Genomic DNA, 130,382 nt, shown 5'->3' with positions numbered 1-130,382 from the left:
TGCGGCTCAGCTCTTTCTTCACCACGACAGACCGATACATCGACCGCATTACTGCAGAAGCTGCACCGATCCGTCTGTCAATCTCCCGTTCCATCCTTCCCTCACTCGTGAACAGGACCCCTAGATACTTAAACTCCTCCACTTGAGGCAGGCACTCTCCACCAACCTGAAGTGGGCAAGCCACCCTTTTCCGACTGAGGACCATGGCCTCGGATTTGGAGGTACTGATTTTCATCCCCACCGCTTCACACTCAGCTGCAAACCGTCCAAGTGCATGCTGAAGGTCCTGGTTTGAAGGGGCCAACACGACAACATCATCCGCAAAGAGCAGAGACGAAATCGTGTGGTCCCCAAACCTGACACCCTCCGGACCCTGGCTGCGCCTAAAAATTCTGTCCATAAAAATTACGAACAGAACCGGTGACAAAGGGCAGCCCTGCCGGAGTCCAACATGCACAGGGAACAAGTCTGACTTACTGCCGGCAATGCGGACCAAGCTCCTGCTTCGGTCGTACAGGGACCTGACAGCCCTTAGCAAGGGACCCAGGACCCCATATTCCCGAAGCACCCTCCACAGGATGCCGCGAGGGACACAGTCGAATGCCTTCTCCAAATCCACAAAACAAAACCCCTTCTTAAAAAGAGGGACCACCACCCCAGTCTGCCATCCCAGAGGCACTGTCCCCGACTGCCACGCGATGTTGCACAGGCGTGTCAGCCAAGACAGCCCCACAACATCCAGAGACTTGAGGTACTCAGGGCGGATCTCATCCACCCCCGGTGCCTTGCCACCGAGGAGTTTCTTAACCACCTCTGTGACTTCATCCTCTGCTTCCTCAATGGAAGACGTGACGGCGGGATTGAGGAGATCCTCGAAGTACTCCTTCCACCGCCCGACGACATCCCCAGTTGAGGTCAACAGCTGCCCACCTCTACTGTAAACAGCGTTGGTAGGGCACTGTTTCCCTCTCCTGAGGCGCTGGATGGTTTGCCAGAATCTCTTCGAGGCCAGCCGATAGTCCTTCTCCATGGCCTCACCGAACTCCTCCCAGGCCCGAGTTTCTGCCTCCACAACCACCCGGGCTGCAGTCCGCTTGGCCTGTCGGTACCCGTCAGTTGCCTCAGGAGTCCCACAAGCCAACCAGGCCTGATAGGACTCCTTCTTCAGCTTGACAGCATCCCTTACTTCCGGTGTCCACCACCGGATTCGGGGATTGCCGCCTCGACAGGCACCGGAGACCTTACGGCCACAGCTCAGAGCGGCCGCTTCGACAATGGCGGTGGAGAACATGGTCCACTCAGACTCAATATCTCCAGCCTCCCTCGGGATCCAGTCGAAGCTCTGCCGGAGGTGGGAGTTAAAGATCTCTCTGACAGGAGACTCGGCCAGACGTTCCCAGCAGACCCTTACAGTATGCTTGGGCCTGCCGAGTCTGTCCAGCTTCCTCCCCCGCCATCGGATCCAACTCACAACCAGGTGGTGATCAGTTGATAGCCCCTCCCCTCTCTTCACCCGAGTGTGATCGCCCTGTCCAAATCCCAAATGAACTGTACAAATAATTTATTTTCTTTGGAAGAGTTTCTTTGATGTGTTTTTGGTATTTCTACAATCTAGTGCAGATACAGATGTTTTGTATTCACCATGAAATCCTTATTTCGTCTGAACCATTCCTTTTTATCTGACGTAACAGGTGTATAGTTATCCATTCCACATGATAGTTTAGAGGAAAACCTTCCAAAGTATCACCAAGAGCCAAAAGCAAAGTATTAAATCAGGTAAATGCCAAACCATACATAACATCTGGAGATTTGCCGACTTCCCTTGCAACTTTTCAGGTTACAATGCAGATGCTTCAACAATTAGAAGAACAATTACAACCCTGTTTCCAGAACAGTTGGGACACTGCTAAAAATGTAAATAAAAACAGAATGCAACGATGTGCAAATCATTTAATCTATATATTAAAAAGAGAAGTACAAAGACAACATATCACATGTTGACACTGAGACATTTCATTGTTTCTTGAAAAATATATGCCCACCTTGAATTTGATGCCAGCAAAACGTTTTAAAATAGCTGGGACAGAGGCAACAAAAGATTGGAAACATTGTGTAATGCTAAAAACTAAACCTAGTGGAATATCACAAAACTAATTAGGTCAATTGGCAACAGGTCAGTAACATGATTGAGTATTTAAAGATAATTCCAGAGAGGATGTTTGTCAGAAGTGAGAATGGGGAGGGGTTCACCACTCTCTGATAGACTGCACGAGTAAATAGTGCCACAATCCAAGAATAACTTATCACAATGAAATATTGCAAGGAGTTTGGGAATCTCATCATCTATGGTTCACAATATCATTAAAAGATTCAGAGAATCTGGAGTAATCTCTGTACGCAAGGGACAAGGCCGAAAACAAATATTGGATGGCTGTGATCTTCAGGCCCTTAGGCAGCAATTGCATTAAAAAAAGATAAGATTCTGTAGTAGACATCGTTGAAGGGCTCAACAACACATCCGAAAACTATTGTCTGTGAACACATTATGTAGCAGCATCCAAAAATGGAAGTAAAAATTCTACCATGAAAAGAAGAAACCACATCCTGAGCTCATTTTAGATGGACTGAGGAGCAATGCAAATCTGTGGTCAGACAAATCAAAATGAAAGATTCTTGGGAGTCATCCTCCAGACTAAAGAGCATGGCATGGGTGACATGTATATCTGTGAAGGCACTATTAATGCTGAACAATATATACAGGTTTTGCTGCCATCCCGACAATGTCTTTTTCAGGGAAGCCCTTTCTTATTTCAGCAAGACAATGTTAAACCACATTGTGCATTTATTACAACAGCATGGCTCCGTAGTAAAAGAGTCAGGGTGCTAAACTGAACAGCCTGCAGTCCAGACCTGTCATCCATTGAAAACATTTGGCGCATTATGAAATGAAAAATATGACAAAGACGACCCCAAACTGTTGACCAGCTGAAATCCTATATCAAGCAAGAGTGGGAATACATTTTACTTTCAAAATTACAGCAGTTGGTCTCTTCAGTTCCCAAACACTTACAGAGTCCTATAAAAATAAGAGGTGATGCAAGACAATGGTAAACACGCCCCTGTCCAAAAATGGGCATGTATTTTTCCAAAAACAATAAACAATTTTCAATTAAATATAGGGATAAATGATTTGCACATCATTGCATTTTGTTTTTACTTGCATTTTACACAGAATCCCAACTTTTTTGGAAACAGGGTTGTATAAGAATAGATTTTTTCAATGAGACCAATGTTTCAGTGCACATAAAGCTTTGAAGAAGGAAGGATACACTAGCAGAAGTAGCACAATCAACACCCATCCATATTGAACAATTCACTGTTCATTTTGGCAACTCTTAGTCCCACAAGACTGAGGTTTTATCAGTCTAATAAAACTCTGGCCTGCTGCCATTGGACAAGTCTATTTCAATGTACTCAAGATGAAAGTTAGAAGTAGCCTAAATATTCATCAACTAAAATAAGAAAGGACTGTCATATTAAGTTGTCGTTTTGATTAAATAATGAATATTTAGGTTGCCTGTGACTTTCCTCTTGTGTTCATTCCAATTGGCTTCTACAGTCACTCTAGGCAAGCTGTCCAGAGTTTGAGTTGACTAACTAATAAAGGACTAAAATAGCTGCCAAGATCAAGATTACATTTACCTTGTAGGAACAGTGTTGATAAGTTTCCTTTTTTTATTTCCCTTATGAAAGTTAGTTAATTATTTAGCCTGTAAGTGGTTTTTCCAGAAGCTTGTTCAATGGTCTTGTTGGAAGATGTCAGGGAAGAAGATTCCTCAATATTCGCTTCAATTGTTTTTTTTGTTTGTTTTTTTGCTTCTCATTTGGAAATCAGCTGTTAGTTTCACATCAACACTAAATAAACAATAGTAACTACATAATTTATTTTGGCATTTATTATGACTGTATATTTATACTAAAAATAAATTACATTGGTAAGTTCTTGCATTTAGAAAGATCATATTATTTAGAAATAATATGATAGATGTTCATTACACATAGATGTTCATTTAATCTAGGCTTTGCTCATTTCATATTTCTTGTGACAAACTTCCCAGTCCCTACAGTGACTACAAAACCCATAATATTACACTGTTGTCACAACTATTGTTTGTTTGAAGAATAGTTTTTCCCTTTTCCCAGCTCATCTGTGTTGTTGGGTCTGGTTTATCTCATTTTCCTCTTGACAAGGCAAGTTGGCTGGCCAATCAAGCACAGAAATTCCATGGGCAGCAAACCAGTTACCAGTCGTTTTGGCATTATGGGCAGGTGCCAAGTTCTGCTGGAAAAGGAAATCAGCATCTCCATAAAGCATGTCAGCAGATGGAATAATGAAGTGTTCTAAAAATCTGCTGGTAGACCGCTGCATTGACTCTGGACTTGATAAAACACAGTGGACCAACACCAGCAGATGACATGACACACCGAATCATCACTGACTGTGGAAACTTTACACTGGACTTCAAGCAACTTGGATTATGTGCCTCTCCACTCTTCCTCCAGACTCTTGGACCTTGATTTCCAAATGAAATGCAACATTTACTTGATCTGATCTGAAGAGAGGACTTTGGACCACTGAGCTACGATCCAGTTATTTTTCTCCTTCGCCCAGGTAAGACGCCTTTAGAGTGGCTTGATACTAGGAGTGCGACATTTGTAGCCCATTTCCTGGACACGTCTGTGCGTGGGGGCTCTTGAAGCACAGACTCCAGCCTGTGTCCACTCCTTGTGAATCTCCCCCATCTTCTTGAATCGGCTTGGCTTGACAATCCTCTCAAGGCTGCAGTCATCCCTATTGATTGTGCACCTTTTCCTACCACAATTTTTCCTTCCAGTCAACTTTCCATGATATATGCTTTGATACAGCACTCTGCGAACAGCCAGCCATTTCAGCAATTACTTTCTGTGTCTTTGTGTCACTGAGTGTCTTCTGGACAACTGTCAAGTAAGCAGTCTTCCCCATGATTGTGGTTGTGTGTACTGAAACAGACAGAGATTGAAGGCTCAGGGAGATAATTAGTGGATTAGAGCTCTTTTCAGGTCAACATTTCTGTATTGTTCATTTTTTATTTTATATATATATACAAAAGAAATAAGGGTTAAAATTAAGGTCTCTTAATTTTAACCCTTCTGTTCCTAACTCAAAACCTTCCTTTCCAACTTTGGAGTGGTCTCTTATTTTTAATGCATCTGTACATACATAGGTTCTTGACAGTGCAGAATATCAGGACTTACATTCTGTCACAAGAATGAGTCACTATCCTCCAGGCTTTGGAAACAAGCTGCTCCAGACACAACTAGGACTGCAACACACAAACATTTTTACACATGCAGGCATACTCACTTATACACGTTATATACAGACTCAAACACACATTGGGATTAAAAACTGTCATTATATATAATTATTGATTCCTAAGCAACTTACCTGGTTAAATAAAAAGTTTAAAAAAACTAAACACACACACACACAATGATACATACAGACAAGCACAAAGTCACTTTCTCTCTAAACACACATACTCAAACATTTACTGTAACAACTTAACACCAAACTTCCTGTGCCCAAGCTTTTTACTGATTGCTTCCTGTAAAATCTGCCTGTTTATTGTCAACACTATCTGCTGATCAGAGGGAACCCCAGCTCCATCCATCTTGAGAGAAGCGGTGGTTAGGAATGCAGCCTCCCAACCTGACACAGAAACTTGGTATTCAATGACTGGAGAGAGGCCTACAAATACTTTATCTTAATTTGAGACAATTTGCTACAGTAGGGAAATAACAGTGCAATACAAGGGAATGTGAATTGTTATGTGGACTATAGTTAAGTGATCTATTACAGTACATACTGGTTTTTTAACCTTTAATGGTAGTAACTAACTTAAAACTTGAATTCAGCATTTATCCACCAAAAGGATGATCACATTGAGGTATGGCATCTGTAAGCCTAACATTTGGGGCTAGTACATAATGACAGGGAGGGATAGAAAATCATATACAACCCCGTTTCCTACAAATGTTGGAATGCTGTGTAAAATGTAAAGAAAAATAGAGTGCAATGATGTGCAATATACAGTTAGGTCCAGAAATATTTGGACACTGATGCAATTTTCATATTTTTGGGTCTGTATGCCACCACAATGGATTTGAAATGAAACAACTGAGATGCAATTGAAGTGCAGACCTTCTGCTTTAATTCAAGGGGTTGAACAAAAATATTGTATGAAATGTTTAGGAATTGCAACCTTTTTCATACACCGTCCACTCAAATGTAATTAGACAAATTAACACAAACATAACTAAAATATTCCTTTTTAATACTTTGTCAAGAATCCTTTGCTGGCAATCACGGCTTGAAACATGGAATGTATGGGCATCACGAAACACTGGGTTTCCTCCTGTGATGCTTTGCCAGGCCTTTACTTCAGCTGTCTTCAGTTGTTGTATGTTCATGGGTATTTCTGCCTTAAGTTTTGTCATCAGCAAGTGAAATGCATGCTTGATTGGGTTAAGATCAGGTGATTGACATGGCCATTGCAGAATATTCCACTAATCTGCCTTAAAAAAAGAGTGGCTTGCTTTTGCGGTATATTTTGTGTCATTGTCCACCTGTAAAGGGAAACACCGTCCACTCAACTTCACTGAATTTGGCTGAATCTGAGCAGACAATATATATCCCTATACACTTTAGAATTAATCCGGCTGCTTTTGTCTTCTGTCACTAGTGACCCAGGGTCATTGGAAGCCATGTTTGCCCATGCCATCACACTGCCTCCACCGTGTTTTACAAATGATGTGGTATGCTTTGGATCATGAGCTGTTCCAAGCCTTCTTCCCATCATTCTGGTTTGATCTTAACTTGATCTGTCCAAAGAATGCTGTTCCAGAACGGGGCTGGCTTTTTTTTAAAGTCTAATATGGCCTTTCTATTCTTGAGGCTTATGAATGGTTTGCACCTTGTGGTGAAACCTCTGTATTTGCTCTTGTGAAGTCTTCTCTTTATGGTAGACTTGGATAATGATATGCCTACCTCCTGGAGAGTGTTCTTCACTATTCTTCACTGAATATTGCGAAAGCGTTTTTTCTTTACCATGGAAAGGATCCTATGATCATCAACCACTGTTGTCTTCTGTGAACGTCCAGGTCTTTTTGTGTTGTAGAGCTCACTAGTGCGTTCTTTTTTCCCCAGAATGTAACATGCTATTGATTTGGCCACTCCTAATGTTCCTGTTCTGATGGATTATTTTTTTCTTGCAGTCTAAGGATGGCCTGTTTCACTTTCACTTGCACCTCCTTTGACAACATGTTGTGGGTTCACAGCAACAGCTTCCAAATGTGAATGCCACACCTGGAATCAACTCCAAAACATTTACCTGGTTAATTGAAGAAATAACGAAGGAATAGCCCACACGTGTCCATGGAATAGCTTTTGAGTCAATTGTCCAATAACTTGGTCCCTTGAAAGAATGCGGGTTACATATTGACGAGTTGTAATTCCTAAACCCTTCCTCCAATAAGGATGTGAATACCATCAAAGTAAAGCTGACAGACTTCATTTTAAGCCCATATTCATTATTTTACTGGAACTTAAATACATTTTGGTTAACAGCCTATATAACAAAACTGTCAGTGTCCAATTATACATCAGGGAAGGCCTTGCTTATTTCAGCAGGACAATGCCAAACCATATTCTACATGTATTACAACAGCAAGGCTCCATAGTACAATAATCTGGGTGCTAAACTGGCCTGCCTGCAGTCCAGACCTGTCTCCTATTGAAAACATTTGGCGCATTATGAAATGACAAATACAGCAAAGGAGACCCTGAATTGTTGAGCAGCTGCAATCCTATATCAACCAAGGACGGGACAACATTCCACTTTCAGAACTACAGCAATTAGTCTCTTCAGTTCCCAAAAAGTGTTGTTAAAAGAAGAGGTGATGCAACACAGTGGTAAATATGTACTTGTCCCAAAAATGTTTTAAAGTGTTGCTGGCATAACATTTTTCCAAAACCAATAACATGTCTCAGTTTCAACATTTGATATGTTGTCTTTGTTTTCAATTAAATATAAGGATAAATGATTTGCACTTCATTGCATTCTGTTTTTATTTGCATTTTCCTCAACTTTTTGGAAAACCAGGTTATACAAACCGACACAAAAACAAACATGCACACACATGAACCCAATGTTTGGAGGTATTACAGCATTGACAATGGGAAATATACACAGGAGAAAGAAACAGAAATATATTCTCATTCTTTCATGTCTCTATAATCCCCCACACAGATATACTGTTAAACCACTTCTATATTAGTAGCTTTGAAGTCTGTAAGCTAATTCCCATTCTTTAATAAACACTGTTCTCTCTGCTTTCTCTCACTGCCACCATTTGAATTGAGCAGGATTATGTAAGAGTCTTTAGGCTACTGATTGGCTGGGAAAGGTAATGACAAACACAGACATATACAGTCATACAGTGACAATACTGTCAAGCCTTGACACCTAATTCTTTTAGCTACATAAATGTTGCAGAACAATGGCTGTCTCTCTCTGTCTGATTTTACTCACCCTTAAAGATGCAGTCTGGAACTCATGCAAAGAACAAACCATTATCTTTTAGTTAACCATGAAGATCCAAGTTTGAAAGCAAGTGGTTTTGAAGAGGGCACAAATTGGCATATGCAGTACACAGTTTACAGGGACCCTTTTTGACTTGGCTCGACAGCAACCACTTTTACAACCAGTGGCAGAAAATCATGGGCTGCATCACTAAATCTCAACAATCACAAGAACATTAAGAGTTTATGTACTGTAACCAGGACAATCCGTTTTTAACGCTAACTAGTGGGTAAAACCTTGCAGTATAACCTCTGTCATTCTTATGGCGAGTGGTACTGTTGATGGAAGCAACCTTCACGTTTATCTACTGGAGAGTCTTCCTGATCCATTAGATAGTTGTTTGGGTTTATTGCTTGATATGGTAAGCATTCTCTGGCCTTCCTTGGTCTATGAGGCCATTTGCAAATGGTGAGTGCACTAGCGCTTTTCTTATTTTTAATGATTTGGCTCTGTATAAAAATAATTAAATATATACTGTATATTATTTATAGGTTATTTGACACCTCTTTGGTCCTCATGTTGACAGACACCCTTAGCAAACCTAAAAGGAATCTCAAAGCCTAGAATAAAGACTACAGATTGCAAGCTCTTTGAAGCCTTCAAAAATGATATGACCAAACGCCTGACAAACCAGAAACCTGTCAAGCCAAACAAGACTGTTGAAAAGTATTTTATAAAATATGAAGCATAAAATATATCTTGCAATGACAAATTACTGGCCAGTGATATACAAACTACTCAAAAGTAGTTTAAATACATACAGTGGGGCAAAAAGGTATTTAGTCAGCCACCAGTTGTGCAAGTTGTCCCACTTTAAAAAGATGAGAGAGGCCTACATCATAGGTACATTTCAACTATGACAGACAAAATGAGAAAAGAAAATCCAGAAAATCACATTGTAGGATTTTTTATGAATTTATTGGTAAATTATGGTGGAAAATAAGTATTTAGTCAATAACAAAAGTTAATCTCAATTCTTTGTTATATACCCTTTGTTGGCGATGACAGAGGTCAAACGTTTTCTATATGTCTTCACAAGGTTTTCACACACTGTTGCTGGTATTTTGGCCCATTCCTTCATGCAGATCTCCTCTAGAGCAGTGATGTTTTGTGGCTGTTGCTGGGCAACACAGACTTTCAACTCCCTCCAAATATTTTCTATGGGGTTGAGATCTGGTGACTGGCTAGGCCACTCCAGGACCTTGAAATGCTTCTTACGAAGCCACTCCTTCGTTTCCCGGGCGGTGTGTTTGGGATCACTGTCACGCTGAAAGACCCAGCCACGTTTCATCTTCAATGCCTTTGCTGATGGAAGGAGGTTTTCACTCAAAATCTCACGATACATGGCCCCATTCATTCTTTCCTTTACACGGCTCAGTCATCCTGGTCCCTTTGCAGAAAAACAGCCCCAAAGCATGATGTTTCCACCCCCGTGCTTCAAAGTAGGTATGGTGTTCTTTGGATGCAACACAGCATTCTTTCTCCTCCAAACACGACGAGCCTGGACATGTACTGGCTTAAGCAGGGGGACACATCTGGCACTGCAGGATTTGAGTCCCTGGCAGCGTAGTGTGTTACTGATGGTAGCCTTTGTTACTTTGGTCCCAACTCTCTGCAGGTCATTCACTAGGTCCCCCCATGTGGTTCTGGGATTTTTGCTCACCATTCTTGTGATCATTTTGTCCCCACGGGGTGAGATCTTGCGTGGAGCTGCGGATCGAGGGAGATTATCAGTGGTCTTGTATGTCTTCCATTTTCTTATAATTGCTCCCACAGTTGATTTTTTCACACCAAGCTGCTTGCCTATTGCAGATTCCGTCTTCCCAGCCTGGTGCAGGTTTTCAATTTTGTTTCAGGTGTCCTTTGACAGCTCTTTGGTCTTGGCCATAGTGGAGTTTGGAGTGTGACTGTTTGAGGTTGTGGACAGGTGTCTTTTATACTGATAACAAGTTCAAACAGGTGCCATTAATACAGGTAACGAGTGGAGGACAGAGGAGCCTCTTAAAGAAGTTGTTACAGGTCTGTGAGAGCCAGAAATCTTGCTTGTTTGTAGGTGACAAAATACTTATTTTACCGAGGAATTTACCAATAAATTCATTAAAAATGTGATTTTCTGGATTGTTTTCCCCTCATTTTGTCTCTCATAGTTGAAGTGTACCTATGATGAAAATTACAGGCCTCTCTCATCTTTTTAAGTGGGACAACATGCACAATTGGTGGCTGACTAAATACTTTTCTGCCCCACTGTATTTGAAATAATTAACATGGAATACTATAGACATATTCAGATTAAAGTGTGGTGTGTGTGAGACACTGACTCTTAGCTGATATACTACAGTACAGTTCACCCTCCTCTGATCTAACTAATAAAAGGACCCCTGTGGTTATTCAGACAAAGACTCTTTCACACAGTGGCCAAGATTGTGTGTTTGTTCTATGATGACTGTTGACCATCCACTGTAGAGAGAGAGGGAGGAGAGTAGAAAAAAAAAAAACAATGGGACAAAGAGTGATACACTAGGAGCCAGTTATTGTATTGCAGTATTGGGCTGACAACACCGAATCACTGCTGTCATGTCAATAAAGCCAGTCTTAGAGCCTATTTAGACCACATCAATTGCAGTGAAAACAAATTTATTTAAATACCATTAACATAATAAATAAAATGTTCTAGACTGTGATCTCTGTATGCCTAGGCATAACTTCTGTCATTCCCTTGTAGTGTGTCAAAAGACCAATCATGTTGTCTCTGATATTTAACTTATGCTTCCGTTGACTTCCTGTGGACATTTGTGTAACAAAAACCTGCAATGACATTTGACAGCTGTCATTATTCTGCAGTATGTGTATGTCTACATTTTTGTCACTTCTCTCTCACTTTGGCAAAATGTTAGTGTTCTTTTTTTGAACACATTTTGGAAGATATTTAGTGCAGTAAACATCCCTAATGTTAAATAATGTGACCAAACTATACCAGATTACTTTCACCCATGAACTAACACATTTGGTTATTTCATCATGGAGGCTAAAGGTTCCATCCTACCTGGACATTTCTTTCAAACAGCTTACACAAAAAAGCATTGTCATAATTTTCGATAGTTTAGAGGGTTATTTCAACCTCATCATCACTGGAGCATGAGGTTGAAGCTGGCAGGGAGAGATAGGGACAGAGATAAGAGAAGAATAGAGAGTAGCCAAGCAGTGTCAGCTGGTTGTGACTTCATCTAGGTCAGATTGGTTGTGTGTGTATGACCTTCCTTGGGCAATGCAGAAGCAGACAAACCACCCCCTGTCTACACTCCAGTTCTTTTCTCTCCTCATCCACCTCCAGAAAAAGTGAGAATTAGCAGGATGGGATTTTTGTTGACATAAATAATTTAATATCAGTCCATGTCACAGAGAGAGTGACACACAAAACAGTACATTACAGACCCACAACAACACCAAGGTTAAAAACAACACTTTTGTCATCACAACGTCCTTCAGTCCACAAACGTATAGAGTGATTCCAGGGTGAACTGAGCAGCAAGGTCAAGTAAGAACGGTGTGTTGAGGGCCTGACAGAAAACAGAAACATCCTGCTTTCAGGGATACAGTGTCTTTGACATAACGTCCATTACCAACGATAGTCAAAATGAGCGGTCAAACATACAGCCCTGATGACTGTAGCGGCGGTGTAATGGAGTAAGCAACTCTTTTCAAATCTATCATTTGTGTTGGGAAACTTTGGAAAACATTCACAAAGGGAAACAGATGAAGAAGAGAAAGCGGTAAAGGGAGGGGATGCGAACTGAACCCTAGTCTGATGTGTCTCATAATGTATGTGTACTGTATGTCTTGCAGTAGACACAAGGAAGTCAACTGGGGCAGACCAACTTGAGCGAGGTTTACTTCCATGAGCAGCCCAATTTTCTACCAACATATTTTTTTTTTTCTCTGAAGTTATCGCTTAACTATGGAACGCTGCTCAAGTTCTACAACTCAATAATGGCACTGCCCAAGTTTTAAATGATCTTGTCTAGCAATTAGAAAATACAGACACATTCTTTTGGGTCTGAAAATGTTATATTTACTGTGACCTATTATAATAATTATAATAAACCCTATTGTGCAGTGTTGTTTACAGACCTATCACAAGCATTTGACACAGCTGATCATTCACTTGAAATAAATTAGAAAGTTGATTTCATTAGGCCCAAATGCTGATGTCAGCTATGTCAGGACAATTTGTGACAGAACTAAGGCTATTGTGACCGAAGGGGTCAAAACTGAATATCTAGTAAGTGCATAAAAGGCTTCCCCAGGGTTCAATTCTATGTCCACTGTTCTTCACACAGTATATAAATGACAGTGGAAATACTGTGAAAAATGCATTTTCAATGCTAATGATACAGATTGTATTTTGCTGCACTTAATATTAACCACACATTTCCTTACTCAGAGTTTGAATTCAAAGCAAGAAGTCACTCTTAGATATTAAATGAGTGGTAAAGGTAGTATACTACATATAGTATAAGTATATAGTACATGTTGGTATTCGGCTTGACAAGTTGTTTAAAACATGTGAACGGCCATGTTAGCAGGTTGCCATAGGCTTCCCTGTGGACATCACAGAAAACCCAAAACACAGCCATCTTAAGGAGTGCAGGTGGTGACTGAGGGCAATCAAAACAGATACCAGAAAGAGTAAAGGGAAAGAGAACTCCCAGCGTATAAACCTAAGGAAGAGTTAATTTACATTTGGTTAGCAAATGTTATATGCTTCTTATCGCTTTTGGGGTTACCTTTAGGTTCCAGGTAAAGCTAGGCTTTATTTTCTTTTTGTTTAAGAATAATGTGTAACACTCTGTAAAATAATTAAACCCTTTGGAATATTTGGGAACATTTGAAATTAGTTTTGACTCCAGTTTTCACTACAGTTTGCAGATGAGGGCTGATTAGGCGTTGCTCAATTAGCAAAGAAACTAAAAATAAAGACTGGTTAGATTAATAGTAGTAAACAAATAAAATAAATACTTCAAGCCACTTATGTCTGTTTTGGATTATGGGTGTGATACGAATATTAATGGAATGAAGGAGACAGAGATGCACTTACAGGTTTGCTCTCATGCCTTCACCTTTTATTATACAGGTCAAGGCATGAGAGCACCCCAGTAAAGATGTGCTGTACTTGTACTGTTCAATGACAATAAAATTGAATCCAACATTTAATTGAAATAAATGTCCTCTGAGAAAAAAAACAAATCTAAGAAAACCATGTGTGCCACGATTATTGGCACCTCTATATATAGTCTTATGAACAAAATGTTATGGAAGCATTTTTCCTCTTACACTGCTCTAAAAAGTTAAGTGAACACAATCATCACAGTATAACACCAAGTCAATCAAATTTCAGGGATATCAATCTGTCCAGTTAGGAAGCATAAGCGATTGTGAATCACAGTCACCTGTTGGGGGCAAATAAAAGTGACAACAGGTGCACTGGAGAGACAACGGCAAGACAACCCCACAAACAGGAATGGATTTGCAGGTGGTGGGCACTGATAATTTCTCTCTCCTTCTCTTTCTTGATGGATTCTTCTCTAGTGCATTTCGCTAGTGTCCTTGTCACTACTGGTAGCATGAGGCGATACCTGCAGTCAATTCAGGTTGCACAGGTAGTCCAGCTCCTCCAGGATGGCATATCAATACGTGCCATCGCATAAAGGTTTGCTGTGTCACCCAGTACAGTCTCAAGAGCATGGAGGAGATAACAGGAGACGGTCCATTACACAAGGAGAGATGGACAGGGCCGTAGAAGGGCATCAACCCAGCAGCAGGACCAGTATCTGCTTCTTTATGTGAGGAGGAATACAAGGAACACTGCCAGAGCCCTAACAAAATGACCTCCAGCCAGCTACTGGTGTGCATAATGTCTGACCGAACTATCAGAAACAGACTCCATGAGGGTGGCATGATGGCCTGACGTTCTCTAGTGGGACCTGTGCTCACTGCCCAGCACTGTGCAGTTCAATTGGCATTCATCAGAGAGCACTGAATTGGAAGGTCAGACACTGGAGCCCCGTTCTCTTCACAGAAGGTTCACACTGAGCACATGTGACAGATGTAAAAGAGTTTGGAGATGCCATGTTGAACGTTATGCTGCCTGCAACATCATCCAGGATGACTGGCTTGACAGTGGGTCAGTGATGGTCTAGGGAGACATATACTTGGAGGGTCACACAGACCTACATGTGCTAGCCAACGGTACCCTGACTGCTGTTACGTACCGGGATGAAATCCTCAGACCCATTGTCAGACCTTACGCTGGTGTAGTGGGCCTTGGGTTCCTCCTGGTGCAGGAGAATGCCTGACCTCATGGGGCCAGAGTGTGTAGGCAGTTCTTGTATTATGAAGCCATTAATGCAACTAACTGGCCTTCATGTTCCCCAGATCTGAATCCCATTGGGATCTTCTAGGACGTTATTTATCGGTGCATCCAACTGTCCAGGAGCACTGTGATGCCCTAATCAAGGTCTGGGAGGAGATCCCAGGGGACACCATCCGTCGTCTCATCAGGAGCCTGCCCAGACGTTATTGGGAGGCCACTACTAAGTCACATGATGAGTGGCTGTGATGAAATTCACAAAAGTTGGAACAGCCTGTGATTTCAATTGTTTACTTAGATTTTTGGAGTTTGAATCCAGCCCTCAATCACAGTTGGTGATTTTGGTTTCCATTGACTGTTGTTACATCATTGTGTTCTCAACGAATTACACAATGTACAGTAAAGATTTTGATCTTTGAAGTATTTCTTTCATCGAGACCCAATGTGTGATTTAAGTGTTCCCATAACCTTTTTTTTAATTTTTTTGGAACTTTCAAGCAGTAATCCATGAAGTCCTGTTTCACTTGAGGCATTAATGAGGTGACACAGAGGCCAGATTCCATTATTCATATATCAACATGTGAAAGATAAGAGTACATACAAATCAAATGAGGAAAAATTGTGTTGAGCTTGATGCCCATATCTATATTAGGGCAATACTAAAAAGGTTCAAATCAACTGGAACTGTTACAGATTAACCTGGAAGAGACTCAACTTTATTTTGACCCCATGCCCAGTGAGGAGGATGGTAAAAGAGGCAAAAAAAAATCCCCAAAGATCACTGTTGGAGATTTACAGAGGAGAGTAGTATCTTGGGGTAATGAAGTCCACCAAAACTACCATTAGATGCCACCTCAATGTCAATAAATTATTTGGAAGGCATGCCAGTAATAGGCAGTTCCTGTCATTACCCCACAAACACAAGCACCTGGAGTATGCTAAACACTATCGGAACTTTGACTGGAACCGAGTGCTATGGCCAAATGAAACAAAAGTTCAGGTTTATGGCAACACTCAAGGTGGGATTAGTGTGAATAGAAGGGTGGCTATACCTAAAAATAATCTGATCCCACTGTTAAGTATGGTGGACGCTCTGTGATGTTGTGGGGTTTTTCCTCCAAAGGCCCTGGGAACCTTGTTAGGGTACATGGCATCCAGAAATACCAGGACATTTTAAATATGAACCTGGCTGCCTCTGCCAGGAAATTAAAAGTGGTTCATCATTGGAACTTCCCGCAGGACAATGATCATAAACATAAGTCCAAATCAACACAAAAATGGTTCTCTGAATACAAAATCAAGTTTCTGCCATGGCCATCTCAGTCCCCTAACCTAAACCCCATTGAAAACCTGTGGACTGACCAGAAGAGGTGAGTGCATAAGAGAGGACCAAGGACCCTGGATGATCTGTAGAGATTCTGTAAAGAAGAATAGTCTCAGATTCCTAGCTATGTATTCTCCAACCTTATTAGATGTTACAGGAGAAGACTCAGTGCTGTTTTATTGGTAAAGGGAAGTTGTAAAAAGTGTTAAATGCAGGGATGCCAATAATCATGGCACACCTGGTTTTGTTAGAAATAATTATTTGTTGTTGACAGAATTTTTTTCTCAGAATGAATTTACTTCAATTAAAGGTTGGATGTTTCTCATTTTTTCCAGTGTGACATTTAGCAAATTCACCAAAAGGTGAACTTTCTATTCCTTTTATTACGCTTCTTTTCAGGGGTGCCAATAATTGTGCAGGGCACTGTAACCTTTCCCCTAGCTCCCTCAGCAACTACCTATACGTAAGCAACATCTACTGTTTAACCATTAGATGCTGTCCTTCACTGTGCCATTTAAATTTCTCTCTGGTGATGGTTTTTGAACCTCTCTTTACAAATGATTAAAGAGCACAAGAACACAGGATTAGCTAGTACTTGATAAACCAAGGATAGCTTCTGAACTAGATGTAAGCCACTACACTTTTCTTAACACTGCAAAATGAATACATGCCCATGACTGAAACAAATAAGCATTACTGGAGGTATTGGTTGAAATGTCTCCTTTTGATGTTGGGTTGTGTTCGTTAACTTTTGAGCAAGATATTTTAGTACTGCTATATGTCTATTTTTATTTTTTTTGCTTTAAACTTTTACAATAGGAATGTGTTATTCTATCATTTATATCACGGATATGCTCTCATTGTAAGAAATAACTTGTCCAAACAGAGGTGAATAAAAATAATATGATTGCTCAAGTTTCTATTACGCCTGCTATGTTAGGTCAAGTATTGGAAGAGCAGTGGTGATGATGCGGGGTGGAGTACTTCACATCCCCTCTCTGCCCTGGGCCTCAGGTTAACACACACACACACACACACACACACACGCACTCACACACACACACACACACACAGAGCTACAGTGATGTGTTGCCTGCCCAGGCTTCCTGCCTCCTATATTCCGGCCTGGATGCTTCATGCTGGGATGGGTCAGGGCTGGTTATGGGGCAAGGTTGGAGTGGCGCTGGTCTAGCCTCCGGCTGTAAGGGAGAGAGGCTGGCTGGCCCACTGACACAGTCATTGATTGAGTTAGTGCCACTACAATGAGCTAGGGGGCTACAGAAGCCCGCGAAGTGTGGAGAGTTGTGTGTGTGTTTGAGGAGGGGGCAAGTCTGCATTAGTAAGTGGGGGATGTTGACAGCTATGGGTCAAATCAGAACACTGGACTGTCTCTTTGACCACCCATCCCCCATTTCTTCTCTCTGACATGCACACACAAATCCCATCAAAGAGATAACTGAAGGCACATGCAACAGCCCAACATAGGAGGCAAGACTCAGAGCCAGGAGGGTGGCAGTAGGATAGATGAGAAGGCCTGATCTGACCATGTTAAGATACACGAGTTAGTCACTCACCACAGAAGGCAATTCTAGATACACCCGGAGGATATTAGCTGTGTTGTTCATCACCAGCATTGTTACCACTGTTAGTCCATTCAGTACAAGATGTTATTCTAAATGATGCCCAGAATATTTCAAAATATTAGTTGCAAAATTATATAATTAACGTAATTAAAAAATAATGGTTTCTGAAGAAGACTGGCTTTGATTTGGTCATAGACATGTCTCTGCATCCGAAACCTTGTTTCTATGGAAACAGACAAAAAAAAGGCTGGGGGTGGGGAAAGGGTGGGGACACACACAAAAAAAAGGCTTTTTCAGTAAAGGGGTTAACACTTACTGGCACATGCACACACAAACATACACACACACACACACACACACACACACACAGCTGGAAGCGAGGAGCATCACAGGGTCATGAGATGCTAGTCTTGTGTTTTGGTGTCTCTAAACCCCAGTTCACAGGCCACGTAAATGATCAGAACCATTATATATAGCAACAGAGATGCCTCTGTACAGGTCTAGGAGCTGGTCCTCATCAATAAGTCCATGAGATCTAACAGATGCCATTTTAACTTCCTAGTATTGGTTGGGGAGCCTCTGCAATTTCATGATCTGCCCTCCATTTTGTCAATGCTTCAAACTAGAGGCAGCAGTTAACATGGCAGTTAGAGCGTCTGACCAATAACAGTTGCTAGCCAAAATCCCTGAGCCTGAATCTGTCTTCCATAATAGCTCTCAGGTCATTGCTTTAATTAAGAATGTGTTCAAAGCCAACTTACCTGGTAAAAAAAGAACACAAAAAAATGTACCCCTTGATATTGAAAACCAGTGTTGGCTGTGGCTTTTTCAGAGGCCCTAAGCAAAATGTTATATGGGGGCCCCCTCTCCCCTAAAGGTTTGGGGCTCACTAGCAGTTGGAGCCCCCTAGCGGTCAGGGGCCCTAAGGAACTGTTTATGTCACTTATCCCTAGGACCAGCCCTGTTGAAAATAGAAAGGACTCAGCGACTGTGGTGGCAGGTAAAGGCCTGAACCGTAAAAGTTTAAAAATGCAAATTCATCCACATTCATAGAAACACAGGGGACACACACTTTTTCGCTGCCTCTCTCACCATGCTATGGATGAAAATTGGATTGCTACGGAACAACTTGATTATAAACAGCGTAACTGTGGCACCAGGGGGATTTGACTTAATAAAGCTGAGTGCATTGACAAGAGGGAGTCTGGATTGTAGTCTGGAGTATACAAACAGCTAGTGCGTTCAGTAATGCTAGCTGACGCATCCTATGGGCTCGTATGTCTCCCTCATGCATGTTACCAACTTCTCTTAAAACACATGATTTACCAGGTCTAAATTAATTACCAAGGGAATGACTATCAGGCACATTAACCTAACCCACAGTGAACTGAACAGGCCAGGTACCACTTGGAATGGTGAAACAAACAGTTCCGAAGGGGTTAGCAAGGTGAATGAGCTAAAAGAAGAAAAGTAAAAGAGTATGTACGAAAGAGGAAGTTTCAGAAATAGAGGAACATTCAGTATTCAGTATACTGCTTAAAGCCTAAAACAGTTATACTGAATCTGTGTGCCTTTAATGATGGAAGGATTCAGATCTACAGGTTACCAGGGGGGAGTCACCATTCATATCACCACTCAGAAAATGTACATAAACAACTAAAAGGCTCACAGAAAACACTGGGTTTGGATTTGTAAGTGTGGAAGTCATTAAAGGCGCCATATTAATGTTTAAGTGTTGTAGAGTCTTTGGGATGGTGTTGGATGTCCCTGAGACTCTGATAGACCCAGACCCACCATTGATTTTCCTTTGAGGCTCAGAGACTGTGGGTGGATTGACCAAAGACAAGAAAAAAAAATCATTTTGGCAGAAGTATTTGAAAGTATTTGAAAGTAAGAGACTATTTTGACTAAATTACAGCAAACATTACATTTCAGGAGTATAATTTTTCTTCTATAATTTTGATTCCTAGACAAATGTTGTCCCTCACCTAAATGAAAAAGGATGGCCTTCCCTTTAACAAAATGCATTATTGTGACCCTAAAAATATTTTCAGTCAAACACCTGTGAAAACAGCTGTACTTCTTATTTCATCTATAAGGTTAAAAGGGCTTCTACAAAAAACCTTATGGTAAGTAATCTTTAAACAAAGAGCATGAAAACCATCTAGGGCTAGACTATATCAATTTATATCAATTTATCAGTCATGGACCTCGCAATTGGACCGAAGCAAATAAAGTTATCTTTGTTCCTAAGGAATCCTAAAGATTATGGATCATTTGAATGAAACCACACTAAAGTCAAACTTGATACTGCATCCATATTAATTTATGTTACATAAGACCCATCGCCCAACACGGAAGGCCTGAAAGGGCAGGGCAGAAGGGGAGTGGGTAGGGCTTGGGGGAGGGGTTGGGTCTGATTGGCATTTTCTTTGTGTTTTCTTCATGTGAAACTGTAATTTCCAATGAAACAAACAGTATTTGGAACAAAATGTTCAGTATAAAATGGGAAAATGTAGAATATGTAGATATCTGATACAGAGGAGGATCACAGGGATAAATAGGTTGCTCAACCCCAAAACACTTGATTGTTTTAATTAAGTGGCCCAAAACAAAAATGTGACATGAAGGAGAGAAGGATGTTGCTTTTGACACCTACTGATGGCTGTAATTGGTTGGTTTCCTTTTTGTGCATGTTGCACACTCATACTTTAAATCTCTCTTCTCTGCCTTAAGAGTGAGAGACATTACTATGACTTAGCTATTATTCCATAGACTTCTAGTAAGCTGTGTGTAGGTAGCGTTCATAGAAAGGATTAATTGTCGTGGTTGAATTAGCCCAGTGTTCCGAGGATTGAATGGGCCCAGTGTTCTTAAGGTTATCTTCGTCACTGCATATATACTTCGCCCATTTCCTAAACATTAAAATTTAATTAATCAGACATTAAGGCTGGAAAGCTGCAATATTCTAAACTGCCTTTATTCTATCATCGTAAGCAGATGGTCAGTTCCGTCCAATATGAGACGCGTGTCTGGTGATCTATTCATGAGAAGTGGCGCGCGGCGGCTGAGATGAATAGAGTAACAGATGAGCACGAGCGGTTTTTTATTGATTTACCGGCCCCGCCCCTCCCACGAGACAGCCGCATTGTTAGATTCTCTCGCGGTCCGTTAATTTGTTTCAATTGTGATGACATATATTGTGTCAATATGCGAAAAGACAGGTGCTGGTAACAATTTTCAGCCTATTAATCATCAGAAAAGTCATGATAATTTTGACTTTGACTAGTTTTCTGGAAATGTTCTTTTGAGAATTGACAGTAACAATGAAAAAAGAATGCAAAGTGCAAATTAGTGTTATAACTTCATATATCAACATCGCATAGGCATTGAGTCTAATACAATTCGAGGAGATAAAGATGGATTGCTGTTTTTTTAAGCAGAATCCATTTGTTCCTGTTTTAATTAGTCAATTTTTAGAATGAAAAACTGGAGGAAAGCTTTGGGATTGTGTTGGTTAAATATCTTCAAGCCAAATACCATAGACTGTATATAAAATAAAGGACTACGTTTTTTGTATGTTAGTCTTGCTTAGGCGTTGAACGTGTGAAGTACAGTGACACCTACTGGTGTGCCTCTGAAGCCTACGAACATCGCAATTCCAACACGCATGACAAGCTGTAGAGTTCTAAACTGTCAACAAGAAATTAGGATGTTGGCATGAATGAAAAGTGGCACAGGAAAGCTAACAAATATTCTGGAACAAGGGATGACATGGAAGAATGAGAGGATGCGGACGAGGAAGAAGAACAAGGATCTCAAGATTCCTGACGCTGTAGCGCACAGTACTTAACGATTATCTTGTACATGTTATGACAATAAAGGAAGCCAGGCTGAGATTAAGCCATGCATGATTTGAGGCCCAAGAACTAGCTCTTGTGAACATGGTTGTAAATTCTCAGCAGTCTGCAATGGGTGTTCAGTAGTGTCTTAGTATGTTATATGCTTTTGTGTGGCATATGATATCAAAGTTACATTTGAGATAAATGGTTTTAGTATGTTTTATTTTGTGTGAGAAGTCAGTTTTAATCAACATGGTGTGAATTTCGAGAAGTGCCTTTATAAGATTAAGAAAATGTTAACAGCAAATGTATTAGCAGTTGTGAAAAACGAATGAACTAACCTTTTTAACATTACATAACATGCAGGCCAAAATTGGACATATGCCTTCATATAGGCTATACAATTGTCTGTATACATTTAATCTTAATAATACCCACTGTAATAACACTTTTTCCCTCCAAAAAAAGAAATGAAAATATCCTCACTCTCCTCGTTTCCCACCTGCCATCCACAGAGACGCTGTCATTCTGTTCCATGGATCTACTTAGCTACATTAATCATTAATGGGAATTCAGAGAAACACACGAGCCATTACCTTGCATGACATCACCCAAGGTATACATTGCACCACGAGTCTTAGTTAGGAACCACCGAACAGGTGGCATTTAGCTTGGTTGTGGTGGATGTTTGGTTGTTACATTTAGTGCGTAGTTCTGAGTGAATGGAAACGATATGTCCAATTCCAAATCGACCTCAAAACCCTATACCCTATGCACTTGAGGACATCTGAGAGATTTTCATACAAGACCAGCAATATCATAAATTAAATATAGCCTATCAGGAGGCAAACTGAAGTTAACCCCATATTGTTTACACTTGTCAAACACTCTCCGATCTCGACAAGTGAACAGGGCGTAGGGCTTAGTTTTCGATTTGGAATTAGACCATAGAGAAAGTGGTAACGTCAGTAAGAGTATCACCTGTAGCAGTATCTGTGGTTTAGAATTTCCAAGAATGTGCGAGCGTAAGGACTGAACACGGACATTAGAGACAGATACAGAACGCGTCTACTAAAGGATTGAGCCACAAGTTCCAAAAAAAAATATTTTCTTATCTTGACTGGACATTCACTGTGAGACCATTATTGAAAGGCTCCTTTTACTCATGGTGGTTGTTTGTGGGATCACAATCCGGGATAACTCTATTCTTCGTTACGGTCTTCATCATCCTAATTATAACAATTTATAAAAAGTCTCTCCAAGCATCGACATGCTCCCGGCGCAGGAAGCGGCTAAGATCTACCACACCAACTATGTGCGTAATGCGCGCGCGGTGGGTGTCCTATGGACCATTTTTACAATCTGCTTTGCCATCTTGGTGATGGTCGTGTTTATACAGGTAAGAAGACTATTTTCTTTGACTTTTTTTTTATTCAGGAACAATTTATAGATTTAAATGTCTCCCCATTATTTGAGGAGTTGCTTCTACTCCACTTTTAAAATGTAGTATAAATAGTTTTACTCAGTACTCAATACAGGTCGAAAGACAAGGCACAAATGTTGAGGATTTTGCTATTCCGGTGGTGGCATTTCAATGTTTAGAGTCTTCATTCAAGAGCTTGATTGAATGTAAAAACGAAGGTTGACAGGACATGAGTATGATATTGAGATATCCCCTTTGTTTTGCAGGGCTAAACCCTACTATTGTGAACCATATTGGCCGTGGAGAAAAGAGTGCTTTGAGACAGATAATCGTTTTGTTTTCTGTAGGGCAGTCTTTAGCCGGATGATGATTGCGTTTCCAGAGACCTCTATCTGCCCTATTATTTTCGGTTGTGGTAGGTGGGCCAACCTTATAAAAAATGTCCAGGGAAACGCAGTAAGCCACCGAAATAATAGTTTCCAAGTCCCACATGAACATGGTGAAAGCCCACAATAGTGGAAAAGGCTATAAACCACTAACATGCAAATCAACAATAAACTTCCGAATTTGTTAGAAATAATAAGGGTTAGAGTTTGGTTGAGGTTAAACTTAAAATGTCAGTTAAACATTTGGGTTAGTCATTTTATACAGGCTTGCCCTTAAGCCCATCTCAATGGCAGTATCAATACTAAAACAGCCTTTTGGCCACTTTCTCTATGGTTTTAGTGGTCATCCAATGAGGGCTTCAATCATTTTAATCCATTAAACTGTAGGAATTCCAAATTATTTGTCTGGTCCTTCTTGTAAGAAAAAAATAAATGTGTGAGAAACAAACTGGAATACTCTAATTGGATTTTGCCCATATTTAAGAGATATGTAGGCTACGGGAATGCCTCAGTCACTTTTGGCTAAACACTGTGCATTCTTCTTGTTGTCCCATGGTCCAGCCCTACTGGATCGGCGACAGTGTCAACACCCCCCAGGCAGGTTACTTCGGCCTGTTCCACTACTGTATCGGAAATGCGCTCAGCGGAGAGCTTATCTGCAAAGGGAGTGCACTGGACTTCGGATCCATCCCGTCCGGGGCCTTCAAAACGGCTATGTTCTTCGTTGGCATCTCCATGCTGCTGGTGATCGGGAGCATCGTCTGCTTCAGCCTGTTCTTCTTCTGTAACGCCGGCAGTGTCTACAAGATCTGTGCCTGGATGCAGTTTGCCTCCTGTGAGCAGAAGCCGTTATGGGTGGGGGTAGTGTTGTTTTTGGTTAACTTGCTTAAAGGCTAAGTATTGAGTGTGGGGGAAGATTATTGCTGCATGTCATCTTCCTAATCCTCAACCTTTCTTCCTATAAAACAACACTAATTCTAATCACAGGCTTTTCACCATGAAAATGCGTCTATTTGTGAGCAGGAGGACAATAATTCTTCTGAAAAGTAGGCATAAATGGAACACCATCTCACTGGGAGTTCTGCAAATAAGTGTTTCAGCACCAAGGACAGCAGCCAAGAGGCAATAGCACAGTTAGAATAGACAAACTCTAGTCCTATCAAAAATAAATGGTGCAGGCTTTTGTTCAAGCTTGACCCGGGCATTTAATAATTTGCATACTGCTTAGCTGAAAACTATAGCACACATATACACTCACCTTTATTAAACAATCTAGTCTTACTGCCATCTGCTACAAGGTTTGACATATGCTAACAGCTGCACTTTCGCACGCCGCTGTTGTAAAGAGTGGTTATTTCACTATTTGTCAGCTTGAACAAACTTGGCCAATCATCTCAGACCTGTAACAGTGTTTTTGAACACAGAACGGCAGTTCACGGGATGTTTTCTGTGTATTGCACCATTCTCTGTAAACTCAAGACTGTAATGAGTGAAAATCCAAGGTCAGCTGTTTCTGCGAGTCTGGAACATACTAACGACAAGGACCCTTAAATCACACATCTTTGAATGTTTGGTCAGGCAACAACTGATCCTCTTCACCATGTCTGCATTCGTCTTATATTGAGTTGCAGCCACGATTGCCTGTTTGTTCATTTGCATTAACGAGCAGGAGTACGTAATGTGTCCGGTGAGTGTATAGAACAATTAGGTTGTTTTGTGGGGATGAGGCAAGCTGTTGCCAAATCTACAGAGAGGGTGTGCCTATATCGAAAGTGAGAGTACATGCTAAAGTAGTGCACCACTTTCTATGTACAAGGATAGAAAGTGGGTAATGTTATCCCTACATGTAGCAAGCCAAGACGTGCTCAGGGGTAAATTATAAATGACGTTGATCCTACTGGAGTTGCCAAGCAACTACCACTGTGACGTTTATGGCAGTGTGTCTGTATTGTCCAACTTAAATTATACTATCTGTCCAGCTTACACTCCCTCCCTACGCTGTAAGACAACTGGGTGTATGACCTTTTCATCTCTCTTCCACCCAGGCGCCTGCATGGTGATAGGATGTATGATCTACCCGGACGGCTGGGACAGCGAGGAGGTTAAGAGGATGTGTGGCCAGAGGACCGATAAATACACCTTGGGAAACTGCACAGTGCGCTGGGCCTACATCCTGGCCATCATCAGCATCATGGACTCCCTCATCCTCTCCTTCCTTGCCTTCTCCTTGGGGAACAGACAGGATCAGTTGCTGCCTGACAACTTCCAGGTGGAGGAGAAAGAAAAAGGTGCAAGCAGGGAGCGGGGGGGGCATGGAATAATATTTCAGAAGTATAAAATATTTAAACAGGAAATAGGAAAAAAGGTGAAGAGACCGAATAGTGGGTGATAGAGAAAAACCTGAAACTGAGTGGAGTGAGCCGACTGTGCCTACAAAACAAGATGCTCTACATTAGTCTGGCTGTTGTCCACATCATTAGCGCAGGAAAGAGACCATCAGGAGGGTTCATATAACAGAGCTCGTAATGAGAAACTGGAAGCAATTCAAATGCATCATTGTTAAATATGTAGGCAGAGCAACCTGGCTGAACACTTCCTAGTCAGCAAGACAAATTAATTGGGAGAATTTGAGTAGTCTTCAATAATTGGTGTAAGCTGGGACACCAATTTACAGGGCACACAGAACAGCATAGGAAGGTGAGTATGAACCCCACAGGGCCCAATGTCTGTTGACCCCAGGAAGAGTTGCTGCTACTTCAGGAGAAACTAATTGGGATCTAAATTAACAAGTTACAATGTAATTGAAACAGTTATTTTTTTTTCCTGGGAGGAAAGAGACTACTCCCATGGTCTAACATTATCTGAGAAGTCAGTCCACTGGGAGGAAAGAGACTACTCCCATGGTCTAACATTATCTGAGAAGTCAGTCCACTGGGAGGAAAGAGACTACTCCCATGGTCTAACATTATCTGAGAAGTCAGTCCACTGGGTGGAAAGAGACTACTCCCATGGTCTAACATTATCTGAGAAGTCAGTCCACTGGGAGGAAAGAGACTACTCCCATGGTCTAACATTATCTGAGAAGTCAGTCCACTGGGTGGAAAGAGACTACTCCCATGGTCTAACATTATCTGAGAAGTCAGTCCACTGGGAGGAAAGAGACTACTCCCATGGTCTAACATTATCTGAGAAGTCAGTCCACTGGGAGGAAAGAGACTACTCCCATGGTCTAACATTATCTGAGAAGTCAGTCCACTGGGTGGAAAGAGACTACTCCCATGGTCTAACCTTATCTGAGAAGTCAGTCCACTGGGAGGAAAGAGACTACTCCCATGGTCTAACATTATCTGAGAAGTCAGTCCACTGGGTGGAAAGAGACTACTCCCATGGTCTAACATTATCTGAGAAGTCAGTCCACTGGGAGGAAAGAGACTACTCCCATGGTCTAACATTATCTTTCTTTATTTCAGAGGCAACTTAAGCACCTTTATTGACCACAGAAGAAGGGGTGACTACATACAACAACAATTGCAGGATCTGAGGTGGTGGGATTGATGTGGAAATAAAGCCCAGATTGTCAAGTGACATTATCAATGCAAGGAACACTCCACAATAAATCTACCCGTGAGAATTCTGATTACATTTAATAAAAATAATGTCTAAATGAACACTTGCCAACCTAGATTTACTGGAATAGAGGATACTCTAAGTACAACAAGTAAACACCAGACTTTTTCAAAATCTTTATTTTTTATTAAGTACAGAAAAAGGATTTAGTTAAAGCAGTGAACAAATAAATGCAGGGATGGAGGGCACAATAGGAGAAAGGGGCGGGGGAGGAAGCGAGGCAAGGAAAAGTCCACAAAAATGGAATTGGGCCGGGAAGAAGGGTTTATAGAAAAGCAGCAAGCGAAGGAACCAGTCCAAGCACCATTACTGATTACAATCCACCGTTATTTTTTTGTCCTTAATCTGACAGTTAAAACAGTAGAACACTGCAAAAGGGGGCAAAGAGGTTATGAAAATAAGCTTTAAAAACTGCCAAAAACTAGCCAATGCATCTCAAAGCAGCAATTGACCTAAGAAGTCATTCAAACATTCTCACCTCAGCCGATACAAGGTTCCAAAAATGCCACTCTGTTCCGCATCTAATGCACCAAGAGAACCTGGTCAAAAATAGTTCCCTATATAGTGAAGACCACGATTTGGGAGTCAGAGCATCCTCGTCTTTACAATATACACCAGTTCAAACAGCAGCTGTGAAAAACTGTACAGCTGCTGTTGTTCAGAGGGAGAGGCCAACTCTTTGGTACAGATATGTACAAGACAGATGTAGTGCACGATTAAAATGGCACCGCTCCTAGCCAGACCAGAAGGCAATCATCTTCTAAATAGAAACCGTGATGTAACAGAAGACCCGCAGAACCACAAGTGATACCAAGGTATCGTACTGCTCAATCAGTTCCAATTCGAACGGGATACAATCTTCAGCTTACATTTGACTACATGTATGTCTGTATCACATGTGGAATAGAAAGTCCCTTAGAGAGGCTAGTACTCAGACAAAGAATCGACTCCAAGCCTACTCCTACTCTAAGCACCTACTTATTATTCATGGAAACTCAAGCTGACCTATCAACTGCAAACAAAATCCCTACTGTTGTGATGTGCTAGTCTAGAGAAAAACACCGTTTTTCAGTAGAACGGGGTGACACTGACACTAAGGCATGTTGCGAAAAATTGCCTGAATTGACATGGTGATAAACAGGTCACTTATAAACATCTGCACTGTAGTTAGTTTGAAGGTTGTAGCCATTGACCGTGCCAATACCTATCACCCAGATAAGCCAACCACCACATTTCTTAATCTTTGTGTAGGCAAATTATCGCAGGGAAGGAGGATAGCTAAATGTTTGTAACACTTTTTTGCTCTGTTCTGTGGATATGCCTGTGTTGAACAAACAAAACAGGAGTAACGCCAAACAACCCTCAAAAGTCCGCCTGAATTAAACATGAAACTAAAGATGTATTCATTGGCACAGAAAGAAAAGACAGGGTAAAAAGAGGTAGAAAAGAAACAATTATACTCAAGTCATATCCAGTCAGCCAAAAAAAGGAACAAAATAAGACTGACATAAATAGATATAGTTCAGCTAGACTGGATCTCCTTGTGTTTATCTGCAACTGTGTTTTCTATGATGGGGTATGCCACTGGTAGGGCTCCAGTAGCCAGTCTCTAGTGTGTGCGCCTGTGCACATGTGTGTTGCGGAGATGATACCGGCATTGTGCAGGCAAAGTCTGTATCCTAGGGTGTGCACTTGGGAGTATGCATGAATGTATATTTGTGTGTTTATGTACGTCTGCATGTGTCTATATTTGTACTGGATGTGTCCTGTGTGGCTGTATTAGCACCGGGGTTCCTTTAGGGGGCAATCCACGCATGCCGGAGACACTCTGCAGCCGTGGCTCTCTTCTCGGGGATAAGGTCCAACATTGGGAGCAAGAAGCTGGCAAAGGTGGCCGCTTCCTCTTTAGACCACTCATACTTCTCCACAAGCACCTCCAATAGGCCCCACGGCTTCAGCTTGGTAATGTGCCTCAGGTCACCTTCACAAAGAGCAAAGTCAAGCAAGAGGAGAGAGAGTCAAACAGAACAACCAAAAAGGCACAAGACACTAAACACACACAGGCTGATAGATGTGTACACATACAGACCAAATTAAATTGTATTTCGGCGCATGTACATCTTGCAAATAAAATAAAAACAGCAGGTGTTTGTTTACCTTTCTTGGTGAAGAACTCCTTGGAGTATTTTCCTGCCAGAATCAACTTCTTGGGAACCTTTCCCAGTAGCTCAATGATCAAGGCTATGTGGTCTACACAAGAGAGGAACAGAGGTGGTATTCGTTTATGACAAGTTCCACCATTCAATCAATCAATCAAATGTATTTATAAAGCCCTTTTTACAACAACAGTTGTCACAAAATGCTTTACAGAGACACCCAGCCTTAAACCCCAAGGAGCAAACAACAGTAGTGTTGAATTTCAATGGCTAGGAAAAACTCCCTAAGAGTTACATTACAGTGTGACCTGCAGAGTTCACTTAGGAGGAGTTTTGAGGAGTGCAGGCATTACCTTCGTCTCTAGAGTAGTCTTCTCCAGAATGAGGCTCGAAAAGGTAGTCTCCTGTAGCCAGCTCGAAGGCCTGGGTAGAGACAACAACTATCACTTTAGTACAACACACCTAACACAAAAAAATACAATACTACTCCACTCTGTTATTCAGGCAGGCAGGCTGGCCAGCTGAATTAATCATGATCACATTAGTTTATTTTCTTTATTTAACTTTTAATTCAGTTTAAGACCAATTTCACAACACCCCATCCAAAGTGAAACCAATTGGACTGAAGTAGAGCAGTGAGCCTAAAGCCAACAATAATGTTACAGGCTGATTGGTGATACCACCAAACAAACTGAGACATGCTGGAAGTTTGTTGGAGGTTTTTCTGCAGCATTGGGGTTGTTTTTGTGTTTCTCACACTTCATATGAGATTCAACAGATTAAATTCCCATTTTGCAAACAGTGGGCTTCGTATTCTTTCCCTTCAACAGATTTCAACCACAGAGCAAAGTTGCTGTTGTCCAACCACTTCTGATTGAATTTGCACTTTCAATCCCTACTTGCCAATCTCCAGCCAATCTCTACTATGTAGCGAGCAAAATTACCTATCTTGGAATTAGCTAGCCATCTACCATACAAACAAACAAGAAAAGCATCCAACTGTCTCACTGACATCTAACATTCTGACTAAAACCGCAGTTCCTCTCTGCGTGCGACCAGAGCTAAAATCCCTTCACAAACCACTTATTCTTTACCGTCTTTTTACAATGCTAACAGCTATTTTTTAAAAGACCTTTAGTAAGAGGAACTAAGGCCTTTTATTGAGATAAATTAAGACTTTTTAATACTTTTTGCAGACCTGCGGAAACCTTGTACTCCCCAAAGATGCAGCTAAGCTTCCTGTGGTCCAACAAAAAACATTTAACATGGCATATAATCTCACATGAATACAGTACAGACAAGTACATACATTTTCAATACAACAGTATAATTCATTGCTCTATGGATTAGAGAGTGAACCCATTGGAGTCACTTAAGTTTCCTTAACCTGTAAAAAAGGACCAGGTTAGCACCTTTATCAAATGCATTTGGTTGCACACAAACTTGGTCAGTGCAGTTTATGTTCATACTTTATTTGGATGCCAAGTGCTGTTTATTAATTTACCATTATTTGATACCTACTAGCTTGGTTAGTGTAGTTGTCTTCTGTCTCTGTGCGTTTACTTTCTCTCCATTTGAGTGGTCACATTCCTTTGTGATATAGTGGCCCTTTGAATGTCAACCCAGCTACTGTCCACTGAGGCTCTCTTTTGTGAAGTTAGTGGCTGCTCTTCACATGGAGCGTGACCTTCAGAGAAAGAGCTCCTTGGAAATGACTGGCTTGTAGCGATGAAGCCAGTCCTTTGTTATTTATGGGGAGTGTGAGTTGAACCAGACATGCAGCAGACATGTAGACTTGCAGCAGACATGTAGACATGCAGCAGACATGTAACAGACTGATGCCTGGCAAGCCTTGCAACTCAGCCACATGTCAAAGTGCTGCCCGCTACACCATTTAAAGATGGACCGAGATTGTACATTTACTAAAAGCGATTCACATTCTTAGGGGACCTCCAAAACAAAACCACTTGTGTAAACAAGACTGTAAATGCAGTCCACTTCCTACTGGCAGGGTAATACAAGCAGGAGGACCATGTCGAATGGTGATTGTCCCTGTCTCATTAAGTGTCTTGGTGTGTGTGTTTATGCGTCTTTCACTGTGTCCTCTCTCCACCCACCATTGCGGCCGTGCTCCAGATATCTGCAGGTGTTCCATAGCCGGCTCCCATCAACACCTCCAGAGAGCGGTACTGACGAGTCTGGATATCATCAGTAAAATGCTTGTGCTATGAGAGAAAGAGATAGAAAAAGAAAGGGTTGGAAGGAGAGAGAAAAGGCTACATTGATCTGACTGGACTCATAAGCGTGAGCCTTCTATTTAGCCCAAGACCAGGCTAAACCTGAGTCTGTGCAATCGGACCTTGATATGGCTTCTGGTCGTGTCCGTTAAATAGTGAATTAGGTGCTATCCTTAACTAGTGGATAACATTACTGTTCCAAACACAAAAGCATAATACCTGTCCTCCCAATCTCTTAAACTTTCTACATCCTACTTCAGTAAAGACTATGAAGTGCCTGACCTAGAACTGCTTTACTCACCACCCAGCAGGCGTTCCCAAGGTCAGCTATTTTGATCTGGATCTTGTCTGCATTCAGAGGTTCCAGGGGGTTGATCAGTAGACTGCCTGCCGATACTTTGTCTAATAAAGAGACAGAGAAATAGAGAGACAGTGAGGAAGAAATAAGAGGGACAAAATTGTTAATTTACCTATAATGTGAGGTGGTGATTGAAAAAGACAGCTCTGCTATGGAGCCTACGGGAGAAGGGAAACAGAGGAGTACTGACAAGGGGAACTAGAAGGAGAGCAGTGTGGAGGTGGGTAGTGAAGAGAGACAGACGTGGCACCAACTGACGCCTACAGATGACACTTCAACAGGGCTGGGTTTGTTTGACTCAGATGCAAACAGAAAAATATGACTAAAATGGGAGTTTCTACTGGCAAAAGTTTTTTCCAATAGAATCGTCAGAATAAATGCATCCCAAGGAGAGTTCAGGAGAGTGAGTGGGAACAATCTCCTGAGGATGCAGCAAAGTGTCACCTCTCACTCATGCTCTCCACTCACCATTCCTTTCGCTGCCCTCCTTCTCCTGCTGCTCCCCTCTTCTAGGCAGCACCTCAGTCTCCATCTCCTCATCCTTTCTTTCCTCCTCTGGTCTTTTACATATCTCAGTTTCTCCCACTTCTTTACCGCCTGTTCTGGGCTCGCGGGGGTCTCCATCTCCTGTACCATTGCAGTGTGCTTCGGCCAGCGAGTCCCCATCCTCCGTGCTGGCGCTGTCAACGGTGTCCAGTTTGCTGGCATTCTGTGGGTCCTCCTGGTCGTCGTGCTCTCCATTTTGGCTGGGGTTCTGTCCCTTCCCCTGGCTCCCTGTGTTTATTTGGCCTTCCGAGTGGGTGTGGCCGTTGCAGGTCACTTCCATCCTGCTCTCCTCCTCAATCTTACGGTCTTTAATCTCTTCAGGTTTACCTGGAGCTGGGGCTAGAGGGCCGAAGGCAAATAATATTATTGAAAATCAAACCAACTAATATACTCCTGATCAGCAACCCCGGGCCAGGGACTTTTGAAGACTATGGTCACCACATCAAGCCCACGTCAACCATTGCCAACAATGCAATGGACAATACTGCACCCTTAATTCTGCCCATCCCTCTATATAGATACACACCCAGATCAAATCTGTAGATTTGTACATTTGCCAACATTATTATGGACTATTGAGAATATACTCTTACTGCATATACCCCATGGCATATGCTGACCACAATCACACATAAAAAACATTCTAAATTGTATTCTGAAGATGGCAGCATTTGTATACAATTTGAACGCTCCCACAACCAGCACCCAAAGGCTGCTTCCTTTTTGGTTTCAGCTCCGATACACAACGGTTAGTTTGGTTAAATGTGGATAAATAAGGACTGTGCAACATCGTATACACGTTTGTAATCCCAATGAGACCAATATTGGATTACATGAATACTTCGTTAAAGACCTATTGAGATTTGAAGAGCCGAATGTCTCGGGAATGTCCAATCTAAAACTAACTTCACCACAGTATGGTGGGAACCATCTGGATGAGTCTGTCTTTTGCTCCTGATGTGTTAAGCACTACACATTAGTGTAGCAAATATCAAGCGAACTAAAGCACTGGATGTAATATTTCCATTATTATTGCGCTATACGCAACACTGATTTGCTTCCTTTGCAAGTGACGCTGCCAAAACAGGAGTGCTGCATTGCTGAAACAAGCGCCATACTCTTCAGTTAGTAACAACCCTGCGAAATTGAACCAAAACGTGCACAATGAAAACGTATGTTCTCTTAGAGATTGTTTCTTAGTCCCATTCCATCTGCCCTAATGTCAGCTCAAAAACAAGCAGACATCTTAATTTTATTTTTGGAACTTGGTCAAAACTATAGGATCCAAGGCTATTCCAAAAGGTCCCTGGGTCCATTAGCCCCAGAAGCCCAGGCCTAATGACCACACTAGCAGTGACGACCAGCATTTGTGTTTGCTTTAGCATTTCTATTGCCATATACACTCACCTAAAGGATTATTAGGAACACCATACCAATACTGTGTTTTACCCCCTTTCGCCTTCAGAACTGCCTTAATTCTACGTGGCATTGACTCAACAAGGTGCTGAAAGCATTCTTTAGAAATGTTGGCCCATATATTTAAACCATGCCCAATTGGCACTAAGGGGCCTAAAGTGTGCCAAGAAAACATCCCCCACACAATTACACCACCACCAGCAGCCTGCACAGTGGTAACAAGGCATGATGGATCCATGTTCTCATTCTGTTTACGCCAAATTCTGACTCTGAATGTCTCAACAGAAATCGAGATTCATCAGACCAGGCAACATTCTTCCAGTCTTCAACTGTCCAATTTTGGTGAGCTCGTGCAAATTGTAGCCTCTTTTTCCTATTTGTAATGGAGATGAGTGGTACCCGGTGGGGTCTTCTGCTGTTGTAGCCCATCCGCCTCAAGGTTGTGCGTGTTGTGGCTTCACAAATGCTTTGCTGCATACCTCGGTTGTAACAAGTGGTTATTTCAGTCAAAGTTGCTCTATCAGCTTGAATCAGTCGGCCCATTCTCCTCTGACCTCTAGCATCAACAAGGCATTTTCGCCCACAGGACTGCCGCATACTGGATGTTTTTCCCTTTTCACACCATTCTTTGTAAACCCTAGAAATGGTTGTGCGTGAAAATCCCAGTAACTGAGCAGATTGTGAAATACTCAGACCGGCCCGCCTGGCACCAACAACCATGCCATGCTCAAAATTGCTTAAATCACCTTTCTCTCCCATTCTGACATTCCGTTTGGAGTTCAGGAGATTGTCTTGACCAGGACCACACCCCTAAATGCATTGAAGCAACTGCCATGTGATTGGTTGATTAGATAATTGCATTCATGAGAAATTGAACAGGTGTTCCTAATAATCCTTTAGGTGAGTGCATGTACATAATAATAGTGATTTTGCCGGAAATGTCTAAATACAAACATGACAAATTGCGATAACTCAGTACAACAACTAATACTGCAAAATCCTGTTTGAACTAGTAATGGATTGTTTACGAATGATTCGTTCTTTTTGAACGAATCTTTTTGGTGAATCATCTCAGTAGGATCTTCAGATCTTCAAATCTCGTTTGGTGGAAGGAACGATGAAACACGGATCTTTGAATCTCGTTCACCCGGTAGGAAAGATGAACAAAATAAACCATGATCCATAGATCTTTAGGCACTTTGGATCACCTGAGAACGATGGAAGGCGAATGACTAATGAGGAAATAAGTCTTTCAATCTTTCTGATCTCCAAGTATCTCATATTATCATCATTAACATTCCAAAGTGAGAAACTTTAGCTACAGTAAATATTAGGACAGTAAGCTGTTATTTAGCAGTAAAGTGGTTATGTACATGTCTATTGGTAATACTTGAACTGTCAGGAATCATTAATAAACTGATCAGATTTATGAATAAACTTTTTCTCATGGTCCTTTTCATCCTGCGATCACGGGAAGGAATGACAATGACTGAGGTGAAGATAGGTTAAGTCTTAATCTTCTGGATCTCAGAGTCTGTCATTTATTGTCATCCTCCATGTTCGCCACTGGGACGCGGCACTGGAACAAGAGGGGGGACTGACTTGAACAAAATGAGTTGAAAGATTTGTTCTTTTTGCTGAATGATTCGAAAAGATCCAGATCAGTAAGGTGAGTCGAACTTCCCATCACTAATTTGAACACCCACAAACGAGCTGTTGGTAAAGCTAGTGTCACTGGATTTGCCTATCAGTGGCTAAAAACCACCCTTTATGCCTTGTGACCATGAAATACGCTTTGAAATATGGCACTAAATGTTGAAATATGCCATTAAATTATGAAAAATAACTCAAGCGCATTTATATTGGTTTAGACACTGGTTTTGCTCATTTACTGGGGTCTATAACTCCTCTTTCCAACTGGCTTTGATTTGCAGCAATAATATTTTCAGAAGTGTGCAGGGTGGAGAAGCAAGTGGAATCTTTGAAACAGGTCAGTTAAGTTTAATGAGTCCATTGCTTGCTTGATTGCTTTTAAATAGCTCTTGATAAGTACAATAGGTCTTCTTTCCAACAGACGGTCTTCACTGACTATTCATTAATTACTGAAATCTAACAAACTTAATCTAATAATCTTGTCAAATATTCAAAACACCATTTAATCCTTCAACATAGTAATTTAATTTGAAATATTTTTCTTTTTAATAGACTAATCAACTCAGATCAATATGCCACAAACAAGCTGCATGCACTTTTCCATATGAATAGTAATCAATTAAACTGAAACACAATCCTTAACTGAACAGAAACAGCTGTGTAGGAGGAATAAAACAGGTTGAGGAAGAGCCAAACTCAGCTAACAAGGTGAGGTTGCTGAAGACCGTTAATGGTCAGATCATACCATAGTAAGACTGAGCACAGCAACAAGACACACGGTAGTTAGTGCATCAGCAAGGTCTCTCCCAAGCAGAAATGTCAAGACAGACAGAGGTTTCCAGATGTGCGGTCCAAGCTCTTTTGAAGCAGCACAAAGAAACGGGTACCATTGAGGACCGTAGACGCAGCGGATGGTCAAGGAAACGTACTGCAGCAGATGGAAGACATCATGCTTACTTCCCTCGGAATCAGAAGATGTTCAGCAGTTCCATCTGCTCAGAACTGGCAGAAAACCGTGGGACCCTGGTACACCCATCTACTGTCCAGAGAAGTCTGGTCAGAAGGGGCCTTCATGGAAGATACCTCTGACGTGCAAACTAGGCCAAGAAACTAAAGTATGCATTAAAACACAGGAAGCGGGGTGCAGAAAAATGGCAGCAGGTGTTCTGGATGGATGAGTCAAAATGTAAAACATTTGGCTGTAGCAGAAGGCAGAGTGTTCGCCAAAGGGCTGGACAGCGGTACACAAATGACTGTCTGCAGGAAAAAGTGAAGCATGGTAAAGGTTCCATGCAAGTTTGGGGCTTCTGCTAATGGAGCTGGGGATTGGTCAGAATGTATGGTTTCTTGTGTTGTTCGCAGTTGTCCTCATGCAATGGAAGTGAACTCTGTGGGTGACACTCTGCCCTCTTTCAGAGTGGTTGTAGTTGGTTGGTCTCTCCCTAGTTGATGCTTGGCAAAGTGGGTGGAGTGACTTCCTCCCTGTTTGGCCCTGTCCGCGGTTACCCTTGGTTAGGGCCACAGTGTCACTGGACCCCACCGTCTCTGCCCCAAGGTTTTACACGGCTATATTATTGTGCCGGGGGAGTAGGGTCAGTTGCCCTTATTTGTATATCAAAAAATGCACTCTAAATGTTCCTTGTGTCCTGCTCCATTTACAGTTAGGAAGAAATGAGCCCCTGGACCACACATCAGGTCTACCAGGCCCGAATGACTCTGTAGCTGCCCCTGTCCAAAGTCCTCCTAGTGGTATTGCAGATCAAGTCGCTGATGATACCTGACGATTTCAGCTGCCACTCCGCTGATCCCACCTTCTGACTTGGATTACGTTTTATAGACTCTGGACACAGCTCATTTATTACAATTTATACTCTTAAAATGTTCATCCTGCACAGCCAGAAGAGGATTCGCCACCACTCAGAGCAAAGTTCTTCTCAACGTTTCTTCCTAAGTTTCACCCCTTTTAGTTTTTTTCTCCAAGCCACCGTGCATCAAGCCTCATTGCTTGCTCTTTGGGGTTTCAGGCAGGGTGTTTTGTAATAGCACTGTGACAACAGCTGACATAAAAAGTAAAAATACATTTGATTGATTGAAAAGCCCTGTCACTGAGTGATCAATGCATGTCCATAAATACATTTTTAGAAAGGCATTTCTAACAAAGCAGTATATGCACTGTCAACGATGAAATTGTTTGTGTTTACCTGTGCTGACATCGTTAGCTGTGTGTGGGGCCTCTGCGGTGGTCTCGGTTCTCTCCTCTTCGCCCTCCTCTTCTTCCTCTCCTCCATCCGGTGCTCCCTCCATCTCCTGAATCCTCTTCTCCAACATCTCAGCCTGCTTGCGCTGTTTCTTCTTCAACTTCTTCTTCTTGTTCTTAGACATCTTGGCCATCTGAGGAGGACAGGAATAGTGAGGGCAGAAGAGAAGAGATAAGTTCCAAAACTAAACAATTTGTCAACTTGTTCTTCCATTGACAGGTGTAGATGGGCAGCCACCCACTCGCATGCATTACTTTGCTAGCTAGAGCTGGTTGTAGCAACCAAACACCAGCTTTAAGAAAGAACAAAAACAGAGGGACTTACCGGTTTGGGGACTGGAGCTGTGCTCACTATGAAGAAACATGGAGAGAGAAAACATTCAGTGTAGTATCCTCAGCTGGATAGTGACTAAACCGGCAGTAATTGGTGTGCGGTGTCAGTAACAGGGCACTCTTTCACTCCCCAGCAGTAGACACTCCATGACAGAAAATACACAAACCCAATGATTCACTCAGCAAACCTACACATACTTTGGAGGCCTCTCCGGCATTGTGCAATGGCTTGGTTGCAATGATTTCCTAAACTCCCCAAAGCTTCATTGGGGCTCTAATGCTGATCTACAGCTCTTCCACACATTACACAGATGGATTTTGAATGTACGCAAAAAATATTTATTTATTTGATTATTATTCATACAAGGAAGTCAAGCTCCTTAAACTTAACACCTTAAGTCTTCTTCAGAAAGGAATCATTATAAAAGAAGTCGAGATATTAGAGGCTCATTTGACTGTTACATGATTTTGCCTTCATCTTCATGTCTGTCTCGACATTCCAGACATAGCTATTTCTGTAGCTACCAGCAAAACAGGAATCCGATCAATTAATGAGTCATCTCAAATATTTTGCTGTGTTATGATCACAGTCTCAAAAAGAGTATCTCCTAGACTAGCTGAAATGGTGACTGATTAGGGTTGGTTCTTTTTTTTATTTTCAGAATATGGGTAAAAAGAAATCCTTTATTGAGGGTTTTGAATGTCGTTCACAAAGGGAAGAGTTTGGAGTGAACAGGACTACATTCATACAATCCAATTCTTCATTGAAATCCCACATCCATACCGAAATGTTATGTCCGTGGGGGTGCAGCTTTTCTAAAACGTTCACAGTTACTGTTCAAAATACACTGTGCCAACAGTAACGGTCAATCCAGACTAGGCTGGAGTCCATTCCTCTGTCACTCTGTAGCCTAGGCAACCAAATTCCTAACGTAGTGTCTAATTCTGCGTGTGTGTATACCTGCGGATCCGGAGGGGGGTGGAGCTCCTGTCCTCTGCCATTCCGTCGCCTCGGCAGCCATTTTCCGGATATAGGGCTCGTTGACGGTCAAAAGAATGTTCTCTGGCTTGATGTCAGTGTGTATGATCTTGCACTTGGTGTGGAGATAATCCAGCCCTTGGAGAACCTAAAGGAGAGAGGTTAAGGAAAACCATGGGTAAATCCTACAATCAGAGAAACTTTTTGGGAATCTTCCAGAATGTTCAATCATTCCCAATAACAAGTTGACCTACATCCAGTTTCAACTTTTTGTTGAAATGTTTTTTAACGAGAAGGGTGACCACTGTTTTGTGATGAGCAGGTATTTATTATTTTACCTGTCGTATGATGCTCTTGACGCAGGGCAGAGGAAGGCCCTGGTAGTTGGATTTGATGATCCACTTAAGCAGATGGTGACCCAGAACTTCAAATACCATACACACATCTGAAACAAGCCCCACGTTAAGGAACAGCAAATAAGGCAGATGGAAAGACCAACTCAAACACCAATTTCAATGCAGCCAATACGTTTGGCTTACACCACCCCATTTATACAACGTGAAATCCTAGACTTCTGCCAAGGACCAATATGGAAGTGGGAAAAACGACCCAGAAAGTCATTAGCACCTTTTACAGAAGTTAAGCATGCATGGCATGAGGAAATCTGGGCATGTTGCCTGGACACCCAGCTGCGACCAGGACATTAGGGCGCTGGGACAGACACACAAACCGCCACGATATCTGTGGCTCAGTGCCTGTCTTCTAGCTAAAGAGGGCAGTGTGTGCAGCCAACAGCTACACGACGCAGGACAAGCATCAGCGGACTGGGGAAATAATGGTTTCTAGACTTGTACTATTGACTAACACTAAAAACTGAAAATTATCACAGTCGGTTTTTCATCATTGTTTCAAAGTTGTCCCTGAATGAAAGCTAATGAAGCTGTACTGTGGTTTTCTTGAGGATACGAGTTCCGTTCATGCCAGAGATCTTGAAGTCATCCAGCAGCTGAACCACCCTCTCTCTGCTAGGATCACTGGTATCCGTGTTCCTCACCGACCTCAGAAGCTTTATCTCATCCATGGCCGTCTCAGTGTAGTGTTCGGCGCTCTTCACCACCTTCATGGCCACAAAACGCTTCTCCCTGGGAATACAATACATTTAAAATTTACTAACTGAGACACACAAATTAATGTTCTTCGACCAACAGTCTCTTTGACCAATTGTTTGGTCGATATTGAAAAACCCCTCCAAGAACTGCCACTTAACGTGGTGGAGGGGTTTGAGTACCCGAGTGACCCTAGGAGCTATGTTGTCTGGGGCTATATGCCCCTGGTAGGGTCTCCCAAGGCAAACAGGTCTTAGGCGACGGGTCTGACTAAGAGCGGTTCAAAACCCCCTTAATGAAGAAAAACATTTTGAGTACCGTGACGTCGCCCGGTATGGCGCAGCCGGGGCCCCACCCTGGAGCCAGGCCCGGGGTTGGGGCTCGTATGCGAGCGCCTGGTGGCCGGGCCTTCCCCCATGGGGCCCGGCCGGGCTCAGCCCGAACGGGCGACGTGGGGCCGCCCTCCCGTGGGCTCACCACCCACAGGAGGGACCATAAGGGGCCGGTGCGAAGAGGATCGGGCGGCAGTCGAAGGCGAGGGCCTAGACAACCCGATCTCTGGACACGGAAACTGGCTGTAGGGACGTGGAATGTCACCCGTCGCTGGCGGGGAAGGAGCCTGAGTTGGTGCGTGAGGTTGAGAGGTTCCGATTAGAGGTAATCGGGATCACCTCTACGCACGGCTTGGGCTCTTGGAAACCACACTCCTTGAGAGAGGATGGGACTCTTCACCACTCTGGAGTTGCCCATGGTGAGAGGCGGCGGGCTGGTGTGGGTTTGCTTATAGCTCCCCAGCTCTGCCGCCATGTGTTGCAGTTTACCCCGGTGAACGAGAGGGGTCGTTTCCCTGCGCCTACGGGTCGGGGATAGGTCTTTCACTGTTGTTTGTGCCTACGGGCCGAACGGCAGTGCAGAGTACCCGACCTTCTTGGAGTCTCTGGGAGGGGTGGCTTGGAAAGTGCTCCGACTGGGGACTCTATTGTTCTACTGGGGGACCTTCAACGCCCACGTGGCAACGACAGTGACACCTGGAGGGGCGTGATTGGGAGGAACGGCCCCCCGGATCTGAACCCGAGTGGTGTTCAATTATTGGACTTCTGTGCTAGTCACAGTTTGTCCATAACGAACACCATGTTCAAGCATAAGGGTGTCCATCAGTGGCAACGTGGCACCAGGACACCCTAGGCCGCAGGTCGATGATCGACTTGTTGTCGTCTCATCTGACCTGCGGCGCGTATGTCTTGGACACTCGGGTTGAAGAGAGGGGCGGAGCTGTCAACTGATCACCACCTGGTGGTGAGTTGGATCCGATGGCGGGGGAGGAAGCTGGACAGACTCGGCAGGCCCAAGCGTACTGTAAGGGTCTGCTGGGAACGTCTGGCCGAGTCTCCTGTCAGAAAGATCTTTAACTCCCACCTCCGGCAGAGTTTCGACTGGATCCCGAGGGAGGTTGGAGATATTGAGTCCGAGTGGACCATGTTCTCCACCGCCATTGTCGAAGCGGCCGCTCGGAGCTGTGGCCGTAAGGTCTCCGGTGCCTGTCGAGGCGGCAATCCCCGAACCCGGTGGTGGACACTGGTAGTAAGGGATGCCGTCAAGCTGAAGAAGGAGTCCTATCAGGCCTGGTTGGCTTGTGGGACTCCTGAGGCAGCTGACGGGTACCGACAGGCCAAGCGGGCTGCAGCCCGGGTGGTTGTGGAGGCAAAAACTCGGGCCTGGGAGGAGTTCGGTGAGACCATGGAGAAGGACTATCGGCTGGCCTCGAAGAGATTCTGGCAAACCATCCGGCGCCTCAGGAGAGGGAAACAGTGCCCTACCAACGCTGTTTACAGTAGAGGTGGGCAGCTGTTGACCTCAACTGAGGATGTCGTCGGGCGGTGGAAGGAGTACTTCGAGGATCTCCTCAATCCCGCTGACAACGTCTTCCATTGAGGAAGCAGAGGATGAGGGCTCAGAGGTGGACTCGTCCAATCACCCGGGCTGAAGTCACAGAGGGTGGTCAAGAAACTCCTCGGTGGCAAGGCCCGGGGGTGGATGAGATCCGCCCTGAGTACCTCAAGTCTCTGGATGTTGTGGGGCTGTCTTGGTTGACACGCCTGTGCAACATCGCGTGGCGGTCGGGGACAGTGCCTCTGGGATGGCAGACCGGGGTGGTGGTCCCTCTTTTTAAGAAGGGGGACCGGAGGGTGTGTTCCAACTATAGGGGGATCACACTTCTCAGCCTCCCCGGGAAAGTCTATGCCAGGGTTCTGGAGAGGAGAATACGGCCGATAGTAGAACCTCGGATTCAGGAGGAACAGTGTGGTTTTCGTCCGGGCCGTGGAACACTGGACCAGCTCTATACCCTCTACGGGGTGTTGGAGGGTTCATGGGAGTTTGCCCAACCAATCCACATGTGTTTTGTGGATTTGGAGAAAGCATTCGACTGTGTCCCACGCGGCATCCTGTGGAGAGTGCTGGGGGAATATGGGGTCCTGGGTCCTTTGCTAAGGGCTGTCAGGTCCCTGTACAACCGAAGCAGGAGCTTGGTCCGCATTGCCGGCAGTAAGTCAGACTTGTTCCCAGTGCATGTTGGACTCCGGCAGGGCTGCCCTTTGTCACCGGTTCTGTTCGTAATTTTTATGGACAGAATTTCTAGGCGCAGCCAGGGGCCGGAGGGTGTCAGGTTTGGGGACCACACAATTTCGTCTCTGCTCTTTGCAGATGATGTTGTCGTGTTGGCCCCTTCTAACCAGGACCTTCAGCATGCACTGGGACGGTTTGCAGCCGAGTGTGAAGCGGTGGGGATGACAATCAGTACCTCCAAATCCGAGGCCATGGTCCTCAGTCGGAAAAGGGTGGCTTGCCCACTTCAGGTTGGTGGAGAGTGCCTGCCTCAAGTGGAGGAGTTTAAGTATCTAGGGGTCTTGTTCACGAGTGAGGGAAGGATGGAACGGGAGATTGACAGACGGATCGGTGCAGCTTCTGCAGTAATGCAGTCGATGTATCGGTCTGTCGTGGTGAAGAAAGAGCTGAGCCGCAAGGCGAAGCTCTCGATTTACCAGTCAATCTACGTTCCTACTCTCACCTACGGTCATGAGCTTTGGGGTCATGACCGAAAGGACAAGATCCCGGATACAGGCAGGCCGAAATATAGCTTCTCCGCAGGGTGGCCGGGCGATCCCTTAGAGATAGGGTGAGAAGCTCGGTCACCAGGGAGGAGCTCAGAGTAGAGCCGCTGCTCCTCCACATCGAGAGGGGTCAGCTGAGGTGGCTTGGGCATCTGTTTCGGATGCCTCCGGAACGCCTTCCTGGGAAGGTGTTCCGGTCCCGTCCCACCGGGAAGAGACCCCGGGGAAGACCTAGGACACGCTGGAGGGACTATGTCTCCCGGCTGGCCTGGGAACGCTCGGTGTCCCCCGGAAGAGCTAGAGGAAGTGTCTGGTGAGAGGGAAGTCTGGGCATCCCTGCTTAGACTGCTGCCCCCGCGACCCGGCCCCGGATAAGCGGAAGAAGATGGATGGATGGATATTGAAAAACAGACATCACACGTTTCAGTGAAATCTATTTACATTGAGCTTCTATGATGTTTTATAAGTTCACTGAAGTATCACAAATGACTCAAGGAGATATTGTTGTTCACGCATGAACACAATCGAGGATTAAATGTAGATTGATATTAATTAAGCAGCCATAAACAGCAATGCATTTTCAGAATGCATGACGTGTTTTAGATCTGCATTTTTGTTGTCAGTCATGTTAAACGACTAATATGGTCTAGGGGTACATGCCACTCTGGAGTCCAGAAACTAGCAGGAGTAGCCAAACTGAATGCAGCAGAGGTTTGAGTCAGATTCAGAAATCAGAAAGAGTGGCATTACTGACTGGCCAACATGTTGGTTGTAAACAAGCAAAACCTTTTTTTTATAGGTACAATAGAAGCTACAGACTAAATTAGGTTTAATTTAAGTATTAAATTACATAATTCTTCTCATCTAGTATAACATGTTACACCCCCTGACCAGCAGCCTAAAAAACAAAGCATTTGAATAAATGAGGTCTGCCCTACACCATAATCAGCACAATATAAGTAGATAAATGGACAAAGACATGTTGGTACTTACTGAATGTCCCAGGCCAGCCACACAGTGGAGAAATGTCCCCAGCCCAGCTTCCTGATCACATGATATCTCCCGTTGAACAGGTCTCCTATCTTAACATGGTGGTAACCCCCTGCAATAATAACATACAATATTTGGTGTGTGAGTAAATGCTTCAGGATTCTATTGTCATAGGACACACAAGGTATAAATAATCAATTGATACTGTTCCGTTGTCACAATTCTAAACTCACACACGGAAAACAACTTAGAGACTATATACCACTATTTTCCAACTTAATCCTCCAAAAGCACAAGCCACTTAAGTGTTGGTACCCAGGCAGCTGCTAATAGCACCCAGGCACTAATCACCCCTCTCTGAATGAATGACATCAATGGAGGAATTCACAACACTCCCAGACGAATGATCAGAGCCTTGGTTGAATTTGAAGGAACTTACAAAATGAAAGATTTCCATGACCATTCAACAAATTAAGCTATTACTTAAACATAATATACGACATAGGCTACTCAGCAATTCAACATATGTATTACACATTACCATTTTTCAATAGGAGATTCAGCTTCTTATGTAGGCTAATTCATTAAATGTTTTACTCAAAATTATTATTCACTAAAGAAATACCAACAATATTCTTGACTATTCAACAAATTAATAGTTATTGAAACATAAAGCAAACTATATCCTTAACGATATAACAAATGTATTAAGAGGTTACTGTTTTACATTGAGAGAAACAAAATATCAAACATCTTATGCTTTTTTCTGCTTATTTTACTGAAGATTCAGCTTATGTAGGCAAATTCATCAAATGTATTATGCTAAATAATTATTCACGAAACAAATACCAACAATATTCTTTACCAATCAATAAAGAATAAAACAGTTCTGGCTGATATTAGGATTTGTTCAGGATAGAAAAACACTTCGCTGGCTACACGATTCTCTCGTCTTTTCACTTGACAAAAAAATCCGTTATCATTAGTGATGGCAATTCGAGGCTTCATTACCGTTCTTCTAGCAGCAGAAAATTATGCTAGCCATGCTAACTCAGATTTTCTTTTTCAGAATAAAAGCCATCATTGAAATATAAGGTAATTTAATTAATCTAGTCTGTACATTTTTTAATGTTTAATGTCCCTTCCAATGTTATTCTTGTGTTCTTTTTCACAGACTAGATTGTTAACTATACTGCCTTATAGATTTCAATGATGGCTTTTAATGTGATAAAAAAAATCTGATTATCCTATATTGATACTGTATCTATATAATTTTAATACAGCCAGTGGCAAAAGAGGATTTGTTCAGGATAGACAAAAACCTTGCTGGCTACAACATTCAGTAGCTACATTATGGGAAGCCTTAAATGAAACGGCTTACAGTTATATTGTGACTATTTCGTGTGGATCTTCGAAGGATGTCATAGGATTTCGCCAGGATAGACAAACACTTGGCTACTTGGCTGGCTACACGACTCTCTCATCTTTTCACTTGACGAAAAAGTCTGTAATCGTCACCTATATTGATACAGTAGTTACTGTATCAGTCATTCATGTATGGCTAATAAGCTGTTAAAAAGGCCAGTGGAAAAAGTCATGCAGTTCATAGATTCTATTTGTGGTGGAGGTAAACATTACTCAGTTTAACACAATAGTTAACGGTGTCAAACAAAATATTCAAACAGGTGGCAAATGTGCAGCTCTGTGGCATAGTGGTTAAGGACATTGCCTTTCACGTGGGCAACCTGGGTTTGATCCTCGAGAGGGCAGCCACGATCAACACTTTCTATGGCAGGCCGGCTGAACTAGGCTTTCCTGGTTTCTTGTTATCAGGAGAAAGAGAAACAAAATATTAAACATCCTAATCTCTATGGATTTTCTTTGCTTATTTTACTAAAGATTCAGCTTCAGGCTAATTCATCAAATGTATTACACTAAAGAATTATTCACGAAACGAAATGCAAGAACACACATTGATAGTGCACTCGACCATTTTCTTTGTTCATGTGACGTGCAGATGGTGCAGCACATCAGAGACTGTGCTTTTACTCGTGCGCAGAGAAAAGCTGAGTACATGTCTGTTGATGAACTCAAAGCATTCATTGCATTCTTGTATGTCCATGGCGCATACGGTTGAAGGAGCATGGATGTGTGGTCATTTTAGTCTGATCCATACGGGGTGGACTTTTTCAAAGAGATCATGCCACATAACTGCTTCATAGAGATTACGATACATCAGCGTTATTTTGCTTGATAGGACCTTCAATACAAACACATTCTTGTATTCTCTGAATCCAATAACCATTTAAAACAAATTCTGCAACTATAATTTTCTTTTTATATAGTTCATAATGACCCAGAAGATGAACTGATGCTCTGGCTGGATGGTGATGCTGCGGAGGAGAATGTGTATGCTAAATAGGGATGATTCATATGCTAACAACATCAAATGGAATTTGGCTCTGGCGGATACTGGGGGTCTGAAAGGCCTGGCAGTTCTAGTGTTAAAAGGGCATTACCATAAGCCAGGGCTTTAAAACAAACCTTTTGGTATAACAGATACAAATCTACCAACAACCAAGATTTTACTTCACCACCAAAACACACTGATCAGCCATATTATTATGACCACCTGCCTAATATTGTGTAGGTCCCACTTTTGCTGCCAAAACAGCCCTGACCCATCAAAGAATGAACTCCACTAGACCTCTGAAGGTGTGCGGTGGTATCTGACACCAAGAAGTTAAGCAGCAGATCCTTTATGTCCTGTACGTTGCGTGGTGGGGCATCCATGGATCGAACTTGTTTGTCCAGTACATCCCACAGACGCTCGATTAGATTGAAATCTGGGGAATTTGGAGGCCAAGTAAACACCTTGAACTCGTTGTGTTCCTCAAACCATTACTGAACCATTTTTGCTTTGTGGCCGGGCGCATTACTCCATTGAAAGAGGCCAATGCCATCAGGGAATACCGTTGCCATGAAAGGGTGCACATGGTCTGCAACAATGCTTAGGTAGTTGGCACGCGTCAAAATAAAATCCATATGAATGGCAGGACCCAAGGTTTCCCAGCAGGACATTGCCCAAAGCATCACATTGCCTCCCCCGGCTTGCCTCCTTCCCATAGTGCATACTGGTGACATATATTCTCCAGGTAAGCAACGCACACACATTCGGCATCCATGTAATGTAAAAGAAAATGTGATTCATCAAACAAGGCCACCTTCTTCCATTGCTCCGTGGTCCAGTTCTGATGGTCACATTCCCATTGTAGGCGCTTTCGAAAGGGTAGATTGTTCTGCAGCTATGCAGCCCCATACGCAAAACTGCGATGCACTGTGTTTTCTCACACCTTTCTATAAGTACCACCATTAAGGTTTTCAGCTATTTGAGCTACAGTAGCTCATCTGTTGGATCAGACCACACAGGCCAGCCTTCACTCCCTATGTGCATCAATGAGACTTGGCCACCCATGACTCGGTCGCCAGTTCACCACTTTTCCTTCCTTGGACCACTTTTGATACATACTGACCACTGCAGACCGGGAACACCCCACAAGGCTGCAGTTGTGGGGATGCTCTGATCCAGTCGTCTGGCCATCACAATTTGGCCCTTGTCAAAGTCGCTCAGACCCTTACACTTGCCCATTTTTCCTGCTTCTAACACATCAACTTTGAGGACAGAATGTACAGGTACAGCAGACCGGTCAACCCTGTCCAACTTTTAAGACACGCGCTGCAAATTAAGGTTTTGCACACACTCATGCTTAAGTCTGATTGCTATTATAGAATTGTACCAAATCAAGTTAATAAAAAGTTTGAAATACATTCTTGACAGCATTACATTTGTTTTGTACATAATAGAGCACTTTTGGATGGTTTGTGTTTTGAAATGAAAACTACCCAGACCCTGTCTCAGATGAGTCTTAATGGAAATATACACTTTGTGACCTATAATGTGAACAACTAAATGGAAAAACAAACAAAACTTTGAGGGAGAAAAATGTAAAATAAAAACCTGGTTGCATAAGTGTGCACACCCTCTTATAACTGGGGATGTGGCTGTGTTCAGAATTAACCAATCACATCCAAACCCATGTTAAATAGAAGTAATTACAGACCTGCCATAATTTAAAGTTACTCTGATTAATCACAAATACAGTTCAGCTGTTCTTTTTAGTTCATTTTTTGTTGCATCTCAGAGCAAAAGCCATGGTCTGCAGAGAGCTTCCAAAGCATCAGAGGGATCTCATTGTTGAAAGATATCAGTCAGGAGAAGGGTACAAAAGAATTTCCAAAGCATTAGATTTACCATGGAAAACAGTCAAGACAGTCATTATCAAGTGGAGAAAATATGGCATAACAGAGACATTACCAAGAACTGGACGTCCCTGCAAAATTGATAAGATGAGAAGAAAACTGATCAGGAAGGCTTCCAAGAGGCCTACAGCAACATTAAAGGAACTGCAGGAATTGCTGGCAAGTACTGGCTGTGTGCTACATGTGACAACAATCTCCCGTATTCTTCATAAGAATGGGCTATGGGGTAGGGTGGCAAGACGGAATCCTTTTCTTACAAAGAATAACATCCAAACCTGGCTGAAGTTTGCAAAAACAAACATCAAGTCTCCCAAAAGCATGTGGGAAAATGTGTTATGGCCTGATGAAAGCAAGGTTGAAATTTGTGGCCATAATTCCAAAAGGTATGTTTGGCACAAAAACAACACTGCACATCACCCAAAGAACACCATACCCACAGTGAAGCATGGTGGCAGCATCATGCTTTGGGGCTGTTTTTCTTCAGCTGGAACTGGGGCATTAGTTAGGGTGGAGGGAATTAGGAACAGTTCCAAATACCAGGCAATTTTCGCACAAAACCTTCAGGCGTCCGTTAGAAAGCTGAAGATGAAGTTCACCATTCAGCACGACGACAACAACCCAAAGCACACATCCAAATCCACAAAAGCATGGCTACACCAGAAGAAGATTAACGTTTTGGAATGGCCCCACCAGAGCCCAGACCTGAATCCAATTGTCCATCTGTGGGGTGATCTGAAGAGGGCTGTGCATAGGAGATGTCCTCGCAATCTGACAGATTTGGAGCGCTTTTGCAAAAAAGAGTGGGCAAATATTGCCATTTCAAGATGTGCCATGCTAATAGACTCCTACCCAAAAAGACTGAGTGCTGTAATGTGCTTCAACAAAGTATTAGTTTAAGGGTGTGCACACTTATGGAACCAGGTTACTGTGAGTATTTTATTTAAATTTTTCCCCCCCAAAGATGTGTTTGTTTTTCAATTGAATTGTTCACGTTATAGGTCACATTAAAGGTGGAAAAAGTTCTGACATGATTTATCTTTGTCTCATTGTTTTACATCAAAATAGCTAATTTTTTGATGTAAATATAGCTAATACCGGACAGTCAGTCTTCTATTCCCAAATGAATTTAATGCCAAGATGTTTATATTTATTTTGGATTATACTTTTGTAATGCTTTTCATGACGTAAATCAGAATTTCAGTCACCGTCTACCATGTAACTCTTTTGCCACTAACGTTTCCTCTTCGATCTCCGTTGTTTGTTGTCTCCCTGAGCAACACTCATCTTCTTACTTTTCTGTCCTCTTTTCTTTCGCTCCTCTGACTCGCTTCGCTGTCTCTATATCCCTCTTCACTCACATGCTGTCGAAGTATGCACACACATCATGTTATATGCTCCATAGGGTATGTTTGAGTAGTTGACCCATGCGCTCAAACGTGCATGTGACAGGGCAACTAGCCAATGAAACATGATCATTATATAGCGGTTTCAAGTGGTCTATAAATCGATCACAACTAAGCCACAGAGCCAACAAACACATCTCTCCACAAAATAAACAGAATATTGCATACTTTCCCAACATTTTCAATGTGATATTGCGGAACATGATATTGCGATAACTGTAGTGTCAATCCTTCTAATCCTTGGTGATTTACATATTCATGTCTGTTGTCCATCATAGCCATCGGCAAGGCGGTGATACACAGCTGTACTTACCGCAAAAATCAGGTGATACCAACTCCTTGAAGCCCTGTTTTGTCTGCCTTAAATATGATAAGGGCTGCATGGCTAAAAACTCTCTCCAATTTAATGAATAAGACAGAAGTTATACTATTTGGCACTTGCAAATCATCTGAGGAAGTATCTAAAAATGTGGGGGCCTTGGCCACAAATGTGCACTCCCTTGCAAGAAATGTAGGTGTTATCTTTGAATCAGCTTTAAAATTTGACAAATTAATTATGCTGTCAAAGGTAGTTTCTTTCATCTGAGGACTATTGCAAAACTAAAATCCTTCTCTCTTAAGGATATGGAGATTATTATACATGTCCTTATATCGTCTCAAATAGATTTTTGCAGTTCTTTGCACTCTGGAATTTGTCACTCATCACACTTGCAGCTTGTATACCTATGTACCTAACATGTATACCTATGTACCTAATTTCTGTACTAGTAGGCAATCATTGGAATGTTAATGGTTTAGAGATGTTTGTGTAAGCTGTGAATGCAGGGACAAGGTTTGCTTGTTAATGCCTAGCTTGCTTGCTTCTCGGGACAAAACAATGTATGAGACAGCCCCAGAACGGAATGTGCCCTTAATTAATATGGGGTCTATTCTCCAGGACAGGTTTGTTATCCTTTGGTAAGTAAACCAACTCCTTTAGATTTGGGATATAAACCAGAGCCATGTTTGAGGAAGCTCTCTCTTGCATCTTTGCTCTTTTTAAAAAAAAAAAAGTACTGTAATTGTAATACTCTATATATTAAATAAATGTGTAAAACTGATTCATTGTCTATTTGGAATTAGTCTAAAATGTGTCTAAATCCAGTTATTTTAAAACTTATTTTTATGCTTTGCCATTCAAGTCAGTTTAGGGACATCCATGCTTAACTGTCTTAGTGGTTTTTTGTTTCTATTTGTTGTATGTTTTTATAGATTGCATAACTTTGTACAGCACATTGTTCAGCATCGGTTGTTCTTAAATGTGCTTTATGAATTGACTTGACAGTAAATCTGTTGCCGCCAGATTAGAAAAAAATCTGAAGTGATTCTGGAATGATCAGGGCAAGACATTTCTTTTCCACTAACAATAGCATTGCAACCATGGAACGAGAAATGCAAACTATTCTGCCAATGTATGCTTTTGATGTATGCTTTTGACAAAACAGAAACACTTAAAAGCTTTTTATTGATGAAATTAACACTGGTTCAATACAATGAGGGAATTAAGACTAAACAATGTACAGTCTGCAAACATTGCTTTGCCACTGTCGGTTACTCGAGTGAAAACACTTCTAAAAATGTCATTCACACCAAAACCATACTGTTTACTGTGATCCACAAACGGCGGTACGTTCCGAACTGTGGGTCTACTCGGCCTTGCATCCCTACTAGCTAGTTAGCTTGCTTGTTTGCTGGTTTCACTAGTGAACTGAATTATTTGGACAGGCTTACTTGCACTGTTCTATAACATTTGTAACGTTAGGGAGTAGAACCACACTCGTGTTCGTCAGTTAACACCAACAAGGGTTTGACAAACGGTGAGCACCACACAAACAAAGTTTGCCCAGTAATACAAAATGTCAATAATGTGAATGGCAACATAACAGTTACACTACACGTACACTACACGCTCACACTACAGCTATGACTGTTTTGCAATGGCAGTTAACATTTACCAGTGGGATGCCACAGCTCTATTATAGCGGTGTAGGAAACATTGATTCACAGACTTGTCCTGAAGCCACTCCAGCATTGTCTTGGCTGTGTGCAGAGGATCAATGTCCCGTTGTAAAGTTAAACTTGGCTAATCCTGAGAGCCTGTGCAGTCTGGAGAAGGTTTCTATCAAGGATGTCTGTACTTTGCTCCTTTCATCTTTCTCTGCCATTGAAAAACATGCCCACAGCATTATGCTTCCACCACCATGCCACACAGTATGGACGGTATTGGACAGGTGATGAGCTGTGCTAGGTTTCCACCAGGCATGATGCTTAGCATTCAGGCCAAAGTGTTAAATCTTGTTCCTTTCAGCAAACTCCAAGCCGACTGTAATGAGCCTTTTACTGTGGAGTGTCTTTCATCTGGCCACTCTACCATAAAGGCCAGATTGGTGGAGTGCTGCGACAACCTGGAAAGTTTTCCCACACATGAACTGTCAAAGTGACAATCAGGTTTCTTGGTCACCTCCATGACAAAGGGCTCTTCTCCCCCGATTGCTCAGTGTGGTCAGGTTGCCAAATCTAGGAAGTGTTTTTCCATTTAATAATGTAAAAATGATAGCGGCCACCGTTTTCTAGGGAAATGTCAATGCTGCAGACGTGTTAGTACCATACCCCAGATATGTGCCTCATCACAATCCTGTCTTGGAGCTCAATTCCCTCAACCTCATGGCTTGGGTTTTGCTCTGACATGCACTGTGAACTGTGGGAAGTTATATAGACAGGTGTGTGCATTTCCAAATCATGTCAAATCAATTCAATTCAATATGAGGGCGTACTGGGTGTAGATTGAGGAAGAAAACAATTTAATCTATTGTAGAACAATGCTGTAACGTAACAAAATATGATAAGCGAAAGGGTCAAATACTTTCCAAATGAACAGTGTGTATGATTCATACCTTTACAGTAGTCGTTGGGATCCTCTTGTTCCTCATCATCCGAGCCCAGAATCTCCTCGTCCTGGTCGGGAAGTGGAGAGTCATTGTGCTGGGAGGTAGCTCCCCGCGGTCCAGGGTCTGGTCTGGAGAAAGGAGGATTTATTTAGTCGTTTGGGGTTGAGGAATGTACAAGCTAAATCTGAACCAACAACTTCCACCAAATGCAAAGCCAACAATCAAGACTAGACACTGACAGCTCTCTCGTGCATGCACTAATGATGCAACAAACACCTGCACATTGTCCAAAAACTTTTGTTACCCTTAAATGTACAAAAATATAAAGAAAACAGGTCAGCCTAATCTGAGAACGGAAGATCAGCAGAGTTTTTGAAGTGGCCTATTGTGGGAAAACATCTACCTTTGTTCAATATCGTCATAGACGGTCATCAGCAACGGAAAACTACATTGAAGTCCGGACTGGAATTTGACTGGTGGTGGGTTGATCCTAGTGAATCTGTAAAATGTGGTGTCAGGAAACGACTTCTGTCCTACTGCCTGTTCTCATGCAGTCATCCTTACTATGAAATATTACAACTACCATATAATCACTAAAAAGTAACCAACCATTAAATCCATTTAAATGAAAAGCCTAGCTTAAGTGTGTGTGTAATGTTAAACAAAACATTAAATCTCCATTCACATGGTAAAAGCAGTTGGAGGAGTGGCACCCAGTACACTCAGCAAAAACACAATCCATTTATCATGCATTATATCAGAGTTAATTAAGGGGGCAAAGCAAATACTGAAAGCTGGAGATGTTGCCTAGCTCCAAATCAAGCTAAGAGAGAGTGGAGAGATTAAGTTGTATCCAGTATACAACCCTGTGACAAACCTCATTAGTTATAGATGTCACATCGAAATGTGATTATTTGAATATTTTATTTTAAAACACTCACATTCAAATGAAAACATTGATTGTGTGAGGAAATATTCCTAAGGAAAATAAACTGAAATGTTGCTTGTGAAAGTTTTCAACCTCTGAGCTTTGGAAGCTTCCGGTCTACATAAGTTTAAGAAACTGCCCTGACAAGGATATAATTACCTTACCATTGGCCTCCACCTTTCTGGATAAAACAAACCAGTGCCAAAGTAGAAAGCAGTTACCCAGCTGCAATGGGGAATTATTTTTTTAGGTAAAATTCTGGTCTAAAAAACACTTTTTGAGCAAACACAAAGAGCTATCAATACCAATGCCTCAACACACTGACCTTACAGTATGTAGTCGTGGCAGCAACATGCTGTGGAGACCAAATTACAAGGAAATATTGCAAGAGAACCAGCCCACACAAACAACTAAAGCATGTGGAGAAATACACCTTCCCGTACAAAAATTATCACAAGCGCATTGCAAAGCAAAATTTAAGTGGCATATGAACAAAACGGCTCATGTCAAGAGTCCCAGAAAGTCCTGATATCAATCCCACTGAGAATCTGCGGCACTACTCAATAAGTGTACCACAAACTTCATCCAACCAACCTGAACAACCAGGTGCAAATGTGCCAAGTAAGATCCAAAATAAGTGTGCAAAGTAGGGATGTGCATGACAAATATTTTCACTATCAATAATTCCTCAGCTTTTGTCGTTGAATAGTCGACCCCTCATTTAATATAGGTACATTGTAATGTTATGCAATGAACTCAACGTTTTACTAAAGAATTTGGTGAACAACCTCAATGATGTTTTAGCATAAACAAGAATGCTAGATAAACTTTTACTCAGAAGACCTTTAGATTCAGAAATGCCATAACAGCAGCAAATAACCTAATGTACAGGCATGTCAAGTCGTTAGTATTTTATGAAGTGATTTATTTCCAATTATTGTTACAAGCTTTTCCATTAATTACGATAGCAAATGAACTATAAATTTGAATTGTCTCCCATGAATTAGAGCAGAGATATTTATGAATTGCCTTACATTAGCTAATGTCTTAGTGTCAATGTTTTCTAGCCATAACAACAAAATACAAAATGTATTAGATTATCAAATCAACTTTTTAATATTCAGTCCCTTAAAACCATACTTTCCAAAATGAAACTACACTTACTATATAGACTAAGAGAATTACATTACAGTCTGCATTACATCAAATAAACATACCGATTCGTTCCAGTGAATAAAATAAACATCCTTGGAGGGAAGCTTAATAGGAATAAATTACACAAAAAACTAACAAAATCTGGCTAGTGCATCCATAGATGCAAGATCTTAAGAAAAATTTAAATAATCATTAGGCAATGTCCATAACATTATGATAATTTAATCTTGTTTAGAAAAACTAGCATGTCCGCGTGCTCCGGGAGTAGATGTGTAGGCTAACAGTCTGTTCAGGCCCGCAGCGTAGAAAAAACGTTCAGCCAGTAAAGATGTTTCCGGGATGCACACAGGTATGCTTTCGCCTGCCATGATAATTTCCTGTACTTGGCCATTAGCCAGATTGATTTAGATTAAGAAATAACCCGTCATTACTGTCACCTAGTTAGTCTATCGGGAGTACAGAATTATTCTGTAACTTCCGAAAATGTGATTGACTTGTCGATTTTCGCCATCCTTTTGTTCTCACCACTAGTGCAAAGCTGGGGACCGCAACCTCCCCATTAAACAACCAACAGACAACTTGCAATGACATTTCAGTAGGAAACCTCCCTAAAGGCGTAGGGTATCAGCAGGTTTCAGGAAGTAAAATAAGATATTAAGACTTAATTGAATGCCACTATAAATTCAATTTAAGACCAATTTCACAACACCCCATGCAAATAATAATATATAAGGACACAAATTCGACTGAAGTACCCACTGTTGTTGGAGCAGTAAGCAGCTAAGAGTAACGTTACAGGCTGTACTTCCCAGGCCTGTCGTTGGTGATACGACCAAACAAAACTGAGCAATGCGGGGCATTTGTTGGAGGCTTTTCCCTGAGCTTTTGTATAGGATTCCACAGATTTAATTCCCATTAATGCACCAAGTTTGAAAGACTTGATTTTCTTTCCCTTAAAAATGTTCAAAGACAAAGCAAAGTTGCTGTTATCCAACAACTTGTGATTGAATATGCACATTTACTGGTACCTGCGGGAAGTTTAACAGCCAATATCCACTATGTAGCTAGATATCTAGTTCCAAGCTAGGTAAGTTATCTATCTACCTCATGAACCGATGTATCTGGAAAAAAGCAGCCAACCGTCATAAGTGTTTTGCTGCAGGGCCTATGTAAATGGGAAAACATAACTGAACGACTTGCTACCTGAGGGGGCAATGCCCCATTTTCCCCCCCTGTGGAACCGGATCTGTCTTGTGTTAGCAAGACTGAAATCATGGTTTCTCACTGCACTCAACCAGGCATTCTGACGCGACCAGAGCTAAAATGCATTCAGAGAGAAGCAAATTTGAAGAGGCACTGCCTCCTTTCAAATCCACTGTGTGGGAACATTTCGGATTCAGCATTCAATACGATAACGAGGATAAGACTAAATAAAGCAATCTGCAAGCATTGCCTTGCCACTGCCGGCTACTCGAGTGGAAACGCACTGATGACATCATTCATACCGAAACCGTAGTGTTACTGTGACCCACAAACCGCAAAACGTACAAACCGTGAGCCCACTGTACCATTGCATCCCTAGTACATACCATAAAATAAAGCCAGAGCGAAAGGTGGACCTAAAGTCTATTGATATGTTGAGGTTGAACACTTATGAAAGCAGTACTCCTGTTTTTTAATTTGTCTTAAAATATTATCCAAAAAAACTAATGTGACCATATATTTAAAACTGACAGTCAAATAAATTAAAATATCTAACAGAACAAAATTAATTATTCCATATTTAATTAATAATGAATTCAGTGATAATTCAGAGAACACTGGTCATTGCCTTTAGGAGTCACTATAGATATTCAGCAGAACATCAAGATGTCAGTTATGTGATACGTCGCCTTGGGCCAGACAAGACACTTCATGAATGTCACGCAGATATTCCAATTAGACACATGGGACCACAGCACACAGAACTAGACTATTACTATGCTGCAGACTCATGCTTTTTCCAGAATCTAACCCACCACAGACAGAGATGCACCATCTAATCAGCAGCGAGCTGGGCCAACGTAATTGCCTCTCTATTCTCAGTAGAAAATGACATCTTTTGTGCGTGTGTTTGTGGTCAGCTCAAGTGATAGATGATGGACATAAGGTTAAATCAGTGGGTGAAATGAGAACGCACATGTTCTAGTTACTAGAAACTTTTAGTGTCTCTGGCATATGTTAGCCAGCCCCCTGGGGTAAATAATTTTAGCGCAATTCACTCACTCCTTGTGTGGCCTTGTGTACAAGCGTCAGCTGCTAAGGAGAGAGTTCAAGAAAGCAGCTTTTGAATGCAAACAAGCAAACCACATATAGATTTTTTTTAAAGAGATCCAATAGGCAATAATGCACATGAAAAGCATTCATTCAGTCCAAATAAAAACATACACTAGGGACAACAATACATGAGAAATAAACGCACAATTGGAATAAGAACAATGTGCTACTTCATATCAATTTTGCAGTTCTGTGCCAGTTAATTACCATAATCTAAATGTGATTTGTAATTCAATACATGCATACAAATGAGAAAATGTGCTGATGTACAGTAAACTTTGTGTCGTCACCTCAATGATAGCAAAGACTGTCAAGCTAACTGGAGTCACAGGGTCAGGTTGTAGTCCTACATGGTCCTTGTCAACAACAGCTGGAAGTTCTGACACTACAGGGATCAGTCATCTTTCACAACAACACTAGTGGGTAATATTCATTCTTCCACTGGCTCCATCTGGCTCCACACTTCCTTTTCAATTTCCTCTTCATGACATAAGGTTGTGCACGATTGGAGAGTCAATGTTTTCGTCCACCTGACCATTCCAAGACATAAATATCAAAAACAAAAATGTGGTCCACAAAGTCAACATTACCTCCTAACCAACTGAATGAATTGATTGATCTTTATAACGGAATCCCATATATAATGCACTGTCTGTTTTAATATCAACTGCAGGTGAAAACACAATCATCTACAAAATTATATTCAACCTTGGAAACAAATGCCTGCTAGGTGGTCTTGTGTACAAGGGACACAAAAGTCTGGTTTCTCTAATGAAAGGGTATAATCAGACAACTCTGTCATAACTCAGCCATTTCATCTACTTATTTCTTTCACAATCCAGGAGCCACTCTTCCTCTAAAGTGAAATGGACCTTCTCTGACATTGCCTTGCTTCACTCTAACACTTTGGCCTCCTTAATCTGTAACAAGAGATGATAGTGGCAATAAACAACATTATTCATAATCAGATTTACTAAAAAATATAATGTAAATACATTCAATAGACAAGAAAGGGAACCCGGCAAGCCTAGTTTTGCCAGCCCACCATTAAAAGGGATGAATGTTGTTGCCCAAGCAGGATTCGATCCGCCGTTTACTATGTGACACACGGCATTTTTAACCTCTACGCTATTTAAACAGTGGGTGTGGATGCACGTGACACGTGTGTAAAGATGTGGTGTCTTGTTTACTTGCATTGCCAAACCAATTAGTCTAAATATCATGGTTCCTTACATTAGTTATCATCCAAACCAACAAGTATAACAGGATTGCTACACTATATTCAACACCTTAAATTAAATAAGAGATTAATGTAGATGGCTAACTAATAGCTATATAACACCTATAATAAAAACAATGACTCAAATCACTTGATGGCTGGTTTGTTTCTTTAGAAAACAGACAGTTGCATATCTAACCAATAAGCCATGTGAACTAAGCTATGTAAATTGAAAACAAGAGCAATAAGCCTATGTTCGTCACCGGCCCAGCTCGTCCACCGCAATATAACGCAAAGTTCTAGTCTATCCTGAACAGATCTTAATGACTAATTTGTTTAATCCGTGGCGAGGATCAAACCCCAGTCGCCTGCGTGACAGCCACGTTTTTAACTTCTACGCTGTTTAACAATGGGTAGTCACTCAGTAAGAGACATTTGTTAGGGACACAATACACCAAGTTCAAAGATAGAGTAGAACAAAACTATATTTTGACGAACAACAACTCACGTCTCACTGAAAATATAATTAGAATTATTACATTGACTCATTTTTTAGTTTTGCTCAGGTGTTTCCAAAACAACATGCCCGAAGAACCCAGAAGTGGCTGCTTGTTTTGTGATGTCACTGTAATTTCTCCTATATATTCCTCAAAGACGTGAAAATTATTGGTAGCTCTTCAATAAAAGTACATTTGCATTAACACTATTTTTCAAGTACATCAGTTTTAAAGGACAGTTTTGTAGCCTTATATGTTTTCCTGATTCACTTGGGGACTATTTTGCTATGAACACCAGTAGTTGTTTTGGTGTATGGAGAAAGTTGCTGACAGAATTGGCTGTTGGGCTCCAGGTGCCTTTGTTAAAGTCAATGGAATCATGAACTTCACCCACAATAGGACAGGTTGGCAAAAAAAACGGATTTAATCTGCCGGTAGTCTGAAATAGCTAAACATTTCAAGTCAATGACCCCAAATACAGACCCAGATCCACAGACATTTTTGACTACATAATCTAAATTTTGCAGCTGCTCTAGTAGTCTCCAGCATTAAATACCATTAAGTATGTAGTTGGAACTGAAGAGAGCAGCTAATAAACCCAGATTGAAAGATCAAGGATCTGGAAACATTTTGTAAATGGTCAAAGAGCCCTTCACATATCCCTGTGTTCTACAATCTCTTGAGAATTATAGGAAATAATAGGGAAGGGTTTAGTGCCACTCTCTTTGCAAGAACAGGGTGTACAAAGAACTAAAAACAAGTTTTACTAACTAATACAGTGGTGTGAGAAAAACTTATAATTTGAGAAAAGTATTGTTTCAGTGCATTCCTGTCCAAAAAATGACCTACAATATATTTGAAGATTACAACAGAGTTATTTACTTGCGTATGTAGAACTACACTTCACAAGCATCAGAAACAACACATTGCCTTCATTCTGTTAGTCACAAAAACACATCTCATTTAGGAACACATACACACTGTTTATTACATGTCAGTATGATATTCTTTTCACAAGTGCTTCCCGCTGTCTTGTTCTCTCCCGGTAATCCACAGTTGTAGTCTGCTGTAATTTATTCTGCCCTGTTTCAGATCTTAAGCAACAGTTAAAAAAATACAGCAACCAAGGTCCTCTTCCCGCCTCTGACCTCTAACTACACCCAAGTGTTGCTGCCTGTCTTCTTAGTAGCCTAAAATGGATACCGGTCTTCCTACATCTGGAGAAACGCATTAAAGGAACTATTTTCCTACGTCACAAAATGTTCTAATAGAGGTCAATAATAATAACAATAATACTACATTGTGTAAATGACAATGCCATATCGGTATATAACATTTAAAATAAAAATAATTATTAACTTAGGCTAATGATTGTTATAAAAAAGTCACAGACCTTACTAAATGCCAGATGTGTTAAGGGTAAGCCATTCATTTATTTCCATAGCAGTCTGGGCCTTTTTGGAACTATGATCTTCTGGAACTACAGGCTGCTTCAGGGGCAGAATGAGAGCACAACAGTTGAGTCTCTATGGATGCATCGATTGACATACATTGGGGAGAACAAGTATTTGATACACTGCCGATTTTGTAGGTTTTCCTACTTACAAAGCATGTAGAGGTCTGTTTTATCATAGGTACACTTCAACTGTGAGAGGCGGAATCTAAAACAAAAATTCAAAAAATAACATTGGATGATTTTTTATTAATTTGCATTTTATTGCATGACAATTATTTGATCACCTACCAACCAGTAAGAATTCTGGCTCTCACAGAGCTGTTAGTTTTTCTTTAAGAAGCCCTCCTGTTCTCCACTCATTACCTGTATTAACTGTACCTGTTTGCACTCGTTACCTGTATAAAAGACACTTGTCCACACACTCAATCAAACAGACTCCAACCACTTCACAATGGCCAAGACCAGAGAGCTGTGTAAGGACATCAGGGATAAAATTGTAGACCTGCATAAAGCTGGGATGGGCTACAGGACAATAGGCAAGCAGCTTGGTGAGAAGGCAACAACTGTTGGCGCAATTATTAGGAAATGGAAGAAGTTCAAGGTGACGGTCAATCTCCCTCGGTCTGGGGCTCCATGCAAGAACTCACCTCGTGGGGCATCAATGATCATGAGGAAGGTGAGGGATCAGCCCAGAACTACACAGCAGGACCTGGTCAATGACCTGAAGAGATCTGGGACCACAGTCTCAAAGAAAAAAATTAGTAACACACTATGCCGTCATGGGTTAAAACCCTGCAGCGCACGCAAGGTCCCCCTGCTCAAGCCAGCGCATGTCCAGGCCCATCTGAAGTTGAGGCAAAAATTTAGCTTTTTGGTCTAAACTCCCCTCGCCGTGTTTGGAGGAAGAAGGATGAGTACAATCCTGTGAAGCATGGAGATGGAAACATCCTTCTGTGGGGATGCTTTTCTGCAGAGAGGAGTGGCTCCGTAAGAAGCATCTCAAGGTCCTGGAGTGGCCTAGCCAGTCTCCAGACCTGAACCCAATAGAACATCTTTGGAGGGAGCTGAAAGTCTGTATTGCCCAGCGACAGCCCGAAACCTGATGGATCTGGAGAAGGTCTGTATGGAGTGGGCCAAAATCCCTGCTGCAGTGTGTGCAAACCTGGTCAAGAACAACAGGAACCGTATGATCTCTGTAATTTCAAACAAAGGTTTCTGTACCAAATATTAAGTTCTGCTTTTCTGATGTATCAAATACTTGCAAATTAATTACTTAATCATACAATGTGATTTTCTGGATTTTTTATTTAGATTCTGTCACTTTGTTTTAGAGTACCTATGATAAAAATTACAGACTTGTACATGCTTTGTAAGTGGGAAAACCTTCAAAATCGGCAGTGTATCAAATACTTGTTCTCCCTACTGTATATTGGCACAAGATTAAATCAATGGTTGAAAACAGATCAGTCAGGATACTACGTTTGACATCCATCATAGATGGGAACTAGATGAAATTGTCAAAAACAGTGAGTAATTGTATTTGAATGATGGAATCAGTCAATGCACAACAGTGGCAGGCTAATGATCTGAACATTTTCATCAGCCTAATAAATAATATTAAATACCAAATAGCATTAATACCAATTGTTGCATGTCAATGACATTTTTGTTATTACAACAAATGGAAAGATAACATTTCTATGAAAGAATATGAATTTGGTGAAATTACATGCATCAACAGAAGCTACCTTTCTATTCATTTATGTCATGCCAGGGCAAATATTGAGTTTTCACTTAGAGATGTACTCACTTTTGTTGCCAGCGGTTTAGACAATGGCTGTGTGTCAAGTTATTTTGAGGGGACAGCAAATTTAAACTGTTATACAAGCTGTACACTCACTACTTTACATTGTAGCAAAGTTTCATTTCTTCAATGTTGTCACATGAAAAGATATAATCAAATATTTGCAAAAATATGAGGGGAGTACTAACTTGTGAGATACTGTATATCCAATGACTTTGTAAATTTACACTGCGTGGTGGGCCATATAATACCAGGTTTGGTCATCCAGCTGTCCTCCAACCCACACAAACACCTGTGGATCATTACGATTCATGGTGGGTGTATCAGTGCAATGAAGATGAAACAAACCCTGTTCTCTGTGTTTCACACAGAGACCTGAACACCTGCCTCTATGTAGCTACGCACGCAAGACTAACCAGATAGAGGGAAAAGGGGGGTGGGGTGAGGCAGAGTACCAGACAATTATAAAAGGACACGCACACAAATACCATTGCCATTATCCAGCACCCACTGATGATAAACCTCCAGAAATGCAGTTGCATTTCACACAGAAAGACAGGCACCCACAGACAGAAAGACAGGCACCCACAGACAGAAAGACAGGCACCCACAGACAGAAAGACAGGCACCCACAGACAGAAAGACAGGCACCCACAGACAGAAAGACAGGCACCCACAGACAGAAAGACAGGCACCCACAGACAGAAAGACAGGCACACACAGAAAAAGACACACGCAGACCAACTGCAGAGGTACAACGCACATGTAATCAACACAGTATAACACCAAGTCAATTCAAGATAGAGATAGGAGGTGCCATCCTGGAGGAGCTGGACTACCTGTGCAACCTGATTGGGCTGCAGGTACCGCCTCATGCTACCAGTAGTGACAAGGACACTAGCAAAACATTCTGTTGCAAAGTTTGCTGTGTCTCCCAGTATAGTGTGGTTCAATAGGCCTTGGGTTCCTCCTGGAGCAGGACAGTGAACGGCCTTATGTGGCCAAATTGTGTAGGAGGTTCCTTGATGACAAAGGCATTGATGCCATTGACCGGCCCTCAAGTTCCCCAGACCTGAATCCAATTGAGAACCTCTGGGACGTTATGTATTGGTGCACCCAACAACACCAAATAGTACCACAGACGGTCCAGGAGCTCACAAACACCTTGATCCAGGTCTGGGAGAACCCCCAGGGCACCATTTGCCATCTCATCAGGAGCATGTCCAGAAATTGCCAGGAGTGCATACAGGCATGTGGGGTCCATACACACAACCAGGGTCCAACGGGCCAGTTTGTCTGAAATCTACTGGCTTAAAAAAAAAAAAAACAATATCACTGTATTTTACAGATATATAGTAAGTAAATATATCATCAGAATATTGATTACACCACAGATTTGCATGTGATATGAGAGCTGATACAAGCAATTGCGGTTTACGTACACTGAACCAAATTATACAAACGCAACACTTTTGTTTTTGCCCCATTTACCCTGAGCTGAACTCAAAGATCTAAGACTTTCTTTATGTACACAAAAAGCCTATTTACCTCAAATATTGTTCACAAATCTGTCTAAATCTGTGTTAGTGAGCACTTCTCCTCTGCCAAGATAATCCATCCACCTCACAGGTGTGGCATATCAAGACGCTGATTAGACAGCATGATTATTGCACAGGTATGCCTTAGGGTGGCCACAATAAAAGGCCAATCTAAAATGTGCAGTTTCACTGTATTTGGGGGGGTCTGGGGGGGTCCGAAAACCCCCCCAGTCAGTATCTGGTGTCAACACCATTTGCCCCACGGAGTGCAACACATCTCCTTCGCATAGAGTTGATTAAGTTGTTGATTGTGACAGAGTACTGGTGACGTCTTTTTGACCAATAATATTCAATGGCTCGTCTGTTTGACCATTCATAGTGCACAACATGAGGTGGTCGTGGATGAATGGCACAATGTTGCACAGGTTCTCTTCACGGTATCTCTGTGCATTCAAAATGCCATCAATAAAATGCACCCGTGTTTGTTGTCCATAACACACGCCTGCCCTACCATAACCCCACCATCACCATGGGCCACTCCATCCACAATACTGACATCAGCAAACCGCTCACCCACACGACGCCATACACGCTGTCTGCCCTGTACAGTGAATGTGTATTTGTCCACTCAAGTCGGTTACGACAACAAAGTGCAGTCAGGTCCCGATGAGGTCCAGACATCGATGAGGATGACGAGCATGCAGAGAAGCTTCCCTGAGACGGTTTCTGACAGTTTGTGCAGAAATCTTGGAGGTGAAGATGCTGGATGTGAATGTCCTGGGCTGGTGTGGTTACACGTGGTCTGCGGTTGTGAGGCCGGTTGGATGTACTGCCAAATTCTGTGAAATGCCTTTGGAGATGGCTTACGGTAGAGAAATGAACATTCAATTCACAGGCAACAGCTCTGGTGGACATTCCTGCAGTCTGCATGCCAATTGCACGCTCCCTCAAAATTAGCAATGTCTGTGGCATTGTGCTGTGTGATGGAACTGCACATTTTAGAGTGCCTTTTTATTGTGGCCACCCTAAGGCACACCTGTGCAATAATCATGCTGTCTAATCAGCATTTTGATATGCCACATCTGTGAGGTGGATGGATTATTTCGGCAAAGGAGAAGTGCTCACTCACAGATTTAGACAGATTTGTGAACAATATTTGAGGGAAATAGGCCTTTTGTGTACATAGAGAAAGTCTTAGATCACACAGTGATAGCAAACCTTATCAAGTGTTGTGTTTATAATTTTGTTCAGTGTAAATATGATGCAATGCGCATTATTACTTTTTAATAAATAGTTATCAAAATACTAGCTACTATAAACATCATTATCATATTTTCAAAAAGATGCCTGCTTATTTGATGTTACATGAAAGCATGAAAATAACTGAGTTAATACATTTATGGTAACAAATATGGCGCAATACAATACTTGAAATGATTGGTAGACTGGCTTGTGTGTCACTGCTAGCAAGCGCTTAGGCAGGCAGGCGTAGTTAACATGACACTTACTGTCAACAAGCCATGTCCGTATGGTTTCTCTATCCGTATTCATGAACTACGTCAGGGACAAAGTCTGTGAATGGTTTCTCCCTCTTCACAACATGTCAGGCGGTCGTAATTGGTTTTTCAGTTTGGCTACGTGCCCCCTCATTCATTGGGAGCAGGCAGACGTTCATTGTTGCAGCCGTAGGGATGTCAACAGCCCGTTGGGCCACAATACACGCGACATGCTGCAGGTACTTAAGAGCAGGTTTTTGGTGGTTGTTCGTTCCCTTGATAGACAACCCTGCCTTATTGGCTTTCTTCAGGAACTTTCGGCGCAAGTTTGAGTCCAGCCCCAAACTTGGAAATATTGTATCAAGACGCAATATTTCATCAAGATGTCATTTAGTTCTCAACGAATCACAAAATGTACAGTCAAGATTTTGATCTTAAATAAATATTGTTCATCAAGCCTCAATTTGTGGTGTTCCCTTAATTTTTTGGAGCATTGAATATAATGAATTAGGTCCCATAATTATGTAATTTGTCTGCTATTTGTCCTATGAATGCTGATGACAGTGCGAACAGTAGGCTACATTTGCTCTGTTTGTTCGTCATACACTAGCCAATCCCACATCTTTCTGGTGTCCTGTTTATTTTTCCTGTTTACTTTGACAGTTTTCTTTGTCTGATGTTACTTTTACCACTACTGGCCTTTTTAATCCCAGCTGTATGACACCACATTTCCGCTACCAAGCTGAATGCAAAATTTGTATCTCCGTCTGTATGTACCTATAACCGCTCACTGTAATATCACTGGTTTTGCGATGCACAAACTGATTAAACCAACGCATTTGCCAACCAACCAAGTGATGCGCTCATGATTTACATGGTTGAATGTCCAATCAGAGAGAGAGGAGTTGATTTGTGTTTTTAAACACGTTTTGGGAAGAATTTTTCCAGTCGTCTTTTTGGCTAATGTCCACCCGCCACAGTGGCTAGAGGATCATTTTGGCAAATGTATGCGCCAAACCAAAAAAGTACCCGCATTTGGCTGGAAGCGGCTGTCAATTTCCTACCCTGGGTATGATACACACGCAAACCCCCCCAACTGTAGAGGGACGACAAACACCCCCCCCCCATGCTTAGTCAATTGAACACCTACTGTCACAATGTTGCTGTCTAATTAAATATCTAAACAGAAAATAGCCAAATACCTACCCCTAAGAACAAACCGACCACTTCCCAGTGAGGTTGACATCATATAGACACAAGTTCACCTTAATTACTGGACTGAATACTTTGATTCTTCAAATATCAGGGCCATGAGAGTCCAGCTGTTACAGTTCACAAAGACAAACCCACAAACTCTTGAAAAAGACACAGAACACTCTCCCTGCGCTTACCTGCAGGATGCTCGGATGCCCATGGAGGGAGGTGGAGTTGCAGGTGTGGGCCAGAGACCCTCATGCACCACAAAAAAGACAGGAGAGGGGGATGAAGAAAGAGGAAAAGGGAGATGATAGGGAGAGCGTGGGGAGTACGAGAGGAACAGTGTGCAGGAAAGAGGGAGGGAGAAAGTGCAGGGAAAGGAAAATAATATAAAAAAGAGCAACGCAGAGAGGAGGAAAGGAGAAAAGGATGAGGGTGGAGGAGAAATCTGTGAGCCTTAGTTTCACTGCTGGCACAGGCAAAGTAAAGAGGAGATCGACTCTGCTCTTACTGCCTGCCCCCCCCCTCACTCACCCTCTCTCTGACCGAGAACTCTCCTTGGCTGTCGTCAGCACTGGGCCCCTCCCCCTCCCCACTCTCTGCTCAACTCTGATTGGCGGACGAGGCCCAGCACTGCATTGCAGGTGAAGAGCGCTCCAGCTTCTTCCTTCTCAGACCAAAACAACACCCCCCTCTCTCCTCTTTCCCATCGTTTTCTGACGCTCGGCTACGTTAGCACCAGCAGTACCCATTTCTCCCTCTCACTCACTGAATTACATCTCTCATTCCTTCATTCCTCTGAAGAAGTCTTAGCAATGCTGCTTAACTGGTTTCTCGGTCTTTACTGATCCCTCCAGTCAAGTAACATTGAGTAAATTCAAACACAACTTAGCCTACTTCTCTAAAATAGCATGTTCCTCTTAAGGTTTCACTGCGTATTGCTGTCGATGTGAAGGCAGGGTGAATCTGCACATTCATTGAGGAGTCTTTAGGTCAATATCCCTCTATTGAAAAGGGGTATTTAACTTCAGGTTACCCCAACAATAGTTATTCACAGATGTAAGGACAGATGCACTGAAAGTGTTATATATTAGTTAACCTTCAGTGGGTGGATGCTAGAATTTGTCATATTTCATAAATCGATATGGTCTATTATATAGATGTCTGAACCCATTCTCAGAGACAATCTCAGAGTGGGTTCACATCCAGGGGATCAGCCATTACTGACAGTGACCCTGAATGGATTAGGGTTAAACAACTTGCTGAAGGACAGAACAAATTTCTCACAATGGAAAAACTGAAGACTACATAAAATCCCCAAGTCTGTTAGGTGCCTGTGTGCAATAACTCAATATGCCTTGAACTACTCTTTTGGAACCATTTTTTAAATTATCTAGATATAAATATCTAGAGGACAAGCATCATTTGATCAACAATGGTTAAATATAATTTTGTTGTGCTTACTGAAGCTAATATGTTGTATGCTCTGCTGAAGAGCGAATGATTCCATCCTAGCTGGAGTGGTGCTTTTCTTTGATCTGTGAGACAGGAGTCTCACCATGATAGGTTGCAGGTCAGGCTGCAAGTATAGTGGAGTCTGTCGATAGCATAGCCAGAGCAGTTAGCTTAGTTCTGCCTATTGAGACGGTGACTCGTACCAGGCTGAGAAAACAAGACTGCTAACAATAGCAACCTTATTAAGATAAAGCTGTCCTTTACATCGGCCATGAAAAACTATTCATCTCCCATCTTAAAATGGGATTCCTTGTTAGACAATTCTATAAAGGCAATTGCAGAAAAGTAATTAATAAACTGGATTCTATTGGCCTCTGTGAAACATGGCTAAAGCCTGATTAATTTACTGCCTTAAATGAGGCCTCTCCTCCTGGATACACTAGTGATCATATCGCCCACGCATCCCGAAAAGGGTGGGGGTTGTTGCTAAAATGTATGACCGTTAATATAAATTTACTCTCAAACACATGACTGGTTTTCATTCGTTTAAAGGTTTACTCAAGAAAGCTAACGAGGCTGATAAAACGTTTTTCATAGCTACTATTTACAGGCCATGCGCAATGGTCCTTAGTGAATTTCCAGAATTCTTGTCTAACCTTGTAGTCATGCCAGATACAATGAAAATGTTTTGCAATTTCAATATTCATATGGAAAAGTCCAAATGACCTTCAAAAAGCCTTTGAAGCCATAATTGACTTAATGGATTTTGCCCAACATGTTTCAGGTCAAATGCACTGCCACAATCAGGGTTTACATTAGCTAGCAATTGCCGGTTTTTCGCTGTTATCACATGTAGTTGTCTAGCAGATTAAAATATCAACAGCCAAAAGGTCCAGGGGGAAACAAACCAAATAAATAAATATATTAATAACATATACATTAGCCTAATAGTGTGACCTACAGTATATCACAAAAGTGAGTACACCCCTTAGATTTCTGTAAACATTTGATTATATATTTTCATATGACAACACTGAAGAAATTACACATTGCTACAATTTAAATTAGTGAGTGTACAGCTTGTATAACAGTGTAAATTTGCTGTCCCCTCAAAATAACAGAACACAGCCATTAATGTCTAAATCGGTAGCAACAAAAGTGAGTACACCCCTAAGTGAAAATGTCCAAATTGGGCCCAAAGTGTCTATATTTTGTGAGGCCCCCAGCATTTTCCAGCACTGCCTTAACCCTCTTGGGAATGGAGTTCACCAGAGCTTCACAGGTTACCACTGGAGTCCTCTTCCACTCCTCCATTACTACATCACAGAGCTGGTGGATGTTAGAGACCTTGCGCTTCTCCACCTTCTGTTTGAGGATGCCCCACAAATGATCAATAGGGTTTAGGTCTGGAGACATGCTTGGCTAGTCCCTCACCTTTACCCTCAGCTTCTTTAACAAGGCAGTGTTCGTCTTGGAGGTGTGTTTGGGGTCATTATCATGTTGGAATACTGCCCTGCGGCTCAGTCTCCGAAGGGAGGGGATCATGCTCTGCTTCAGTATGTCACAGTACATGTTGGCATTCATGGTTCCCTCAATGAACTTTAGCTCCCCAGTGCCGGCAGCATTCACGCAGCCCCAGACCATGACAGTCCAACATGCTTGACTGTAGCCAAGACACACTTGTCTTTGTACCCCTCACCTGGTTGCCGCCACACACACTTGACACTATCTGAACCAAATACGTTTATCTTGGTCTCATCAGACCACAGGACATGGTTCCAGTAATCCATGTCCTTAGTCTGCTTGTCTTCAGCAAACTGTTTGCGGGCTTTCTTGTGCATCATCTTCTGGGACGACAGCCATGCAGACCAATTTGATGCAGTGTGCGGCGTATGGTCTGAGCACTGACAGGCTGACCCCCCACCCCTTCAACCTCAGCAGCAATGCTGGCAGCACTCATATAGTGGGTATAGAAAATAATCACCCCCCGTTCAAATAATCAAATGTTGTTGCTTTGCAGCCTGAAACGAAGACCGACACAGTTTTTGTTTCATTTAGCTGTATTTATTCAGTGCAACTTATAACATCCAAGTGAAAGATGTCAACATGTCAGATTTTTATTTTTTTTTAAACAATCACAGAGTTGGGAGGAAAAAAATCATCCCCTTGTGTCAGTATTTTGTTGAATCACCTTTTGCTTTAATTACAGCCATTAGTCTGTTGGGATATGTCTCTACTAACTTTGCACATCTAGACATTGCAATATTTGACCACACTTCTTTGCAGAACTGCTCAAGTTCAGTTAAATTTGATGGTGACCGTTTGTAGACTGCTGTCTTCAAGTCATTCCACAGATTTTCAAAGGGGTTTAAGTCAGGGCTCTGACTAGGCCATGCAAGAACATTCACCCCTTTCTCCTTCAACCACTGTGAGGTCAGTTTTGCTGTGTGCTTTGGGTCATTGTCATGTTGGAAGGTAAATCTTCTTCCCATTGACAACTTTCCGGCAGAGAACAGCAGATTTTCCTGAAGAATTTGACAGTATTTTGCCCCATTCATTTTACCTTCTATCTTGACAAGTGATCCAGTTAATACCACCTCCATGCTTTACTGTAGGAATTGTGTTATTTGGATGGTGAGCTGTATTGGATTTTCGCCAGACATATCGTTTGGCGTTGAGGCCAAATAATTAAATTTTAGTCTCATCTGACCATAACACCTTTTTCCACGTGGCCTTAGAATCTTCAAGGTGCGTTTTGGCTAAGCTCAGTCGTGGCTGCATGTGGCCTTTCTTGAGGAGTGGCTTTTTTCTTGCAACCCTCCCATACAAGCCACATTTGTGAAGAATGTGATATTGTTGTCACATACACATAATGACCACTCTGTCATGAATTCCTGCAACTGCTTCAGAGTTGCTGTAGGCCTCTTGGTAGCCTCTCTGACCAGTCTCCTCCTGGCTCTTCCATCCAGTTTGGAGCGACATCCTGACCCAGGGAGGGTTTGTGTTGTACCAAATACCTTCCACTTCTTAATTATAGACTTCACTGTGCTTCTAGGCACTGATAAAGCCTTTGAATTTTTTACTGACTTGTGCCTGTCCACAACTTTATCCCAGAGATCTTTTGACAATGCCTTGCCACCCATAGTTGATTGTTTTCTTCAGTTGCACTACCAAGGACTGAAATGCTTCAGGAAAAGCTTGTTTCATGCGGAGTTAATCAAAATGACCACAGCTGATCACAGTTGAAAGTCAATTGGTTTGTGTGCTATTGAGAAGGTGATTAACTACACCTGGTTGGGTTTACAAGTCATTTTTAGGAGGGAGGTGATTATTTTTCCAACTCAGTGATTCTATTTTAAAAAATTTAATTGTATTTTTCTGACAAGTTGATATTATATCTTTCACTTGGATGTTATATGTTGTGAATACAGCTCAATATTTTTTTTTTTGTCCGTTTTCATTTCAGGCTACAAAGCAACAAAATGTAATTATTTTAAAGGGGGGTGATTCTTTTCTATACCTACTGTACGTCTATTTTCCAAAGACAACCTCTGCACATGACGCTGAGCATGTGCACTCAACTTCTTTGGTCGACCATGGCGAGGCCTGTTCTGAGTGGAACCTGTCCTGTTAAACCGCTGTATGGTCTTGGCCACCGTGCTGCAGCTCAGTTTCAGGGTCTTGGCAATCTTCTTATAGCCTAGGCAATCTTTATGTAGAGTAACAATAATTTTTTTCAGATCCTCAGAGAGTTCTTTGCCGTGAGGTGTCATGTTGAACTTCGTGACCAGTATGAGGGAGTGTTAGAGCGACAAGACCTAATTTAACACCTGCTCCCCATTCACACCTTAGAACTTGTAACACTAATGAGTCACATGACACTGGGGAGGGAAAATGACATTTTCACTTAGGGGTGTACTGACTTTTGTTGCCAGCAGTTTAGACATTAATGGCTGTGTGTTGAGTTCTTTTGAAGGCACAGCAAATTCACACTGTTATACAAGCTGTACAATCACTACTTTACATTGTAGTAAAGTGTCCTTTCTTCATTGTTGTCACATGAAAATATATAATCTAATATTTACAAAAATGTAAGGGGTGTACTCACTTCTGTGATATAATGTAAATGATATTTTGCTAATAATACAGCGAGCCTCTGCACGCAGTTACAATAAGACATTAGTGAGTGTTTGGTCATGTGACTAAGTGCCGTGCAAGATTCAAAAGCCGCACATTCAGACAGCAAGTCAACAGAACCCTGCTCCGCAGCTGGTTCTCTATGACTCCGAAATGTCCAAGGCGAAGCAGACACCCCAGGGCCAGTTTAAAAAAAATGGTGGAACTCAGCAAGACCAAAAAAAAAAGTGTCAACCTCCTGCTCCTCATTAAATTTGACGGGCTTGAAATGCAAAGAGACATACATTTAATGTAGGCTAATGTCTTTATTTCATTAACAATAGTGAGGCAATTTGATCTATTCTATTGTTGTAGGTAGGGCTGTCACGATTATGACATTTAAGTTGATGATTAAGTGTTGCACAAGTAATTGTGATAAACAATTGAATTGTTTATATTGTAACGGTTTTGCCATTATTATAGTGTAGCCAGATAATATTGTAAAAATATGTGTGGTGGTTCCGGTTCTTCAGATTTGTGGTGTTTGTGCTTGAGCGCCACCTTTCTGGAGTAAATCCGGCAATTTGCTTCCAAATTATTGGGCTGTCCTCTTTTATTTGGCATAAAACCAAAACACGCCGAGAGCGGTGCATTTGTGTTCGGCTATAAAACTACCACAAATCAAATGATTGCTCTTCATAAAATGCACCCGCAAAGCAACGATAAATTATGTTTACCTACGCATTGTGACATTTCACCTCTCGCTCTGCTGCAAATATTATAGTTTAGTTATTTGAAATAGCTTAGTTTTTTTAAATGGCTTAGTTATAAGTGAAATAACCATCCTTACGTAGCAAAACATGTTTCAATGTTTAATATGCAATGGGACAACAAATTTATATCCAAACATTTTAATGTGCATCATCTAATTAGGAAACATGGTTAGAAATGCCAAAATCTGACTTACAAAATATTTTATACACGCTTGAGTGTTTGTTTTTTTCGATCAGAGATTATGCAAATAAGCGACTGAAACGCATTTGTCTTAAAAAATAATTTAGCGAAATTAGGCTACTTTATGGTGCATTGCAAAACAATTCTAAACTAGGTATAAACATAAAAATTACGAAGCAAACTAGTTTCTGTGAATGATCTGCACCTATAAAACCAGGGACCAAGTGCGTAATCTTGGTGTTCAAAACTCACATTTAACAGTCACATAAAAGTGGTCACTAAAACAGCATTCTATCATAAAAATATAGCCAGAATCAAGGGCTTGGTGTCCCAAAAAGACCAGGAAAAGCACATCCAAACTATTATCTCTAGTAGGGTTGACTACTGTAATGGCCTCTTAACTGGACTCCCCAAAAAGACTGTAAAACAGCTGCAGCTGATTCAGAATGCTGCTGCTAGAATGTTAACCAGGACCAAGAGAACAGAGCACATCTCTCCGGTCCTTAAATCTTTGCACTGGCCTCCAGTCAGTTAGTGCTTTTAGTATATATAAAATCACTGAATGCTTTAGGCCCAAATACATTTCTGATATGTTTGAAAAATATAAACCGAGCAGGGCTCTTAGATCCATAAACACAGATCAGCTAGTAGAGCAGAGTCCAAACTAAACATGGCCAAGCTGCGTTTAGCAGTTACCCTGCACACAACTGGAATAAACTACCAGAGGAACTTAGACACCCCCCAAACGTATACATTTGCTAATCCAGGTTACAAACACTTTTCTTTTCACACGCCTATGACTGAGCACTTAAACATAACCACACTGTTTAGCCTTAGATTTTATAGCTTCCGTATTTGTTGAGTATTGAGTATTTGTTTTTATGCTATTATTTTTTATATATATATATTTTTTTAAAGCACATTGAATTGCTTCAATGTATGAATTGTGCTAAATAAACTCACTTGCTATAATATTCCACAGAGCTGTTTAATACTGTTCTGCAAGAAACTCGCTCCCTGGTACACGTACCATACTTGAGCACTCAAGCAAACCTCCAGAAAATTGTAGCGAAAGTGGCGCTCTACAAAGTATTTACAGTAGACTAGCCTAGACAGACAGTACACTACGATACAGAAAAGCACTCAACATTTCCTTGATCAGCTAATTTCTCCAACCTGATTGAGGTGAACAAAAACAATCCAAAATGTTTCTGATACAGTAGCAAAGTTACACTCAACAAGTGGGTCTTCAATTCAGCAGTAATGAATACATGTACTTCTTTAACAGCCAGAGCTGAACGCCGTGTCATCATTAGCATACTACTAGCGCACAATTTCCACAGCAGTAACACGACACAGCCAGAGCATCAGTTCATCTACTGGGACGTCAACAAACTATTAAGAATAGTCTAAAATATATATTTATTTTACACATTGTTTTAAATGGTTAATGAATTTGAAAACAATACAATAATCTGTTTGTATTAAAGGTCTAATCATACAAAAAAAACTACAGAAAAATAATACATAGAACCATTATTTCTAAGGACACAGGCTATAGTATTTTCATTTGTTTATTAGTCCCTTTATCAGAACTTAGTAATGTGAAAAGGTTGTCTGTTGTCACATTTCTGCCTTTGCCCCGGAAAGTCTCAGTCTCAAAACCACATTCTCCCAAAGTCGATCACCTACTGGCCTGGATTCATCCTTCCTCAGGTATGGAGAGCATGTACTGGGTAAAATGGCACCGAGCTTTTGTTGAGAACAGTTGCTCATCAACAGTTATGTTCTCTCCTGGCTTGTAATAAGCAATGCAATTCTTAACAAAGTCTTAGTCTTGTCATTAAAATGCCTAGTCTTGTCATTAAAATGCAGGTGTAGCATAATCTCTCTGAAGCGGTTGTGCGGCATGGTCTCTTGAAAAAAGTCCATCCCAAAATGTATCAGACCAAAACGACTGCACATCCATGCTCTTCCCACTGTATGCGCCGTGGTGTAATAAGTTGGTTGATTTGATAATTGATGATGATGATTGCCCACTTCAGGTTGGTGGAGAGTGCCTGCCTCAAGTGGAGGAGTTTAAGTATCTAGGGGTCTTGTTCACGAGTGAGGGAAGGATGGAATGGGAGATTGACAGACGGATCGGTGCAGCTTCTGCAGTAATGCGGTCGATGTATCGTCTGTCGTGGTGAAGAAAGAGCTGAGTCGCAAGGCGAAGCTCTCGATTTACCGGTCAATCTACGTTCCTACTCTCACCTATGGTCATGAGCTTTGGGTCATGACCGAAAGGACAAGATCCCGGATACAGGTGGCCGAAATGAGCTTTCTCCGCAGGGTGGCTGGGCGATCCCTTAGAGATAGGGTGAGAAGCTCGGTCACCCGGGAGGAGCTCAGAGTAGAGCCGCTGCTCCTCCAAATCGAGAGGGGTCAGCAGAGGTGGCTTGGGCATCTGTTTCGGATGCCTCCGGAACGCCTTCCTGGGAAGGTGTTCCGGTCCCGTCCCACCGGGAGGAGACCCCAGGGAAGACCTAGGACACGCTGGAGGGACTATGTCTCCCGGCTGGCCTGGGAACGCCTCGGTGTCCCCCCGGAAGAGCTGGAGGAAGTGTCTAGGGAGAGGGAAGTCTGGGCATCTCTGCTTAGAATGCTGCCCCCGCGACCCGGCCCCGGATAAGCGGAAGATGATTTGATAATTGGTGATTGTTGGGAGTATCGCACATTCATCCATTGACATCATGCATTCAGTGAGGGGTGATTAGCGCCTGAGTACCATTTTAGGAACCAACGTTAAGTACTGTGGGATTACTGGCAATTAAGTCGGAAAACAGGGTTAAAAAAACAAACAAAAAAACTGGTAAATAGTCTAAATAGTTTTCCGTTTAAGAGTTTAGAATTCTGACAACGGAACAAAGTAATATACGCCAATTTAGGAAAAGTAATGGAAGGAGGAGGGTGTAGCGTTCAAAAGAGCAGTTTTATTTTAATTACAAACTCAAGCAGCAATAGGTGCAGGCATTTGGCGGTCCTAGTGTTAAATAGTTGGTCCTCAAAATCTCAGTTGCCCTGAGAACGCCCAGAATTTCCCTGACCGGGTGTCAATGGGGACACTTGAATTTTTTACCCTGTATCACTCGACACACTCACTAAATTAGTAATGAGTTCTAAACTCACAAATTGTCAACTAGACCAGATTCCAACAAAACTACTAAAGGAGCTATTTCCTGTGCCAGGTGATGTCGAACATAATTAATTGCGTCCTATCCTCCGGATCTGGATCCAGATACATTAAACAATTATAGGCCAAAATCAAACCTCCCGTTCATTGCAAATATAAAATTTACCCCAAGGTATTACACTGCTATATAGTTGTGCCAGGGGAGTAGGGTCGTCATCGTCGTGGGCCTTACCTGAAGTGATTCTAAAATTCCTTAAAATAAATGAACGGTAAAATGCAAAAAAACTAGCATCACATTTTGCTGCTGGGTATTTATGGGGATTACTACGCATCAACTATTTCAGTCTATTTACATTATCCTTTTCAATGACGAGAAAACCAGCATAATGTCAGCACATAGCCATCTCACTGTCAGATTTTGACTACAGCCCAGTTCACTTTTGGGATTTTGGTTCCAATAATGATTTTTCCGAGGCCCTTGTCAGTTGTAACCTATATATCTCCCGATAGCCATTTTTGGGGTTGGACTGAAACCGGACCAAAATGTGCTCCAAATGATTAACATAACCTAAATGCTAAAATGGACATTACAACTTTTGTTGTAATTTTACTTGATAACCAACAAGATATGAAGATTGCATATTTTAAATAACTCACAAAATAATCCTACCAACATATTAGGCATAATCATTAACATTCTTTCAAGGTAGGGTGTTGATTTGGTTTAAACGAAAAACAAAAATGCAAAAACAAAGGGCTATGGGTTTAAAGCGCAATTTGTGCTATGTGCATTTCCGGTAAATACATTTGGCTGGTCTCTCAAAACTGGAGGGACTATGGCAGCGCATGAAGTACCAATGTAAGACCTGTAGTCTTTTAGAAAGAGGAAACATCTTGACACATTGTACATTTACAAACATCTGCTAACAGGAACATCTCTTAAAGACATCCGATGGCTCTATAAATCAAGGACAACCCCATCTATATAAAATTTACTAGTAGCACAATCACTACAACAAGTCTTAGCAAAATGAAACACGACCAGCGTAGGACAGCCATGGCCGTCAATGACAAGGGACCTCAGGATGAAGAGAACATTGGTAGTCGTCGAACTCTGTCACTGCGCACGCCCTAGAAATTAGCATAAAGTTGAAAATTTTTAACTCTCACTATTGCTGGGACATTTTCTTTGAGAGTAGCCCCGCCCACTGTCACAGTGATTCGCTGGCTATCATTGGAAATGAATGGAAGCGTGCCTCTTTTTAGCGCTATCGAGCGGGCAGAATGCACAAGGCGGTATGCTGGAGTTGCTGCCCGGGGGGTGTGGGGCTTTTGAGTCTCAAGGCCTGCATAGTCAAGTGATCAAACACACAGGAATGTCTAACTGTGAGAGTGCGCAAAGGCTCACTGTTTTCTTGGCAAAAGATCATATAGTTCACACCATATTAGGCAAATTAATATGCTATGAATTTACTAAGGGTTCAACATTAATGATGGCATGCTGGCCCGGGGCCAGTTAGACCTAACATAGGGCCAGTAGACAAGGACAGTCAATGGCCTGTCTGGGCCAGTGCTCAATTTCCCTATTTAAAATTATAGTATTGTATTAAAAGATTTGCTTGTCATTATTGTCTCTTCCCGCTTACATTTTTGCTTGTGCTTGCATTAAAATGTGTCTGTGGTGCATCTTCTCCCCCTTTGGTGTATCGTCTTTTTGACCAATAATATTTTATTGCTTGTCTGTTTTGACCAGTCATAGTTCATAGCGCATTCTAGAGCACGACCCAAATATGGTATCGTATTTTGCATTTTGTGCAGCTATGCAAATACTCAGAACGCATTGATTCTCCACAGATGTTGCATGCTGCTTTTTATAAAATGGAGAATCCTTTTCGCTGAGCATATTTTGTGTCAAGAAGCTACCATCGTAGTATACCAATAATTATTGGCTAGCTAGCAGCTTGCTACCCAAATCAATATGTTTTTTAGACTTTATAGCAGGGTTTTCTTACCAGAGAAATTACCAAGCATTCAACTTGACAAATGAAATTGCGCTACTTGGTGTCCATTTTGGTCAGTGGTCCTACCATTTGGAACATTTGATATACTTGCACAATACATTTTCAGAAATATGTACTATTAATGTTGTAGTTAGTGAATTATCAAAAAAAATACAGTGGGGAGAACAAGTATTTGATACAATGCCGATTTTGCAGGTTTTCCTACTTACAAAGCATGTAGGTCTAATTTTTATCATAGGTACACTTCAACTGTGAGAGACGGATTCTAAAAAAAAAATCCAGAAAATTCCATTGTATGATTTTATAATTAATTTGCATTTAATTGCATGACATTGAAGATGGGTCGTGGCTGGGTCTTCCAGCATGACAATGACCCGAAACACACAGGGCAACTAAGGAGTGGCTCCGTATGAAACATCTCAAGCTCCTGGAGTGGCCTAGCCAGTCTCCAGACCTGAACCCAATAGGAAATCTTTGGAGGGAGCTGAAAGTCTGTATTGCCCAGAGACAGCCCCAAAACCTGAAGGATCTGGAGAAGGTCTGTAACTCCAGTGTGTGCAAACCTGGTCAAGAACTACAGGAAACATATGATCTCTGTAATTGCAAACAAAGGTTTCTGTACCAAATATTAAGTTCTGCTTTTTGTTTTATATTCCGTCACACACAGTTGAAGAGAACCTATGATAAAAATGATCGGTAGTGTATCAAATACTTTTTTTTTTTTTGCTGTAGGTGCAAAAGATGTTTGACATTCACTGTTCGCTACTACTTCCGCCCTGCTTCCACGCACACAATGAGGCATACGTTGAATAAATCCAGCGCATACAAAAACCAAACGTTCTGCAACTGCTTAAGCACTGCAATGCTGCAAGTCAATCGCAACGTTACATTTGAAATGAATTATATTCCGGTGTATCACAGCGAATTGACGCTGTAGGTATGATCGAGGCTTAAGTGTCACGTTAACCACACCTGCCTAAGCGCTTGCTAGTAGTGACACACAAGAAGCCAGTCAATCAACTAGTGCAAGTACTGTACTACGCCATATTTATGTTACCATAAATATATTAACTCAATGATTTTATTTTAACACTTATGTCAAATCAAATAAGCAAGCATCTTCACGAAAAGATAATGTGATATTTTGATAACCATTCATTAAAAAGTAATGATATGCGTTGCATCATATTTATGTAAAAATCCATTGCTTGTATCAGCGATCAGGTCTCATAACACCTGCAAATCTGTGGTATAAATCAATATTCTGATACGACATTTACATACTATAGTATATAAAAAAAAGTATTCAGTTCGAGCAAGTATGAACATTAGGGCCAGTGAGAAAAAAAGTTAACATTATTGGATCCTACTACTTACAGTTGTGCTCATAAGTTTGCATACCCTTTTATTTAAAGATAGAGATCATATTAAGCCATTTAATATCACAGTTGTTTGGCTCATTTTTAAATCATAATGATAACAGAAATCACCCAAATGGCCAAATAGTTTGCTTTCACGTGGATGCACTGAGCAGGCTAGATACTGAGCCATGGGGAGCAGAAAAGAACTGTCAAAAGACCTGCGTTACAAGGTAATGGAGCTTTATGAAGATGGAAAAGGATATAAAAAGATATCCAAAGCCTTGCAAATTCCAGTCAGTACTCTTTCAATCACTTATTAAGATGTGGAAAATTCACAGAACTCTTGATAACATGGCTTTTTAAATTCCAATTGCTGTTTGTGTATACAGGCAATGAGTTTGTTACCTCTCATGTGGATGCACTGAGCAGGCTAGATACTGACCCATGGGGTGCAGAAAAGAATGGTCATAAGACCTGTGTAACAAGGAAATTGAACTTTATAAAGATGGAAAGAAATATAAAAAGATATTCAAAGCCATGCAAATGCCAGTGAATACTGTTCAATCACATTAAGAAGTGGAAAATTCAGGGATCTCGATACCAAGCCATGGTCAGGTAGACCAAGAAAAATTTCAGCCACAATCGGCAGACTTTTTTCAGGATACCAAGAAAAACACACCGGTAACCTCAGGAGAAATACAGGCTGCTCTGGAAAAAGACAGTGTGATTGTTTCAAGGAGCACAATACAACGATAACTGAACAAAAATGAGCTGCATGGCCAATTTGCCAGAAAGAAGATTTTACTGCGCCAATGCCACAAAAAACCTGGTTACAATATGCCCGACAACACCTTGACACGCCTCACATCCTCTGGCACACTGTAATTTGATTGACGAGACCAAAATACATGGTCACAATCATAAGCGCTACATTTGGAGAGGGGTCAACAAGGCTTATAGCGATCAGAATACCATCCCCACTGTGAAGCATGGTGGTGGCTCACTAATGTTTGGGGGGGGGGTGGGGGGGGGTGTTCTAAAGGCATCGGGAATCGTATGAAAATTGATAGGAAGATGAATGCAGACGTTATCGGAAAATACTGGAAGAGAATTCGCATTCTTCTGCACGAAAGATGCATATGGGACGCTCATGGATTGTCCAGCATGACAATGACCCTAAGCACAAGGCTAAGTTGACCCTCCAGTGGTTACAGCAGAAAAAGGTGAAGGTTCTGGAGTGGCCATCAGACTCCTGACCTTAACCTTTTCACGCGTGAGTTTCAAATATGCCTTAACGGCCCCCAGCGTGAGATTTTTTGCGCGTGAATTCAATACTCACTCAGAGTTCCAGAATTTGAATACATTTAATTCGCAGCTTGCAAAAACACCACGCTGCTTACTAGTTTATGCATCTATTTTTTTATTTCAATTATATTAGCAAACCTCTACCGGTAGTAACTGTTAAAAATTGATATTGAATAATTATTGACCATTTTTCGAAAGATTGCGGAGCGAAAGATACTGACACGCTTCACTTGTTGTATCAATAAAAAATATGCCATCTATCAGGCAATATGTACATCATTTATTTAGGTAATTATTAAGAAGCTCTCAGAAGTTTGACAAATTATGAATTCCGATTCTTGCATTTAGTAATGGACAAATGTGATCAGTGAAAAAATAGATTTTTGAAGATTACGTTGAGCTTTTTTTTCAACAAAAGTAGTGCTTTAATACTGTTTAAGTTTGCGCCATCGGTTCGCTACTAGATCTGCCAATTGAGCTATTGTGTGTGAACCCTACCAAAACAAACTGACTGGATTAATCCCACCTTAGATACATGCCTTGAGTGCCGTTCAGACAGTTGACATGAACCGTCACCTTGCCAGGTGAAGAACACAACACACATTGCATTGCAAGCTTCTCTTATTGACTCAAATTCAAAGAGCTGCAAAAGCTGGTTGATGTGTAACTGTAGCTAGCTAGCAAACTTCAGCTAATCGCTAGCTAACAAAGTGTGACCTGTAATTCAGTGCAGTGAAAATGAAGATGGTTCACGGTTCTAAATGTGTCTTATTGTATTGAGCTGTAGAAGTAAAAAAAAAAAAAATATATATATATATATATATATATATATACACACACATATATATATATATATATATATATATATACACACACACAACAGAATCCCTCTGATTTCCAAACACGAGCTGTAGTTATATCTGCATGATGTGTCACTGCTGAGCACTGGATCAACCTATTGTGAGGCAAAGGGTGGTGGGTCGCCATTATTTTAAACATAAAAATGCGCTATTAGGTGTCTATATCCAGCATAAGTGCTTTCATTGCGTGTTATTAATATTATTGAAATCATTGTTATTTTTGGTGATATATTGGGACAAATCATAGTTGTCCCCGGATAGCAAATCTGTCCGAAAGACTGGCAAATGTAAATGACTGTCAGGCCTCAGAGTTACTCACCTTTATCTTTGGTTTTTAAAAAAGCATAGCGGCACCCACAAACGGGTAACCTAACTTCTAAAAAGTTTTTACACTAGGATTTTGACCGGTTGTCAGCTCTTCCAGGAAATGGTAAGATGATTTATAGTCATCGCTAATATCATTCGTTTTCATGTATTATGTTTATTGTAGAAAAATATAACTGCTAGTGTTGGCTGCCTATTGGTACATAAGTAACCCTTCTTGCTACCTGGTTAATATCATAGTGTGGTCTTGAACCAATTACAATCAGGAAAGAAAGTTAGAAACACTGTTTGAGCTAAATGTGAGTATATAAAAGCGCAATCGGGCCAGCCATTGTTACGTCACTTGTACCTAGACGTTCTAATGGTGTGTTCTAAACAATACGTTCTAATCACACCGGTGTGATCGTACGCGTCAAAGGGTTAATCTCTGGGGAGATCTCAAATGTGCGGTTCATGCAAGACGACCAAAGACTTTGCATGAACTGGAGGCAATTCGCCAAGAAGAATGGGCAACTATATCACCAGCAGGAATTCAGGGCGTCATAGACAACTATTACAAAAGACTACATGCTGTCATTGATGCTGAAGGGGCAATACACAGCATTGAGTATTAAGGTTATGCAGACTTTTGAACAGGGGTCAGTTCATTTTTTCTTTGTTGCCATGTTTTGTTTTATGATTGTGCCATTCTGTTATGACCAACAGTTGAATGTGAATCCCATAAGAAATAAGACGTGTTTTGCCTGCTCACTCATGTTTCTTTACAAATGATACATATATTACCAACAACAAATACATATTCAGGCAAAATTTTATAATGTCGTAGGAAAGGAAAATGTCATTCGCAACATTATTTTTTGAAAAGAAACTGCTGGATCTTTTGTTTCCTTCCCACAAAATTGCAACGATTGTTGCAATACACGTCTAGTCCTGGCCCTAATGTCTAGTATTTCTTCCCTACCATAAACCGCTTTGCCTCACTTTCTTCTTTACTAATGGGGGTTTACACACACACACACACACACACACACACACACACACACACACACATACAAAATAGGTTATACAACAAGCAGTAGGAGCAGCTATACACAGAAGGACAGAAAGAGACAAAGAGAAACAAAGAGAAATCAGGAAGAGCTGGAGGAAGGGGCAGAGAGATGACAGAAGTGAGAGCGGCAGAGATGTAGGAACAAAAGAGTGAGATGAGAGAAAAATGGAGCAGAGAACCACTGCATTAGAAAAAAACTGCAGTAACGAAGAGTCCATTGCTCTGAATAATAGCCTACAAGCGGAACTGAATGTTTTTCTCTTCCCAATGATGTGCTACAGTGGTTAGGATTGGGAGGCAGGGAACAGATCAGTTCATAAATCAGTTGTTCTCAAACTGGGATACCAAGAGTGATACTCAATGGGTAAAGTATACCATCTAATTTTCAATAAGCTACAAAAGATAAATATAGATGTTTGACTTATTGCATTTTGTTACTCACATTAACCTACGAGACACAAAAGACTGTCTCAAAAATCATTCATATTGTGCTTAGGAACAACTTCACTGACCAATCACCAGGAATCCTTACTGGGGGAATACGTGCTCCAGGGCACAGAGCAGAAGGTACTTGATTTTAGTTTCTCTGTTTAATCCAAGACACAACCTTTGAAATACCTTAATGTCATGGGTAAAAAAAAATAAGTTAAGAAGCACTGGGATACATAATTTAAAGTTACAGAGATAATACAAGGGCAGCAGACTTCTGGTCTCAGTCTTCAATTGTAATATGGTGATTTGTGGCATTATGTAATGAATCACCTCACCCAAACAGCAAATTATAGTTGAACTGAGATAGCAAGAGAAGAAAACAGAGTTTGAAAACAAACGAAAAATTGACAATATCTGTTAGTCCAAAGTGATTAATGGACATGTGATAAGAGCAACCAGTTGTGCAAAAACAACACTGTAAATATGACTCATGTTCTGGCATATTTTCCCATGCCCTTCATAGAGGCAAAGTGAGAGGCAGGTAAAGAAGCAGACAGCTAAAGAGGAGAAATTGAAATATGTTAGAGAGAAAAAACTGCAGAGACATCACTTCACACCACAAACACATACAAAAACCTCATTAGTAACCTAACACCTTGCACTGGCATGTATTCTACATCACACACATAACCAATGTCCTCTTAAACTCCTAATCTTCACTTCCTTAGGTGCCCAGTGAAACAATATCGGTGAACAGCAGCAACCTAATTTACAACTAATTCATCAATAAATCAGCAGGACCAGAATCTCAAATCAGTCACACACTTGTACCTCAGGCCGGTGGCCACGTTGATAATGGCACTGTTGAGAGCCGATTCAGTCAAGGAGCCACATGGCCCACAGGAAGGGGGAGGTACAATCTGACTAACCTGGGAATGGGGTTCTGTTATGGGGCTCAATCTCCAAGCCACTCCCCTCTCTGGCTCTCTTCTGTGCCATGCCAGAACTAAACACACAGCACAGCTAATGCTAGTGAGCTATTAATGCAGGAGGGGGTGGGAGAGAAAGAAGGAATAGCCAAGATAATTGGGTCATCTAAGGATCAAACGCCAGATCTGCAAGACTGGAAAAGTGTGTGGTCAAACTTCAGTAGCCTTATGTAACAAAGTCCTCTGAGGACTCAGGCTCAGCCGTTTGAAGAGAAATGCACAAACATATAGAGCAGACACAATCCACTTCATAACTGTCCTGAACAAAACCATGTCTCTCTGGGACCTATCTATCTAATGATGCCTCCGTCGGTCAGCCAGCCCTCTATGTACAACAACACCCCTACAGGCCCAAGGAGTACAGCTATGCTATCACACTGGCAGCCAAAGCACAAGTGCAGTGGATAAGTGTGTGTGCAATAATGCCTCTGAGTGAGTGAGTAAATGTGTGTACTCAGAGGAATAGAGAGGGCTAATCGAGCAGACAAGCTCATCGATAATTGGCAGACTTTCAGCAAGAGGACTGTCTGTGTGAATCTGATGCTGTGGGTGTGCGTGTGTCGTTTTTCTCTAATTAGAGCTTCTTTAACCTAGCCCTGCAGTGACCTCAGTCAGAAGTCCTATCATCACACACAGGCATTCACTGAAATAATTTAACAGACTGGTCCAGTGTTGCTCACTTGGTAGAAAATGTTGCTTACAATGCCAGGTTTTAGAGTTCACCAGGAAGATAAAGTAGTATGAAAGTGTGTACACTTACTGCTGTAAGTGGCACTGGATTAGAGTTTGTTAGTATTGGAATACTAACTAATTATTTCAATACTAACAAACTCTAATCCAGTGCCACTTACAGCAGTAAGTGTATACACTTTCATATTAAGTAAGAGAGTATTCTTTTTTGCACAGAAACAAATACATTCAAATGAATATACCTTGTGCTTTTTCCAAATAAAATAAAATGTATAAGAATGTTTACATATCAAGACAATCTTACGTCCGTTTTATATGACGTGCGCTCACTCACGCGTTCGTTGTTTACCTAGGTGAATCATAGCCGCAGCCCTGTAGTAGCCCTCTACGAAAGGCTCAATATGTACAGTACTGTTACCAAGTGGATGCACTTCACTAATTCAAATAAATATGGAATTGTTATTTATGTATTTATAAATTACCGACGAAAGTGATTAGACTAATAAAATGTACGTGAAATTAGGCTGATGTTGAATCTGAATTCGGGTGGTAGTGATGTGCAGACTAGCAGGCTAGCTTCTCAAAAAGACACGGAGTTCATAAAAAATATTGTCGTAATATTCTGTTTGATAAAGGGCTTCATTTTCTGGCTACCACTGCTTCTCTCTGCGAGCTCGCACTTTTCTCACACAGACCGCCATTGTCAACGTTCTACGATAGTGCAGGTTAAAAGATGTACCGGTTACGATTTTAAAAATACCTGTTTTGAATATCCGAAAAAATGTACTATTCGAATAATACAATTATATCCACAGAACATCTATATTAAACATACAGGGACAAAGTAAACAGGATTAATATGAAATGTTCCTACAGTCATTAATTAGCAGTAACCGCAGCACTCAGGACACGTTACCTCCTACCCCTAAAGTAGTGAAGGGTAGCAGACATTCCTACAGCCCCTGCAAGAATTTAGCATCATTCATGGACAATTTTACCTTAACATGTAATTGAAAGTGAATGACACACTACACAAACCTGTGTGAATGAACTGAAACGACAAGAGCGTAAATGTAAGAGCATAATGAAAATCTTACTTCCAACCAAAGATTATCATCAAAAACGGCTAGAGTAGCTAAGAGACAGATAAGGTTGAAGGCAGTGCACGACTGCCCATGTGCTCCAATTCCGTCATGTATGCAGAGGACCACTCTCCACAATCCAGATAGGTTACAAAAAGGATAATACTCACTTTTTGCCGGGTTTTTTCGGTTTTGTCCTTTTCTTCCTGGCCTGGAGTGCAAGAACTGTCATGGGATAATTGATAAACGAAATTTACAATAGTATTCGCCAGACCTTTCACTTTCATAACAGTATTACCTAGCTATAGCGCCGTGGTGTAGCGAGATATCTACTTATTTGGTAACTGGCTAGCTAACGTTACAGCTAAACACCAAATAAGATGTTCACAAAGTGCAAAGCATGGCTTAGTGTAAGTGGCTGCACAGCTGCAATAGAATGAAGTTGGCTAGCTAACTTTAGCAGCTAATATAGCTAATGTTACCTTAGCTAGTACCTAGCAGGTGTTAAGATGCTGAAATTGGAAGACTTCGCTAACAACAAAATAGAGACATGTTTTACTCATTCTATTTAGCTACTAAAAGAAATGGGATAATGAATTATATGTTCATAAAATAATGCAAGATAAATTAGCATTGTGGCGCTCTTATATTTCGAAATATATTTTAGATGAGTGCACTGTGAAAATAGCAATGCTATCTAACTAGCTTTACAGCTCGGCTCTATCTAGCATATAGTGGCTAGTTTGCTACAAAGCGTGGTTCACTATTGTTCAATTCAGCACTAAACTGCACCACCTCAGTATTTATTAAAGTTATAAACAGTAAAATGCTCAAAGTCGATGGCTTCTGCGTGTTTCAACATTTCTGTGCTCATTCACTGATATTATTGATTTATCATCCCTATTCTTTGAAGTTACCTTTCCTTTCCATGCTGTATACTGGCCGGGGATGGGGTTCAAGCTGAAGTTGAGCGGTATATTTTTCGTGTAGCAGTCAGAGCGCAGGCGTCGCATAGAGATGGAACGAGAACTCCTCTGTGTTGCTGGACCATTCAGCAGAGATAGAATAAGGACCCAGATTGAACGCCGGATGTTACACCGAATTTCAAATGATGATTGTGAGAAGACTGCAGCGCCCGGCCTTACCCAACTGGACTCGTAACTCAGGTCTACGTTTAAAGTAGCTTCGACCACAACTAAATAAGCTAGATATTAGCTCATTTAGTTTGCCGAACGTTCGAAAGGCTGAGAGGAAAGTCCATTTTTGAAACCCATAAAAGCTCGGCAAAAACACTTTTCTCGCGAATAAAGCCATGTGTATAATCTCTATGGAGCCTAGTAACCATGTGAGGTTTCAATTTGTCACTCACTATAAAATAGTTTTTTTTCCCTCTAAGTAGGGTATTATAATAAATATATTCTCATTCCGAAGTTCCAAGATGTCATCTGCACTCTGAGTTTTGTTTATAATGTTAATATACAGCTCACTGCACCTTTTTCTTTCCAAAAAAGGTTTTGAGTGAGGAACAGAAAATTTAAATTAAGAGACCACTGCAAATTGAATGCTTCTGTTTCACTCAAAACTTTCCTTTTCAACTTATTGGGAAAGAAAAGAAAAAGGTGCAGTGGCCTCTGAATGTTTTCCAGAGCTGTATACAGTGGATTTAAAAAGTTTACACACACCTGTTAAAATGCCAGGTTCTTGTGATGTAAAAGAATGAGACAAAGATAAATCATGTTAGAACTTTTTCCACCTTTAATGTGACCTATAACGTGAACAATTCAATTGAAAAACAAACTGAAATCTTTGCGAAAACTCACTATAACCTGGTTCCATAAGTGTGCACATCCTTAAACTAATACTTTGTTGAAGCACCTTTTGATTTTATTATAGCACTCAGTCTTTTTGGGTAGAAGTCTATTAGCATGGCAAATCTTGACGTGGCAATATTTGCCCACTCTTCTTTGCAAAAGCACTCCAAATCTGTCAGATTTCGAGAACATCTCCTGTGCACAGCCCTCTTCAGATCACCCCACAGATGGTCAATTGTATTCATGTCTGGGCTCTGGCTGGGCCATTCCAAATCTTATTCTGGTGAAGCCATGCTTTTGTGGATTTGGATGTGTGCTTTGGGTCGTTGTCGTGCTGAATGGTGAACTTCCTCTTTATCTTCAGATTTCTAATGGACGCCTGAAGGTTTTGTGCCAAAATTGCCTGGTATTTGGAACTGTTCATAATTCCCTCCACCCTGACTAAGGCCCCTGTTCCAGCTGAAGAAAAACAGCCCCAAAGCATGATGCTGCCACCACCATGGTTCACTGTGGGTATGATGTTCTTTGGGGGATGTGCAGTGTTGTAATTGCGCCAAACATAACTTTTGGAATTATGGCCAAAAAGTTCAACCTTGGTTTCAGCAGACCATAACACATTTACCCACATGCTTTTGGGGGACTTGATGTTTGTGTTTGCAAACTTCAGCGGGGCTTGGATGTTTTTCTTTGTAAGAAAAGGCTTCCGTCTTCCCACCCTACCCCATAGCCTATTCACATGTAGTACACAGCCAGTACTTGCCAGAATTTCCTGCAGTTCCTTTATTGTTGCTGTAGGCCTCTTGGAAGCCTCCCTGACCAGTTTTCTTCTCGTCTTTTCATCAATTTTGGAGGGACGTCCAGTTCTTGGTAATGTCTCTGTTGTGCCATTTTTTCTCCAATTGATGATGACTTTCTGGTATATCCAATGCTTTGGAAATTATTTTGTACCCTTCTCCTGACTGATATCTTTCAACAATGAGATCCCTCTGATGCTTTGGAAGCTCTCTGTGGACCATGGCTTTTGCTCTGAGATGCAACTGAGAAAATCTCAGGAAAATCCAACTAGAACAGCTGAACTTTATTTGTGATTAATCAGAGTCACTTTAAATTGTGGCAGGTGTGTAATGTGTTTGAATGTGAATGGTTTATTCTGAACACAGCCACATCCCCAGTTATAAGAGGGTGTGCACACTTATGCAACCAGGTTAGTTGGATTTTCTCAGTTGCATTTCAGAGCAAAAGCCATGGTCCGTAGAGAGCTTCCAAAGCATCAGAGGGATCTTATTGTTGAAAGATATCAGTCAGGAGAAGGGTACAAAAGAATGTATTAAGCATTAGATATACCATGGAACATAATGAAGAAAGTAATCATTAAGTGGAGAAAAAATAAAGGTTTTTATTTTTCATTTTTCCCACTCGAAGATTTCAGTTTGAAATCGAATTTTTCACATTATAGGTCACATTGAAAGTGTAAAAAGTTCTGACATTATTTATCTTTGTCTCATTCTCTTACATCACAAGAACCTGGCATTTTCACAGGGGTGTGTATACTTTTTATATCTACTGTAAATAAAAACTAATAAAATAAAAAAATTTGAAACATTGCAGGATCTCATCTTCATCCGCTTATCCAGTATCGGGTCACGGAGACAGCAGCTCCAGCAGGGGACCCCAAACTTCCCTTTCCCGAGCCACATTTGCCAGCTCTGACTGGGGGATCCCGAGGCATTCCCAGGCCTTTGTCGAAATATAATCTCTCCACCTAGTCATGGGCCTACCCCGAGGTCTCCTCCCAGCTGGACATTGCAGGATATTTGGTATACAAATTTAAAGGTGTACCTTCTTACCAGAACACACCACACTTGTTTTTAGATCTCCAACTCATATGGATAGTCAGCTATTAAAAAAGGATTGTATATAAGGATAAATTCTTATAAAATCACTGAAATTGAAAATGGCAAAACTAAGGGGCATATTCTTGACAAGGAAGGTCAGTGAACAAAATTCAAGTGGTTTTAGAGGTCCATGTCATCTGGATTGGAAGCAATAAAAAATAGTGCATGTAATTTTAAAATAAAATAAAGATTATGAATTTGGAAAAAGCAAGAGATGTACCTTTCAGAAGAGAGGTAAAGAAATCCAACACACTTTTTTGTAGATATCTAACTCATATGGATAGTGAACTATTAAAAAATTGTTGTTTGGAAAGATAAATTCCTGTAAATTCCCCGAAAAGGAATATGGCAAATCTTAGGGGCGTACCCTTGACAAGGTAGGTCAGTGAGCAAAATGCAAGTGGTTTTAGAGGTCCATGTAATCTGGATTTGAATCTATTAAAAATAGTTAATGCAAATGATGTAATAGAGTTGTAATAATACATGTAATTTTGAAACAAAATACACAGTAATGAATTTGGAAAAAATAAGAGCTGTACCTTTCAGAAAAGAGGTAGAGGAACACAACACACTTGTTTGTAGATCTCTAACTCATATGGACAGTGAACTATAAAGAATAATATTATTTCAAAAGATAAATTCCTGTAAATTCACCGAAATGGAAAATGGCAAATCTAAGGGGGGGTACCCATGACAAGCTAGGTCAGTGAACAAAATTCAAGTTGTTTTAGAGGTCCATATCATCTGGATTGGAAGTTATTCAAAATAGTTCATGTGAATTAGGTAATAGAGTTGTAATAATGCATGCATTTCTAAAATGAAATATAGATAATGAATATTGATAAAAGAGGTAAAGGAACAGACCATAATTGTTTGTAGATCTCTTGTTCATATGGATATTAAGCTATTCAAAACGTATTGTATAGAAGGATCAATTCTGATATAATCACCAGGGCAGATCTAAAGGCAAATGACCAAAATACAAGTGGTTGTAGGTGCATATGCTATCTCTATAAGATTATATACAAAAAAAAATGAAATATATAAGGTTTAACAACCAAAATATATGTAGAAAATTATAGTTTTATTTAACAACACAAAAAGTGTTTGTACCTATGATTTCCCTTTACAGAGGCAGGTATTTTTAGGTTGACACAAAATAAAATATATTTTATTTGTCACATTTAATCACTGGTATAGCCATTTCATGATGGTCCCTAAACTACTGAACAGCAATATTTCACTGTCGTATTTGTATGATTTTTTTTGGAAGAGGTATTGACGATCAAACTCCGAATATCAAACATAAAACCAAATGTATCCCGGTATAGAGCTCTCCTTTTGCTGTCCTTCACTTTTTTGGGAAGAAAATACTATTTATTAAAAATCTTATTCGACGGCGAAATACAACGCAGCAGCTTTTGGGCATGGTACCAGTACTTTGACAATTTTGGGCCGTGGCCTTTCACACGTTTGCCGCGCTCGCATTCCCCCAAAAGGGGGCGTGGCCGTTCGGACGAGATGAAAGTGACGTATAGCTGCTCTCATCTATCCATGCTCATTGGGTATAACAGCTTTACCTTACTCTACTTAACACATGTTGCATCTATATTTTAAAACGTATATGCCTTTTTCCATTAATTGCTCTATGCATTCATTAGAAAACAATCTAAAAATGGCCAATCTTTACAATTTGCTTTCTTCAAAAGGAATTATACACAATGCAATATAGTGATACTGACGCTTTTATTTTGAAGGTTTCCGTATTACAATACGATTTTGACGTAGTCGTTAGTGCTGCTGGCGGGTTACCAGTCTAGGCGTTGCCGATGGTTCGCCTGGGACTATGTAGGCTGGTTTGTAAACCGTCGATTGCACTCGCTGCTTAGTGTCAACAGAATTATTCAAAAATGGCTCCCAATGCTATAGAACAACAAACGTATGAAATCGTTAGTTGTTTGTTTGACGATCAGAATGGAAGCGACTATAGGTGCGGAACCCTTCAGACCGATGGATTAGGTAAACCCATAATGTCATTTCTTTATCATTGTTGATTGACTTAAAACACAGTTACAGCGAACGGGCCTACATATTTAAAAAAAAAAAATTATCTTCAGAAATTAGGAGAATGGGAGAAAATAATTGGATACTAACATAGCTACAATGTTGTATGTTAACGCTAAATGCTCAGTGGTATTAGTTGGGGATGAGTTAATGTTGAAAGAAAGTCACTGATTAATCCCCAAACTAGGCTTAAATGAATGATTGATTCAGTATTTCTGCAATAGATTGCATGTCGTTTTCCACCCTAATGGTCGATTAGAAGAAGTCTTACTGGGAAGCCTCCACTTTAGTCGATACCAGTCATGTCAGTGTTAAAGACCAGCTCTGTGTGTTGCAGATGATGATGGTGACTTTGATCCAGTTGTAATAGCAGACAAACTGAAGGAGGTGGCTGACAACTTAGATTCTGAGTTTTTGAAGCCTCATATCAAAATTCTCCAAAAAGCAGCAGCTGAAAAGGTGAGACACACAATGAAAAATGAAATATGTGATGTCTGAATGAAACAATGTGCCTCGTTATCATTAAGGTCTATATATTTGGCTCCAGATTTTATTTTGCCAGTGTATGAAGGAAATGCATTTTGGCAAATATTAGAGTTCAAGGTGTTGCCCTGGCCTCCAAATTCCCTAGATCTCAATCAGATTGAGCATCTGTGAAATGTACTAGACCAAGTCAGATCAATGGCGGTTCCACCTCGCAACTTACTGGACCTGAAGTATCTGCTGCTCATGTCGTGGTGGCAGATGACCCCAGAAAGTGTCCTGTGGTTTGTAGAGTCTATGCCTTGGCGGGTCGGCGCTGTTTTGGCATTATGCAGAGGACCAACAGCATATTAGGCAGGTGGTCATAATGTTTCATCTCATCAGGGTATATGTAAAGCCAACTTTCATCAAGGTTCAACATGATATACAATTAGTTTCTCTTGGTTTCCTTTTATTGCAATATTTAAATGAATCCATTTGTATTTCAACTAATCATCCCTAGCTTCTGATTGGCTCATTCAGCCCCTGTAATAAAAATCACTGTGTCACTCTGAATAAAGCAGAGATCAAACCTTTTATTGTCCATGAAGTATTTTGTATTTTAGATTTCCTCTTGACAGGATTTTTGGGCTCCATGCCTTGTTTGACTCATTGTTCCATGCTACTCCTAAAAATGTAACCAAACATGTTTACCCTAACAAATTCAAATTGGGCATGTCTTTTTCCAAAAATAACCTTTCTCAGTTTCAACATTTAATATGTGGTCTTTGTACTATTTTCAATTAAACATAAGAGAAATTATCATTGCATTTAGTTTTAATTAGCATTTTACACTGTAACTGTACTTTGGAAACCGGGTTGTAAAACAAGGACAACCATAGCTTATCTTTGACACAATGACTTTGTCACTGAACGGCTGACTTTTGAGGGCCTGCCTCAAATCAGCTGATTCAAAGACTAGTAGTCAAATTTGCCCTAGCATGTTATTGTTTCTGGTTGGCTTGAAAGTTGTTTTACTTAAACAAAAGTTTGAACTACATTTCATACTTACCGTAAGTTAAGTCCAATTCTTGAGGCTTGGTTGTGACTCATAAGTCACTGTAGTTTCGTTTTCAGAAAAGGACTTTGGCTTGTCAGTAAATATTGTTAGGTTCTTTGAAAGCTACCTAGCTGCCTGATTACTTCACTACTCAAAAAATTTTGACTCAATAAAAGGGCCATTAAAGTATTTCTGTTTATGGTATCACTTATTTTCCTTCAATATATTCCTGTTTGTAGGAGTTTATTAGTCATAGCTTAGAAGCTATATTCTAACACAATGTAGTTTTAACTTAAGGTGTGCATTGTTAAATGGGCATCACTGTGCACAGAAGGTTTATCCCTTAAGTTTCTGGGTAACTTCCTGTTCCCACCCTTCCCTTCCTCTAGGCAGTGGAAGAGTTTGCGCGTAGTGTGGACTCCCTGTGTATGTCTCCTGTCGCCCAGAAAGCAGAGGTCGCCCTTGAATTTCAGATGCTGAAGGCTTCCATGGCTCTTGGTTTGTATGCGAGGAAGAACTGTCCTGAATTAAAGGACACCATCAAAATGGCCATGACAGCCTTCATCAACAACCGACTGGCAGGCTGGATTGGCCAGCAAGGAGGATGGGTGGGTACCAAATAAATACACAATATGTATACATTCTCAGTATTTTGGGGATGGTACACTTATGTCTACAGGGAATACAACTGGGACTGACTGGTTAAATCCGGTAGGCAGAACTGGTTAGACCACTTGTTGTAGGACTCGTATTGCTATAATGTCAAAGCTTTCATTTGTCTTGGTGATTTTGAACATACAACAGTGAGTTGACGACACAAGTAATCACCATCTGCATCTCGCTGAAAGACAAATTCAAGGCAGATGACATTTCTGCCTACAAATATATGCTCATCCTCTCACTCCCACAGAGGGGACTGTATTTAAATAAGTCTTTAAAAATGTCCTTTCTTTCTTAATGTAATCACAGCTGTGTCAAACAGTAGTGAGGAGGCAGTTATAAAATTGTGCTCAAAAGTTTGTATACCCTTGGAGAATGAGTGAGCAGGCAAAACACGTCTTTTATTTCCTGTGGGATTCATATTCAAATGTACAGTGGGGAAAACAAGTATTTGATACACTTCCGATTTTGCAGGTTTTCCTACTTACAAAGCATGTAGAGGTCTGTAATTTTTATCATCGGTACACTTCAACTGTGAGAGATGGAATCTAAATCCAGAAAATCACATTTTGTTATTTTTTTATAATTAATTTGCATTTTATTGCATCACATAATTATTTGATCACCTACCAACCAGTAAGAATTACGGCTCTCACAGACCTGTTAGTTTTTCTTTAAGAAGCCCTCCTGTTCTCCACTCATTACCTGTATTAACTGCACCTGTTTGAACTCGTTACCTGTATAAAACCTGTCTACACACACAAACAGACTCCAACCTCTCCACAATGGCCAAGACCAGAGAGCTGTGTAAGGACATCAGGGATAAAATTGTAGACCTGCACAAGGCTGGGATGGGCTACAGGACAATAGGCAAGCAGCTTGGTGAGAAGCCATCAACTGTTGGCGCAATTATTAGAAAATGGAAGAAGTTCAAGATGACGTCAATCTCCCTCGGTCTGGGGCTCCATGCAAGATCTCACACTCGTGGGGCATCAATGATCATGAGGAAGGTGAGGGATCAGCCCAGAACTACATGGCAGGACCTGGTCAATGACCTGAAGAGAGCTGGGACCACAGTCTCAAAGAAAACCATTAGTAACACACTACGCTGTCATGGATTAAAATCCTGCAGCACACGCAAGGTCCCCCTGCTCAAGCCAGCGCATGTGCAGGCCCGTCTCAAGTTTGCCAATGACCATCTGGATGATCCAGTGGAGGAATGGGAGAAGGTCATGTGGTCTGATGAGACAAAAATAGAGCTTTTTGGTCTAAACTCCACTCGCCGTGTTTGGAAGAAGAAGGATGAGTACAACCCCAAGAACACCATCCCAACCGTGAAGCATGGAGGTGGAAACATCATTCTTTGGGGATGCTTTTCTGCAAAGGGGACTGGACGACTGCACCGTATTGAGGGGAGGATGGATGGGGCCATGTATCGTGAAGATGGGTCGTGGCTGGGTCTTCCAGCATGACAACAACCCGAAACACACAGCCAGGGCAACTAAGGAGTGGCTCCGCAAGAAGCATCTCAGGGTCCTGGAGTGGCCTAGTCAGTCTCCAGACCTGAACCTTTGGAGGGAGCTGAAAGTACGTATTGCCCAGCGACAGCCCCGAAACCTGATGGATCTGGAGAAGGTCTGTATGGAGGAGTGGGCCAAAATCGCTGCTGCAGTGTGTGCAAACCTGGTCAAGAACTACAGGAAACGTATGATCTCTGTAATTGCAAACAAAGGTTTCTGTACCAAATATTAAGTTCTGCTTTTCTGATGTATCAAATACTTATGTCATGCATATAAAATGCAAATTAATTACTTAAAAATCATAATGTGATTTTCTGGAATTTTGTTTTAGATTCCACCACTCACAGTTGAAGAGTACCTATGATAAAAATTATAGACTTCTACATGCTTTCTAAGTGGGAAAATCTGCTAAATCGGCAGTGTGTCAAATACTTGTTCTCCCCACTGTAGGTCAACAGAATGGCATAAAACAAAACATGGCAACAAAGAAAAAAATGAACACACCCCTGTTCAAAGGTCTGCGTACCCATAGTTCTTAATAATGTGTATTGCCCCATTTAGCATCAAATACAGTGTGTAGTCTTTTGTAATAGTCCTTACAGGTGGTATAGCTGCCCATTTGTCTTGGCAAAATGCCTCCAGGTCATGCAAAGTCTTTGGTCGTCTTGCACAAACCGCACGTTTGAGATCTCCCCAGAGTGGCTTGATGAAGGTCAGGAGACTGTGATGGCCAGAACCTTCAACTTTTTCTGCTGTAACCACTGGAGGTTCAACTTGGCCTTGTACTTAGGGTCACTGTCATGCTGGAAAGTCTAAGGGCGTCCCATGTGCAGCTTTCATGCAGAAGTATGCAAATTATCTGCCAGTATTTTCTGATAACATCTGCATTCATCTTCCTGTCAATTTTCATACGATTCCGAATACCTTTAGAGCTCACACACCCTTCAAAAACATCAGTGTGTCACCACCATGCTTCACAGTGGAGATGATATTCTGTTCACTATGGACCTTGTTGACACTTCTTCAAACTTAATGCTTATGGTTGTGTCCATAAAGCTCTATTTTGGTCTCATCACTCAAAATTGGTGTGCTAGAAGCTGTGAGGCATGTCAAGGTGTTGTCGGGCATATGGTAACTGGACCTTTTTTTGGCATTGGCGCAGTAAAGGCTTCTTTCTGGCAACTCAATTGTGCAGCTCATTTTTGTTCAAGTATTGTTGTAATTTGCTCCTTGAAACAACCACACCGTCTTTTTCCAGAGCAGCCTGTATTTCTCCTGAAGTTACCTGTGGGTTTTTTTTTGTATCCCAAACAATTCTTCTGGAAGTTTTGGCTGAAATCTTTCTTGGTCTACCTGACCTTGGCTTGGTATCAGGAGATCCCAGAATTTTCCACTTCTTAATAAGTGATTGAACAGCACCGGATATCTTTTTATATCCTTTTCCATCTTTATAAAGTTCCATTACCTTGTTACACAGCTCTTTTGACAGTTCTTTTCTGCTCCCCATGGCTCAGTATCTAGCCTGCTCAGTGCATCCACGTGAGAGCTAACAAACTAATTGACTATTCATACACAGATGCTCATTGCAATTTAAAAAGCCACAGGTGTGGGAAATTCACCTTTAATTGCCATTTTCACCTGTGTGTGTCACCTTGTGTGTCTGTAACAAGGCCAAATATTCAAGGGTATGTAAACTTTTGATCAGGGCCATTTGGGTGATTTCTGTTATCAATGTGTTTTAAAAAGGAGCCAAACAACTATGTGATAATAAATGGCTTCATATGATCACTATCCTTAAATAAGGACCTCTCTGTATTTTGCTCCTTTCAACCTTCCCTCAACCCTGGTATCGTGCTCCTAACTCCATTCACTTGATGGATTGTGTTGCCTGGTGATTATTGGTAAATTTTTCTTTTTTTTGTCAAACAGTGATTGGCCTTTTCAGTTCTGGTTTCATCAGTTAATCACCAGGTAATCCTTTTCTTCATGCTGTCATAGTCAGCTGGCATGTCATATGCCTTTTACTCAGGTGTGGCTTTTGACTTGCCACTCTACAATAAAGCTCTGATTGATGTAGTGCTGCAGAAATGGATGTCCTTCTGGCAGTATCCCTGCAGAAAACCTCTGAAGCATGTTTAGAATACCCATTGGGTGCTTGGTCACCTCCATGACCAAGGCCTTTCTTGCCAGGTTACTTAGTTTGGCCGGACTGCCAGCTGGTTCCAAACTTTTTCCATTTCACAATGATGGAGCCATATGTGCTCCTGGGGACTTCATTTTATAACAATTTGTTTTCATAAACTTCAGAAAGCTATGCCTCAATTCTCAAAGGTATATGTAAGGTATATGTAGACTTCTTTGCTTGATTTTTGCTCTGACTTTGGGAAGTTTATATGGACAGGTGTGTCTTTATCAAAATCAACAAATTGAAGTTCCCTCATGTGGAATTCCATTAAGTGCTAAAGACTTCTAGAGGATGATCCAAGTACACAGGATGCATTAGAGCTTCATTTGGAGTGTCATGTCAAAGACTATAAATACTTATTTACTTTCCACTTAATAGAAGTGTACTACGGTCCTCTGATTATACTTGTGCCGTGCAAATTGCTATTCTTGTGTTATGGGAAGAATGTCAGAGTTTAACAGACACTGTTCTGGTTTAGAACTTGGAAACGGTTATATTCAGAAATAAGTAATGACATGATCGCTTTTGTTTAACCAACATTTTGTATTAATCCATTAAACGTCACCAAAATGCATAAGAAAATAAAATCACATTGCACAATGTGAACCTTTATTTTAATAGATCTCAAAGCAGGACTTTAGTTTCTAAATGAGCTGGTGAGGAAACTGAAAGTTCATTGTCATCCATAGCCAAAGTCCACTGTTGACATAAGCAGTCTGGTGGCATTTAGGATATCTTTTAGCCTTCTACTGAAATGATAAATATGATCACACTTCCTCAATTAAAATATGATGTCAGACACTAGATGTTGTGTTGCCAATCTTGAGTAGCCTGTTAGTGTCAGGACATGTTGAGATTTGTTCACCTTTTGTAGAAAGTAAATTTGCAGTTCAGTAACAGCAGAATTTCTTTCTGTGGGCTAACTAGAGACATATTTGGGGACCACTTTACCTGGGGACAAATCACCAAGTATGGGGACTGTTGCCAAAAAACAGGCAATGCTTATCTGGTCATCTCATAACAATCTACATGTCTGAAGTCAATTATTACTGTAGTTGTTAAAATAAATTGAATGAAGTGGGCTAGTATGACTATGGTAAGTATGCTAAATGCCAGACCTGTGGTGATGATGATGATAATGGTCAAAGTTATAGTTACAGAGAGACAGATTCATTCTAGAGCATGCGACAGTTCTTCATTCCTCCGCATTTGAGTGTAGTGATGGCGAGCTGTCTGTTGTGGCGAGCTGTCTGTTGTGGCGAGCTGTCTGTTGTGGCGAGCTGTCTGTTGTGGCGAGCTGTCTGTTGTGGCTCTGTTCATCTAAAAATGGCAGCTCATTTCGCTCCCAAAAGGCACATTGTTCAAATTAATTGAAAATCTATCAGGGAGCATTAAAATACAATATCCAAGCTAAAGCTCTGATATCTACCACGCACAACCTTGAGGCGGATGGGCTACAACAGCAGAAGACCCCACCGGGTACCACTCATCTCCACTACGAATAGGAAAAAGAGGCTACAATTTGCACGAGCTCACCAAAATTGGACAGTTGAAGACTGGAAGAATGTTGCCTGGTCTGATGAATCTCAATTTCTGTTGAGACATTCAGATGGTAGAGTCAGAATTTGGAGTAAACAGAATGAGAACATGGATCCATCATGCCTTGTTACCACTGTGCAGGCTGCTGGTGGTGGTGTAATGGTGTGGGGGATGTTTTCTTGGCACACTTTAGGCCCCTTAGTGCCAATTGGACATCGTTTAAAGGCCACAGCCTACCTGAGCATTGTTTCTGACCATGTCCATCCCTTTATGACCATCATGTACCCATCCTCTGATGGCTACTTCCAGCAGGATAATGCACCATGTCACAAAGCTGGAATCATTTCAAATTGGTTTCTTGAACATGACAATGAGTTCACTGAACTGAAATGGCCCCCACAGTCACCAGATCTCAACCCAATAGAGCATCTTTGGGATGTGGTGTAATGGGAGCTTCGTGCCCTGGATGTGCATCCCACAAATCTCCATCAATTGCGAGATGCTATCCTATCAATATTGGCTAACATTTCTAAAGAATGCTTTCAACACCTTGTTGAATCAATGCCACGTAGAATTAAGGCAGTTCTGAAGGCAAAGGGGGGTCAAACACAGTATTAGTATGGTGTTCCTAATAATCCTTTAGGTGAGTGTATGTCAGATTGTGACATGCAAGTGGGCAAAATGTTTACCTAATTATCAAGGGTGATTGGTGTTTGTGTAGAGAAATATTTTTTAGCTTATTAATAGAATCTGGAGAGTGAAAACGAATCACATTTCTGCTGCACATATCACACAATTCCAGCCCATGACCCCTCTGCATATTTTACTGTGACATTTAATGTTATTGATTATATTAAATAAGGCACATCATCTCTCCAACTCTCTATCATTGTGTAAAAAGGCATCAATAACTCAATTTTCTCAGGTCATTGTTTGTTTGCATTCTCCACTATTCAGAAACCAATGAGGACTTTGCCTTCGGCTGTAATAAGCCGATGTATTACTGTAGTTTTAGATGAATTACCTCAACCTCTGCAATGGAAGAAGTCTTAGCCTAGGTGCAAACCGGTTGTGTTAATGTTTCCCCATGGTACAGTATATTTTACATAATCACTACAAAACAGGTACCGCTCCCTAACAGAAATAATTATACTGCGTAGAGAATTTGATTCTACCTATGACGAAACAAGTGTATATATTCACCATAATTAATGCTTGACATGCTGCATGGAAATCAGTAGCAGCAGTTAAGTAGTTAGATACCAGATGATTTCGCTTACTGAACCTTTCTCACTGTAGATGATGATCCGTGACCTGCCAGCACACCATTATTAACACAAACATGTTCTCCTCGAAATATACCTAAAATACCATGAAAATGTCTCTCTCAGATTTTGAAAATATAAATTTTTCATGACTGATTCTGAATGAAATAAACTTTTGTAATTTGACAAATTGTAATTGCTTTTGCTATCCCATAAACACACAGCTGGATGCTACACATCAGCCTCTTCAGTGCTTCAGTGTCTTCCTCTTGCAAGCCCAGTAGTGGCTTGTGGTGTGGCACAATAGTGCTGTGCTGAAATGATTTTAGACCAGGGCTTCTTTCTCCAGTGAATAGCCCTGTTCTGCTGGGGACAGGGAGTGTGACATGCACTTTTCAGTGCCATCAGGACAATTGCAGGATAACACTTCGACCACCCTGTTGGGTGACATGTCACATGACCGGTAGAGGGGCTTTGTGTCATCAGAGTGCCCAAATACTTAAGTCATGCAATAAAATGCTAATTAGATTCCATCTCTCACAGTTGAAGTGTACCTATGATAAAAATTACAGACCTCTACATACTTTGTAAGTAGGAAACACTGCCGATTTTGAAGGTTATCAAATACTTGTTCTCCCCACTATATGTACAGTATTTTTTTATTGTATAATGGCAGTAGTGTCTCGAACCCATAACCTTCAGCTCCCCAGGCTTCCCGCTGCTCCAAATAAGAATATTCAGTTTGGAGGGGTGAGTAGTGGTCTTACCAAGGGTTCTATATTCTGTTTGGAGGGGTGAGTAATGGCCTTACCAAGGGCTCTATATTCCGTTTGGAGGGGTGAGTAGTGGTCTTACCAAGGGCTCTATATTCTGTTTGGAGGGGTGAGTAATGGCCTTACCAAGGGCTCTATATTCCGTTTGGAGGGGTGAGTAGTGGCCTTACCAAGGGCTCTATATTCTGTTTGGAGGGGTGAGTAGTGGCCTTACCAAGGGCTCTATATTCCGTTTGGAGGGGTGAGTAGTGGTCTTACCAAGGGTTCTACACTACCCCCACCAAACAGGAGAGCCAGTCCTCACGCTTCACTATATCAAGTCCCTCACAGAGACACGCCTCTCCGATAACCGATCCCACTCCTGACACCAGTGTAACAGCACTGGCGGGGAGGCTGAATCCGGGAATGGAGTCAAAGGTAGAGAGCACAGGGTAGAATGTATTAACCTAACACAGATCGCTGCTGGCCACTGTCTACGCCCTAAATCCTAACAATAGACGCTTTACCACTCTCTCAGGCCATCTCACAGGTACACGGTTCTCTGACACACACAGGGGTGGAGCCGAAAGTGACCTATGCCGACCAAAACCCCACTTTATAAAAGCTACGGCCTGAGAAACCTTGGTTTCCCCTGCTGGCACACCCCTGCAGTCCCAACAGGCTCCCCAGAGCTGTCTCCTCACAGTGGGATATCCCACCTGGATAAACAGCCCCGCCTACCTGTAAAACCCTGCCTTCTTAATAAAGAAATGAATGAACATGAACACATAATAATAGTAACTTAAAGGAAGGCACTATTCGAAAATATAGGGTTGCCATGTTATTATTCTGTGTATATACATATTATAATGTAAAATCAAAGTTAATTGTTATCTTTAGAAATAAATAAATTACTATTGCTCAAAGTCTTCTTTAGCATGGGTCAGTGCCTCAGGTTATACCTGTCAAACTATCAAATAACTACCTGCTTTGGGAGGCAGGCAGTCTGTGCCGTGAATTCACTTTTGTCTCATTAACCCATAATGTCTTCAATTTGGTTCCATAATAAATATTTTTTATGTTTCTGCTTGGTTGTTTTTCAGGAAAAAGTTTCTAACCTGTAAAACAATCTGAACATGGAGAAGATCTCATCGCGATCAAAGAAGAGGTTTCATCTCAGCTATGCATCTGCCAAATAGGTCTTCCATCCTCGTTCTCCTCTACAATACATTCCTGTTATCTTCCAGTGAAGCATTGAAATCTGTGCTATCTGGAGCAAATTGAGGCAGACTGTCAAAGGAATGTGCTGTTGGCTGTGCTTAGCACTGACTTCTTTGCATTCCTCTCCTTGATCCTTGAAGTAATGGACGCACTTAAAGTATCATTGAATAATTGGTATCATAACATACTACAATCATGGCCTTTTGTACTTAATGTCACATTGCCAAACAAGCAATATTTTATAGCTTTGAAGAAAACAATCAGGTATCGTCTTGGTATTAGTGTAGACACAGTGTAATAGCTTAGAAAACACTAATGCACATCCATCTAAAACGTTCTTATTTATAACTTTGACTTAGGTAGTTAAATACTACCCATGTGATAAAAAAAAAAGATTTAGCAATTTGACTGAGAACATATTTTTTGTTTGGAACAAAGGGTTAATTGCCTTGCTCAGGGACAGAACCACTGGTTTTTCACCTTGCTGGCTAAATGGGTTAAATCCAGTCGGATTTGCTGGGCTACTTGTGCCCCCTAAATGTTAATTACTATATGGCATTAGTATAAACAGCTCTCAAAGACCTTCTGAATGCATGGCTCTGCACAACTGCTGGTATAAAATACCTAAAAGTAAAGAATCAGTGAGAATGCTTCCCTTGATGTAAGTTTGATTACTTGAAATGTTGATTAGTTTGTACACATTATTTAATGTTCTTATCCTGATTCCCTTTTTGTTTGTTTAGCATAATAAAAGATATGACTGAGTATGTTACAGATTCTTCCAATTGCGTGCTAGCCTTTCTTGGAACAATGGACAAACTTACATTTTCCTTGACTCCTGTCAACCGAGAAGCTTAACGCATTTTCTTTGCCTGAACTAAATCATGATCATAATTACATTTTATCAGAATGATTTCAAATGTATTTTCAACAATAATAAAACACATCTGCAAACATAATACCCAAAAGAAATGAGGAAAGGTGAATACAATGGAGGAGCACAAATTATATGAATATATGCAAAGCTTTGTAATGGTGGTCACTGTTGCATATTGTGAATTAGTAGTAACACATTTACTTAGTAAATGCAGAACCCAAATCCTTTCTCTGCGTGTATCATTCTCTCCGAAATGTCCCCAATGACAGCAGACAGTTGCTTCGCTCTTTCCCTATATTTTACCTGACTACATGTAAAGACTGCCTACTGTATTTATGGTCTGTTTGAAGTGTATGCAACATACTGTACTTTAAGGGTTGTTATTTTATGTTTCTCAGGGAAGTAGTCAATCTTTCCTCAACCCTAAACGCTGAAAGAATGTCAAGCTTGGTGTTGATAATATCACTTGTTCTTACTTTAGTCACATTGTTTCATTACCAGCTTAGTAGCCTGACTTGATACCTTTTTGCATCAATTCTGAACCATAACATTGGGGTCATTATCCATCCAGGGGACTAACAATTTTCATTGTCATGTTCTTAGAGACAACTGCCACCTTAACGTGGTGGAGGGGTTTGAGTACCCGAGTGACCCTAGGAGCTATGTTGTCTGGGGCTATATGCCCCTGGTAGGGTCTCCCAAGGCAAACAGGTCTTAGGCGACGGGTCAGACTAAGAGCGGTTCAAACCCCCCTTAATGAAGAACAACATTATGAGTACCGTGACGTCGCCCGGTATGGCGCAGCCGGGGCCCCACCCTGGAGCCAGGCCCGGGGTTGGGGCTCGTATGCGAGCGCCTGGTGGCCGGGCCTTCCCCCATGGGGCCCGGCCGGGCTCAGCCCGAACGGGTGACATGGGGCCGCCCTCCCGTGGGCTCACCACCCACAGGAGGGACCATAAGGGGCCGGTGCGAAGAGGATCGGGCGGCAGTCGAAGGCAGGGGCCTAGACAACCCGATCTCTGGACACGGAAACTAGCTCTAGGGACGTGGAATGTCACCTCGCTGGCGGGGAAGGAGCCTGAGCTAGTGCGTGAGGTTGAGAGGTTCCGATTAGAGGTAGTCGGGATCACCTCTACGCACGGCTTGGGCTCTGGAACCACACTCCTTGAGAGAGGATGGACTCTTCACCACTCTGGAGTTGCCCATGGTGAGAGGCGGCGGGCTGGTGTGGGTTTGCTTATAGCTCCCCAGCTCTGCCGCCATGTGTTGGAGTTTACCCCGGTGAACGAGAGGGTCGTTTCCCTGCGCCTACGGGTCAGGGATCGGTCTCTCACTGTTGTTTGTGCCTACGGGCCGAACGGCAGTGCAGAGTACCCGACCTTCTTGGAGTCTCTGGGAGGGGTGCTGGAAAGTGCTCCGACTGGGGACTCTATTGTTCTACTGGGGGACTTCAACGCCCACGTGGGCAACGACAGTGACACCTGGAGGGGCGTGATTGGGAGGAACGGCCCCCCTGATCTGAACCCGAGTGGTGTTCAGTTATTGGACTTCTGTGCTAGTCACAGTTTGTCCATAACGAACACCATGTTCAAGCATAAGGGTGTCCATCAGTGCACGTGGCACCAGGACACCCTAGGCCGCAGGTCGATGATCGACTTTGTTGTCGTCTCATCTGACCTGCGGCCGTATGTCTTGGACACTCGGGTGAAGAGAGGGGCGGAGCTGTCAACTGATCACCACCTGGTGGTGAGTTGGATCCGATGGCGGGGGAGAAAGCTGGACAGACTCGGCAGGCCCAAGCGTACTGTAAGGGTCTGCTGGGAACGTCTGGCCGAGTCTCCTGTCAGAGAGATCTTTAACTCCCACCTCCGGCAGAGCTTCGACTGGATCCCGAGGGAGGTTGGAGATATTGAGTCCGAGTGGACCATGTTCTCCACCGCCATTGTCGAAGCGGCCGCTCGGAGCTGTGGCCGTAAGGTCTCCGGTGCCTGTCGAGGCGGCAATCCCCGAACCCGGTGGTGGACACCAGCAGTAAGGGATGCCGTTAAGCTGAAGAAGGAGTCCTATCAGGCCTGGTTGGCTTGTGGGACTCCTGACGCAGCTGACGGGTACCGACAGGCCAAGCGGGCTGCAGCCCGGGTGGTTGTGGAGGCAAAAACTCGGGCCTGGGAGGAGTTTGGTGAGGCCATGGAGAAGGACTATCGGCTGGCCTCGAAGAGATTCTGGCAAACCATCCGGCGCCTCAGGAGAGGGAAACAGTGCCCTACCAACGCTGTTTACAGTAGAGGTGGGCAGCTGTTGACCTCAACTGAGGATGTCGTCGGGCGGTGGAAGGAATACTTCGAGGATCTCCTCAATCCCGCTGTCACTTCTTCCATTGAGGAAGCAGAGGATGAGGGCTCAGAGGTGGACTCGTCCATCACCCGGGCTGAAGTCACTGAGGTGGTCAAGAAACTCCTCGGTGGCAAGGCACCGGGGGTGGATGAGATCCGCCCTGAGTACCTCAAGTCTCTGGATGTTGTGGGGCTGTCTTGGTTGACACGCCTGTGCAACATCGCGTGGCGGTCGGGGACAGTGCCTCTGGGATGGCAGACCGGGGTGGTGGTCCCTCTTTTTAAGAAGGGGGACCGGAGGGTGTGTTCCAACTATAGGGGGATCACACTTCTCAGCCTCCCCGGGAAAGTCTATGCCAGGGTACTGGAGAGGAGAATACGGCCGATAGTAGAACCTCGGATTCAGGAGGAACAGTGTGGTTTTCGTCCGGGCCGTGGAACACTGGACCAGCTCTATACCCTCTATGGGGTGTTGGAGGGTTCATGGGAGTTTGCCCAATCAATCCACATGTGTTTTGTGAATTTGGAGAAGGCATTCGACTGTGTCCCTCGCGGCATCTTGTGGAGGGTGCTTGGGGAATATGGGGTCCTGGGTCCTTTGCTAAGGGCTGTCAGGTCCCTGTACAACCGAAGCAGGAGCTTGGTCCGCATTGCCGGCAGTAAGTCAGACTTGTTCCCAGTGCATGTTGGACTCCGGCAGGGCTGCCCTTTGTCACCGGTTCTGTTCGTAATTTTTATGGACAGAATTTCTAGGCGCAGCCAGGGGCCGGAGGGTGTCAGGTTTGGGGACCACACAATTTCGTCTCTGCTTTTTGCAGATGAAGTTGTCGTGTTGGCCCCTTCTAACCAGGACCTTCAGCATGCGCTGGGACGGTTTGCAGCCGAGTGTGAAGCGGTGGGGATGAAAATCAGTACCTCCAAATCCGAGGCCATGGTCCTCAGTCGGAAAAGGGTGGCTTGCCCGCTTCAGGTTGGTGGAGAGTGCCTGCCTCAAGTGGAGGAGTTTAAGTATCTAGGGGTCTTGTTCACGAGTGAGGGAAGGATGGAACGGGAGATTGACAGACGGATCGGTGCAGCTTCTGCAGTAATGCAGTCGATGTATCGGTCTGTCGTGGTGAAGAAAGAGCTGAGCCGCAAGGCGAAGCTCTCGATTTACCAGTCAATCTACGTTCCTACTCTCACCTATGGTCATGAGCTTTGGGTCATGACCGAAAGGACAAGATCCCGGATACAGGCGGCCGAAATGAGCTTTCTCCGCAGGGTGGCCGGGCGATCCCTTAGAGATAGGGTGAGAAGCTCGGTCACCCGGGAGGAGCTCAGAGTAGAGCCGCTGCTCCTCCACATCGAGAGGGGTCAGCTGAGGTGGCTTGGGCATCTTTTTCGGATGCCTCCGGAACGCCTTCCTGGGAAGGTGTTCCGGTCCCGTCCCACCGGGAGGAGACCCCGGGGAAGACCTAGGACACGCTGGAGGGACTATGTCTCCCGGCTGGCCTGGGAACGCCTCGGTGTCCCCCCGGAAGAGCTAGAGGAAGTGTCTGGGGAGAGGGAAGTCTGGGCATCCCTGCTTAGACTGCTGCCCCCGCGACCCGGCCCCGGATAAGCGGAAGAAGATGGTATGGTATGGTATGTTCTTAGAGACATGTAAGTAAATCCCAACTCCCCTGAATGCACATGCTGTACTAGCCTATCCCTTCCATAGAGATGGACATAGGTCATATCAGTCCATCCAATACATCTGTTTGAGTTTGGCCAGCACAATTGAGGCCAGTTTCATGTCATAGTTGTACTCCGGTCACACGATCACCCTATTGAAATTGTCATACTCCTTCAAAAATAACTGGTTTTCAAGGTAGGAATTTAGAGCTGGAAGGAAATTTCAGATGGATCGTGTGACCGGATCAGATTGGGCTCTTTAATGTAATCAATTTCTGACCAACTGGGTAATCAGGATAGATCAGCCAATTAACCTGTAATTCCCATCCATTTGACTAGATTAAAATGGTGCATGGTTCAGTGCTGATGTCTATATATCTATGATAGAAGGTGTTTTTTAACCAGTTATGACCTAACCAATGGTTACAATGGCATCTATGGGGTGACAAGATGTCCCGGTTTGCCCGGTACTGTCCCGGTTTCAAGCTGGGTGTCCCGGGTCCCGACAAATATCTGTGAAATACAAAAAGTTCCTGGTTTCCAACATTCACTATCAAATTGCCCCGGTTTTCACCTCAATAATAATAATACTGTAATGTTTCCTCATACGAGTCGGAGCCAAAAAAACAACTGCATAAAATTGTGGAGCAAAGCAACAATTCTCATCAAAGCTCAAAGCACCCCCGCTCCACTAACCACAAGCAGCATGATGACCAACATGTGTGCATAAGTGCATACATGTGTGTGTGCATTAGCGTGCGGTTACACAAGGGTCCCGGTTTGGGGGTTTCCTAATCTAGTTGCTTCTTGTTGGATCATTTGTTGGTGTAGCTCAAGTTCTGACCACAAGAGAGCAGCCTCTAAAAATTTTTTTTGGATGGTTCCTTCTCCAACAGATGTCTATGTACTGTTTGATCTTCCATACTCTGTATGTTACATTAGGATGGTTATCGGTGACTACTCACCGCACTGTTCGATGCCTGCTGTTACTAAAATACTTTTGTCATGTTTTGAGGCAGAAGTGAAAGACAATTTCAGTGGGTCAGAAGTTTACATACACTCAGTATTTGGTAGGATTGCCTTTAACCCTTAAGTCATGTTATGGTCAAATTGACCCGTTTTAAGATTTTGGGATGTCTGAAAAACCATTAAGGTTATTTCAATGTTCATGAAACTTGACTGATATCCTCAACATTGTGTTTATGAACATATAAAATGAAAGGCAACCAAATGTTTTAAGGGCCTCTAAATAATGGTTACATTCGTAGTGTTAGGGTCAAAATGATCCGGTGGTGGAGATTCTAGGAAAATGCTTGTTGAACATCCTGCTGAGTGCAGATATAGTGGAAACTGTCTAATTACACCTCAAAACACACACATACTGCACAGAGCAACTAGCTCCACCTGTCATGGTCAGTGTTTGTGGCAGTACTTTACTAGGTCATATGACGTGAAGAATTATCACGTTAGAGATATTTCACCCATAGAGACCATTTGTAATGTCTGACATCACACACACTACAAGGTAAATCACCCCTCACCTTTCACAAACACAAGCTATTATTATCTTTGTTATTATTGGAACTGAGCTTGGTCCGCATTGCCGGCAGTAAGTCAAACTTGTTCCCAGTGCATGTTGGACTCCGGCAGGGCTGCCCTTTGTCGCCGGTTCTGTTCGTAATTTTTATGGATTTCTAGGCACAGCCAGGGGCCGGAGGGTGTCAGGTTTGGGGACCACACGATTTCGTCTCTGCTCTTTGCGGATGATGTTGTCGTGTTGGCCCCTTCAAACCAGGACCTTCAGCATGCACTTGGACGGTTTGCAGCCGAGTGTGAAGCGGTGGGGATGAAAATCAGTACCTCCAAATCCGAGGCCATGGTCCTCAGTCGGAAAAGGGAGGCTTGCCCACTGCAGATTGGTGGAGAGTGCCTGCCTCAAGTGGAGGAGTTTAAGTATCTAGGGGTCTTGTTCATGAGTGAGGGAAGGATGGAACGGGAGATTGACAGACGGATCGGTGCAGCTTCTGCAGTAATGCGGTCGATGTATCGGTCTGTCGTGGTGAAGAAAGAGCTGAGTCGCAAGGCGAAGCTCTCGATTTACTGGTCAATCTACGTTCCTACTCTCACCTATGGTCATGAGCTTTGGGTCATGACCGAAAGGACAAGATCCCGGGTACAGGCAGCTGAAATGAGCTTTCTCCGCAGGGTGGCTGGGCGATCCCTTAAAGAAAGGGTGAAAAGCTCGGTCACCCGGGAGGAGCTCAGAGTAGAGCCGCTGCTCCTCCACATCGAGAGGGGTCAGCTGAGGTGGCTTGGGCATCTGTTTCGGATGCCTCCGGAACGCCTTCCTGGGAAGGTGTTCGGGTCCCGTCCCACCGGGAGGAGACCCCGGGGAAGACCTAGGACAAGCTGGAGGGACTATGTCTCCCGGCTGGCCTGGGAACGCCTCAGTGTCCCCCCGGAAGAGCTAGAGGAAGTGTCTAGGGAGAGGGAAGTCTGGGCATCTCTGGCCCCGGATAAGCGGAAAAAGATGGATGGATGGATGGAGCTTTTCTTGTGGGAAAGGCTTTGTTGTTTTGTGTGTAGGAGGACCTAGAAAGTACTGAAAAAAAACATACCCAAGTTAATATTAGTTATGGCTTGATAAGGACCCTGTCGATATGTTATTTTGCAGAAGTCCAAATTTTATCAGCAGCAGCAGCTTGCAACCATGCCACTTAAGCAATTTCATATATTCTCCAGAATAGATCAGTTTGATAACTGTGACACAAGACCAGCATGTCGTGTGAGAGACAAACAGCAAATGGTGTGAGAGCCTTCCCAGAAACCTAGCCTCTGTGAACATCGTCATGGCTTATTATGCAGAGATGACCGGCCTTGCTTCATCTGGTTCCCTAAACTTAGGATTTGTGTGTAACATATTTTGACCCGAAACATTGATGTTGTCACTATGATCATAATATCTAGACATTATAAAGCAGAACACTGTCTAGAAAATGTAAACATAATGATTAATTTTGTCTATCATTATTGGGGATAAAAAAGCTAGTGTTAATCATAAAGTAAATGTGGTCTCAGTGGACTAGATAATAAAATAAAACTAGTAAATGTTATTATTTATCAGAGTAATGAGTTTGTTATGGATGTCAAAAACATTTGTTGGTGGCTAAAATATCAATAGTGACTACTGGGTTGTGATTTAACATCCCGGGTCATTTTGACCCACTAACGTAATAAGTGTAATCAAAATGTTAACAGAACACATGGGTGAAATTGTTTCACTTGGGTCAAGTGTTTCGGGTAGCCTTCCACAAGCTCATTTTTCCCCCTTGAAGATTTCAGATTGTTTTTCAATTGAATTGTTCACATTATAGGTCACCTTAACAGTGGAAAAAGTTCTGACATGATTTATCTTTGTCTCATTCTTTAACATCACGAAAATCTGGCATTTTAACAGGATTGTGTAGACTTTTTATATCCACTGTACATGTACAGGTACAGCTCCTATTGACTCAAATTCAAGTCAATTAGAAGCTTCTAAAGCCATGACATAATTTCCGGGAATTTTCAAAGCTGTTTAATGGCACAGTCAACTTAGTGTATGTAAACTTCTGACCCACTGGAATTATGATTTGTAAGTGTGAATTCTAAGTAAAATAATTTTAGGTATACAATTGTTGGATTACCCTGTGTCATGCACAAAGTAGATGTCCTAACCGACCTGCCAAAACTATAATTTGTTAACATGAGATCTGTGGAGAGGTTGAAAAATGGGTTTTAATGACATCAACCTCTAACTGTATGTAAACTTCAGGTCTTCAGCTATATTTAGCATTCAGAGAAGCCTTATTTACACTTGGTGCTAAGATGCATCCTTATTCCTCAAAATCCACGTTCTGTTTGTACCCACATTACTGCTGTTTCATCTACTGTATACATGATTGTTATCTATCCATTGTGTCCATGTTGTGACCTGATGTCCTGGTGCTTCTTTGTATGTATTTTACTTTTTACTTGTAATATAATAATAATAATGTTAAGAACAAATTTATCAATGACTCTAGAGGCCCAGTATGATGATCATGGAAATGCTTTTACCATCCAGACCTGTTTACACTTGATCGATATCTAGACACAAATTTGAAAGAAACTAAAACTGCCATGGAGGAGGTTGCATGACTAGATTGCCAACACCTTCGATGCATCTTGCATGTTGAATGCTCAGTTTCGTTTTCTATTGATTGTACTTTCGTCCACACTGACTGGAAATGAAAACCCTCAGAGTGCATCTTTTAAAACCACTTTATTTGTCTTCTGTGATTCATATGTTTATCATATAGAGATGTGTTTGCCTTGACAACAACATTGTGAGATCATCAATATGCACCCTAAACCCAATGAATAAGGGTTGGGGTAAGTCCATGTGAAATTAGGGAGTGATAGGAAAGCTGAGAATTGGTCCAATTACACAATTGAATATGATGTCTCATCTTCACATTAAAACCATATAGCTATTGACATCTACATTCAAAATGAAAGCTGCATATAAAATAGTATTTTCTAATGTTAGAATTGTACCATAATGTACCTAAGAATATTGGAAATGTTTTTACTGGCTCATTTAGAGCAGATGGATGTACAGTATTATGCGCCACTAGGTATATGGTGAGCAGCAGGGTGGGGTCCAATTCCATTTCAATTGAGTCAATTCTGGATTGACTGAATTGAAATGTAGCTGACCTCAAACCATATTTTAGTACATTTACATTTTAGTTTTTCAGCAGAGACTCCTATCCAAGGAGACTTACAGGAACCATTAGGGTTAAGTGCCGTGCTCAAGGGCAAAACAACCTACTTTTCTTACATTTTCAGTGACCTTTCAATCACTGGCCTAAAGCACTTGACTACTAGACTATTTATTAGCTGAGGCCCAGTTATTAGTTGAGGTATATGGCAGTGTTCCTGGTGGCCTCACCATCCATGGGACATGACCTTGTAGAGATGAGAACAACAATGCACTGTTCAACCAGCAGAACAAGGGACAACCTCAGAATATCCAGGAGACCTTGAACGCAACTCCCCAGACATTCCAGCAACATCCAGACTACACATGCTGGTTGCATGGCAGATACCAACTGACATCCTCATTATAGTCCTCTACACACACACAGGTAAGAACACACAGGCAAGAACTAACACATGTTTAAACACCTGATCACACCTTATCCCTAATACACCTACAGTATGTACCTCCTTACACACACTCACATGCTTCTTCATCAACTGTTACACACGCACCGTGTTGTTAATTATTCAGGGGATGAGGGTGTGTATAGAAATGTCTTTCAGCTGTTTATTTCCTCCCCTCTAAAAAAATTCTCAACATTCTCTTGGTTAAGATTTTTTTCCCCCTCTTTTGTGCTCTGGGATTCAAACCACCAACCTTTAAGTTACTGGCCAAAAAACTCTTAAACACAGGGCACCTTTTGTTCAAGCAGAGGAAAATCTAAATGGATACTGTTGTACTGTATTTGTAATTATAGGAGGCTTAGACTTTAAAGGCAAAACTAAATTCTTCTGAAAGAGGGAGCATGTTTCAAGTTATTTGCATTTCCACACGTGAGCTCTAGCGGTTTTTGTTTCACTAACCTTTGTTCTTTGTTATCTCACAGAACAGGGCTGATATCTTGTCCTATCTTTCCTTCTCGGCCCAGAGCCACATGTAAATGCTTCTTCTGGAACACTTGGTCACCCCTTTTTGTAATGTTATGCTATAGGATCTGACATTTTAGTATCGGTGGAATGAGCCTTTTCCTATTCATTGAAATTTCACAGTAAGAGAGACTTGAAACAGCTCAACTGAGGTTGTCCATATAGAAATGCTCTGTTTTCCAGTTCAGTTGAAAGGTCATGAATGAAGCATCACTGCTATCCAACCATATGGCACTGACAATGCCTCCCTGTTTAGTGCACTACATTTGATCCAACCTTATGCACCTTTAGGGAATAGGGTGCCATTTCATACAGTGATAGTATGTCACTAATAAACCCAGGTTTCAACAGGTTATTGTAAGACATCATTGCTACCCTAAGCCAATGGAAATTTGTTAAAGTTATTGTTAGCAGTTCCTGATCCCTACATTGTTTCGGATATTTTGTATTGTCTTATGTCTGGTCAAATAGCACACTGAGCATAGAATCGTAAAGGAGTGATGATATTTGTCAGGATTAGAGTTCAGTTCATCCACAGTTACTGTATCGGGAACCCAGCCACGTGGATATTTAGTTCAGTTCATCTCGTACATGCTGTACGAGGTAACACTTGACAGTAAGAAACATTCATTTTCAGAACTCCTTCGCTTAAGGGATCTCACTTTTCAATTGAGGGTTTAGAGATAAAGTCCTCCCCACTATCCTTCTTCCAACCAACCAATACAGAGTAAGGGTTCCTTCCATCATCTTCACATCTTTTTACATTCGCCATTCTATAACCAGCAAGCAAATTCCACAGAGAAGCTGTTCTCATGTACGTGCTTCTGATCTAACCGTCCAGCTTGTTCAGATTTCAACGTCTTCGCCACTACATCAAACGTCATCGTCATCATCGTTAGCCCTCAGCCTCCTTTCTGCCCCACTATGTCCCCTCTGACTCCCTCTCTGGGGAAGCTTGCCCACCGGATCTCTACAAAGCACATACAGCTTCCAGATCTTCTGGAATGCACTCCGGAACTTTTTGATCCGGAATGCGTAAACGATGGGGTTCACAGCAGAGTTCCCATGCGTGAGCAAGATGGCAATGTAGATGAATAACTTATGTTTATGATATTCTGGGCAGAACAGGGTGACGCAGTTGAGAATGTGGAGAGGTAGCCAGCTAATGGCAAACAGGAAGAGGACCAGAGCCAAAGACTTGGCCAGTTTCAGTTCCTTCCCATAGTACCGGCTTGGGTCAGTTTGGCTCGCTGTCACCTAAGGTAGGACAAAGAAAAGGAAGAGGATTTAAACTTGAGATTTAGATGTTGGTCTTCAATCTCAGAACTTCTGAAAGTCTATGCTGATTTAGTGTATGCCTAATCATATTCTCATTATGATTAACGGCCTTGGGGAAATAAATGTTAACTGCCTTGTTCAGGGACAAAACAACTGATTAAGCCTTCAGTTAATGGTCAAATACTCTAAGCCACAAGTGTCAAACCGATTCCAAGGAGGGCCTAGTGTATGCTGGTGTTTGTTTTTTTCTTTCAAATTGTGCTCAAATGAAACCTAAACAATTAGGTGAGAGGAGATCCTAACTAATTAGTGACCTAAACACTTAGCCCTCCTTAGAACCAGTTTGACACCTGTGCTTTAACCACTGGGCTACCTTCTGTATCTCTCCACACCTCTCTTTGCCTCACATCCACTCCTCACTTTTATGCTTATCAAATGCATCAATGTAATTCTTTCTTATTCATCTGTAGTCCAGACAGTAACTTGTATTTGACTTATCTGATCGGTTTGTGTGGTCTCTTCAATGGTCATTAATCAGCTGCATATCAATGAAAATAGGGGTTGGCAAGTCTAGGTCAAGGTAACCTTGGCAAAACACGGCAAGATTAGATCAAGCTAAAACTGTCAAGACTAGATAAAATTGATCGCGGCAAGACATTGTCAAAGACTATATCAAGCTAACCTAGGCAAGACAAATCCGTCAGATTACATCATAGAACACTGCAGCATAGATCCTATTGTAGAGCCAGTTTAACTCACTGTAAAGAATGTAGGGTTACTTTTCTATCATTTTGAATCTACCTTCTTGTTTAGCTGCCTGTGTATCATATAGAATATCTCCACGTAGATGACCAGCATAAAGACGAGAGGTGGCAGCACCCAGCCGAAGAAGTTGAAGTAGACCATATAGTCCATGCTGATGACGTTCTCAAACCGACACGTCACTATGTTGTCCTCGGTCATCAGGGTGTCATTTTCACGGAGGCGCTGAAGGTTGTTCCAGCCCAACATGGGTGTCATGCCGACCACAATGGCAACCATCCAACACACCACTACCGCTGTCCCGGCACGCCGCGGTGTCACCACGCGCTTGTAGCTATAGAGATTGGAAACAAGATGATCAAGTGAGGTGTAAGTGGATACTGTGCTGTAACTCTATTCTTTACCCATTTTCATGATATTTCAGTTCACATTTTCATGATTTTTAGCACTTTGTTGTCAGGCAAAAATAACAAGTTTGTGTAATGAACCAAAAAAAGGTTGATGACCTTTTGTTAGTACATTCAGTTAACTTAGATTCAATAGATTTTTTTCCCCCAGTGGGGAGAGGTTGATTCCATTTCTTGTCTGACTAATATTCTGGGTAGAAAATCACTGAGATTGGCCTGTATCCACCATGTTGTGCAATTAATGGCATGGTGGTTCACTAGACTGGCTAAAACCTTGTCGCACTTCTCAATTTCATTTAAGATTATAATACAAATCTGTAATATTTTCCCCTCCTTTTGAATGGTATAGCTGTGTAACTATTCAAGAGGAATGACCAGAGTTGTTTTGTACATATATCAGGGCAGACTATATTTTTCTCTCTCAAAAAGTCCCCCACAAAAAATGTTCTTCCTGCCAGACAATCTCATCCTCTATCTCTGTTTCTATCTCCCTTCCCCCTCCCCCTCCCCCCTCTCTCTCTCTGTCAATCGATCTCACACACACACAGTGGTCTAGAAGCAGACCCTACCGAGTGATCCGGCACACAGCTGTCAGGATATGTAACACTCACTGCAGCTTAGTGTCACACTCACACCACAGCATGTATGCACACGCACGGGTGGCAGGTAGCCAAGCAGTTAGAACATTGGGCCTGTAACTGTAAGGTTGCTGGTTTGAATTTCAGTGGGGACAATTTATAGTGATATTTGCAGTTTTGCACAGGAGGTCCAACCTAGATTTTGCTCTTCAATTGAACCCGACCCTGCCAAATTGGAAAAGTATGGAGAGCTGTCATGTAAAGCACCTGAGGAGCAGTTAAGGTTCACTGTCTTGCTCAAGGAAAGAACAAGTGTTTTTACCATGTCAAATCTGGGTTTTGATTTGGCAACCTTTTTGGTTACTAGTAAGCTGCTTCACTCTGAGAGTGGGGTCATGGCCAAGGCATCAGCTATTATTAATGGCGACCCCTGGAACAAGTAAGGTTAAGTGCTTTGCTCAGGTGTAGATCAACAGATTGCCTAGTTAACCTAATTAGGAGGTTACATGTACAAATAGAAGAAATGTAAGCACCCCGCATTCACAGACACGCACCATCAGTCTCATACAGTCAGGCCCAGGTTTTTGGGATTGTTAATCGATCAGTTTGGATTCATTCAAACCCACCAAAGAAAGGTTTAAACAGTTTACAATATTCCAAAGCATAATATTCCAAATTACAATATTCCAAAGCATTTACTAACGAAAAGTAAAAGAATACTGTGGAGCAGTGTGATCCTAATAGTAGTTATATGTACCCTAGATGAGTCTTTAAATTAATTTATCATTTGAAAAACTGTAATGTCGGTTTGATTGAATGGAGGCCTTCATTAAAGTATTCTAAACTGAACAAAAGGGCAACTGTATTATGTTTATCACATCTCGATCCGACAGCAACAATCACACATTGCACAGATGACTCTTCAACAATATTTTCCAATCTTGTTCACACTCCTCAATTTGTAAAGATGCTAACTCAGCTTCTTACTGTCAAAATGATAAACCTAATATATGACCATGTGCATTTGTTGTGCCATTCAATGGCCCGTATTTACTCCAAATGGTAAGCCATTTTTGTGGACATGCTTTCTGTTGGCATTTTCATTTCTCCCCAAAAACATACATGTCAACATATGGAAGAAAATACAATTAAAATATATATGCAGTTCTGGAAAAAGAGACCACTACAATTTTTTTTTTAAATCAACATCTCTACATGTATGGCAGCCATTCCATTCCAGTGTCTGTGAAATTCCAACACAGGCACACCTCATTTTACTTAATGATGTACTGAACCAAATCTAATTTATGAGGAAAAGTATTAAAACCACTGCTGTGGTCATGACTATCCTCTTGCAGTAGGACCAGCTGGTTTGCAAAAACAGTGCAAGTAGTACCTCAAAGGTAATTTGAATAAAAAAATATATATATATTCCGCATGACAAAAGAGTTAAAAAGAAAAGCTTTGAGTGAGGAGAAGAAGGGTTCAATTCTGGCTTTACCGGCAGACAGATACTGTAAAAAATGTACAATAAATGTCTCTACTTTACACAGTTCATTATTTTTTAATGAGTCCACACCTGCCTCACTGTTTATTGGCCTGAATGACTTCAGTCAGAGTCACGTTGACCAATCAGCATGCTTCCTTTTCGGGTCTACAAGTCAAGTGTTTCAACGTCATCAGTACAATCAGCACAGACGAGATCAGATTGTTTAAGACACTAGAACTATCCCTGCACCGAATGTCTGGCTGGATTATCTTGCTTGTAAAGTATGCGTGCATCAAATAAACCAGATATAATCTGTTTGAGAAAGAGTACGTGTTCAGTCATAGTTGTGTTGTGTTTTGTGAATCAGCAGTAAAGATTGGAAATAGAATAGACTCCTGTCGTTCTTACCGGACATGCTGCTTTGGTTGCTACCGGCCAATAATCAGCTCATACAGTGGGTATAGAAAAGAATCACCCCCCTTTAAAATAATCACATTTTGTTGCTTTGCAGCCTGAAATGAAGACAGACACAGTTTTTGTTTCATTCAGCTGTATTTACAGCTTGTTGCAAAGTCCTTTTCATTATAGAAGAATAATCTCAAAGTGCATGAAAAAAAAGAGAAGGATAGGCCAACTGATAGAGGTGTGTTTTAAGGCCTGCTGTCAAAGCTATGACTGTGCAGCCCTCAGGCTATCAGGAAAGGAGTTCCCAGAAGTGAGGTCCAATAAAAGAAAAGGCGCAGCCTCCCATTTTTCAGAGCTGAGTTCTTGGAACATTGAGCAGATTGGCTTCGTTGGACCATAGAGGGCGTAGAGGTTTATAGGAGGAGCGCAGGTTAGATAAGTAGACAGTTCCCAAGCCATTGATAGCTGTATAGACAAAAAGGATAATTTTAAAGTAAATTCTTTGAGGGTCAGGAAGCCAATGAAAGTCAGCAAGGAGAGGTGTGATGTGGGCAGATTTATTTGATCGTCTCAGGATCCTTGTAGCACTTTTGGATGAGCTGTGTTTTATTAATAGAATTTGCTGGCAGGGTTCCCAATACTGCATTCCGATTATCAATTCTGGAGAAAACAAATTAATGGATAAGCTTTTCTGCATTCAGAATTAATCCAGCTCTTCGGTCAAATCATCAATAACACTAGTGACCCAGTGGTATAGGGGCAGTGTGATGCATGCCCATGCCATCACACTGCCCCTACCATGTTTTACAGATTATGTGGTATGCTTCAAGATCATAAGCCGTTCCAAGCCTTCTCCAAAAAAATGTCTTCCCATCATTCTGGTACAGGTTGATCTTAGTTTCATTTGTCCAAAGAATGCTGTGGGCTGGCTGTTTTAAATTTTCTGGCAAAGTCAAACCTCAACCTCTATTCTTGAGGCTTATGAATGGTTTGCACCTTGTGGTGAACCTTGTGTATTTGCTCTTGAGAAGTAATGTCTTTATGGTGGATAATGATATGACTACCTCCTAGACTGTTCTTCACTTGGTTGGATGATGTGAAGGGGTTTCTCTTTACCATGGAAAGGATCCTATGATCATACACCACTGTTGTCTTCTGTGAACATCCAGGTCTTTTTGTGTTGTAGAGCTCACCAGTATGTTCTTTTTTTCGCAGAATGTACCAAACTGTTGATTTGGCCACTCCCAATGTTCCTTTTTCTTTGCAGCTTAGGGGTGGCTTGCTTTCACTTGCATTGAGAGCATGTTGTGTCATGTGGTCAAAGAAGAATGCGAATGCCACACATGGAATCAACTCCAGACCTTTACCTGCTTAATTGAAGAAGAAATAATGAAGGAATAGCCCACACATGTCCATGAAACAGCTTTTGAGTCAATTGTCCAATTACTTTTGGTCCCTTGAAAAAGAGGGGGCTGCATATTAAAGAGCAGTAATTCCTAAACCCTTCCTCCAATTTGGATGTGAATACCTCACATTTTATCTGAGAGACTGCACTTTAAGCCCATATTCATTATTTAACTGTAAAATTATTCAAAATAACTGTAAATTAATCTGACGGCGCTTAACTTTACAGATGGACAGTGACTCAAAACATACTGTGAACGCAACCCAGGAGTTTTTTAAGGTAAAGAAGTGGAATATTCTGTAATGGCCAAGTCAATCACCTGATCTCAATCCGATCAAGCATGCATTTCACTTGCTGAAGACAAAACTTAAAGACCCACGAACAAACAACAACTGAAGACAGCTGCAGTAAAGGTTTGGCAAAGCATCTCAAAGGAGGAATGTCCTAAATGTTTCATATGATATTTTTGTTTAATCCCTTGAATTAAAGCTGAAAGTCTGCACTTCAGCTGCATCTCCGTTGTTTCATTTCAAATCCATTATGGTGCCGTACAGAGCCAACATTATTAAAATAGTGTCAGTGTCCAAATATTTCCGGACCTAACTGTATATCCTGGTCTGATGACGGGACTTCACAAGTATATGTCCACGATTGTGTGTGGGGAAGGTAACAGGCTGTCTCTGGTTAAGACAGTCCAGCAGGTTCAGGAAGTCAGGTAAAGGAACATTTTGTTGAATCAACGTGAATGTTGAAATTACCAAGAAAAACAACAATGGATAGAATAGGACACAGAAATGTGATTAGCTCAGAGAACTCAGTTATAAATGAGACTGCATTTGATTTAGGAGGGAGATAGATAAGTATAACAGTGAACGGCTTCAATTTAAAAGCCATGCACTCAAATGATAAGCCAGGCACGACTGGCAAAATTTTCAGGACAAAACATTATTTGTGGAAAACAGCCAGACCACCACCGCTGCCAAGGGCACGGTCCTCAAAAAATATGAAAAGAATGAATATGAAATATGAATTGAATAAAAAGCTATTAAAATAGCAGAGCAATCAGCTTAGGCTGCCATAAAGGCTCCATGGCAACCAGCTTTTTGATTCAGTACCAAAAAATAGTTTGTTTGGCCACACCTACTCATTCAAGGGTATTTCTCAATTTTATTATTTCCACATTGTAGAATATTAGTGAAGACATCCAAACAATGAAATAACACATATGGAATCATGTAGTAACCAAAAAAGTTTTCAACATATCACAATACGTTTATATTTTAAATTCTTCAAAGTAGCCACCCTTTGCCTTGATGACAGCTTTGAATGCATTCTGTCAACCAGCCATGAAGTAGTCACCTGGAACGCTCTTCAATCATTTTGAAGGTGTTCCCACATATGCTGAGCAAGGGTTGACTGCATTTCCATCACTCTGCAGTCCAACTCATCCCAAACCATTTCAGTTGGGTGGAGGTTGGGTAATTGCGGAGGCCAGTTCATCTAATGCAGCACCATCACTCTCAAATAGCCCTAACATAGCCTGGAGGTGTGTTTTGGGTCATTGTCCTGTTGAAAAACAAATGATAGTCCCACTAAGCACAAAACTAAACATCCTCCTTTATGCTTTACAGTGAGTCCTACACATGCAGAGATCATCCGTACACCTAATTGCCTATATCTGAGGCTGGTAACTCTAATGAACTTATCCTCTACAGCAGAGGAAATCCTGAGTCTTCTTTTGTTGTGAAGGTCCTCATGAGAGCCAATTTCATCATAATGTTGGATTTCTTTGCGACTGCACTTAAAGAAACTTGCTCTTGAAATGTTCTTGAAATGTTCCATATTGACTGACCTTTATGTCTTAAAGTAATAATGGACTTTTGTTTCTCTTTGCTTATTTGACCCATTCCTCCCATAATAAGGACTATATACCAACCCCACCTTGTCACCACACAACTGATTGGCTCAAACGGATTAAGAAGAAATAAGTTAATTGAAATGCATTCCAGGTGACAACCTCATAAATCTGGTTGACAGAATACATAGTGTGCAAAGCTGTCATCAAGGCCAAGGGTGGCAACTTTGTACAATCTACAACATGAAATGTATTTTGATCTGTTCAACACATTTTTGGTAGCTACAGTACGTTGTTCTGTAGGTTATTTCATAGTTCTGATGTCTTCACTATTATCAAATTTCAATCAAATGTATTTAAGTCCTTTTTACATCAGCAGTTGTCATAAAGTGCTTTTACAAAACATCCAACCTTAAACCCCAAGGAGCAAGCAAACACAGTGGCTAAGAGGGGCCAAAATTTAGGAAGTAACCTAGAGAGGAACTAGGCTAGGAGGGGTGATCAGTCCTCTTCTGGCTGTGCTGGGTGAAGATTTTAAGAGTACTAGTTGTAATAATTAATAAATGCATGTGGGCTGTGGCCAGAGTCTATAAAACCTAATCCAGTGCAGAAGCATGACCAGATGGACAAGGACAGGGGCAACCCGTGGGAGGGGGTTATTATTATTATAATATATTATTCTATATTGTGAAAAACATTAAAACAAAAGAAATACCCTTAAATGAGTAGGTGTGTCCAAACTTTTAACTGGCACTGTACATACGTAAAACTTGGAAATATTATATTTGATAGAACACCATTTTTTTTTGGTGTGGGTCACTGGATTGACTGGATATGTAAAAACTTAAGTGTAAGTAAAATAGGATCGTTAGACAGTTACTTCTACACTTTACTACACATTCAATGTATTAGTGGTCAGGTGTGTGTGTCTGATGGAATTGTGTGTCTTCATGTATGCTCCTGTGTCTTCAAGTGGGAAATGTGTTGTGTGTGTGAGGGGCCCAGACGGTCAACGCATTAAGATATTTACAAAGCTTTCTTGGGGCGTGAGCTCCATAACTAATGTAGAATTGTTATGATATCCTGAAGGGCAAATAGAGGACTGATACTGGACTCATCTCACATTGATTATGAACTTGACCTCAATTAATGCTGGCTAGATATATGACAACACTGTGTGTCTGCACAACATTTCATACAGGAATTATCAGTACATGAATGAATTCAACATTTGATACACAATACATATATTGCTTCTCACATACTGACTTAGGGTAAGTAGTCTGTAGGTTATCGGTCCTGTTTTATGATTTTGTCTGAAAGCTGTCAGTGTTGCTCAGTTCTTTTGCTTCTATTTGCTCTGACTGTTGGCAGGTGATGCTGTAAGTAGCTCCCTGTCCAACAATTGGCTGTAGCTGTCTGGCAATAAGCTGGCTCTATACTAGCCTAGGTATTCAGTATCAACATAATACATTCTGTAGGCTATGCATTTCCAAACGTACATGGGACAAACGATACACACAAGTAGAGTGTCCTTGGAAAAATGAACGTTATTTACAACGCAATTATTGAAAAAATCTGCGACATCTCTCCATTTCTATACAACCTATTGTTACCTCATTGGTATTTTCACCCTCAGGTAACGGTCGATAGCGATGGCCAGTAGCGCGAGGATGGAACTCTGCGTGAGCACCAGCACTGTGCACGCGAACAGCAGGCAGCTGTAGAAGTGCGTCTTGAGCTCGATGCTGATAGTGATGGCCAACGGGATGACCAAAGCCCCCACCGCAATGTCCGCCAAAGCCAGAGACACTATGAAACAGAAGGTAGTGTCCCGCAAAGAACGGTTGATTCGTACTGCCCAGACGACCATTACGTTCCCGATCACCGAAGACAACGCGATTATCACCTCCATCACGATGTAGACAGCTTGGGCGGGCGGTAGACCAGACTGCATCTTGCCAGTAGCGTGGTTGGTCCAGATGTCTGGTGCAGCTATCTTAGACAGAGTAGAGGAGTCCTAGTATTACATTAAGTCCACTGGAACTTTTTACGCATGGTCTTTTGTCTGTAATGCCGTACGATTATGTGGCTTTAGGCATAATCGCTGTAAGGTTAAATAGTCGTTTTGCATTTTACTACTGAATAATGTAATCCTTAGTTGGGACACGTCTTGCTTCCTGTGGTTTCAAAGAAGTCGTACTCTTGGGGATTCAATATTAAAAAAATGATCTTGTTTTCTAAGAACGTTCAATTGAGTCATACTGGCGTGGGAGGTCCCAGTCACCAAATAGTTGGTTTCCAGTTCAGCTCGCATCACCACTTAGTCCTAATCTTAAATAATAACAGAAAGTAAAAAAATGTGTGTTGTGTCATCAAAGAGAAAAGCTGTCATCTGTATAAAAATAACGCGACATTTAGTCAGATTGATTATTCCCCTTTCACCGGTCATTCATTTATTATTTCCTGGTTCTTATTACATCCAAGGAGCGATGAGTAAAATCCGGTTTGCCCTCAAGCCTACAGCAGAAATGCTTCTGCGGTAGTGGAAACGAACTGTCCCGAACTCAAACGGACTGCTGCTGCGAGTGAATTCTCTGCTTCGCTCTCACATCCGCGGACCTTTAGCCTGTGGGTGTGGGGGCTGTGGGTATGTCTCCAATCCAGCCCAGCATTGTCAGGTGCCAATGCGCATGCATGTGACGTGAGCATTCACAGGAAAAAACGCTGTAATTTTTGGTAATTGCATAGGCAGGAGATTTGGGGGGCAATTTCTATGCCATATTTGGAAAGGTACTAGATAATGACACGGAACCTAACGTATTAATGACTAACTCATTAAATTATTAACCAATATTATTTATTATTATTATTATATTTTTATTGCCAATTCTATATGCTTTTCATGCAAAATAATTGTCATTCAAAAAAATATGTTTTTCGATCCCTTTTTTTTCCATCTGTTTCAGCCACCCCATGATCCAGAAAAGAGGAGAGTAGACTTCTAGACCAACAACATATTGTATCCTGACGGTAACGACAAACCACCACTATAGTACGTGAAACAGCTGGACTGTGTTCACGCTCGAGTTTGAGTATAAAATGTTAGAGGAAATTCTAGTTTTACAGGGTGCTTCAGTGCGTACTCACAGAAAGACAAGACCTGTTGTCTTCACGTCTATCCAGAAAATATAAGTTCTCACAAATGGTTAAGTTCGGGGGACAGAAAATATTATTTAAGTGTCTTGAGGGGCACTGTGCGCGTGTGCCCTGCTTGCAGGGCTGTGTCTGTCTGTTTTAGTAGCGCAGACATTTGTGATGCATTTATGGTGAAACAGTTCCAAACGCGCGAACACACACACACACATAAATGTAGCACAAAATTCTGGGCCCTGTACATAGGCGGTCTCTGAGGGCCCCTCCCCACTTTATTCAAGATTCAAACATTTTTGAGGGCCCCTCTACACATTAGGGCCCTATATACTTAGTACCCCTTTTCCCCCCAGTCCAACGCCCCTGCACACACACACACAGTGATGTCAATGAAAATGAGCTGCATGGCAGTTGGAAGTTTACATACACTTAGGTTGAAGTAATTGGGGGAAAAAATCGACCACTCCACAGATTTCATGTTAACAAATTATAGTTTTGGCAAGTCGGTTAGGACATATACTATGTGCATGACACAATTTTTCCAACAGTCGTTTACAGACAGATTATTTCACCTATAATTCACTCTTTCACAATTCCAGTGGGTCAGATGTTTACATACACTATGTTCACTATGCCGTAGTGTAATTGACATAATTTGAGTCAATTGGATGGGTACCTTTGGATGTATTTCAAGGCATACCTTCAAACTCAGTGCCCTATTGCTTGACATAATGAGAAAATCAAAACAAATCAGCCAAGACCTCAGACAAGAAATTGTGGACCTCCACAAGTCTGGTTCATCACTGGGAGCAATATCCAAAAGCCTGAATGTACCACTTTCATCTGTACAAACAACAGTACACAAGTATAAACAGCATGGACCACTCAGCCGTCATACCGCTCGGGAAGTAGATGGGTTTTGTCTCCTAGAGATGAACGTACTTTGGTGCAAATCAATCCCAGAAGAACAGCAAATGAACTTATGAAGATGCTGGAGGAAACAGGTACAAAAGTATTTATATCTACAGTAAAACCATTGACATAACCTGAAAGGCAACTCGGCAAGAAAGAAGCCACTGCTCCAAAACCACCATAAAAAAGCCAGACTGCGGGTTGTAACTACACATGGAGAAATGTCCTCTGGTCTGGTGTAACAAAAATTTAACTGTTTGGCCATAATGACCATCGTATGTTTTGAGGAAAAAGGGGGAGGCTTGCAAGCCAAATATCACCATCCCGACCGTGAAGCACAGGGGAAGCATCATGTTATGGGGGTGCTTTGCTGCAGGAGGGACTGGTGCACTTCACAAAATAGATGGCATTATGTGTAAGGAAGCTGAAATATATCACTACTATTATTCTGACATTTCACATTCTTAAAATAAAGTGGTAATCCTAACTGATTTAAGACAGGGAATTTTTATTAGGATTAAATGTTAGGAATTGTGAGTTTAAATGTATTTGGCTAAGGTATATATAAACCCCCAACTTCAACTGTATATTGAGGAGCATAGTCAGGGTAGGGAGATAGTCAGGGTGGTGGAATCAGTGTAGATAAAAGTTTAATATATTACTCCACTCTCTGCTTGATTTGAATTGGATCAAGTCCACCAGTTAGCATAGAAATGGTTAAACTACCTAGCAAGTCATCCTCTAGCATATTTTATAACATGGTATACAGCTTAAAAACCAAAACCAGGAAATGCAGTCTACACACATTAGTAATGCATCTTAAGTAAGCTGCAATCTATCCGTTGGTTTAAATTTAACACATATTGCTATGTTACCAACCTCATACACTGTAGTGGCATTGAAGGTTACAGCTCAGACTGCACTAAATTCACTGTCACCTGAATTTTCTTAAGGGGGTGAGACTGAGTGTGTGTGTGAGGAATGTACCAAAAATAAAGGGGTAGTTCACCCAAGAGATGATTCTACCTCATTTCCACTATCTTTTGGAACGAAAAATCTCAGTTTTTGCATGTTTTCTTCTTTGTAAATATACATTTAACTTCTCCATGCTAACTTTTTAACTTCTACATGCTAACGATTCTAAAAACTGTCTGGATGAGTTTATTGTCTCCAAACAGAAAATAAATTGAGGTAGAATCATGCTGCCACTAAACTGTTTTTTAAAAGGATATATAAAAACAGGGGGCACCAAGAGGACATTTTCCATCATAGAGGCATCCCATGAGGGCAAATTGTCTTGCGTGTAGGAGCACTTAGAGGCCAACACATTTTCTAGCATGTAGGACAGCCTACATGGCACTGCGTCACATTATCTCCATTGGAAGGGTGCCCACTAGAACACTTCATCACATTTCCTCACACATTAGTGCACTGCATCACGTTTTCTCCACTGGACGTTTTTTTGCACATAGGAGCACCTTGGAGGGCACTTAACCACATTTCCTCACAAATAAGGACACCCTAGAGGGCACTGCATCACAATTTCTCCACTTGAAGGGCGCCCTTTAGGGCACTGCATCACGTTTTCTCGCACGTTGTCGCACCCTAGAGGGCACGTTATCGTGCTTTCTTGCATATTGGGCAACTATAGAGAGCACTTTATTATGTTTTATCTACCATAGGGGCATTCAAAAGAGCACCTTTGTGGTGTGTTTTTCTGACATTGGGCACCAGGTGGTCTGTATAGTAGTTGATGTCTTTAGAGGAAATTCATTCATATGGTTAGGATTAGGGTTAACCCATAATTGTATTACATTCATACTTAGGTAGATATAATTACTATAACACAATCAATATTAAATCTCTGTCTTCTGAGCTGTAACTAAAAATCTAATCCATCACACGTTTTGATTTGCCTCCGGTGTGGTGATGTCTAGTCATATGTACTCCATATGTCCAAACAGGAATTGTCTACAGTCCATGATTAATCTAGATATGTTAGACTTTGTTACACAGGAGTATTAACTGCTTTCTTTAGGCTTCAGTTGTATTGTTGTAATCTTGGCCATGTCTCCCTTGTAAAAGAGACACTGTGTCTCAATGTTTTTATTCCTGGTTAAATAAAAGTAAAAAGTAAAATAAATGAAAACTGAAGTTGCTCACATTTATGAAAAGGAAGATCGAAAGAAAACATAGTTCCAAGGGCAATGGTTAGGCCTATGTTAAAATCTTAAATTCACCAAACAATTATTTTTCCTTCAACCAATATTCGGTAAAGGCACATTTGGCAGCAATTACAACATATTTGGGTAAGTCGATGCCAACTTTGCATATTTGGACACAGACATCTTTGTGCATTCTTTGCAAAATGTGTGGCTTTGGTTGTGTTTTTGTTTAACATTTTTTGCTGTTTTATATTTATAATTCATTCAGAACAATATGAAGAATTCTTTCACTTTGACATCACAGACATTTTGTGTTAATCAGTTGCAAAAACAATTACATCTATTTTGATTTCATGTTGCATGGCAACAAGATGTGAAAAAGTCCAAAGCAGTGAATACTTTTGAGAGCCACAGTAGTGACCCAGTAACAGTGGTAAGAATACATATGAAATAGGAGGCAGTCTGGTAGTGCTAATGATAGATTAATTTATTTACACAGCCCTGGTGAGGTTTGTGATAATAATGTGGCATACAACACCGTTTTATTCATAATGTTCTAGGGCTGCAAGGTGGCCTAGTTGTTAAAGGACTTGACTGGTCGTGAGCCAGCAAGGGGAAAATCGGTTGTTTTGTCCAAGGAAAGGCAGTTTGAAAATGAGAGTGTTCCTGTCCTACAGCACTACCAGGTAAACAAAGGTTAAAATAAATTCTTCCTTTCCAAAGAAAATACCTCTCATCAGGCAAAACAGGTTATTAATTATCCCAGACAGGAGGAGGCTCAAATGCAATTTAACCGCAGTGCATATATAAATTGTACTCCTCTTAAACCTTTTCCACATTTTGTTATGTCAGTACCTCAGAGGTTTATGCATTACATTTTTGGTATTTTATTGTTTCACCCACAAATGTAGTTTTTGTGGGTTATTTTTTTATTCACACAATAAAAATATCATAGCTGGTAATGTCTTCAACCCCATGAGTTGGTGGAAGCACTTTTGGCATCTTATGAACAGATTTTTAAAGGGCTGGTTCTGACATGCACCCTTTGCCATAAATGCCCACAGCTCGGTTTAAGTTGCCATTGGACTCTTAGTAGCCTCTCTGATCAGTCCCATACTTGCTTAGTCATACAGTATGGGGGGATGGCCTGGTCTTGCCCGGATCAACCTTCTGGTTTCTGATCAGATGTTATAACTGCTAGAGTACCTGCTGTCCTTTTTTAGCTGTAACTCAAACAGGAGATTCAGACAGACAGAGATAAGTGTCTGACCACACCGTGGTAATGAGAACATACTGTTACATTTATGCATCTACTATATGAGTGTGACTGGCACTTTCTACAGAATTTGCCAGCATCTTTCCTTCTAAAGCCTGGAACACACAGTGACAGTGCATAGTTTATAAACCACTCAGTCATTTTGCCAATGTCTGAGGGGAGAGGGAATGTATGGTGATAGTGTTATCTATACGCTAAAGTTTTTTCTAGTGTTTTCACAATATGGGTTTTCATTATAAACCATTTACATATGCAATGTATATGAAATATATGGTTAAACTGTTGTAGATCTCCAAATTGAAATTTGATTTTTTTGTTTATTGTTGTAGTTGGAAGGCCGTTTATGAAATGGTTGAGAGGACTCCGGTTGTTCTGCAGTGTTTGAGGCATGATTATAGCTTAGGTCAGAGAGAGAGAGAATGTGCATTTCCCCAACAGCCCTTTCTGGCTCATAGTGAATAGCTCCTCTATTCAACACAAGCTAGAAGGCTGTTGAGGGAAAATACATTCTCTCTTTTACATCCGTGGTGAATTCATGGTACAAGTCTCTCCTTAATCTGTTGGTTATCTGAAATGTGTGGGCTAAAAGTCTCTGAAGTACAAGGGTCTGTAGCTTTACTGTAGGTATTACAGTTGTCATACAGGGATAAATAATAACAAATGTATGGATCCAAAATATATCTGGCAACGTCAAGGCCTCTTCAATCCATGGCTGTCTGTTCTTATACCCAATCACTACACTATTGCTACAATTAGAGTTTTAGCAGTTGACAGTTGGTTCTCATGTTTTTTCATTTAATGTAGACACTTAAATCTTCATAATCTCACATTTGCGGTTTTGCTAAAAAATTACTTCCTGAAATGTATGTGTTTTGTATAATTCTTTTTGGTGGGGCATTATAACTGTAAACACTATAAATAAAATAATCATGCAGCATTTCTTGCATTGTTTCTAATACACTTTATATTTTTTCATAATCCTTGATATCTTTTAAGTTCATCTTCAGTCTCATGATTATTCCTAAGAAGTTAGTAGATACCAGTAAGCCTATTACTTTGTAGTGGAGGTAAACTTAATAAGAATCGTCAGTCAGTTTAACACAATGCTCAATAGTGTTTAGCGACTGGTGAAATATGTACCATGGCGTTATGGTTAAAGGCAGTGCCTCTCACTTGGAAGGCTCAAGTTCAAATCTATTGTGAACCACATCATTTATTAATTTTTATTTCCACAATTCTC

General features: G+C 41.5%; 4 protein-coding genes and 1 long non-coding RNA gene across 7 annotated transcripts; 2 read left to right on the top strand and 3 right to left on the bottom strand.

Moving 5' to 3' along the window:
• Nucleotides 1-22,423: 22,423 nt before the first annotated feature.
• On the top strand, nucleotides 22,424-27,871 carry lhfpl5a (LHFPL tetraspan subfamily member 5a). The gene is made up of 4 exons (XM_010899046.4): nucleotides 22,424-23,199; nucleotides 24,171-24,444; nucleotides 25,655-25,897; nucleotides 27,080-27,871. Exons 1-4 carry the CDS (start codon nucleotides 23,071-23,073, stop codon nucleotides 27,088-27,090), a joined length of 657 nt encoding a protein of 218 aa, XP_010897348.1. The 5' UTR covers nucleotides 22,424-23,070; the 3' UTR covers nucleotides 27,091-27,871.
• A 25-nt stretch (nucleotides 27,872-27,896) lies between these two features.
• Nucleotides 27,897-87,519, bottom strand: srpk1b (SRSF protein kinase 1b). Of its 3 annotated transcripts, none has more exons than XM_010899047.4 (15): nucleotides 87,366-87,519; nucleotides 86,619-86,673; nucleotides 53,034-53,155; nucleotides 44,381-44,489; nucleotides 40,138-40,313; nucleotides 39,510-39,616; nucleotides 39,154-39,319; nucleotides 38,185-38,210; nucleotides 37,804-37,993; nucleotides 32,456-32,872; nucleotides 31,931-32,031; nucleotides 31,510-31,617; nucleotides 29,746-29,815; nucleotides 29,394-29,486; nucleotides 27,897-29,217 (listed from the first exon to the last, which is right to left on the bottom strand). In XM_010899047.4, exons 1-15 carry the CDS (start codon nucleotides 87,376-87,378, stop codon nucleotides 29,033-29,035), a joined length of 1,938 nt encoding a protein of 645 aa, XP_010897349.1. In that variant the 5' UTR covers nucleotides 87,379-87,519; the 3' UTR covers nucleotides 27,897-29,032. The 3 variants fall into 3 exon arrangements, with proteins under 3 accessions (XP_010897349.1, XP_010897351.1, XP_010897350.1); XM_010899049.4 differs by having other exon boundaries at nucleotides 32,582-32,872; XM_010899048.4 differs by lacking the exons at nucleotides 86,619-86,673; nucleotides 87,366-87,519 and adding an exon at nucleotides 66,828-67,123.
• Nucleotides 87,520-91,950: 4,431 nt separating this feature from the next.
• On the top strand, nucleotides 91,951-103,661 carry LOC105027120. Its single transcript, XM_010899051.4, has 4 exons — nucleotides 91,951-92,173; nucleotides 92,556-92,677; nucleotides 94,130-94,348; nucleotides 102,765-103,661. Exons 1-4 carry the CDS (start codon nucleotides 92,065-92,067, stop codon nucleotides 102,783-102,785), a joined length of 471 nt encoding a protein of 156 aa, XP_010897353.1. The 5' UTR covers nucleotides 91,951-92,064; the 3' UTR covers nucleotides 102,786-103,661.
• On the bottom strand, nucleotides 92,697-93,810 carry LOC105027119. Its single transcript, XR_829257.3, has 3 exons — nucleotides 93,753-93,810; nucleotides 93,274-93,368; nucleotides 92,697-93,017 (listed from the first exon to the last, which is right to left on the bottom strand). It is a non-coding gene; the product is annotated as an uncharacterized LOC105027119 (long non-coding RNA).
• Nucleotides 103,662-112,029: 8,368 nt separating the features above from the next.
• Nucleotides 112,030-124,272, bottom strand: LOC105027121 (adenosine receptor A1). The gene is made up of 3 exons (XM_010899052.4): nucleotides 123,253-124,272; nucleotides 115,537-115,831; nucleotides 112,030-114,714 (listed from the first exon to the last, which is right to left on the bottom strand). The coding sequence occupies exons 1-3, from the start codon at nucleotides 123,591-123,593 to the stop codon at nucleotides 114,331-114,333; spliced, it is 1,020 nt and encodes a 339-aa protein (XP_010897354.1). The 5' UTR covers nucleotides 123,594-124,272; the 3' UTR covers nucleotides 112,030-114,330.
• Nucleotides 124,273-130,382: the final 6,110 nt, after the last annotated feature.

This window comes from Esox lucius, chromosome 17 (assembly GCF_011004845.1).
Source record: "Esox lucius isolate fEsoLuc1 chromosome 17, fEsoLuc1.pri, whole genome shotgun sequence".
Taxonomy (NCBI): Eukaryota; Metazoa; Chordata; class Actinopteri; order Esociformes; family Esocidae; genus Esox; species Esox lucius.
This window is presented reverse-complemented; position numbering and strand designations above follow the sequence as displayed.

Coding starts and splice junctions, on each gene's coding strand:
- LOC105027121 (XM_010899052.4), bottom strand. CDS start 123,593: ATGCAGTCTGGTCTACCGCCCGCCCAAGCTGTCTACATCGTGATGGAG. Junction 115,832..123,252: donor AGGGTGAAAATACCAATGAG/GTAACAATAGGT, acceptor CAATCTCTATAG/CTACAAGCGCGTGGTGACAC. Junction 114,715..115,536: donor ACAGGCAGCTAAACAAGAAG/GTAGATTCAAAA, acceptor GTCCTACCTTAG/GTGACAGCGAGCCAAACTGA.
- LOC105027120 (XM_010899051.4), top strand. CDS start 92,065: ATGGCTCCCAATGCTATAGAACAACAAACGTATGAAATCGTTAGTTGT. Junction 92,174..92,555: donor CCTTCAGACCGATGGATTAG/GTAAACCCATAA, acceptor TGTGTGTTGCAG/ATGATGATGGTGACTTTGAT. Junction 92,678..94,129: donor AAAAAGCAGCAGCTGAAAAG/GTGAGACACACA, acceptor CCCTTCCTCTAG/GCAGTGGAAGAGTTTGCGCG.
- lhfpl5a (XM_010899046.4), top strand. CDS start 23,071: ATGCTCCCGGCGCAGGAAGCGGCTAAGATCTACCACACCAACTATGTG. Junction 23,200..24,170: donor TGATGGTCGTGTTTATACAG/GTAAGAAGACTA, acceptor CCCATGGTCCAG/CCCTACTGGATCGGCGACAG. Junction 24,445..25,654: donor CTGGATGCAGTTTGCCTCCT/GTGAGCAGAAGC, acceptor TCTTCCACCCAG/GCGCCTGCATGGTGATAGGA.
- srpk1b (XM_010899047.4), bottom strand. Junction 39,320..39,509: donor TCAAGAGCATCATACGACAG/GTAAAATAATAA, acceptor TCTCTCCTTTAG/GTTCTCCAAGGGCTGGATTA. Junction 37,994..38,184: donor CAGCTCCAGTCCCCAAACCG/GTAAGTCCCTCT, acceptor TGTCCTCCTCAG/ATGGCCAAGATGTCTAAGAA.